A 144,179-nucleotide genomic window follows, 5' to 3' on the forward strand; every position below is an offset into this window, starting at 1 on the left:
AGGTGGTGCTTTGAGACTTTGTATAGATTACCGGAAATTGAATCGGGCTACGGTTAAGAATAAGTACCCTATGCCCCGTATAGATGATCTGTTCGATCAGTTGAAAGGTTCCCGTTGTTTCTCGAAGATAGACTTGAGATCAGGTTATCATCAGTTGAGAGTCAGGGAGGAGGATATTCCAAAGACGGCATTCCGTACGAGGTATGGCCACTATGAGTTTTTGGTGATGCCATTTGGGCTGACCAATGCACCGGCAGTATTTATGGATTTGATGAACCGGATATTCCGGGAATTTTTAGATCGTTTTGTAGTCGTCTTCGTGGACGACATCCTTATCTATTCACCTTCAGAGGAAGAGCACGAAGAACACTTGAGGGTGGTGCTTGATTTACTTAGAGCCCATCAGCTTTATGCTAAGTTTGGGAAGTGTGAGTTCTGGCTAGAGGAGGTGAAGTTTTTAGGCCATGTAGTTTCAAGGGAAGGGGTGTCTGTTGATACATCCAAGACAGAGGCAGTGCAAGATTGGGTACAGCCTAAGAGTGTGTTTGAGATCCGCAGTTTTCTGGGATTAGCTGGGTATTATCGCCGGTTTGTAAGAGATTTCTCCAGATTAGCTTCGCCTTTGACTAGATTGACTCGGAAGGGAGTCAAATTTGTTTGGAGTGAGACTTGTGAAAAGTCGTTCCAGGAGTTGAAAGTTAGACTGACCACTGCTCCAGTCTTGATTATTCCGGAGAGAGGGTTGGGTTATGCAGTCTATTGTGACGCCTCACGAGAGGGTCTTGGTTATGTGTTGATGCAAGAGGGGAAAGTGATTGCCTATGGCTCACATCAGTTAAAAGTTCACGAGAAGAATTACCCTACGCATGATTTAGAGTTAGCAGCTGTGATATTTGCCTTGAAGATTTAGAGACATTATCTTTACGGTGAGAGGTTCGAGGTATTCTCGGATCATAAGAGTCTGAAATATCTGTTCACACAGAAAGACTTGAACTTGAGGCAGAGGAGGTGGATGGAATTTATTGAGGATTATGACTTTGAATTGCATTATCATCCGGGAAAGGCCAATGTGGTGGCCGACGCCCTTAGCAGGAAACCTGTTGGTGACATAGCTAGTATAGCCATCCGAGAGTGGGAGATGTTAGGTGCACTTGGAGAGTTTGATTTGCTTCTGGGCGAATCCGTTGAGGCTGCGGCCTTGTTTTCTGTTGTTGCGCAACCTACACTTGTGATTCGAGTGTTAGAGGCTCAGAGGGGCGACCTTGAGGTAGAATCCCTCCGTGAGAAGATTTCTGGTGGGAAGGTTGAGAAAGGTTTGACGGTGTATCCCGACCTGAGTGTGAGATACCGAGACCGTCTGTTTCTGCCGGAGTCTCATCGAGAGGAGGTACTCCGAGAGTTTCATCATTCACGCCTTGCGGTGCATCCGGGAGGTACTAAGATGTATCGGGATTTGGGTCGCCAGTTTTGGTGGCGGGGTATGAAGAGAGATGTGGCAGCTTTCGTGTCTAAGTGCCTTACTTGTCAGCAAGTGAAGGCCGAACATCAAAGGCCAGCGGGTTTGTTGCAACCCTTGCCTATTGCCGAGTGGAAGTGGGAGCATGTCACTATGGACTTCGTTGTAGGTCTTCCGAGGACTCAGCGGGGCAGTGATGCTATTTGGGTGGTTGTAGACCGGCTGACTAAGTCGGCGCACTTCATTCCTATGCGCGTTAGAGATTCAGTAAATCATCTTGCCGACTTGTATATTCGGGACATAGTGAGGTTACACGGGGTTCCAGTGACGATCGTCTCCGATAGGGACCCTCGTTTTATTGCCAGATTATGGCAGAGCTTGCAGAGCGCCTTAGGTACTAAGTTGACCTTTAGCACAGCTTATCATCCTCAGACTGATGGGCAGTCCGAGCGTACTATTCAGATCCTTGAAGATATGCTTCGGGGTTGTGTTCTTGACTTTAGCGGGTCATGGGAGAGGCACTTGCCATTAGTGGAGTTTGCCTACAACAACAGCTTCCAGTCTAGTATCGGTATGGCACCGTTTGAGGCCTTATACGGCCGACCGTGTAGGTCTCCTGTTTGTTGGGCCGAGGTGGGTGATGCACCTCTGTTGGGTCCGGAGTTAGTAAGGGAAACGACGGAGAAGGTTGAGCTTATCCGTAAGAGGCTTGTTACAGCCCAGAGTCGTCAGAAATCTTATGCCGACCGTAGGAGGAGACCTTTGGTGTTTGAGGTGAGTGATCATGTCTTTTTGAAGATATCACCAAGACGGGGATTGATGAGGTTTGGGAAGAGCGGGAAGTTGTCCCCTCGATTCATTGGTCCTTTTGAGATCCTTGAGAGGATTAGCGAGACTGCTTATCGTTTAGCTTTGCCACCGCAGTTGTCCGGAGTACATGACGTGTTTCATGTGAGTATGCTTCGGAAGTATGAGCCGGATCCATCACATGTGTTGGATTGGACCGATTTAGTGGTTGATGAGGATGTTTCGTATGAGGAGAGACCGGTTCGGGTCTTGGATAGGCGGGATCAAGTTTTGCGAGGCAAAACCATCCCTTTGGTCAAAGTTTTGTGGAAACATCACGGAGTGGAGGAAGCCACTTGGGAACGTGAGTTGGAAGTCCGCGAAAAATACCCGGACATGTTTGTCGATTTGTAATCTAGTATTTAGATTTTGTAATATTGTTAAACTTAAGAGCTTTACATATGTCTTAAGTTGTAAAATGTGAGTATGTTTTGATAAATGGGTGTGTCTTGAAACTTGCTTCATTGTAGAAGTTTAGTGTAACATTGCATCTGTTGAGTACATCGTTGAATGTGTTGTTTATATCATGCGATTGAATATGATATGGGAATTGTTAACATTAAAAGGAATAATCCATAATAATGATACAGGTTGAAATATATGTTGTTTTATATATATTGTGAGATACCCCTTGATAAAGAGATGAAGTGACCAGTATTGGGTCAAGATGTTTATTGTTGTTATACAATATCTTTGAGAATTGAGAAAAACTGGTTTTTATTTACAAACTTATGCTTAATTTCGGGGACGAAATTCTTTTAAGGGGGGGAGGTTATAGCGACCCCGGTCTTTTCCCATTTGATTATTGTATCCGGACTTAGGTTCCGTAGATTCCGTCATTGTATAATTGTTGTTGTCATTCATTATTTTCTTATTTTGAGTCTTGGGTTGTGTTGGGAAGATTTGGAGCAGGTTGGTTGAGCTTAGGAACCAAGTCTAGTTGCCCAGATTTTGGCTTGTCCGCTCGAGCAGGAGTTTGGACGCTCGAGCGGGGAATACACCCATCCAGTATGTCCTGTGTACTGTTGGCCGCTCGAGCGGGGGATTGGACGCTCGAGCGGGAAGTCGTGAGTGACGCTCGAGCGGGAAGTCGTGAGTGACGCTCGAGCGGGGAGTTGGGCGCTCGAGCGGGGACCTGTCTGCAAAAACTTCTGGGAGAGTGCATTCGCCGCTCGAGCGGGAGTCTGGCCGCTCGAGCGGGAGTCTGTGAGTGGCGCTCGAGCGGGGGTTTCCACGCTCGAGCGGGGCGACTGGTATAAAAATCCGAGATCCGACTTTCAGGATCATTTTTCATCTCCTTTTTTATTTTAAAACCCTAGAACCGTCTTCTCTCTCTCCCTACACACCTTCTCTCTTAGGTTTGATCTACTTAGAGTGTATTTCTACCCTAAGCCCTTTGTTAAAAAGATAGAGTGGGTCGAGGGCTTCCGTTTAATCTGAACAATCTTGGGTTTGGAGCACTTTGGTTTTCGTCATCTTCTCCATTCGAGTTCTTCGCTTCAAGGTAGGGATTTCCTACTCCATTTTATAGGTTTTGTTCTAAGCTTTGGTAATTTGATATGTTGGGGATACTTTGGTAAATTTTGGGAAAAACCCTAGTTGTATTATTGAATTAATTTGTATAAGTAATTCATGGAATTGGGAAAAGATGGTTAAATTCATGGAATTGGGGAATTCATTGGTTAAATAGCGTAATTATGTAATTGGAATCATTTGTCTATTGAATTGTTGACATAGTTATTTTCAGTTTAGAAATAACTGTTTTGGGCTATCGGTGGAGGATAGTCGTGATTGTTGTAGACATTGCATGTGGATTAAGAATAACTGAAACTAATCACATTGGTTAAGTCATTAATTTTGACTATGGCATTGATACAGAAAATATGTGTATTGATTGAGCAGTGCATTTGCATACATTGTTTTGTGTGTGGGAGGAGATAGGGGATGTACTCCGCGGTTTAGGGGAAGATAGGGGATGGACCTCTAAACCGGATTTTGTTTGGGAGGAGATAGGGGATGGACTCCATTAGCATCACTTTTATGTGTGCTTATTTATATAGAAGTGTTTTATTGATACAGCACTAAAATGTGTATCAATCTGGAAGTATGAAGTGTTTGATTTGAGCTTGAGTCTCATTTGTTTGTTGATATTGGAAGGATGTGAATATGATATATGTGATTCATTGTTATAAGTTTGGCCAGGTTCTGAGCCATGTTGATAAAATTGGAAAGTAAAACGTATCTTTGGCAATAGTGTCATGAGACTGTAAAATGAAGTAATTGATTATTTTGGTTAACCATCTGTTGAATGCTATTGCTTTATTCACTGCTTATATGTGGTTTAGTATATTTCTACTGGGCTGTGGCTCACCCTTTATGGGAACATCATTTTCAGTTTCTGGTGATAAACTACCTCCAAGGACTTAGCTTGGGAGGGTTTGGCTTCTGGTTTGAAGAAGACTACCTGTAACAAGCCCGCGGGGGACCTCGCTACAGCTCGGACTCGACTTTGTGTAGTCACGGTTCTAAATCTGAACCAAAGAGTCCAAATCCGGCAAATCGTTTTAAGAAAACAGATTTTAGAAAGAAGTGCCAAACATGGACTGCTTTGCCAGATACAGAGTCGCCACCTAAATATTTTATTTTGGGAAATTTAGGAAACCCTGACTCGGTGCCAAAAGGCCACGAAGTGGGTTTCTGGGACCCCAGTGTCCCTCAAAAGGGAGCAAATAAGATGTATGCCACAAAATCAGAGCAACAGGAGATGGTTAAGCGGTCCCGAACCGAGGCACACGGCCTGATGGCTCCGAAAACCGGGAACCGGACTCCGAAATGGGAAAAATGGCCTACGGCCACCAAATGTAGCCTGCGAACATTGAGAGATGGTCTACGGGACCTCTCCCTCCCCTCAGGAAAAGAAACAGAGAAAACCGAGTCTAGCTCGCAAACCGAGACAAGGCACAGAAAAGGGTTCGGAAGTCCGGAGGCAGGGCTCACGGCCGCGACTCTGAAACTTCTGAACGAGTACATTATGCAACATCACCAAGTACTCAATCGGTGACGTCTGAGTCTTAAGGTCGGTCAAAAATGGGGTGTCTACAGTTGCCCCTCTTTGACAGAACTCGGAAGTCACAAGTGACAGGAGTGAATGTCAAAGCCCAAAGACGACCCATTTTTGACAAGGCCGAAGACTTAGACAAACAGGCGTGATAAACAGAGATGTGCCCGCAGGCAGGGGCAAAATGCAAAATGATATGCAGGAAGATTTTGATAATTGGACTTATACGCTACGCGAAGCCGGTTTTGATAATTGGACTTATACGCTACGCGAAGCCGATTTGAAGAGTGGACTTATACGCTACGCGAAGCCAATTTGAAGAGTGGACTTATACGCTACGCGAAGCCAATTTGAAGAGTGGACTTATATGCTACGCGAAGCCAATTTGAAGAGTGGACTTATACGCTACGCGAAGCCAATTTGAAGAGTGGACTTATACGCTACGCGAAGCCAAGTTGAAGAGTGGACTTATACGCTACGCGAAGCCAAGTTGAAGAGTGGACTTATACGCTACGCGAAGCCAAGTTGAAGAGTGGACTTATACGCTACGCGAAGCCAAGTTGAAGAGTGGACTTATACGCTACGCGAAGCCAAGTTGAAGAGTGGACTTATACGCTACGCGAAGCCAAGTTGAAGAGTGGACTTATACGCTACGCGAAGCCAATTTTGAAGAGTGGACTTATACGCTACGCGAAGCCAAGTTGAAGAGTGGACTTATACGCTACGCGAAGCCAATTTTGAAGAGTGGACTTATACGCTACGCGAAGCCAAGTATCACTCATGATTATGCAAAGAGAGCTGTAATGAAGCAATTATGCGAAATAGATGCAACATTTTAAGCGAATGCTAGGCAAGCAAGTAAACTCGAGCCAAACTACACCTCGTGCGGAAAGGATGTAAGAAAATTATGGAATTCTCACCGCGAATACAGTGTGCATGCGTGATAGATACACAGAGCGAACATGTGATTGATACACAAAAAGGTGAGCACAAAGTGTGATAGATGCACTAAGTGAACAAAGTATGATTGATATACTAAATGAATGAAGTGTGATTGATACACTAACTAAATAAATGATCTTAAAACGGAACTTCTTTGAATGAACCGTACATACAATATTGTGCATGAAATGAGAAAGAAACTTGATAAGTACAATGCATTACAATGCATGATGCTTAAGGAAAGCAATAAATGGACAAAACAGCACTTTAGAAAGCACCTCATGAGGTGAGTGGCGGTGAACCGCTCTGCTCTGATGGGGATCTTCCCCTGTGCTCTTCGAACACTTACCTTCATCTACAGTACAAAGGCTCTGAAATACTGACAAGGGTTTTTAATGTAGAACACTTTGGATGTTGCCTTTCTTCCTGATCACATTCACAACTTTCCCTATTCTCCAACGGGGTGACAGACTAGGTTGGTTCAGTATCCAGAATTGAGGTGCATACATGCTATCTCAACCTATGGGGCTTCCATACAGATTTCAAGCCGAGGACACGCCTCTGGGTATTTAAACCAGACTTTTGTCTCGGAAATCCCGAACCTTTACGTTCTAGGCATCAGCCATTCGAACTCTAGTTTCCACCGTCGCAGTTGGTCTCCTAGGAACTCATTGCGAACACAGCCAAGATGCCTCTGGCAGGGAATGGTACTCAGGGAGAGCACTTCGATTTCCATTCTGGCATGAAGCAGGCTTGATCTTGAGCTTGAGGTAGAGGCACACTCATACTTCGGAGCTTTGGCAAGACTTAAAGAGGTATACATCACGGAATGTAGTCTCGGAACTTACTGAAGTTGAAACAAACTCAGATGCTCGACATTTCCTCTTTTGCTTTTGCTTTGCAGTCCGGAACCATATATAGCTTCAGATAGGTCCTAGTTCTACTGTTCTCGCATGACCTGGGTTGAACCCTGCGGTTTTATGAAAGAACAAATCTTGTTTTGCACAGATGTGGAGAACGGCATGGCACTCGGAGCGCAAAACGATTTTATTTTTGAATTGATAAATGAGCTTTTGATCGGGTATCGAGCCTACGACTGAACACAGCAAGACATCTCAATAAAGAAATAAAAGGCACGCAACCTAGACACATCGAGTAACACTCGAAACGACTCAAAACAAGAATCGAGATAAAACAAAAAGACACGACACTCAGACGCGCACAGGGAGCCTGTTTCACCGGGTAGTGTTCCCCACCCTCTCTCATTTGTGGTTCTCACATCACTCGGCCCTCAAGCTCTATTTTTCTGAAAAAGCCCTCTTCTCACTTTTCCTCTCATCGCACATCTCTCTATTCTTCAATCTCTCATTTTTTCTTCATCCCTCCCCCGGGTGGTTGATGGATGAACAGGAAGTTGCGGGCCCACACCCAACATAATCAGCTCGCGGCTATTTCCTTCGATGACATCTGTCGATGCGCCGGATGAGGGAATGGTGCATCTCGATCCATTCCAATTCGTGCTTCGCACTCGGCTTGATACCTCGCTGCTTGGAGGATGAGAGAGCTTTCTGCCCTTTGTTGTGCCCTTTTCTGGCGAATACGGTGCCTTTTCCGACAAGTAGAGTGCCCTTTCTGGCAAGTATGTTGACAATGGGAAAGACAGGAAGCCTGACTCAACTGTGCCCCTAGTTCATCATTTTGACCATTTTTTTTTGTTTTAGTTTTCTCCTAAAAAATTTTGACCAAAATGAGAGTTAGACTAACGTGCTTGTTCAATTTTTTGATTTAAAATCATGCAAGTCAGGCCATGAGCACTGAAAATTTTCCTCTTTTGGGTCCAAGAAATGGTCTAGTTTTGAAAAATGGAGTACTTTTCGAAAAGGTTAGTCAACCTCAGTAAAAATTCTCAAAAACTATTTTTGCAAACGGCCACTGCTCAACGAGCACGGAACCCACTCTCGAGATGCACAACCTCGGATCCGTAGCAATGGAAAATTGCCCCTTGTCTGAAGGACACTGCATGGCAACGAAAAGTTGCCCCTTGTTTGAACGGCGTCGCGGGGCATTGAATGGCAACGGAAAGTTGCCCCTTGTGTGGATGGCACCGCAGCGCATTGTAGGCAGTCCTTAGAGCGACGAATACAACCAAATTCTCAGATACAGAGAAATTGAAGATGATCAAAACCATTACATGGGCACAGTCAATTTGAAGTATTTTACGGCTGGACTTCAGAATGAAGTTGCCTACGTATCCCAAAGATGGGAATCAAGCCTCACGTAGTTCGGGGTTAAGGTACACTCGGGTATTAACCTCTCCTTTTTAGGCTCTAACTTTTGCCAAGGCGCCCGTTGCAGGTTTTCGACCTTGCGAGCTTTGTTCTTCTTTTCTTTTCAATTCTTTTCATTTCTTTTCTTTGCATTTTCTTTTCTGTTCTTTTCTTTGCATATTTATTTTTTGTTCTTCTTTTTTATCTTTTTGCATTTTTTGTATTTTTCTCTTGCTCTAACTTTTGCCTGGGTCGCCCTTCCGGGTTTTCGGCCCAGCGAGCCTCTCAAGGGTAAAAGTGTAACGTTGTCCATGCCAAATGGTTTTGAAATCCTGAAATTATCTGAATCCAGGAGAATGGCTGCTGTTCTAGCTTCGTAAGCTTCTCCTGATGAGATCTGATCTTTTTGATCTGACTTTCCTGGCCTCTTGTTCGAGGGCTGCTTCAAATCTGGCCACACAGGCCTCACATCATAATTGACCGTTGAACCTTCTGAATTCAAGTTCAAGGTTTGGAAGCGAAGGGGTTGAGTCTCGAGGCTGAGAGCGATCCTAGGCTGCACAATCTCAAGAGCGATTCCACACAGGTCTTCGCAAGACCGCGCAAAACATTTTGTTTTTGAAAATTTTTAAGAAAGCGACAAATCGCTCGCACTGAAGATAGTGTAAAACCAATCTGGATCAAGCCAGGATCCTTCCCAGTACTTACGCTAACAAGCATGATTCCATTCGTTAAAGGCTTAGCACGCCTCTCTTTCTCTCAAATGATCAAAGTTTTGCAAATCCCGAGGAATTCCTTCATTTTCGTTTTCACTGCAGTGTTCAAAAAGTTTTGGAAAACTTAGGTCGATGCAATGATTCTGGGGCACAAGAGAGCAGGTGGAATGTACTGCCATTTCATTCAGATTCCGTCACAACTAGCACACGGCAGAAGCGAACATAGAAGTGCAAAAATTACTGCTGTTTCATTCAAATCTGTTGGTACAACTGGCTCCCTGGCAGAAACAGACTCAAAACAAAACGAAAAGACAAACACAAAACAAAATGGTGACGCCCGAGGTAACACCCCCCGGAATCACCCGACTCTTGTACAACAGGACTGACTCGATACAACAAGACAGATCCAAAATAAAAAAGAAACTGACTCAAAACAAAAAAAAACAGACTCAAAACAAAACAACAAGACTGACCCAATACCCGAGTCGAAAACCGGCATTCGCCAATGCTCAAAACAGTGCATGCCATCCACCATATCTGGAGTAAACTGAGCGCTGCTCGCAGGTGGTTCATCCCTCCAATCACATCACATTATCCCCTACAAATTCACTGATCAAGTGCCGATAGACTTTGCAGGACCTGGCGCGGGGATGACCCCATTGTCAAATAGATCCTGTACTTCATGGCGAAGACGGAAGCAGGCATTGGTAGTATGGCCAGTTTGTTGATGGTACGCGCAGTACTGGGTAGTATCATGTGTAGCCGGAAGAAGGTTCGGGAGAGGCCGAGGCTCAAGGGGTTTGAGATGGCCTTGTCCAACAAGGATTTGGAGAGCTTTGGACAAAGGCATATAGAGAGCATGGAAGACTCTTTGACCTCGGGGTAGATACTTCGAGGTTTGTGGATTTTTGCTGGACGCACCAGTAAAGGGATTGGCAGGTGCTTGCCTGGTTTGTTGATCTCTCCCGAGTGCAGGATTATAACTGAAAGGAACGTTTCTGATACAAAGACCCTTCTCCCGGCTTGCCCCTTGATTCAAAATGCTCTCATTCTGAGTGGCAAAGTGTCGTCCACAGTTTTTGCAACAACCGCGAGCACTTGCTCTTTGTTCAGTCCCTCGGCTTTCAAAGCCTCAACAGCCAACAGAAGATGTTCATGGGGATCCATGTCCGTCCCTATCTTGTTTTCACCACTTCCCCCCGCTTGGTCAAGGGATCGGCCTTCTTCAAATGCAGCCCGTCCCAAGATTGGGGAGCTTTTTGTCGTGAAACTCCTGGCATGTGCTGTGGTCGATGATGGAGCCAATGTCCCAGAAGCTAGATCCGTCACAGTTCTTTGAAGGTCTTCGATCATTCTCTTTAGCTCAGAAGTAGTGGGTTCACGGGTTTGAAATAACTGGGGTTCCCAGATCGGATGTGCGGCAAGTGACCTGGGTGGGAGTGGCACTCCAACATCGGTATCACCCCGCAATGTGATTCCTTGGTCTGATGCGGCTGCCATAACCATAATTTCTTCCGAATTTTGCGTCATCGCGAGTCTGCTGATGATGTGACTGGTGACTGTCGGATCAGATGAACAAAATGAACCCTATCTGGCCCTCCTTTGTCTTACCTCAGCGAAGGAACACTGATTTGCCTTTGAACTGAATTTCCGACCTGACAAAGTCTATCAACACGGATCCAATGTACCCGGGGGATATCGGAGCCTTCTGAAGCTATAGTTCCAGGATTACCCTAGCAAAAGAGAAAACGTGCAGCATCTCAGCCTGATTTCACCTGAACAGATATGAGCATAGTTGAATGAGTGTGCTCTCTATTGAATTCTGCCCAAAATTCTGCCGGTGAATTGATACCCTCAGGCAAAACTGATTCCCAGATACTGATTGATGCCCGCAGGCCTGATGCCCAAACTCATACATTGATACATGCATTCCTGTAGAGACGCACTCTAAAGCACATAACAGATAAGTGAGAGCCAAAACACCCCTATGTTGGGGTAGGGTTTCCCTGTCCTATTTTGTCAAGAGCTAGGGTTTCATTACGCACGCAGCGGTTTCAAACAACCTATAAACGGGTACGCAACCTGTCCTAGTTTGGAATGGTCACTATGGATCCGAATATGCACTAGGTCGAATGGTCAAAAAGGGTGCCCCGGTAAAACCGGGGTTTGTGTTCCCATACTGGCAGAGCCCACAACCGGTCAGCCTTATGGTCATGCCTTGACAAGACAAGCCTCCGGCAAACCGTTCAGGAATAGCAGATGGCAAACACGGTGTCCTAGGCGCACCAATGCAAATGCAATGCAAAGAAGCACACAAGTGTAGTCAAAAACAGATATCATGAGTTCGAGTCAAGTTCTCTAAATCCCCAGCAGAGTCGCCAGAAACTGTAACAAGCCCGCGGGGGACCTCGCTACAGCTCGGACTCGACTTTGTGTAGTCACGGTTCTAAATCTGAACCAAAGAGTCCAAATCCGGCAAATCGTTTTAAGAAAACAGATTTTTGAAAGAAGTGCCAAACATGGACTGCTTTGCCAGATACAGAGTCGCCACCTAAATATTTTATTTTGGGAAATTTAGGAAACCCTGACTCGGTGCCAAAAGGCCACGAAGTGGGTTTCTGGGACCCCAGTGTCCCTCAAAAGGGAGCAAATAAGATGTATGCCACAAAATCAGAGCAACAGGAGATGGTTAAGCGGTCCCGAACCGAGGCACACGGCCTGATGGCTCCGAAAACCGGGAACCGGACTCCGAAATGGGAAAAATGGCCTACGGCCACCAAATGTAGCCTACGAACATTGAGAGATGGTCTACAGGACCTCTCCCTCCCCTCAGGAAAAGAAACAGAGAAAACCGAGTCTAGCTCGCAAACCGAGACAAGGCACAGAAAAGGGTTCGGAAGTCCGGAGGCAGGGCTCACGGCCGCGACTCTGAAACTTCTGAACGAGTACATTATGCAACATCACCAAGCACTCAATCGGTGACGTCTGAGTCTTAAGGTCGGTCAAAAATGGGGTGTCTACACTACCTTTAGTTAATTGTCTTTATTTATTAGTACATGTAAACATTCAAGCCTAGGGCTTTTCTTGTTTTGAGTTAGAACTCATATTTTTTTTTGTATCCAAGTGTTGGCTTGGAAAGATGTAAGCCTGTAAGGCATTTTATTCAATGTTACATGTAATGCTTTATTTAGTAATACTCTGATGAATGAATTAATAAATTGTCTTCTTTAAATAATGCATGTCAATGATATATATAATGGGTTAATTTTGAGGGCGTTACATTCTATATCTGCTAAAAAATTATACGAATGGAATATTGATGGTCTCAGCGAAGATCAAATACTTCAAAAATTAAATCATTTATCTATGGTTGCAAATAGTTATCTTAGTAACTACCCTGATTGTACTCAACCTGAAATTGTTTCCTTAATTACTTCTGGCTTTACTGGTATGCTCAAATCCTGGTGGGAAAAATATCTTAATGAAGATCAACGCGAATCAATTTTACATGCTAGTCAAAAAAATGAAAATGATTTACCTATATTTGATGAAACTATTGGCTATTATAAACCCAATGGCATTAATACATTATACTATACCATAGTCAGACATTTCATAGGTACCCCTACTAATATATATTCTCACATACACGATCAACTTAGTAACCTTACTTGTCCAACATTAAGCAATTTTAGATGGTATAAAGATGTATTTACCTCTAGAGTTATGTTAAGAGAAGATTGTATTAAATCCTTTTGGAAAGAAAAATTTATTAATGGTTTACCTAGACTTTTTGCTCACAAAATTAGAGATGTCCTTAGTCAACCTACTAGTGTTATTGAATATGATAATTTAACTTATGGTAATATCATTAGTACTATTCAAAAAGAATGATTAAGAATGTGTATTGATCTTAAACTTAGTCAAAAAGCTGCTAAAGATAAACATATGGCTAAATACGAATTAGGTAATTTCTGTGAATAATACGGTTTACCTCCTGTAGCACCTTCTCACCGTAAAAAACATAAGTGCCATAAACATAAATCATCTTACAAATATTCTCGCAAGTATAAAAAGAATTATTCACCTTCAAAATCAAATGATAAATTCTATACTAAACCCAAAAAGAAATATTATAAAAAATCTCATCCAAAATCTAAATCTAATAAAGATATTACTTATTATAACTGTGGTAAAAAATGTCATTATTCTAACAAATGTAAAGAAAAACAAAAATTAAAAGATAAAGTTAATCAACTTCAAATTAATGATGAATCCAAACACTAATTATTTGAAATCTTCCAATTAAACCAATCTGATAATAATTCTTCTTCTGATAATCCAAATACCTCATCTGATTACCATTCACCTATTGATGATTCTGCTAATAACATTGAATTAGGATGTAATGATATTTGTTGCAACCCCGTTAAACAAATCACTGTTCTTACCAAACAAAACCAAGAAGAAACTGCCCTTATTGAATTAATTGGTCGATTAGATGATCCCCAATTAAAACAAAAGTATACTGACAAATTAAAATCTTTACTTACTAACAGTGATCATAAACCAAAGCATGATAAACCCATTATTAGCTTATCTAAAACTTTAGAAAGATTTAAAAATAAACAAAAAAAAAAATTACTTTTCAAGATTTACAACATGAAATCCATCAGATTAAACAAACTATTAAAGATTTATAAAATAAAGATACAGTTTTAGAAGATGAAATTCTTACGTTAAAACTTAATAAACGGCTAGAGAATTTCCACGAAAACAATGCTGAATCGCCTAATGAATCTGAACATACTAATCCTGATAATCTTTTATTTGATAATCGATCACATCAATCTCATAATCATGAAGATAAAAGATTAAATCTGATCAATAAAATTCATATTCAAAAATGGTATTCAAAAGTTAAACTCGTTATTGATGATTTTGAATTAAATGTTATTGCTCTCATTGATATTGGTGTTGATCTTAATTGTATTCAAGAAGGTTTACTTCCTACAAAATATTGAAAAAACAAGTGAAAAATTAACTTCTGCTAATGGTAGTAAAATGCGTATTAAATATAAATTACCTAAAGTCCATATATGTCAACATAATGTCTATTTCAAAACCTCATTTCTTTTAGTTCGAAATCTGACTGATAAAGTTATTTTAGGCACACCGTTTATATTCTTATTATATCTATTTACTACATCTAGTGAAGGAATAACAACTCAAGCTTTTGGTCAAACAGTTACTTTTAAATTCTTATCACCACCTGAAGTATTGGAATTAAATCAATTAAAAGACTGTTCTATTTCTCAATCCATTAATCGATTAACTCGTCAGTTATGTTTTTTGAAAGAAGAAGTCAATTATAAACGCATTGAACAATAATTAACTGATCCTGTTGTTATATCTCAAATTGAAGAATTTAAATTAAAATTAGAAACAACTGTTTGTTCTACTTTACCAACTGCCTTTTGGCATAGGAAAAAACATGTAGTCACTTTACCATACATTAAGAATTTTAATGAAAAACAAATTCCTACTAAATCTCGACCTATTCAAATGAATCATGATTTAGTTGAAATGTGTAAAAACGAAATCAATGAACTATTAAAAATCCGAATTATTAGTCCTAGTAAATCACCATGGTCTTGTCCTGCTTTTTATGTTAATAAAAATGCTGAATTAGAACGAGGTGTCCCTCGCTTAGTCATCAATTATAAACCATTAAATAAAATTTTAAAATGGATTCGCTATCTTGTTCCTAATAAAAAAGACTTAATCAAAAGACTTAGTCAAGCTGTTATTTTTAGTAAATTTGATTTAAAAAGTGATTTTTGACAAATACAAATTCATCCTAAAGATAGCTATAAAACTGCATTCACTACACCTTTTGGTCATTATGAATGGAATGTTATGCCTTTTGGACTAAAAAATGCACCTAGTGAATTTCAAAATATAATGAATGATGTTTTCAATCCATTTAGTCATTTTTCCATAGTTTATATAGATGATATTCTTATTTTTTCAAAATCAATTAGTGAACACTGGAAACATCTTACTGCATTCTTTTATACCATTAAGAGTCATAGTCTCGTCATTTCTGCTCCTAAGATTAAATTGTTTCAAACCAAAGTCAGATTTTTAGGTTATGATATTCACCAGGATACTGTTTTACCTATTAGTCATTCCATTGAATTTGCATCTAAATTTCCTGATGAAATCTTAGATAAAACCCAGTTACAACGTTTTTTAGTATCACTGAATTATATTGCTGAATTTTACAAAGACCTTAGGAAAACTTGTCAACCTTTGTTTGATTGGTTAAAAGACAATCCTCATCCTTGGTCTTCTACTTATACTGCTATTGTTAAAAAAGTCAAACAATATGTCAAGTCTCTTCCTTGTCTTGGTATTCCTACTGAAAATTTATTCAAAATTATTCAAACTGATGCCTCTGATATTGGTTATGGTGGCATCATTCTCTAGAAAATTACTCCTCAGTCATCTGAACAAATTGTTTGTTATCATTCTGGTGTCTGGAATAAAGCACAAAAGAATTATAGTACTATTAAACAAAAAATTTTATCTACTGTTTTATGTATTAGTAAATTTCATGATGATATTTTAAATCAAAAATTTTTACTTCATATTGATTGCAAATCTGCTAAATATGTTTTAGAAAAAGATGTTCAAAATCTTGCTAGTAAGCAAATTTTTACTCGTTGGCAATCTATTTTAAGTATTTTTGATTTTGAAATTGAATATATACCTGGTTGTCAAAATTCTATTCCTGATTTTCTTACCAGAAAATTTTTACAGGATGGATAGTAAGTTATATTATGGCAATTCCCTCTATTCCTTACCATAAACACTAGATTAAACACTATAAAACCTTAGTCAAACATACTGCTTGTCGCCTTGCCTTTCTCAAATCAACCCATTTACCTACTAAAAGAGCCCAGTACATACAATTTCATCGGATTAAAGCTCAGAAATAGCAACTTGCTCATTATATTAACTGTTTACATGAATATACTCAGTGGATGCTGATTTATCTCCTCTATTTCACAGATGTCTTGTCCACAGCCTCCTTCCAAAGCTTTGGTCCCATCTAGTCAACCTTTTGTTCCGCCTCCATTGGAGTTAGTCACCAAATACCATCCTGCTGAATTGGTTAACCGTTACCAAATTCTTGGTAACATTCCTAAACCTAGTTATACATCTGCTTTGGCTGCTGATCCTTTTGCTTCATCTAGTCAAGCAGTTACTCCATACCCTCCTAATCCTATTAAATCAGCCCGATCTGATTATGTTAAATCCACCACTACTAATCTCTTTTTCAAAGAACCTAGTCACCCACAGAGTCATATTGTTCATGATCTGGTTAAATCTTATTTCCCTCCTGGATGGCATTTTATTCCTCTCCATCCAGAAAAAACAATTACTTTCTATAAAGACATCTTGTTCAACCATCAGTCAATTGTGATTAAACCCATTTATGATCGCACTTACACAAGTAAAATTGTGTATCATTTACTCTATATTCACAACTTTGTTTCTCTGGTTGATTGGGGTTCTCCTTATCAACTACGAGATCTGCCTGGTCATTCAATTCAATACAGTTACTATGATTACATTGATGCTTGGTTCAAAGTCCTCTTGTATCAAAATGAGTCAAACAGTCACTCTTGGTTTCTTCAATTTGATCAAAAGTTCAAATCAAAGTTACCTACCTGGTTTCTGCGATGGTGGACTCAGTATGGCGCCATTTTAGAAATCTTCTCATCTGTAATTATGGAACAAGTCAATTACTTCTCCACTATTTTCTCATTCACTCCTCAGCAAAGGAAATTCCTTCCATTGCTTATTTTTGTATCCAAATACAAAATCCCTTGGATATTCAATTGGCAATATGGTATTTCCGGTGATGTTATTTACCGCCAACACATGGTTAAATGGTGGGATAATTTCAAAATTCCACGCATCATTGAAATTGTTCAAATTGAATTCCCAATCAACATACATGCTCCAACTCCTGCTATGGTTAAAGCTCAGCAGACCCCAGCTGCTCAATTAACACAAGGAAGTAAACTTCCTCCAGTCAATCTTGGAAGCCCATCATCCAGTTCTTCCAAGCCCAAGTCATTCAAGTCAAAGATTAAGTCCAAGTTAGCAAATCCCATCACTGATCAGCCCAAATCAAAGGAAAAATCCAAGTCCAAGGTTAAGCCTAAATCCAAGTCATCCAAGGATGAGCTTCTCCAAATGGCTCGTCTCCTTATGGCCCAAGCCAAGTCAGATTCAAATAGTAGTAATTCAGAAGAAAGTTTAGACAGTTCAAACTCTTCTGAAGGTTCAACTACTCAAAATCCATATGGACCCGAATTTCAAGACACTCAGGATCCATATGCCTAGTCACTTGTTCAACATTGGATTCTATATAGCTATAATTATCAGCTTCAATCAATACTCGTTTTTTGAGAAAAGCTGCTGATATATATATCTATATTGATTCCCTCAGTCACATGCCTCCAAGCAATGAATAGTGAAAAAAGTCAACTTTACTATTCACTATTCATAAAAAAGTCAACATTACTATTCATCATTAATCAGGATTCATCCAACCGACAAATTCAGCACAATAAAAAGCAGCCATCAACTTTAGTCACTCACCGAAAGCAACAGACAACTCCCATGTGCTCCTGATGCTCCTTTCAAGCCAGATTATTCACTCACAAGGCTAACAGTAGTCACTCACAAGGCTAACAGTAGTCTCTTTTGATTATAAAAGGGCCTATTCAGTCAAGAATAAGGCAGAGTTAGAAAAAATTGAGAGTGCTCATTCCTCAAGAAAAATAGCTGCCTCTGTAATTTTATATTTTCAAGTTCGTTTTCAAGTTATGTATTGTGAAGAACTACTTGTTTCATTCCAGTAAACAATTGTAAGTTTTATTTTTATGTAATTATTTTAAACTGTTATTGAAATTGTATTATTATAGTGTTGTTTCCTACTTCATGTGCTTCCTGTGCTTCCTTTGGTATCCTGTGCTTCCTTTAATTTTTAAGTACATCTAAGTTAAGTATATTTAAAAAGTAAAAAAGTTACTAAAATATTAAAAATATCACTAAAAATAAAAAAATATATGAAAAATTAAAAATTAAAACTTTAAAAAATTAAATTAAGAAACTTGAAGCCAAACAATGCCCGTTTGTAAAACGTTAGTCACGGGTTTGGTTTGAATTGTTAACAACAAGCTTCGTTTGGCAATTATATATTTCAGTTTAAAAATTAAAAACTTATTTAAAAAAATTAAAATGTTAACAAACTATATATAAATAAAAAAAAAGGGAAAATGATTGGAAACTCCCATTTGGGAGAGTTGTAGTCCAACAAGCTCTACTTTCAAATTACTACATGAGCAAGTTCTATTTTTTTTTTTTAATTATGTGTTCCGCAGGGTCTCATTCGGTAATTGTGGAATGGATTTTGTGACATCTATAGGTGTTCACGGTTTGTTTTTGTGGTGCAATCAGCCTCCTGTTTATTTTTTGCAGTACATGGTGCAGTTTTCATGGATTGCGTCGGTGGTAATGTTTTGATCATTTATTTGTTTGTTTTCGTTTTTAGATTGGGGGGTTCAACGTTGACATGTCGGTCGTGATGTTGGCGGTGTGGGATGTCACAAGGAACTGCCATAATGGGTTGGAACGTTTGACGTTTGTCGATCTAAACACGTTTATGAATGTTGCATCTTCTACATCACACAAACAACTGCTTTATTCGATACATTTTGGCCAAAAACATAGTAGTACTTTTTTTAAAAATATTTTATTTCAGTTTGCAGTAGAGCACAAACACATCATGTAATAATGTACATGTAATGAGGAATCGATCAACCTGAATTTTCATTTTTAATCTTCATTTTTGTTCTATTTCGGTGCAAGTATGGGGGACAACGTCATGCTGTTGTGTTCGTACGGGGATAACAACGTTGTCGTCACAGTTCGTTTTGATTTCACGTTTAGTAGGTTGGCCACTCATATTTGCGAACAATATACGTCCTTGAATCCTTGGCCCAATATTTTTTAACAGCAAACCAGCAACAACACACAAATGAGTCCTCTCTCTTGATCTTGTCCATGGGCTCAACGTCCTCACACCTTTTGCAATACAAAAACAAACATCAATCAGTTTTCCAACCATATTGTAAAACAAACATGAATAATGAACACAATTGCGGACACATACGATGAATGCACCGCGTGAATATCACGCATCCATTCACAACCAACACATTGTCCATACATTACACGATGGAACACACAACCCACAGGCTACCCAAACACTTTTACTACGTGAACCCCAACCATCCTTGTTTTGACTAAACCACAATGCCCATTATGGAACATAACCACTATACCTGAGCAAACACACCTTCATTTTTACTACATAAACATGCACACCCCCCATCCCTCCCCCCCACCCAAAAAAAAAAAAAAAAATTTCCCAACTCACACACCACCCCACTAACACCATACACACCTGGAATAGACATACTATGCATTCACACACCCGCGCACACGAAACACGTAAACTACATATTACTCGTGTTTTCATGCTCAATCTATAACACGGTGGAAATATATGCCCACCCATATGCCTAACCAATCCACATTCAAAAACCAAACCCAAATCCCTCACCTGACCCCACATTTCCTAACTCACACACCACCCTAATATTAACATACACACTACGAGAACACACCCATGCACATCATGGCCCCCAGTCACACATACCACACATTCATTCACCCACGCACACGAAACACATAAACCACATATTACTCATGTTTTCAGACTTAATCCATACCATGGTGGAAATATATGTCCACCCTGTGCCCAACATACATACATTACAAAAAAAACACCAATTCCCCTCCTCCTTCCACTACATTTCCCCCCATAATGGCATTGGAGTCTCGTAAAGTATCACTACATTTACACGTTGACAACACAAACCCACAGAATCAAAAATAGACAAACCCATAGATACATGGGAACTTACTGTTGTGCGACGTCGTCATTGGAGTTAGAATAGTTGATTTACAAGACACCTTTGAACAGTCTGTGAAATCTCCACCACCACACCCAACCCCCTATCAAGGACTGTAACAACCTCACCAACAAAAAGCAAATCTCCACACAGCAACTACAGAGTATGTTTTCCTGTTGTAGATTTAGTGGGATTTTGGGGGATTTTTCACCCACATTATTGTTGCGTGAACGGTTTATTTCCAAATCTACATCGCAAAGTGTGAGATCTAATTACGCCAAACATGCGATACACAACGATTACAAACCCCCTAAACAAACGCACTGACGATTTCAGGATCTTTGATCTGGTAGATCTGTCCCACGCATTACCAGCGTAACAACGTCAAGACTATTCTGTTTTGTAACTTTACTTGCCAAACTCACCAGTTTAGGTCAACTAGTCAGAATCCTCGGTGAAGATGTTGTCTACCAAAATGTGGGCAAACCAACAAATGTACTCCAACAAGAAACCTTAGTTGTCAGACTTACCAAATCGGAAAAATTGGTCGGAATCCTCCAAATTGGGGGAGTGCACACATTTCTTGAAATTCGAAATGTGGGCCTTTCAAATGTGGGTCAACCAACAAATGTGGGTCACCCAACCCAAACTAGCAATCCCTAAAAACCCTATAGTATGCTTTTTCCAAACGTGACATAAACATAAATCATGAAAACAAAACTTTCAAAAACAAATACAACACACAAACAGACAAAAACGTAACTACACATTTAATGGGACATCTACGTGTATAAAATTAAGAGGGCTACTAAATGCCTCTACTTTTTTACATTGGACCCCCCCATTTTTTATGTTTTATTTTATTACAATTTTGTCCTAATATCAAATTTCAATTTTGTCCTCATCCTATCCTTCCAAGTCTAACCTAACCCTAATCCCACCACCACTTCCACTCCCACTGGCGGCCTCCGACAACCAACCCACCTCCATTATTTTCCTTCTTCGGTGAGCCTCTCGCCACCACCTATTGTTTATAGAATTATCAATGGTGGCGAAGGTTAGGGTTTTGGCAGCGGTCACAGAGAATGAGCGACTAATTCGCGAACTCTCTTTCGCGATCTTCATCTTCATCCTTCAGAACCTACTCTCTTTTCTCTCTTTTGTGCGCGACTCCCTCTCTCCTCATTGATTTCTCTCTCTACCTCACAAGTTGGTCGATTTCTCTTCGTTCGGTTACACAGAGCTGCACTTGTTGAATATGTTCGGTGCTCCATAACTGAACATATGCCTTTTGTTTGGCTACATAGTACTGAACATCAGGCTTCTATTCAAAACTGGTTTTCTGAACGGCGGCGAACGACGGCAAAAAGATGGATTTTTCAAATTGATAATCCATCATTCATCTTCAGCAACATCAATGTGATTCTCTACAATGGAGGAACCACCCTTCGAACTTGGACCCATTACGCTTCCAAGGTTATTACATTCCTTGAAACATAGTTCATATTTATCTGATATTATGAGAAAACAGACAGTTGCTCTGTTGTTATTGTTGTTGCCACTGTTTGAGCAAGTTGTCGGAGAGGAAGGGTTGCCAGAGTGGGAAGGAAATTGCTAGAGAAAGAAAGGAGAAGTTGAACGTGGAAGGTGTAGGGGTGGGATTCAAAGAGTATATTTGAGATTATGCTAATGATCTAAAGAAAAATAAAGAGGGAAGCAATTTTAGTGGTGGGAAGCCAAAGAAGTGGGGGATCCAAAGTAGAAAGGTAGGGACATTTAGTAGCCCTCTAAAATTAAATATGGAATTGATTGGATTACAATTCCACCTTTTAGAATTTACGGGTTAATTCTTCTTAAAAAAAAAATTCAAAAAATTTATTTTTTCTTTATTTTACATATATATATTTATATAAAAAAAAATACTCAGTGTGTTTGGTTTCAGTTTTGTGAATTTAGTTTTTTGAAAACTGAGTTTTTTTTTTCATGTTTTTTGTTTTTAGTGAATATTTTTTAAATTTTAAGTAATTTTTTTTACTTTTTTAGATGCACTTAACTTAGATATATTTAAATAGTAAAATATTTGTGAAAAAATATTTTTAAAAATTAATAAATACACAAAAACACAAAAAGTACTAAATTTTCATATTTTTTTGGTATTTAGTATATTTTTTAAAGATTTTTTTCACAAATATTATATTTTTTAAGTGTATCTATATTAAGTGTGTTTAAAAATTAAAAAAAATTACTTAAAATATTAAAAAAATTCATTAAAAATAGTAAAATATCAAAAATAAAAAAATAAAATTTTCTAAAACTTATTTTCTGAAAATAAAACCAAACAGAGTCAGTCAGCCACAATTGGACTCACTTAAAATAATTTTTAGCATTTCCCAAAGAAGGCCAGGCCAGGCCTCAGCCAAAGCGTTGCTAGAATTCCACTCACAACTTAGTGACACCGCGTGATGTGCTCCCTCAGCAACAGCGAATTATTTCTCGTGAAATCTTCGTCTTCTTCTTCGATCTGCAATTTTGCTTCTTGCGAAGACGAAACCCTAGGTTAGGTTTTCATCAAAATTGGGTTTCAATGGAAGGAAGCAATACCTTCCCTCACTACGTCAGACGACGTCTCCTAAATTTATGGCGAAAAAGCATAAAGAAATCCTCATCTTCATCAATCTCATCATCATCATCATCATCATCGTCTTCAGGTGCTTCTCTACCAGGTAAGTTCATATGTATCTGTGTATATACAGTTGATAAGTATGAGTACTTTTGATGTCTCCGATGATATTCTACACAACCATACTCTTGCTAAATACATTAACTACCCTGTTCCTTTTCACGAAGACGATGAATCCGGACTTGTAAATAAGTAATAATGAACGATATTGGGATAGTCCCAAGGACAGAACTTGCCGCAGTGGCTACTGATGATTATTCCAATATCGTTCATTATTATCTAAACAAACAATATGGTTGAATTAATATGGTTGAATTCTCTTGGAGGTTGAATGCTCTTGGATTTCTCTTTTGGATTTCGTACACTTCGAACTCTACAATAATTAAAAAATGCTATTTTCTTTTTCTTAATAATGTTGTAAAAAGCTGTCATAAACATGAGAAAGGAGGGGACCATTAAGAGTAAATCTATCCATAGCTAAATATACCATGTGTAAAGTGTTGAATGTCAAGAATAATCCCGTCTATTAGGCTAAGGTTTGGAGGAGGGTTTACAAACAAATCCAACCCCCATACGTCCCAAGATCCAAATGCACTTGTATAACTAATCTGCCTAATCTTTAAATTATTCCACAGATCACCATTGAAACCATCATGTTCGTGAATATCTATCAACAGCTTAATTATTTTATTAAGTAGTTCAATAAACTACCAAGTCCAATAATGTTGTACTCATGAGTCTCCCAAATTTCGTCGAACTGATCGATTCGTGAAAGTTCTGTTAAAAATTAAACAAAACCAAATAGATGAAGATTAAAATCAATGAAGATGAAAATCAAACATATGCAGACAAAAGAAAATAGAGGGCAATAGTGGTTCGAAAAACATGAATCTATTAACCGAGTACAAAATCATACAATAATCTTTCACAAGACTTGAGTCAAGCACCTAATTCTTACCATAACCAAATAGAGGGATTGCTTATAGGACATTTATCAAGGGCTTCTCTCACATCCTGATAGGCTACTAGTTCTGTTGCTTCCCTCACAACTGTAGCTAATACAACTAGTAGCCTATGAGGATGTGAGGGAAGCTCTTGATAAATGTCCTATAAGCAATCCCTCTATTTGGTTATGGTAAGAATTAGGTGCTTGACTCAAGTCTTGTGAAAGATTATTGTATATTATTGTATGATTTGTACTCGGTTAATAGATTCATGTTTTTGCGAACCACTATTGCCCTCAATTTTCTTGTCTGCATATGTTTGATTTTAATCTTTATCTATTTGGTTTTGTTTAATTTTTAACAGAACTTTCACAAATGGATCACTTCGACGAAATTTGGGAGACTCATGAGGACAACATTATTGGACTTGGTAGTTTATTTATTTAACTACTTAATAAAATAATTAAGCTGTTGATAGATATTCACAAACATGATGGTTTCAATGGTGATCTGTGTAATAATTTAAAGATTAGGCAGATTAGTCGTACAACTGCATCTGGATCTTGGGATGTATGGGGGTAGATTTATCCTCCAATCCTTAGCCTAATAGATGAGATTATTCTTGATGTTCAACACTTTAGACACATGGTATATTTAGCTATGGATAGATTTACTCTTAATGGTCCCCTTCCTCATGCCTTTTTACAACATTATGGTTTTGATGAAGGCCAATATTTTTCAATCTCCTTTTCAAGTCATATTACTCTTTATGAAGTTAAGAAAATAGCATTTTTTAATTATTCTCACCCACTTTTTTTCAACAAAGTGGATAGAGTTCACTTTATTTATAAAGTGTACGAAATCCGAAAAAGAAATCGAAGAGAATTCAACGGTCTTGTTTGTTTAGATAGAAGCACCCCTCTTGCGAATATGGATAATTGGCTGTACAGAATCCAAGTAAGTAATAATGAACGATATGGGGATAATCATCAGTCGCCACTGCGGCAAGTTCTGTATTTCGTCAATGAACAAGGACAATCTGTTTTTCGAAGCTATTTTAAGGTGCCATGTGAAGTGTTAATTACTTAAGGACTGTTTGCGAACATGGAAGGGACATCAATCCAAATATTTCCTCTAGAAAAATCGTCAAGGTGCTGCACCAAGTTCTCCCCGATGTCTCGTCCAAGATACATTTCATCTTATTTACTACTTTTTTTGATAACATTCGTCTAATGAATTTGAATGCTAACGACATTGTCAAACTGATGAAGCAAGGTCCTTTTGGCTACAAGGGGTTCAAACCCAGGTAAGTTTATTTATCGCTTTGCTAGTGATATTGTAACTTAAATTTTTATAGTTATTTAAGGTAGTTGACAAGATCAAGTAGATAAAGAATTGGATGTGGCCCTCAAACTCAAAATTTTTAGTGTTGATAAAACATAATTTACATTTCTTGGGTTTTGATAAATGATGTAACCCATGTTAATTTGTTATGATTTTATTTGGTTTGCCTATTTCTGTAATAATTTGGGGCTTTTTTTTTTTTTGTTGTATGGCCTCTATTACTTATTTACACCATTCAAGGCCTGTTTTGGGTTTTTCATTGAGACAAACAAAACATTCCAAGTTTTATTGGACGATTGCATTTTTTTAATTCATTATTGAGCCTATTGAATCAATATTGAGACTATATTGCATTGTGGTTTTCGTTGTCAATCATTTTAAAAGTTATTTTCTTCACATAAATATTTAATATAATAGTATATAGTATCTTATTAAGTTTTTCTTTTAGTGGTTTATCTTAAAAGTTATTTTCTTCATATAAATGTTTAATATAATAGTATATAGTATCTTATTAAGTTTTTCTTTTAGTGGTTTAGCTTTTCTGGGTCTTGTCTTGTGACATTCCTGTGCCTTTTATGCTGTGTTTGGTTAAGGGATTTGGGAAGAGATTTGAAAAGAGAAAGGAAAATGTAAGTGAAATGTGAATAAAATAAGCCTATATTTCACCTAGTTTCACTTATTTTTTCTCTTTTACTTTCCAAATCTCTTCCCAAATCTTTCAACTGAACACAACGTTAGGGTGTGTATTGAGCATTGAATATATTTTCTTGTTGGTAATAAAATCTCACTTGCCAAAAAAAAAAATCTTTTTATATATTTATTTATTTATTATTGGGAGAAAGATAATTGTATCAAATAAATAGATTCAAAAAGTACACAAGCAATGACTTCCATTGGATTTGAACTTCTTCGATCCAAAATCTCATCCGTCCTTCATTCTGCGCGAACCGAGCAAGTAGCGGAGCAATTTTATTACCTCATCACTTGACATAAGATACTTGAATCTCTTGAAAACATCTTAGTCGGTTTTGAATAATCATACTGATGTGTCTAATTACAGAAAATTATCTCCCACAACCTTGATACCATTAATCACCGTTAAGGAATCCCGTTCAACATGAATACTTGAGAAGCCCAAAGTCCTGATTGACAACATTGCACTAACAACTTTTATATGATTGACGTCTAATATGTTCCATATTCTCAGCACCAAGTCATCACACTACCTAGGGAGTTCCTTACAATAACACCTACTACTGCCGTACTTTCTTTGAATTGAGTACCGCCAAAATTTACTTGATAAGCAGCACTAGTATAAGTTTTGCAGTTCTCTCTGTGATCTTCTAATATTCCGTAAGCAAATTCAACACTATCATTAGCAGATTTCTGCCTCCCACTAAATCATGAATTGCTCCGAGCCAAGACAAAGAAGTAATCAAAGCTATGATTGCATTTAGCCTTACATACATTGCCCACAAGCAGAAATCACCTTTGTTATCAAATTCACATACATTGCCCACAAGCAGAAATCACCTTTGTAATCAAATCCAGTCCAGTAATGTAAACCACGCAATTTCCAAATGTGCTTAGCAAGTAGATAGTGGACAGTTAGCATCATTCACCATTTTCTTGTGTTTCTGAAGTTCCCCAACTGGTGCAATGCCAGCACAGGCCTTCCAAGCAAAAGCCTCGACTTTGTTAGGGATAATTAAGACTCTGTATTGCCGTTCAAAAAAATTTCATGCATCCTGAGTTTGAAGTTGCTGGATATGAATTTCCAGCATTCAAGTCTGAATAATATGAAAAACGAACAGTGAACTTTGTTCTTTATGAGGTGCAAACTAATTTATTTGTCGTTGGCTAGGTGAACCCAACACATAAACAGTCAGACACGAACTTTAGAAAGAGCTCACTAATAGTCTGGCTTCCATGAACCAAAATCCTAGTCAATAAGATCAGTAGCCTTCATATTCTCCATCCCAGAAATTTTCAGACTAATGACTTTGAAATAAGGGGATGGTCCCCCCAAATTGTTTCCTTGTTATAAAACAATATGTAAAATCTCACTTTCTGAAAAATGACTTGCGTGCATGGATGTCTTGCTTAACTTGAAACCACAAAAAAATTGAAAAATTAAGTTTTTCCATGTTGAACCCTCTTGGAATTAGCATTTTTATGTAACTCAATTGGATACTAGGGGTATGTTTGGTTTGTGTTTGAGAGATGTGTTTTAGAGATAAAAAGTACAAAAAGTTGTTTGGTTTGGTTTTTTTCAAAAGATGTTTTAGAAAATTATTTTGAGAGAGAGTTTTGAAAAAAGTGATTGATTTGATGTGTGTGAGAGAGAGATTTGTTTGGAAAACTTGTTTGGTTTACAAGTTTTGAGAAATTTTTTTGAGAAAATTTGTTTGGTTTGATTACTTTTAAAAACTTATTTGTAAAGAAAATTTTCCAAAATTTTTTCAGAAATACAAACCAAACGAACCCTAGAAGTCTGCCTTTCTAGACTTACTCAGCACAGAAACATTGACAAGGTGATTACCAGCTCCATCCCTGTGCAAGGGATGGGGCCTTCACTCAGGAAACTACTCGTTGATTGTGCCTAATATGTTAAAACTATTGAAGTTTCAACTTACATGATTTACTTGTTATTTGCACAGGGTATTATACGATTTTGACTTGGTTAGATCTGATAATTTTTAGAACTGAAAAAATAAATAAATAAATAAATAAAAAGACCAGTTAACTTTTAGTGCATAGTGACATCATATCCTGATTCATTTTTTTTTTTTACTAACAAATAGTTAATGGTGTTGCAGATTATGGCATGGAGTGCAGTGATTTCTTGAGGTAATGTGTTTCCTCAATTTTTGTAGCTGGCCAGTGTCTGAATTCGATGTTCAGAGTGATTTGGAGTAACTCAATCCAGTTTGCACATGCTCTGTTATAAATTAGTTACACATGCTCTGTTATTGTGCCAAAAAATAAATATGATACTTTGAATAATCTATTGGAATGTCAATTGTCCCATAAAAAAATGACATCTAATTAAAACCCAAAATTTGGCATTTTGATGCACTATCCTCCCACAAGATTGAGGGTTCAATTTCACAGGGGTTCATGTGTAACCTACCAATTGTGTTGGATGATTAAACTATTCAAATTATTTACATGTTGTTGAACTTTTGATGGAGAGCAGAAAGGCATTGGATATAGGAGAATTAAGGATTTTGTACTTCTATTATTTATAATTTTTAATTTAATTTGGAGTTTTATTAGGGTAGTATTCTTGCTTTGGTATTTTAATTAGGGTTTCCTACGTTGGCTATATATATGGTTTTATGTAATAGTTTTAGGTCAGTTTTGAGATAATAATATTGAGTATAGGCTGTGGCTGTTTTTGAGATAAGGGTTTTGACCCTTGTATTATTCTTCTCTCTTTCTATTCTTTTTAAAACTTTTAATCTTCTCTTTTTAATCAATGCTCCATAACTTATGGTTTTGTGATCAATTACATAGTTGAATAGGTTTCTTGATAGCCATTCTGCATATCAATTAGTATCAGAGCCAGGTTTTGTTCCACCGTTTCTGTTCAATCGGCTGGTTGTTTTTTAGTATAATCACATCAATTCGAACCATCTTCACCATCCTAGATTTCATTATGTTACTTTTGTGGTCGACATGGTTATCTATTACACTGCCTTGCTAGTTTGAATACAATAGAAGAAAAAGGGTAAATTTCAAATACACCCCTGAAGTTTATTGAACAAACAAATTCTCCTAACGTTTGAGAAATTACATCCCACCCCTTAAAGTTTCCAGTTAGATAACAAATGAATCCCTCTGATAATCAACCATCAAGTCAAATTAACAGTCTTTAAAAAAAAAAAAAAAAAACTTCAAAAATGCCTATATTAACCTTTATGAAGTTACACACTTTGTTTTCTTTTTTATTTTTATTATCTTACCTTCCTTGTGCCCCATTTTCTTTCAACGTGTAACACCACTTTGCCTAACAATTGTACCACTCTCTCACAATCTTGATCAACACCATTGTCATTATTGTCTATATGCATTTGGTGTGTCACAAAAATAAATAAATGCAACCCGACGTTATGCTTGGAAACAATTGATATTTTTAGGTGTCTTTCTTATTAGGTTGGTATTTGTTTATCTAGGGTTTGCTTGGAATGATCTAAATAAGTGTACTTTCTAACTTTTTATAAAAAGATGTACAATGTGATAGAGAGGTGATGTGACCCAAATAAGATAAAAATATAAAATAAAATAAAAAATGTGCTAAAGTAGTGTATGTCAAACAAGGCTGTATTGTTGGTGAAAACATAAAACGTATTGAATTCCGTTCTTCCTTGTAATCAAGTTTCCTACATTAAACCAAATTAAGATGTCATTAAACCACAAATGTGATGTAGGACACCTTGCTGAATTTTCAAACCAGTGCTATTTGATTGCCTAAACAGTGAGTAATTTAGAGGTTTAATGGTTAAATTGAAGGGCTAGTAAGTAGGAGAAAGGATTAGGGTTGATTTGGGGGTGCTAGGATAGGGTTCTCAGGTTGAAAAGTGCACTTTTTAAGAGCTGTGAATAGTTACTTGAGAATAGTAACAAAGAGGTAGAATGAGGTGCTTCATCTTCACAAGGGTTAGGCTAATCACACAACACAATCTCAAATTCTCAAAATCATTTAGATTACACTTATTTATAGGGTACAGACGACTCCTATAAAACTAAAACTCAAATATTTGGTAACCACTAATATTCTAAACGAACCAGGATTCCAAATAAAAATTCAAATAACATTGCTTGACCCCCAAAATGACCGATGGACTATGACTACTCTCCATGTCCAGCAATTATTGAACTTACCATAATGCCCCATTTATCAAAATAAATAAATAAATAAACTTACCATAAACCCCCCTAACTAATAAAACCTATTATATGCCATTATTCTATCTAGCTGCGTAATAAATTAGAATAAATACAAATAAAGACTCAAAATTATTCTAAAACTTTAATCTTTGATGCCCTAAATGTGTTTCATGTGAAATTCCAAATTCCTTCTGTCCATGCTTGCCATCATTGCCATTATTCTCCTCTGCATTCGAAAAAATTCAACCTCGAGTTTTACAATGTTAAAGTATAATGACCCTGGAATTTTGCACTTGCAACTATTCAAATTAATCTTTTTGAACCAACAATAAGAAAAGTAAAAAGTTCAACACTTCATCACTCCATGGAATTCATTGAATTTATTTGGAATGAAACTCAATGTGGGCAGCCTTCTTCTTGTCTTCCTTGGCTGTAGAATCATGATTATTACCCTCTTTCATGCTTGCTTGAGTTAAAACATCAATTTTGGTCTTTGTTTTTTCAATATCTTCTATGTCAACAACATATTTATCTTTGCTCTTTTGCAGTTACTTCTGGAATCACAACATTATTATCATCCTTTCGCTCCTTGATATTAGCTTCTTCTAAAACGATAGCCAGCAATCTTTCCATAGAAGCTTTCAATTCTTTCAAAGTTGTCTTGATAGTATGCACATCACTCTTTAACATCGCAACATCTTCCTTGGTAGCCTTATAATCTTTTGAGAAGGATTCAAATTTGGAATTGGTAGCCTCATAATCTTTATTACAACCATTGTAATAAAGAAAACAATTTCATAAAAAAGATTGGTAGGAAACAAAGTAGGATCTTGAAACTCTAATATCAAATTGATGTGGGACAGCTTGCTGGATTTTCAAACCAGTGGCTATTTGACAACCTAAACAACGAGTAATTAAGGATTTTAATAGTTAAATTGAAGGCTAATAGGTAAGAGAAGTGATTAGGGTTGATTTGGGGCTGCTAGGATATGGTTTTCGAGCAGAAAAATGCACTTTTTGCGAGCTGTGAATAGTAACCCAAGAATAGTAAATTGGTTGTGTGCAAAGAAGAAAGAAAAAGTGGAAGAAGAGAGAGAATGAGGTGCTTCACCCTCGTAAGGGTTAGGCTAATCACATACAATTTCAAATTCTCATAATATTAACTCTTTTTCGAATCATTGAGGTTGAACATTGTTAGATTTGCATAAAAGAAAGAAAAGGAAGAGAACTGTATATTATTCACACTCATAAACCTATTAGGGTTACACATACTTATAATAAAAGACTAAAGGAACAAAAGACATAACTATCCTTAACTACCCTTATACAATAATACTTAACACTCCCCCTCAAGTTGGTGCAAAGATATCTCTCATGCCCAACTTGTAGCAAATAGGATGGAAAACTTTACTACTAAGACCCTTAGTAAAGACATCAGCCAATTGATTTGCAGACTTCACAAAAGGCATACATATGAAACCCTTATTCAATTTCTCCTTGATGAAATGTCTGTCAATCTCAATATGTTTGGTTCTATCATGCTGAACAGGATTGTGAGCAATACTAATGGCAGCTTTGTTGTCACAGTACAGTGTCAATGGTTCACTACAAACAAACCCAATATCATTCAACAAGGACTGGAGCCACATCAATTCACATGTACCATGCGCCATAGCCCTGTATTCTGCCTCTGCACTAGATCTGGACACCACTGTTTGTTTCTTACTACGCCATGTCACTAAATTTCCCCCCACAAATGCACAATAACCGGAGGTAGATCGCCTGTCATCTATAGAACCAGCCCAATCAGCATCTGTGAATGCCTCCAACCTCAAGTGACCATGATTGGAAAATAAAATCCCTTTTCCAGGAGCAGATTTAAGATACCTCAAAATACGATACACTGCATCCAAATGAGGGGCACGAGGCTCATGCATAAATTGACTCACTATCCCAACCGCATAGGCAATATCTGGACGAGTGTGGGATAAATATATAAGTCTTCCAACAAGTCGCTGGTACCTTTCCTTCTCCACAAGATCACCAACACCACTACAAAGATGGTGATTAGCCTCAATTGGAGAATCAGCAGGTCGGCAGCCTAACATGCCAGTTTCCTCAAGAAGATCTAGAATATACTTTCGCTGAGAAAGAAAGATGCCTTTGTCAGATCTGGCAACTTCAATCCCAAGAAAGTACCGCAATGAACCAAGGTCTTTGATCTCAAATTCCTTGGCCAACAGCATCTTAAGATGTGTCACTTCTTCCTCATCATTACCTGTCACAACTATGTCATCCACATACACTATAAGCACAGTTACCTTATTTGCGTGACGTTTGACAAACATTGTGTGATCTGCATTGCTTTGCTTATACCCGAACCTCAACATAGCCTTTAGGAATCTGTCAAACCAAGCCCGAGGAGATTGTTTTAAACCATATAACGCCTTTTTCAACCTACAAACTTTCCCAACTGTAGACTGAGATGAGAATCCTGGTGGTATATCCATATATACCTCCTCCTCCAAATCACCATGGAGAAATGCATTCTTCACGTCTAACTGCTGTAAAGGCCATCCCAAATTAGCTGCACATGAGAGAATAGCTCGAATGGAATTCATCTTCGCCACAGGAGCAAAGGTTTCTTGGTAATCAATTCCATATGTCTGAGTAAATCCCTTGGCCACTAACCGTGCTTTGTACCGTTCAATTGTTCCATCTGCTTTCTGCTTGATGGTGAACACCCATTTACACCCTACAGGCTTTTTTCCACTAGGAAGAGAAACCAACTCCCAAGTGTTATTCTTGCTTAGAGCTTGCATCTCTTCTACCATAGCTACTTTCCACTTAGGATCATTGATAGCTTCTGTCCAACCCTGGGGAATACATGCAGAAGACAAAGACGAAACAAAAGCACGATATGTAGAAGACAATGAATCGTATGACACAAATTTAGAAATGGGGTGTTGAGTACATGCCCTAACCCCCTTTCTAAGAGCAATAGGAAGACTCGAATCATTGACAACAGGACTCTCAACTACAGGTAGAGGGATAGACTGAGATGCATTACCTGGAACTGGCATGAGGGATGATGATGGGTTTGGTGGCACAAGAGATGCTTGCTCTTTCGGACGTCGAGAATAAGTCTTAAAATCAGCCCTGTCCAAACGACCACTAATGTCAGGCTCCACATCAAGAGAACTATTAGGCTCCCCCTCACCACAAATAATAGTCCGCTGACTAGGAAGGAAAAAAGACAACTCGTGTTGATAGGCCATCTCCTCATCCGCAATCTCATCTATACCACTACTCTCCCCCGGAGGAGATGGCGGAGGAGAAGGAAAGAAGGACACAGCTTCACGGAAAGTGACATCCATACTGACATACACTTTGCGAGTGTGAGGATCATAACATTTGTAACCCTTCTGAGTAGCAGAATAACCAATAAAGACACAACGCACAGCCTTAGGATCGAGTTTCCCACGAGTACGAGGTTGCAAATGAACAAAACAGACACACCCAAACACCCGAGGAGGAAGAGACGAGGTGGGATATGCGACAGGAAGCAGTTGAAGAGGAATCTGGAATTGGAGGACACTGGAAGGCATACGGTTGATAAGGTAAGCAGCGGTAAGAACAGCATCACCCCAAAAAGACTTAGGGACATTCATGGTAAACAAGAGAGAGCGAGCAACTTCAAGAAGATGGCCATTCTTGCGTTCGGCAACCCCATTCTGTTGAGGAGTACCAACACAACTAGTCTGATAAAGAATGCCATGCTCCTCTAAGTATGCCCGAAAAACTCCATCAACATACTCAGTCCCATTATCACTACGAAGAATTTTGATTTGAGCATTAAAAAGATTGGTCACCATTTTATGAAAAGTTTGGAAACAAGAAAAAACTTCACTCTTAGTTCGAAGCAAGTAAATCCAAGTCACACGGGAAAAACAATCAATAAAAGTAACAAACCATCGATACCCAGAAGTAGAAACCACAGGGGAAGGGCCCCACACATCAGTATGAATAAACATAAAAGGAAAAGTACTTCTTTTATTAATTGAAGGGTAACAAGTACGTTTATGCTTTGCAAGTTCACAAGCATCACAACCAAAAATACTCCTAGGACAATCACGAACTAAAGAAGGAAAAAGTTTCTCTAAAACATTAAAGGAAGGATGACCCAAACGGCGATGCCACTGATGAAGGAGAGAAAGAGAGGAGCCAATAGTGCACTTAAGAGCTTGAGATGGGACGACAGGAGGAACGGCATCCAGAAAGTACAGCCCACCTTGTGCTCTACCATTGCCAATCGTTTTCCCCGTAGCCAGGTCCTGAAAGACACAATGAGTAGGAAAAAATGTCACTGAGCAATTTAGAGAAGTAGTAAGACTACTAACAGAAAGCAGATTAGTGGAAAAAGTAGGAACATGAAGCACAGAGGAAAGAGAAAGCAAAGATGAACAATGAACTGAACCCTTGCCAGAGACAGAGGATAAAGTGCCATCAGCCACTCGAACCTTGTCTCGGCCGGAACAAGGAGAATAAGAATAGAAAAGACTAGAGGCACCTGTCATGTGATTGGTGGCACCGGAATCAATAATCCAAGAAGGCGATGATAAGGTTCGGGTATAAGCAAAGCAATGCAGATCACACAATGTTTGTCAAACGTCACGCAAATAAGGTAACTGTGCTTATAGTGTATGTGGATGACATAGTTGTGACAGGTAATGATGAGGAAGAAGTGACACATCTTAAGATGCTGTTGGCAAAATTGGAAGAAGCAGAAGTAGAAGAAACTGTGGTAGAAGGAGAGTCAAGTCGAGCCATCAAACGTCTGAGAGTGTGTAACTCATCCTGGGAAAGAGTGCTGGGCTCAGAAGGACTCACAGCAATCTCGGACACATGTGCTTGGGGTCGAGCTGTACTACCACGACCTCGACCCCGAGTAGGGCGACCATTCAGTTTCCAACAATGCTCTCGATCATGTCTGTCTTTCCCACAATAATCACACTTCAAGCGATCTCGATCAACCAGTGTACCCTGACTCCCAGACTGAACTGGACTAGGCCGAGGAGCCCGAGGAGGAGGAGCAACAGCTAAAGCAGAACGATCCTGAATAGAGGAATGTACCATAGCACTACGGCGACTCTCCTCTTGCTGGACAAGGGCATAAGCCTCGCGTAGGGTGGGAAAAGGTGAACGACCCAACACCTGGACGCGAATCTGATCATACTCCAAGTTCAAGCCAGCAAGGAAGTCATACACACGCTCTTTCTCAACGGTTTGTTGAAACAACGTGGCATCCCGAGAACAAACAGCCTGGAAGCTTTGGTAATAGTCTAGTTCCTGCCACAAACTACTCAACTCAGCATAGTAGACTGCGAGTGATCTATCTTTCTGATCTAAGCTCCGAAGCTTCTTCCTCAACTCATACGCCTGTGCATCATTACCTTGTTGGGAGTACATTTGGGCTGCAGCTGTCCAAATCTTATGAGCAGTATCTAATAAAAGGAAACTCCGACTAATAGTGGGCTGCATAGAGTTGATGAGCCAAGTCATAACAAGAGCATTTTCAGAAATCCATTGAGTATGGAGTGAGGCATCACCATCCGGTAGGGGAAGAGAACCAGTAATGTAGCCAGTCAAACGGCGAGCAGCAATAGCAAGACCACATGAGCGGGACCAAATCAAATAGTTGGAACCATCCAATTTAACAGGACTAATTTGAAGAGAGGGATTGTCGGTAAGAGTCATAACACGACGGAGGCCACCCTCATCACTAATTGTATCCTTAGTCTCACCCTCAGCCATTGAAGATTAAATGCCCACAATAGGAAAAAAGCAAATACCAGTCGAAAAACAGCAAAAACCAACAGAGGCAATCCACCAACTCAACTTAGGGACAATAGTTACCTCTAGAGACAAAAACAGAGCCGAAACAGGGGCTGGAGAGACCAAAACCAGTCAGAAACTGAGAGAAAACGTGCTGAAACTGAGGAAAATTGACAAAAATAGAGTGAAAGCTTGCCAAATCATCAAAACCAGTCCTCCCAACCCTAGATCAGTCCCAGTCGGCTCCCAAGGTAGAGGGAGGAAGGGAAAAAACAGCCAAAAACAGGCCGCAGCAGGGACTTCCAAAAAAATCAATCGTTTTTTCCAAAAATCAACAAAAATTGGAAAAACACTCAAAAACTCATCAAAAAATTAAAATAAAAATCTAGGGTGAAAACCCATCAAATTTCGACCATAAAGGTTTTTTTTTTTTTTTTTTTTTTTTTTTTTTTTTTCTGTGTACAAGGAAGAACGAAAGAAACAAGAAAAAGAAACGAATCTTCAAGGAGGAAGATGATGCTCTGATACCATGTTAGATTTGCATAAAAGAAAGAAAAGGAAGAGAACTGTATATTATTCACACTCATAAACCTATTAGGGTTACACATACTTATAATAAAAGACTAAAGGAACAAAAGACATAACTATCCTTAACTACCCTTATACAATAATACTTAACAAACATATTTATAGACTAAAGGCACTCCTACTTCTATAAGATCAAAAATTCAAATTTAGAAACTAAAATATTTAGTAACTACTACTTTTTTAGACCAATTAGGATTACCAATAAAATTGTAGTAATATTACTTGACCCGCAAAACAATCCATGGACTATTGACTAGTACTCATGTCCAACAATTATTGAACTTACCATAGTGCCCCTAACTACTAAAATGTATGATAATAACATAAATTTGTTTTGCGTAATAAATTAGAATAAATACAAATAAAGACTTAAACATTATTCCAAAAATGCCTTAAATGTACTTCATATGAAATTCCAAATTGTTTCTTTACATGTTTCTCATCATAATGGGTTCAACATAATTGTGAAGGAAAAAAAAAAGAGGGGTCCACCATCGAGTCTTGCTTATGATAGTTTGCTTCTTTTTCTTTTTCTTTTTCTTTTTTTTAATGATAGTTGATTTTTCTTAGAGATTAACTTATTCACGGCTCCACCGTTAAAACACCTCTTTTACGGATAACGAATGGTTTGACGACACCTATGAACTTTTATAAAACAAAGAAAATATATCAGCCCTTTCCTGTACAACCCCCTACATACAACACAAACCCATCCTACTAGTTTGCTCCTCCCAGCACTTCCATCTCGACTTGGGACTCATCCCTCCTCTTCGATGTTGTATCTCTGTCCTCACAATTGGAAATTCCTCACCGCAAAAAGTCGCATCTATACGAAACCCACCCATACATAACCTCACACACAAACCCACCCAAACCATTACACATAGCTAGTTCATGGTTGAAACAGGAAATTTGGACAATGATGGCATGCATATTAGGAATTTTTGCACAAAACTCTCACTGGCTAGTAGCAGAGGAAGAGATTTGGTACTTATTTTGTCATGGGTCTTTTATTTTCAGCTTGTATTGATGATGAATTTTATTGGTATTCCTTCCAGCGTCTTACCTCTTTCATGGGCCTCAATCAACGCATCTGGTTGCACATGATGAGCACCGTCGCTCCACCGCAACAAATCAATACCAATGACAGTTGCTCCCCCTCAACCTACCTAACTGCGCAACCCCTTTATCCTTTAACCTCTCTCTGCTTCCCTCAATTCTGAACCCGTCTTCACAAAAATCAAATCAAGAACTTCTACTGGGCTATAGAGGACCAAAAACAGAAATTAAACTGTATTATAGTGACAAGGATAGACACAAGAATGTGGTAGGAATAACAGGTGCTAAGGGTCTTGTGGAAAATGTAGTTGCGATCATTAGGAAAGGCTATAGGATTATGTTAGTTAAACTAGTTATTGGAGGAAATACGTTATTAGTGCACACGCCCCCTAAGTAGGATTAGATGATCAAACAAAGAGGGATTTTTGGGAGCAAATGGATGAGATATTACAGGAGGTACTCGCAGGAGAGAACCTAATTATAGGTGGAGATTTCAATTTCATATAGGAATAGATAAACTAGATTAGGAGAGGGTGCATGGTGGATATGGTTTTGCGTTGGCTTCTGACGTAGTGGTGGCCAATGCTATGTATAAGAAGAAGGAGAAGCATATGATAACCTTTAAGAGTGAGTCAGTTAAGAGCCAAATAGATTATTTTTTAGTGAGAAAAGTGGACCATCTAAAATACGACGACTATAAGGTGATTCTTGGAGAAAGCCTGACGTCTTAACATAGGATTTTGGTACTAGATTTATGCTTTAAAGGGCAATACCAAGATAAGAATGATAGTGGGCATCGTAGGATGAAATGATGGGACCTAAAAGGGGATAAATTAGAAATATTTAAGAATAGAATAGATAAAGAAGATACTTGGGACCTGAAAGATGATGCTAACACTATGTGCAACTCGATGGCCAATTGTATGAGGAGAATTTCAAGGGAAGTTCTTGGAGAGTCGAAAGGAAAGGGACCCAACTTTAGAGAAACTTGGTGGTGGAGGAAGGCGGTTCAAGCAGTAGTTAAGGCGAAAAAAGAGTGCTTTAAAAAGTGGCAAAAGGATAAAACTAGGGAAAACTTTAAGAGTTATAGATTGGCTAATAAGGAGGTCAAAAAAGTAGTGAGATAGGCTAAGTTGAAAGCTTATGATGACCTATACACTAGACTAGATAGTAAAGAGGGAGAGAAGAGGGTATACAAACTTGCTAAGATAAGAGAGAGGAAAACGAGAGATTTTAATCAGGTTAGGTGCATCAAGAGTGAGGATTGTAAGGTATTGGTGAAAGATGAAGAGAGTAATAAGAGGTGGAAGAACTATTTTGAGAAGTTGTTAATGGTGGAACATGGAGATAGGTCAATAGGGGAGGAAGTAGCCAGTAATGAGGAAAACTAAGGCTATAGGTTCTATCGCAGGATTATGAACTTTGAAGTAGATATTGCACTTAAGAAGATGAAATCGAATAAGGCTTTATGACCCGATGATATCCTTATTGAAGATTGGAAGTGTTTGGGTAAGAAGGGGATTGCTTGGTTGACTAGTTATTTAGCAAGATTTTGTTGACTAGGAACATGCCAGATAGGGATGGCCATAGGACGGGTTTGTCATTTCCCACTCCCACCCCTGCCAACAAATTCCACCCCCGCTACGGATGGAATTTTTTAATCCCATCCCCGCCCCCCGGATACCTGCGGATATCCGACCACATTTCAAATAGCTAAAAAAATTGAGAACCATTTAAATTATTAGCACATTTAATAATTTTCCTTGTTTCTATATATATAAACAGTGAGACTTTTAAGATTATTATTTATTTATATTTAAACAAAACAACAGACTTCTAATATTCTTTTTCTTATATCTAATTATATTATATATATATATTATTTATTTATATGTTATTAATTATATCAGATCGGGAGAGGCGATACCCGCCCTCGCTCCCGCCCCCGCCCCCGCCCCCTCCCCCTCCCATTGTGGGTAACTAAAATATAATTTACCCTCGCCCCACATACGTATCGGGGCGGGTAAAATCCACCCCATTAGGACGGGTATGGACAGGCCCTCGGGGATCAGATTAAAATGGCCATCCCTAATGCTAGATGAGTGGAAGAAAAATATTTTAGTACTAATCTATAAGAATAAAGATGTCTAGAATTACAACAACTATAAATGAATTACACTAATGTGTCATATAATGAAAGTGTGGGAGAGAGTGATGAAACGTCAATTGTGAGATATAATAGAGGTGTCAGAGAATCAATATGGGTTTATGCCTGGTAGGTCAAACAATGAAAGCGATTTATTTTTTTAGGAGAGTAATAGAAAAGTAAAGAGAAAAGAAAAGATACATTTATATGTTTTTATTGATCTTCAGAAAGCATATGATAGTGTCTCGGGATATAATCTGGTGGGTGTTAGAGAAAAAAGGGATAACAAAATGTTACATTGATGTGATTAGGGACATGTATGAAGGGGTGATGACCACTATTAGATCGCCTGCTAGAGAGATAAAAGAATTTTCAATTATTGTAGAGTTACTTCAAGGATCAACCTTAAGTCCTTATATTTTTGCTTTAGTTATGGATGAGTTGAAAAGAAATATTCAGGATGATGTGTTGTGGTGTGTGCTTTTTGCAGATGATATCGTGTTAGTGGATGACTAACGAAATGGCCTTTGATAGAGCCGAGTGGCAAAGAATGATTCATATAGCTGACCCCATTTGATGGGACGTAAGATTTGGCTTGGTTTGGTTAAGATCACTCTGTATAAAATCTATGAAATCTGTTAGTAATACACAAGTCACATGTTGAAGAAATTAAATTCTAAAAACCATGGTAGATACATTTAGATAAGGATTTGGGATGGGTGGAGAACAATTAGTAAGGGTGGAGGGGTAGACGTCAAGACTTGCTTTGGGCAGTAAGGGAAGACGTCAGTAGTCATGACGGACATGCACCGGGCTATGGAAACAAAGGGAGTGGTTGTGCGCGACTGGACAGGAAGAAATGGATGAAGATGGGTGGGAGGTAGAATCAGGTGTGTGAGAAACTTTTTTTTTTTTTTTGGGTGAGATCTGTAACTTTGGTGTGGTGTCACTCATGGATAGGTTGTCCGTAAACTTGATCTTCACCGGTAGGCCGTGAATAAGTCATTCTCTTTTTCTTATCTCATTTTCCTTTCTAGTTTCTTTTTCTTACAATTGATTGGATGATTACATATTCATAATACTTGGAACTCATATTATTAATTATTGAAGCTTGGCGTTGGCATTAAGCCTTTGCATGTTCAATCAGTTAATTTGAGCGACACCTATTATGTTTTAGATAAGATGGCTATTATGTGGGCAACCATTGGTTCAATGGTAAAATCTTGACCTAATAATCTTGAGATTATAGGTTCAAGTCTCAAGGCAATCACTTTGTGCACTATGTCAAAGGTTAGGTGTGTACTCAATTTTTCCTTTTCCAAATATACATTAATGTGTACTATTTGGGTGTTGTTTTAATATGGCTATTATGTCTTGCACTGTTGATATACTTGTTAAACCTGTAGGAGGGACATCAGTATAATGGTGTGTCTGCTTTTCATAGTTTTTGTTTTTTTGGGGGATAATGGGTCACATGCTTTGTCACATGCGTATACCGAACTACAATTAATAGCAACATCTTGATTGCCAAAGACCATTGGAAATATGTTTGATGTGCAGGGTCCCTGATTGAGTAAATTATTAATCTGTTTGATAAACTTATTTAAAATAAATTTAACTTCATGATTCTCTATCTTTGTCCGTCTCTCTATGTATCAGACATTTCTTTCTGACCAGCTGAGGCTTCTTTTGTTATGTTTATAGGCAAACTTATACTCTTCTAATTTCTGTGCTCTAAAAAATTGTTCTTCTTGTGATTGGTAACGAGTATTTACATATAGAACTTCAAGTGCTCTTGAGGATAACTCTTATGGATAAGAGTTGGATTTCATATAAGAAATAGTCTAGACCTTGCATATATGCAAGGGGTTGAAAAGTTTGATATATTGCCTGTGTAAGAAATGTGTTGAACTTAGATATGGGATATGAAATGGTGTAAGTGAGCACATAATCATAAACGGGTCTATCACTAACTAGGTGAGACATAAAGACGGTATATGTGATAGCTTTCGAATGAATTTTCCCCCTTCTTTATTATTTTTTTCTTAGAGGTGACGATGTTCAACGGTTAAGACTTGGCCTAATAACCTCAAGGTTATGGGTTTAATAATAATCTCGAGGTTATGGGTTTAAGTCTTGGGACCACCACTTTGTGCATTATGTCGAGGGTTAGGTGTATACTCAATCTTTCCCCTCTCAAACACACATTAATGTGTACTAATTGGGCATTGTTTTATTATTTTTTTTGTTACTTCCCAAACCGACTCAAACCATATTGAACTGGCCTTATGCATATCTGTTTGGTTTGGTTGTTTAATTGTTGCGGTCTATTTTCAGTGTTAATTGGGAAATTTTTTCCATATCCAAACCAATTACACTCCTAGTTGTAGGATTGCATTGTTGCTTCATTATCTTATATTTTTCTTGTAGGTTTAGAGAGTCGTAATCAATTTTCGGTCATCACAAAGTTTTACTGATTTGCCATGTTGGCATGACTGCCTTCACCTTTTTAGTTACTAAGGTGTACTGCACTATTTTTGGGTTTGGCATGCCTAGTAGATTTTAGCTTTTCTCGGGAATGGTTTGGAACTTTGACGTGGACGTCTTGCACCTTTATTGATGAATACTCAAAAACTATTTTCAAAATATACAATCAAACAAACTATATATCTTTCACTAATCACAATACTTTTGGTTATATACAAAATCGTGAACTTTACATCTTTTAGTAATGACAATACTCTTTGAGACACTACATGGCCATATCTCCATCACTACTAAATAAAATTTTCATAACCCAATACAAAATTATAGCTTCCCCATGAATCAACACAAAATCTTGTGTTTGGCATCACTTGACAATACCAATCACCAAATACTATGTCCATTCTTTTCTCACGTCCTAATACAAAATTGTGAATTTTACATCTTTCATCGTATCTCTTCCATCAATCACAATACTCTTAAAACATTATATGACCATGCACTAACATCACAATAACTTTCCGGTAACCAACACAAAATCATAACTTCTACTAAACAAACACAAAATCATTTATTACAATTTTTCTTTCAATCTCAACACTTAACACATATTAAATAATTTTCTTATACCCAACACAAAAGTCTATTTTGGAAAAAAAAAGTTACAAGTTAGTTTATTGACTTTTTAATTCTTTTTGAGTCACTAAATCTCTAATTTTTAGGCATTTAAAAAAAAAATCAAATTTTTACAACAAATCTTCACTATATGAAGAGGGCTCTGACCCATGTTTGCCCTCTCAAATGATAGATTTGGAGAGGCCGTTCCCCATGGCTCCCGAAGACAGTCTATTTGGCTCTACATGGCTTGAAATAAGCCCAGCTGGTGAAGAGCTCGGCAGCTCATTCTCAAAACATGGAGTTGGAGAGGCAGAAACCATGGGCCATGGCTTACGACCCGAGCCTAAATAAATGGGAATCTCTACCTGACCCTTCAAGTTATCCCATTAAGGTTAACAGCATATTCTCAGCGGCGGGAGAGTTCCCCAATCCATGTATTGTGGTGGGTTCACCTGGGAATGGTCTCCAAATCTACCAAGTAAATGCCAAAAAGTGGAAAAAACGAGAGTTTAAAATATGCCCAATTTTTGGCACAAATGTGTTGATAGGGCCAGCTTTGGCTGTTGACAGTAAGTTGTGTTGGTATTCAGTCGATATCTAAGCCTAGTTGGATATGATTTACTAACAACGAAGTGGTTCGTGGGCAATTTCCCTATCCATGACCATGGAGAACATTTTGGAGTGCGAGATGTTGACACTCCTCCGCACTTCGCTCATCTAGGTGGTGACAAGTTCTGTTTATTATGGGTTTCCGTGTTGCCGCACAAACGTGTGAAGATTTCGGAGTTTAATGCTGTGTTTGGTTGGGGTTTTTGGGGTGGGATTTGGAAAAGGAATGAGAAATGTAATCCTATTTATGTTTGGTTATAATAAAAAATATATGGGAAAAGAAAGGGGGTGAGAAATAAATAAAGAAATAGGACACCTTTTAGTACATCAATTCTATTTTATAACCAACACAACCAAACATAGTTGAGATTTGGAATTCTATTAATTCTTTCTCATTTTCCTTTCATTTCCATTTCCCTTTCCATTTCCCTTCCCAAATCCCCCAACCAAACACAGCGTAAAGATGACTGTATTTCTCTTCTTCACTGTACGAAGCTTCGAGTTACTACTGGGAACTCTCACCTAGTGAATGGAATTATTCCCTTGGAGGTCTCTATTTTGTCGTGCAGTCTCACTTAGCTTCTGGATTAAAGTTTTCCATGGTGGTTTGGTGGTGTAAGCATCCTTTTACGTACCTATGCATTTTCATTCTTTTGTTCTTTTTATTTCTGTAATTATTTATACACCGCGGCCATTTTTGCCGAGCTCAAACAAAAAAAATATTAAATTTTCAGATTAAAAAAAATCTAGAATGACCCGGAACCAGAAAATTAAAATTGAGGGCATATTTATTAATTATAGTATCCAAAATTTTTATAAAAATATTTCACACAAGTTTTTACGATTGATTTCAAGAAACATAAAAAAATTAAAAATTAATGTTATTTATAACTAGTGTATCATGGACAGTATAAAAAAATATAGATATAAGTCTTAAAATAAATTATATAATGTTAAATTACATTTTTTATAAAATTTGATTAAAAATTCAATATAATGGTAATACCACATCATCATTAGTATGTGATATCACCAACTAATAATAAATAAACACATAGAGAATGAACCTCACATGTCAAATGTAACTAACAATCCAATAAATATCATATCTTTATAGTAAGATTATTTATACTTGCATGTCAATAATAATGACATCATCGTTACATTAAAAAAATTTCATAAAATTTTCATAGATAATATGGTTTATAGTAGTCTCTTCGTTTTCAATCAAAACAACCATTATTATTCTCATAATTTTTAAAATGTCATTGACATTTCACTCTAATAATATTTTTGTAATTTTTTTATTTAAAATATTTTCTTTATATTTGCACCAAAAAAAAAAAAAAAAATCCAAAATCCAAGTTACGTGACCCCCCTCGTCTCTTGCTCCCTCCGCCACTGAGAATGACTCATTGGGATAAATGTATCATGATGTGAGGCTAAAATAAAAGTGAAAGAAGTCAATACCAAATGCTGACTATGGTTTTTTTCAACATGCCCTTGCTGTAGAATTAGTATTATAAGAATAGTGTGATCTTTCATTTACTCCAAAATTCAGTGTTTTTGGAGATTATAAGCGAGCTGAGGGGCAATAGAACCTTGACTAGGGGCAACCAATGGCCTTTTGCCATGTTGATTAATCTTAACAATATCATCATCCTTCCTCATCGGCATCCATCTCAGCAGAATTGGGCAACAAGTTCAATTGTTCCTTTGCTTGACTTTTCTTGGATATACAGTCTCTAATTTCATCGCTTACACGAGATGGACACCTTTTACAAGCAGCCACATTTTTGTAACCACCAGCAATATGTTGTTTGACCTGGCTAGTAAACACTCCCATTCATTTATTTGTTGTAAAAGTTGTGAACAAACCTAGACAAATTTTAGGGATTTACCATCTGTTCATATTGCCATCCCCGATCTTTTCTATTACTTTTGCCTGACTGCAACATCTAATTAATTATTAAATATCAATAAACCAACTCATTGTTAAAAATATTCAAATTAAGGGCATTTTGAAAAATAATTCAGCAATATTAATTATTCTAGCAAAATTACAGCAGTAAAGCCATGATATAATTCAGAAAAATGATAGCAATCCAGATAAGCAACAATACAATCCAGTAAAAACTAGAGCAAATTAACCATAAATTCAGCAAAATTACACCTTATCAAAGCTGTAACTGATGAGGATCCAACAGAACTGTAAATGATGGAAAGGACAAGGTCCCAGCTGGTCAAAAGCATAGCAGCACATGATTCAAAATTGTAAACATCAATGCACAAGTTGTACCTTATCAATGATATTTTTTTCTCAGAAATCATTCACTTTTCTCATCAATGGACTACAGCAAAATGAATTCTGAGAAGAGTAAAAAGAAAAAATCAGAAGTTTCTGGCTGAAGGAAGAAGTCAATGTTTCAAAAATTATAAAAAATAAGAACTCACTATGCTTTTGCTGTTGCAATCTGCCCAGGCTGCAGAATGCCCTAAAAAATGAATTCTAGAAAAAAAATAAAAAGGCCGAAGAAAGAAGAAGACAAAGTGCTCGGAAGTGAAAAGAACTCACTCTGCTGCGATTGGAGTTGGTGTGGTGATCAACATCGAAGGTTTCAGACTTTGTGCTTCTCTCATTTCTGTAGAAACATTGGTGTTCCGCTACAGCTCACAAATATTTATAGTTAGGGCTATCAAAAGGTGTGTTAAACATTTGGTACGATTATAAAAGTCAACAAAATGGATGGTGTAGATCTGTTGATCAAAAAACACACAATGGGAAAAGAAGCGCCCACTTTAGGCGCCTCGCGCTGAAGCCTAAAGCGCTCATTTTTTTCTCACCTTGGTGTCGGCTCACTATTCAAGCCATCATACGCACCATAGGGTCAACTTGAGTGGCTTCTCGCTAAGGGTTTCACCTAAGCACGCTTTTCACAACAATACTACAAATTTAACAGACTATGACCTGGCCTCGTCTATGGCCCACGTAGCCATGTAAGAGTCTTATAGTTAGGGACCTATTAGCCTTGGGTGGGCCCAAGGTTATGCAATGGGGCTCTTCTCCCATCCATATTTTTACTTCTATTTGATTTTTACGGCTATCATGCTAATTGGGTGTTAATATCGGAGGGACGCTCATTCAAGATACTTTTATATCTAACAGCAGTTGGTAGTATGTTAGCATTTCCTTTTCTTTTTCTTCCCCCCTTTTGATTGTAATCATTTGAAATCTGCTTTTATTGTTATGGTAGATTTTTGGTGTATTGAACATCTAAGAAGCATTGACACTCCAAAAGAAGTGTTGTAGTGTTGGACACGGGGACACGCATGTGGTATATCCTTTTATTTAATTAATTTGTTTTTAGGAGACACTCTGAGGACACACCAATTATTTTTTTTTCCTTTCTTCTTTAGTGCTATTTATGGATGTTGAATATTGAATGTTTATTACTTTTTGCTTAGATTAAATAATTCATAGATCATCTATAACTAATACAAACAATAAGAGTTGGTTGTAGAGTGAATTATTATTATTATTATTATTAAAGGAGTGTTAATTTTTGTCAATTTTGATTATTTATGAATATAATATATATACAAAAAAAAAAAAATTATTATCATGTCCCCGCTGTATCCCAATTTTTTTGAAACCAACATGTCTCTGTTTGTGTGCACATATGTGTCGGTGTTTGTGTCCATGCTTCTTAGGTGAACATTGTGGAATGTAATATGGAACGTTGTCATACATGTGCAAACATTTCTATATGGCTATCATATGCGAGGTAGATAAAATTTCATTTTAAATGATGCATAGATTTATAGAAAAATCATAGTTGACCATGGAAAAGAAAAACCCTTGAAATTCCTTGGCCTTTATCATTTACTCTTAGCAATTTCATTTTGACCCTATCTCCTTATTCTTACTTAATCATTAAAGGAATATAAGATTTGTCACTTCTAAAAAGGTTGCATATTGTGGCAGATACTAACATGGCACTCATCTCACACTTCTCGACACCTGTCAAACACATCCAAACATGTCCACCTACTATTTTCTAAAATTTTCTAGACTTAAACATGCTTTAGTTTAGACAATTAGGAAACAAATGTTTCTATTGTATCTGAATTTTAAAATTAGTATTCTGTTATATTTTGTTATTATCTTTGAATTAAATATTCTTATGCATGGCATAAATTCATGATATATAGCATATAATAAATATGTAATTTATGTATTTTGCGTGTCCTCCACATGTCATGTCCTCCAAAAAAAAAATTTTTGTTGGAAAATTTCTTTGTTGTCATGTCAAAGTTCTGTTTGTGTCCTTGTGCATGTGTGTGCGTGCTTCTTAGCTTTGTCTTGAAGACAATTTTCAGTATTGATAGAATGGGATTTGCATCCATTTTAAATGGCTGTATCAGATTGAAATTGCAAAAAGAAAACTTCGATGAAACGAAATTGATGCAAGGTAAAGACAAGTCGGCCCCTAGAACGAAGCAACTGAAAATGAACATAACTGAGAGAAATTGATTCTAAACATAAATAAGGTCTTCTAACAAATGACCAAGTTTAAAACCACCCAAAATGCAATTATTCAGCCACCGGCACAAAATCTCTACAATAAGAGGTTGTCATTATGATGGTGGAAGAAGTTTTACCCTATTGGAAAGTGATGGTGCTAACTAGAAACTCATGAAGGAGTCTAGTCATTAAGCTTTTAGAAAAATATGTCCTTTTAGAAGGTTATAGAAATGATTGTAAGTAACGTGTGAGGGATACAAGTTTTTGCCCACCTCAGGCGTTGGGGACCTATCAACTTCAGGTGGGCCAATGTTGGTTTTCATCTATGAAGCACAAATACTTATACTTAGCTCTTGTCCCAAGTATCTACAAACTTCTGTTTACTTTTCATAGCTGTTGTGCTAATTAATGGGTGTAGATTTTTGGGATGGTAATTTGAGCCGTTGCTTTAGAGTTTGGGAGCCATGCTAATATGTTTGCATTTTCCTTATATATAGACATGCTATTTTTTTCCCATTTTGATTGTATCGAACTTGATGTTGGAGAGGTCCTTTTGAAACATGCTTTTTATTCTTATGGTAGAATTTAGGTGTAGTAAAATTTTATATTTCACAATTTAATGGCTTTGTAATTTATTTTATTTTATTTTTTTATTTTTTGGTTGTTGTGTGCTAAGACTTTCTTTTTTTTGTTTTTTAGGAGGGGGCAGATGAAGTAGGGTTTTTTCAGAATATGTTTTCATGTGTTCCTGGCAGCAGTTCACAGATTTGTTTTCTTGTGATTCTTGGTTTTGGCATTCATCATCTCAGTTGTCCAATGCACAAGGTAAAATTTTCTGGATCGTTTACTTCATGCTGTGATTGTTGGTATAAGGAGACTAACTGTGGTAATTTTTTTTTTTACTGTTATCTTGAGAGCAAATTTTGTAATTAAAATGCAAATATTTCTGGTTATCATTGATGTGAGGTGCATATAATTACATTTTAAATTATGGGTAGATTTATAGAAAATTATAGTTGACAAAACGCAAAACTCATTATTGACATTGAACCTGGAAATGAAATTTGTTAAATGCTAGACTCATATTTGCTTGATCATGTGTTTGCTGTTACATTTGGCCCCAAAACTTAAAATTTTTCAGTATCTATGTAACAGAATTTACTTCCTTTTTGTAGCAGTATCACTCAATCTTTCAGTTTGGCAGTGATGATTTTTGCTTTATTGAAGTTTTCTAGAACTGCATTCATTTTTTTTTTAATCATTTTACAATGAAATTTTGTGAGCCATGTATTGTACAGTCGATATGTAATGGATTGCATCCCTTTTAGGAAGTAACTCTGTGTTGCAAATGTGATTTAGAAGAATATATCAGATTCAATATCTTTGTAGTTGCTTGATGCAATTCAAAATACAGATGATATCATATGTTTAGACATTTTGTAAGATGTAACAATCAGTTTGTGTGGTCGTTTCTTATGGATAATCTCCATCATTTTAGCTTGGCTTTAGATGAATAGATATACATGCAAGGATTTTGAATTTATGGTTGTATGTTTCAGATGCCGTGGTCTTTTTAATTAATGCTTATTTTTGTAGAATCTCATTTATCTAAAGCAGCAATGATAAACGCCACACCCAAATAAGATCTGTTCAAGTAGGCCTGGAAATCAACCTGGTCGGTCACCAGGAGCCTCCACAATGGCATGAATCGTTACTTTGACATTAACAATTCTGATCAAGTTATCAAATCCAAAATCTATGAATTGTTTCTTTGACATTATCAATTCTAGTCGATTTGGGTATGTTAGCTATCCTCAGTTCATTTTTCTCCTTCCAACAGGCTGGCTATTTTATCAGAGCCCTTCCCCACTGGCTAGGTTTGAAGAGCCTTTGAGGCTCTCCAAAGAGTACATTTGAACCTTCCTTCTCATGAAATCCAGCTGCATAAAAAAGCAATTCCCTTCATCAAGAACTCTGCAGCCCAAGCAATTGCAGAAGAGCACCTCCCTCCTTCAGATTCCTCCATCATCTCTCCCCAATCAAGGTATGGAACACCATCTCTCTCCTCCCCCCTTTATGCAATCTGCATGCCTTGACCACCATACATGCTTCTCTAAACTTTCTCTCTAATAATAATATTTATTTGTTATTTCTGCTTTATTAGTAGTTTGGTATTTTACTTTCACAGTAAATCCTATCTAATTTTTCAAACAATTTTTGTCCTCGTGGGCAAGTTTTATCGCCTTGGTGGGTTTCGATCGAAAAACAGGGAGTTGGAGAGGGAATAACCATTGGCTATGGCTTATGATTTGAGCGTAACAGCCGGGGACTCGTTCCCCATGGCTCACAACGACAGTCCATTATAATCCAATTTGTTAACTGTGAGCTTTTTAGAAGCATCAGAATACCATCTAGAGATATAATATATATGCTTTTTTGAATTTAGGCATTATTTATTCCCCTTTGAATTTCTTTCTTGGCTTGGTCAGGTTCTAGGCATTGAGAACTTATTTGAATTGCAAATATTTGATGATGTTACTGTTTAGGACTGAACCATTGTGACAAATTGAAGTTTGGCATTTGTTCAGAAACTGAATAGAATGGAATAAGAGAGTTAATTGGGAGAAAAATATTGCACATTGTAGAAATTTAATGTATAAAGATAAATGATTGTATTATTGATTGATTGTATTTTGATATATTTTACAATGATTCATGATTCCTATATATAGAAGAGGGTGAGTGTGTAGTAGGTAAGGAGTAGGTGAAGTGGAGGTGGTAGTGGTGTAGTGGGTTAGGTTTAGTGGAGTAGGTGAGGTGGTAGTGGTGTAGTGGGTTAGGTTTAGTGGAGTAGGTTTAAGTGGGTGAAGTAGGTGGAGAGTAGGTGGATTTTAACAGCCCCCCGCAAACTCAAGGGGGATAGGAACTAACCAACTTGAGTTTGGAGAGAGTAACAAAACAAGAAAATACATAAAAATAAAAGAGGATAAGAGGCACTGTATGGTCGTGTCAGACCATTGGTGAAGACACTGGATGGTGGTGTCATAACGTTGTAGAGGATACTGTATGGGGGTGTCATAACCATGTAGAGGACACTGTATGGTGGTGTCATAACGGTGTAGAGGACACTGGATGGCGGTGTCAGACCGATGTAGAAGACAGTTTATGGGGTCATGTCGGACCGTTGTAGCAGACACTGTGTGGTCGTGTCAGACCGATGTAGAAGACAGTTTATGGGGTCATGTCGGACCGATGTAGAAGACAGTTTACGGGGTCATGTCGGACCGTTGTAACAGACACTGTTGTGACAGTTGTTGTGACAGTTTACGGAGTCTTGCTGGACCCTTGTAGAAACTAACCGGAATCAATGTCGGGACAGTTTACAGAGTCTTGTCGGACCCTTTGAAGGAGCGAACCGGAATCAATGTCGGGACAGTTTACTGAGTCTTGTCGGACCCTTGAAGGAGCTAACCGGAATCAATGTCGGGACAGTTTACAGAGTCTTGTCGGACCCCTGAAGGAGCTAACCGGAATCAGTGTCGGGACAGTTTACAGAGTCTTGTCGGACCCTTAAAAAGTCGCACCCTCAAAAGGTGTGCCCAATCTTTCAAAAGGCGTGCCCAATCCATAAAAAGGCGTGCCAGATATGATGGCGAGGCACGTGAGTGCCTTGTCTGGCGCGCTCGTTTGTCGTCTGGCGTCAAGTGGCGCGCGATACGCGTGGCTGCCTCGGCTATTTAACCAAGGTTGATGCTGAGGCTGAGGCAGACAAAAAACTTCTGAAAATCCTCTGAAAAAACTCTTCCTTTGCTGAGAGAGAAACTCTGTAATACTCTGTAACCAACCCGTCTCTGAAACACTCAGCAACATGGCCTCTTCTTCCCGTCCAGCTACCCAGAACATGGCCTCCTCTTCCCGTGGTCTGCTCACGCTCTTTCCAGAACTGAACGAGTCCACAAGAGAAATAACTGGTGCGGTGGCCAGTGAACCTCAACCAAACACCTCTGGTTTTGCTCCGTTGAACTTTCCGATGCGGTCGGTGGAACAAAAAATGGCGGTGCAAACTGATATTGAGGCCAATCAATATACTCTGAAGTCATGTGTGGAAACCATGACTGCAGTCACAAACTTGTCGCACCGGCTGCAGAGCAGGACAAATGAGGTGCAACAGTTAAACTCCCAGCTGGCTCTGCTCCAACGCATGTATAAGGATGCGCGAGCAGAGATAAGTGTGCTAAAGACAGAAAACAAGGAGCTGAAGCGGAAGGCCACCGTGATGTTCCGATTTGGAGGTCCACCATATGCTGTAGTGGAGGAGCAGGGAGGACGAAACTTGCTTGGTGGTCTAGGAAGCACGGAGGCAACACCGGCAAGGGCCGTCCAGGACGGAGGCAAGAAGAAGAGACCTGCAGCAGAGTAGAGAAGAAAAAATCCCACTGTGGGTGTGGGTGTGTTGTGGTGGTTTGTTTGTTTGTTTGTTTGTTTGTATGTTTGTTTGTTTGTTTTTTTTTTTTTTTTTTGTGTAAAATTGGGATCGGGGTTGATCCCTGACATGAATAAAATGAGTTTGGTGTGCAGTACTTCTTCTTCTGTTTTTGTTTTTGTTTTTTTTTTTTTTTTTTTGAAAATAAAAGAAAATAAAGTGGAAGAGAAGTATGTGAATAAAATTGAAGAGAAATGTGTGAATGTGAAAGGAAGAAAAGAAAAAAAAAAATAAAAAGGAAATGGGAGATTCAAATTTGTTTGGTCGGGTCCTACCAAAAAAACATATTTTTGGATGGGTTCTTTGAGAAAGAGATATTATTGTAGAGTGGATATTTGAAAGAGATTAAAAGTGAGTTGGAGAAAATAAATAAAAATAATGAAGTTGGAATCAAACGGAGGAGAGAGGGGACAAGCCCACATGGGTGTCTAGGGAATGAAAATTCAAAGGTGAGTGGAGTTGATTTTTATTTTTATTTTTTATTTATTTATTTTTATTTTTTTGGTCGAATATATATAAATATATATATAATATCAACTAGTGACATACCTCATCACAAAACACGTCCCACCTCTGCACTATACACACGTTTACCAATAAGCTTTACAGCTGCTCAAGCACTAACCCATAATACATGGCAAAAACCATGTGCTGGTGCACAAAACCATGGGCCAGAATACCAATCACGTGTATCTCTACACTATGCACGAAATCAAAATAGCTAATCTCAAAGCAAGACCCACAGCTTAATCCACTGTTGAACATTGCTGTGCTCAGTGCTGCTGTGTTTGTTCCATACCCGTGGCTGTACAAATTCCCAAGGAGACGTGCAGCATTGCTTTCTCTGTCTCTGGTGTCAGGTGCCCTGGTCGTGATGAGCCTTTTTCTGATGAAGCAATTGCACTTATGAGAGGAGTGATAATGCAGAGGGATGTTAAGATTGAAGTGGAAAATGTTGATAGATCTGGAACTTTCTTGGGATCTTTGTGGGAGTCAAAGACTAATATGGCTGTGACACTTCTGGAAGCTGGCCTGGCAAAGCTTCAAACTTCCTTTGGCACTGATAGGATCCCGGATGCTCACCTTCTTGCACAGGCTGAGCAGCCTGCCAAAAGGCAGAAGTTAAAAATCCGGGGATGGGACGAGAACAGAGGAAGCTTCAAGGAAGAAAATTGGTGGTGATGGGTTGACTGGGTGAGTCAAGGACAGCGACTCGAAGGAGTTGGGCGTGAAGGTGGTGGACTCGAAGAAATTTCAAGGTATGTGTAGAAAATTCTAGCGGACTAGGTTGAGGTCCGGTGGGCGGCCAAGGCGAGGTTGCCGCCCGCCGGTGAAGCGAAAAATACGAACTGCTTAACCTTGCTCTGATACCATGTAGAAATTTAATGTATAAAGATAAATGATTGTATTATTGATTGATTGTATTTTGATATATTTTACAATGATTCATGATTCCTATATATAGAAGAGGGTGAGTGTGTAGTAGGTAAGGAGTAGGTAAAGTGGAGGTGGTAGTGGTGTAGTGGGTTAGGTTTAGTGGAGTAGGTGAGGTGGTAGTGGTGTAGTGGGTTAGGTTTAGTGGAGTAGGTGAGGTGGTAGTGGTGTAGTGGGTTAGGTTTAGTGGAGTAGGTTTAAGTGGGTGAAGTAGGTGGAGAGTAGGTGGATTTTAACAGCCCCCCGCAAACTCAAGGGGGATAGGAAGTAACCAACTTGAGTTTGGAGAGAGTAACAAAACAAGAAAATACATAAAAATAAAAGAGGATAAGAGACACTGTATGGTCGTGTCAGACCATTGGTGAAGACACTGGATGGTGGTGTCATAACGTTGTAGAGGACACTGTATGGGGGTGTCATAACCATGTAGAGGACACTGTATGGTGGTGTCATAACGGTGTAGAGGACACTGGATGGCGGTGTCAGACCAATGTAGAAGACAGTTTATGAGGTCATGTCGGACCGATGTAGAAGACAGTTTACGGGGTCATGTCGGACCGTTGTAACAGACACTGTTGTGACAGTTGTTGTGACAGTTTACGGAGTCTTGCTGGACCCTTGTAGAAACTAACCGGAATCAATGTCGGGACAGTTTACAGAGTCTTGTCGGACCCTTTGAAGGAGCGAACCGGAATCAATGTCGGGACAGTTTACTGAGTCTTGTCGGACCCTTGAAGGAGCTAACCGGAATCAATGTCGGGACAGTTTACAGAGTCTTGTCGGACCCCTGAAGGAGCTAACCGGAATCAGTGTCGGGACAGTTTACAGAGTCTTGTCGGACCCTTAAAAAGTCGCACCCTCAAAAGGTGTGCCCAATCTTTCAAAAGGCGTGCCCAATCCATAAAAAGGCGTGCCAGATATGATGGCGAGGCACGTGAGTGCCTTGTCTGGCGCGCTCGTTTGTCGTCTGGCGTCAAGTGGCGCGCGATACGCGTGGCTGCCTCGGCTATTTAACCAAGGTTGATGCTAAGGCTGAGGCAGACAAAAAACTTCTGAAAATCCTCTGAAAAAACTCTTCCTTTGCTGAGAGAGAAACTCTGTAATACTCTGTAACCAACCCGTCTCTGAAACACTCAGCAACATGGCCTCTTCTTCCCGTCCAGCTACCCAGAACATGGCCTCCTCTTCCCGTGGTCTGCTCACGCTCTTTCCAGAACTGAACGAGTCCACAAGAGAAATAACTGGTGCGGTGGCCAGTGAACCTCAACCAAACACCTCTGGTTTTGCTCCGTTGAACTTTCCGATGCGGTCGGTGGAGCAAAAAATGGCGGTGCAAACTGATATTGAGGCCAATCAATATACTCTGAAGTCATGTGTGGAAACCATGACTGCGGTCACAAACTTGTCGCACCGGCTGCAGAGCAGGACAAATGAGGTGCAACAGTTAAACTCCCAGCTGGCTCTGCTCCAACGCATGTATAAGGATGCGCGAGCAGAGATAAGTGTGCTAAAGACAGAAAACAAGGAGCTGAAGCGGAAGGCCACCGTGATGTTCCGATTTGGAGGTCCACCATATGCTGTAGTGGAGGAGCAGGGAGGACGAAACTTGCTTGGTGGTCTAGGAAGCACGGAGGCAACACCGGCAAGGGCCGTCCAGGACGGAGGCAAGAAGAAGAGACCTGCAGCAGAGTAGAGAAGAAAAAATCCCACTGTGGGTGTGGGTGTGTTGTGGTGGTTTGTTTGTTTGTTTGTTTGTTTGTATGTTTGTTTGTTTTTTTTTTTTTTTTTTTTGTGTAAAATTGGGATCGGGGTTGATCCCTGACATGAATAAAATGAGTTTGGTGTGCAGTGCTTCTTCTTCTGTTTTTGTTTTTGTTTTTTTTTTTTTTTTTGAAAATAAAAGAAAATAAAGTGGAAGAGAAGTATGTGAATAAAATTGAAGAGAAATGTGTGAATGTGAAAGGAAGAAAAGAAAAAAAAAAATAAAAAGGAAATGGGAGATTCAAATTTGTTTGGTCGGGTCCTACCAAAAAAACATATTTTTGGATGGGTTCTTTGAGAAAGAGATATTATTGTAGAGTGGATATTTGAAAGAGATTAAAAGTGAGTTGGAGAAAATAAATAAAAATAATGAAGTTGGAATCAAACGGAGGAGAGAGGGGACAAGCCCACATGGGTGTCTAGGGAATGAAAATTCAAAGGTGAGTGGAGTTGATTTTTATTTTTATTTTTTATTTATTTGTTTTTATTTTTTTGGTCGAATATATATAAATATATATATAATATCAACTAGTGACATACCTCATCACAAAACACGTCCCACCTCTGCACTATACACACGTTTACCAATAAGCTTTACAGCTGCTCAAGCACTAACCCATAATACATGGCAAAAACCATGTGCTGGTGCACAAAACCATGGGCCAGAATACCAATCACGTGTATCTCTACACTATGCACGAAATCAAAATAGCTAATCTCAAAGCAAGACCCACAGCTTAATCCACTGTTGAACATTGCTGTGCTCAGTGCTGCTGTGTTTGTTCCATACCCGTGGCTGTACAAATTCCCAAGGAGACGTGCAGCATTGCTTTCTCTGTCTCTGGTGTCAGGTGCCCTGGTCGTGATGAGCCTTTTTCTGATGAAGCAATTGCACTTATGAGAGGAGTGATAATGCAGAGGGATGTTGAGATTGAAGTGGAAAATGTTGATAGATCTGGAACTTTCTTGGGATCTTTGTGGGAGTCAAAGACTAATATGGCTGTGACACTTCTGGAAGCTGGCCTGGCAAAGCTTCAAACTTCCTTTGGCACTGATAGGATCCCGGATGCTCACCTTCTTGCACAGGCTGAGCAGCCTGCCAAAAGGCAGAAGTTAAAAATCCGGGGATGGGACGAGAACAGAGGAAGCTTCAAGGAAGAAAATTGGTGGTGATGGGTTGACTGGGTGAGTCAAGGACAGCGACTCGAAGGAGTTGGGCGTGAAGGTGGTGGACTCGAAGAAATTTCAAGGTATGTGTAGAAAATTCTAGCGGACTAGGTTGAGGTCCGGTGGGCGGCCAAGGCGAGGTTGCCGCCCGCCGGTGAAGCGAAAAATACGAACTGCTTAACCTTGCTCTGATACCATGTAGAAATTTAATGTATAAAGATAAATGATTGTATTATTGATTGATTGTATTTTGATATATTTTACAATGATTCATGATTCCTATATATAGAAGAGGGTGAGTGTGTAGTAGGTAAGGAGTAGGTGAAGTGGAGGTGGTAGTGGTGTAGTGGGTTAGGTTTAGTGGAGTAGGTGAGGTGGTAGTGGTGTAGTGGGTTAGGTTTAGTGGAGTAGGTTTAAGTGGGTGAAGTAGGTGGAGAGTACATGATTTGTGGAAATTTCAAAAATGCAAGTGAAAGAATGTGGATGATGTGCGTGACGTGACACAAGACCTATACCTGTCATCAACTCAATTTTCATTACTAGTCCAATAAGGTGTGTGTCCCTATCATGTTTGTGTCTAACACGTGTTCGACATTGACAATCATCGACATTTGTCTAAATGAGTCATGTTATTTTTAAAATTTTCTTAGACCTAGACACACTTCAGATACTTGGGAGACACACGTGTCCATTATTCAGACACATATGAAACACGTTTTAAGTTTGAACAAATTAACTTAGATGATACAAAGATAAAAGAAAAATAATATAGATTTATACGTATTAATCCCTCTTCCTCTAAACTTTAGTGATTAATGTTATATTGCATTTTTAATTATTATATAATAAATATATATAATTATACATTTTGTGCCTATCCTCCATGTGTCGTGTCCAGTATCCTCTAAAAATTGATGTGTCGACGTGTTCATGTTGTGAGTCCGTGCATCTTAGGCAACAATGTTGCTAGATCTCAGAACTTCTAATACAAAGCAAGAATCTCTCAAAAGGCTTATGGTGCCCTCCATCCTTTGTAGAGAGTTAAAGTCCCTCTCTTCTTTCGCCTCTCTTTAGTTTGGCCGTTCTTCAAGTACAAGGGCTCATAAATTTGTTGCTAGTCTTTTTTTCTTTTCTTTTCTTTTATTTTTATTATTATTTAGAATATATTATGATTGTCAATCTCCAACTCAACCTATGATATAGTGGGGGACAATTTACAAGCTTTGTACTTAAGTAAGTTTCAAGTCAAAGAGTGTCAAAGGCTGTGTTTGGATTTTTGATTTGTGCAGGGAAAGGAAAAGGGAAGGGAATATTGAGGGAAGTATAAGCTTCTTTTTCTTTTATTTAATTTTTATATACTTTTTCTCCTTTCCTTCCACAAATCCAAGATCCAAACACAACATTAGGATCTTGGGGATTTCAAGAGAAATTCTGAAATGATTTAAATGCTTGTATACTGTGCATGTGGAAAATATTAGAACCTGAGGTAGTATATGGGATTTTGTTTGTCTGGTCAAAAGTTTTTGGTCAATTTTGATATTTAAGAATAATTTGGGAGTTTTGTTAGTTTGAGCCTAGCCTGTTAAAGTTGGATGCACACTAGTGTTGGTAAGGTAAAGTTTAAAACTTTAACCTCACGTATACTTACGAATACTTTTGGATTAGAGATTATTCACTACTTTACTTTCTTACCATCATCCACATTTGTTCCTTTGTTTGTTGTTAATTGTAATGTCTATGTGGATGTCTATATTATATTTTTCTCATTTAGATGATTCACAAGGAATAGCTTGTGTTGTAAGAATTCATATCGTATCTGAAGATTACTGCACAGCTATTGGGTTCATTTGGATGCTCTTTTCAGGATGGGTCAACTGTGTCTACACATGCATCCAGACCAGTTACAAAAAAGCATAATGTGTTTGTCTCATATCCAAAATAAAGGATGTAACAGTAAGTTATACATGATACCTGGTGGAGCCATTTCCTATCGCTGTGTCTTGAGAATTTCTATGTCAGCTGGCTCATTAGAATTAGATGGCACAACGACCCTCAAGGGTAAGAATATATTAAACTTATTGAACGTGCCACCATTTAGCATTGGCTTGAGTTTGTTGATCCTACAGTATGCATATGTGGATTAATATTTACCTTTTCCCTTCTAAGATTTTCACTTCTCTGGGAAGAATCTGGCCTAAGAAATTGATCTTCTGGTATTCTATTGTTGTATGAATATGTTCATCAGGTTAGAACTTTTGGATTTACATGCCAAATGATGATAATACACGATTGCCTAAATGTTTCAGTACTAGAACTATCAATATGAACAGCGACTCTCCTACTCTGTCATGTCCTAAATTTCTCCTTTATGCTGTGTTTGGTTGGGGGATTTGGGGAGAGAATTGGAAAGGGAAAGGGAAAAGGTGTGTGAAATTAGGTGAAATGTAAGTATATTTTATTCACATTTCATCTAACTTTTCCCTTTTCCTTTCCAAATCCTTCCTCAAATTCTCCAACCAAACACAACGTTAATGTATAATGTACTTCTAAGAGGATAGTGTCAGCATTGAGTCATATTTTCAATTTGTTCAAACACATAAATGTGTATATGTTTCACACTCAAAAATCAACCACAAGATTATATATTGATAGCAGGTCGAAAAAGTTGCTTGATAGCTCAAGGAATCCCTTTGAGGGTACCACGGATTTTGAAGGACAGTTGCAGGAGTTATTTGATGAAGTGATGTAAGAAATAATGTATAGAGAAAGAGAGAGAATAAATTGTATGTATTATTATTGATTGATATATTGATATCTATTACAATGATTCATGATTCCTATATATAGAAGAGGGTGAGTGTGTAGTAGGTAAGGAGTAGGTGAAGTGGAGGTGGTAGTGGTGTAGTGGGTTAGGTTTAGTGGAGTAGGTGAGGTGGTAGTGGTGTAGTGGGTTAGGTTTAGTGGAGTAGGTGAGGTGGTAGTGGTGTAGTGGGTTAGGTTTAGTGGAGTAGGTTTAAGTGGGTGAAGTAGGTGGAGAGTAGGTGGATTTTAACAGCCCCCCGCAAACTCAAGGGGGATAGGAATTAACCAACTTGAGTTTGGAGAGAGTAACAAAACAAGAAAATACATAAAAATAAAAAAGGATAGGAGACACTGTATGGTCGTGTCAGACCGTTGGTGAAGACACTGTATGGTGGTGTCAGACCGATGTAGAAGACAGTTTATGGGGTCATGTCGGACCGTTGTAGAAGACAGTTTATGGGGTCATGTCGGACCGTTGTAGAAGACATTTTATGGGGTCATGTCGGACCGTTGTAGAAGACAATGTTGTAACAGTTTACGGAGTCTTGCTGGACCCTTGTAGAAACTAACCGGAATCAAAGTCGGGACAGTTTACAGAGTCTTGTCGGACCCTTGTAGAAACTAACCGGAATCTATGTCGGGACAGTTTACAGAGTCTTGTCGGACCCTTGTAGAAACTAACCGGAATCTATGTCGGGACAGTTTACAGAGTCTTGTCGGACCCTTGTAGAAACTAACCGGAATCTATGCCGGGACAGTTTACAGAGTCTTGTCGGACCCATAAAGGAGCTAACCGGAATCAAATGTAGGGACAGTTTACAGAGTCTTGTCGGACCCCTAAAAAATCGCACCCTCAAAAGGTGTGCCCAATCTTTCAAAAGGCGTGCCATCAAAAAACGTGCCCAATCCATAAAAAGGCGTGCCATCAAAAGGCGTGCCCAATTCATCAAAAGGTGTGCCGGACATGATGGCGAGGCACGTGGGCGCCTTGGCTTGCGCGCCCGTTTGTCGTCTGGCGGCAAGTGGCGCGCGATACGCGTGGCTGCCTCGGCTATTTAACCAAGACGAAGGCTGAGGCTGAGGCATACCATTCTGAAACCTCTGAAACCAACCCTTCGCTGAAAAACTCTGCCTCTTCGGAGAGAGAAAATCTGTAACACTCTGTTGCCCAGAAAAATGGCCTCTTCTTCCCGGAGTCTGCTCACTCTCTTTCCCGACCTGAACGAGTCAACAAGAGAGATAACTGGTGCGGTGGCCAGTGAACCTCAACCAAACACCGCTGGTTTTGCTCCGTTGAACTTTCCGATGCGGTCTGTGGAGCAAAAAATGGCAGGGCAAACAGATATTGAAGCCAATCAATATACACTGAAGTCATGTGTGGAAACCATGACTGCGGTTACAAATTTGTCGAACCGGCTGCAGAGTAGGACAAATGAGGTGCAGCATTTGAACGGCCAACTGGCTCTGCTCCAGCGCATGTATAAGGATGCGCGAGCAGAGATAAGCGTGCTAAGGGCAGAAAACAAGGAGCTGAAGCGGAAGGCCACCGTGATGTTCCGATTTGGAGGTCCGCCGTATGCTGCAGTGGAGGAGCAGGGTGTAGTGATCATGCCCAGTGGAGTGGGAAACACGGAGGCAACACCGGCAAGGGCCGCCCAAGACGGTGGCAAGAAGAAAAGACCGGCGGAATAGGCGAGAAGAAAAATCCCACTGTTCCGATTTGTGTTGGTTGTGTTTTGTTTTGTTTTGTGTTTTTTTATTTTTATTTATTTTTATTTTTTTTATTTTTTATGGTGTAAAATGCTGATCGGGGTTGATCCCCGGCATGAAGAAATGACAAGTTTGTAAAATGTTGTTTTTTTTTTTTTTTTTTTTTTTTTTTTTTTTTTTTTGGGAGTGTTTTGTTGAAAAAATAAAAATAAAATGAAAGAAAACAAGGGAGAAAGAAAATAGATAAAAAATATTTATAGATGGATTATATGAAAAACATCAGTGCGATTGTTTCAAAATAAAGTGGGGTATTTAAAAAAGAGGAAAAGTGACTTGGAAAAAATAAATAAAAATAAGTGATTTTTGAAATCAAATGGTGGAGAGAGAGGGACAAACCCATGTGATAAAGTGGAGAGAGAATGAGTGGAGTATGGTAAGGGTTTCATCCAAAGCCAAAATTCCTGCAGCGAATCACTTCGCAAATCCTAGCATGAGCTTTTTCTCTTTCCAGGCTTATTCATGAATTTCCTGGTGATTTCAAGAGCCTCTGGTGGCATTGTGGCAGAGAACACCCCAACCTGGATTTTGGGTGGCAGCAACTGGAAAATATCATAGATCTGATTTTTAAAAACCTCGTGACAGCATTTCATCAGCTTCATCCAAGACAAACATTTTGATGTAAACAGGGCGAAGTGATTGTCTCCGCAACATGTCAAACACACGACCAGGAGTACCAACAACAACATGAACCCCACTGGAGAGAATGCGTTGATCTTCGCGCACACTAGTCCCTCCAACACAAGCATGAACCTTCACACTTTGCTGGGCAAGTTCAAGAGTGGGTGGAAGAACCAAAGCTTGGCACTCAACCAAGCTATAATCTAGCTGCTGCAGAATTCCAGAGCAGAATGTTGCAGTGTTTCCAGTTCCAGACTGTCTCGTCATATGAGGTGAAGAATTCTTCTCCATCAGCCTCACACATGACTACAGTTGCACAAATCTTTGTTGATTTTATCAGCGGAATAGGTTGAGGTCCGGCGGGCGGCTAAGGTGAGGTTGCCGCCCGCCGGGGAAGCGAAAAATACTAGGTTTTAAACCAGCTCTGATACCATGTAAGAAATAATGTATAGAGAAAGAGAGAGAATAAATTGTATGTATTATTATTGATTGATATATTGATATCTATTACAATGATTCATGATTCCTATATATAGAAGAGGGTGAGTGTGTAGTAGGTAAGGAGTAGGTGAAGTGGAGGTGGTAGTGGTGTAGTGGGTTAGGTTTAGTGGAGTAGGTGAGGTGGTAGTGGTGTAGTGGGTTAGGTTTAGTGGAGTAGGTGAGGTGGTAGTGGTGTAGTGGGTTAGGTTTAGTGGAGTAGGTTTAAGTGGGTGAAGTAGGTGGAGAGTAGGTGGATTTTAACAAGTGAAAACAATGATTACGATGGGGAATGAAAATGATGCCATAGACCTCCTTCAAGCAAATTATGAAGCTGTGAAAGAACAGATGGACGCTGGTGCTAGAGGAATAGAACAAGCTGCCACACTAGACGTCATAACCTTGGAGTACATTGCTATTGGGAATTTGAAGATGGTTGGCTCCTTGTTGGACATGGTGATTTCATCTGCAATAAATATTCTACACATTGATTCATACAAGAATGTGTGTTAAGCATGCTACTATAGGAAACTTCAGGATACTTAAGTCCGTCTACATGGTAATTTCTCTTTTTTTGGAAAGCATTTGATACTTCGATTGACATGCTTGTCTACATACCGCATCTGTGTATTTGTGTGTTGCGTCTAGGCTATCTTAATGTTACAATTACAGAATCATTAACTTTGTAACTCTGCCATTATTAGTCATTGATGGATTGACAATTAATCTAACAAATGGATGTATAACTCTGTTATCAAACTGACTGTCAGGGTCCAGTGGAGCTAATCTATACAAGGATAAAAAAGGAGAAAGGAATTAATTTGATTATATTGTATTTCATTGGGTAAAATTTATGTAGGTTCATTACCTATGAAAGTTGTTTATGTGATATGTATGTGCATGCGCATTTGTGGCACACACTGTTATTTTTAGAGAATACAATATTAGGGAATGATTAGGATATCATTCCCTATTTATATTAATGAAGATTAATAATTACAAGGAAGCCCTAAGGCATAAAATAATTACAAAATAATAACCCAAATCATAATATATTATTCTAACACTCCCCCTTAAGCTGATGCGAAGATATTTCTCATGCCCAGCTTGCCTAAGATGTCATGAAATGGCTTACTCCCAACTCCCTTGGTGAGGATGTCAACAAGTTGTTCACCAGACTGCACAAAGGGAGTACATATTGTGCCACTAGTGAGTTTCTCCTTAATGAAGTGACGATCAATCTTAACATGCTTTGTCTTGTCATGTTGAACCAAATTGTGAGCGATATTGATAGCGGCCTTATTATCACAGTATAACCGCATGGAGTCCGTCTGATCAATACCTACATCACTCAACAATAACTTGATCCATAAAAGCTCACACATCCCTTGTGCCATAGCTCTAAACTCAGCTTCTGCACTTGACCTGACAACCATATTATGTTTCTTACTTCTCCAAGTAACTAGGTTGCCTCCAACAAAGGTGCAATATCCAGAAGTCGATCTCCTATCAGTCACTGATCCAACCCAGTCAGCATCTGTATAGGCTTCCACACGAATATGATCATACTTTGAAAAATAAAGACCCTTACCAGGAGCAGACTTCAAATACCTCAAATTTTTTATGATAGTCTCGAAGTGAATCTGATGAGGAGCATGCGTAAACTGGCTAACCACACTGACAGCAACAGCAATATCAGGACTAGAGTGAGATAGGTAAATGAGTTTACTCACTAATCGCTGATAGCTCTCCCTGTCAACAGCTACTCCTCCTTCATCATCCCGCGATTTCTGATTGGGTTCCAGTGGAGTGTCACAGGCCTTGCAGCCAAGCATCCTAGTTTCCTTCAACTGATCAAGCACATACTTCCTCTGTGAAATAAATATCCCATCCTTGGAGCGAGCAACTTCAATTCCCAGAAGATACTTCAAGCTCCCCAAGTCTTTGATTTCAAATTCACTAGCTAAATATTTTTTCAACAGAGGAATTTCCTCACTATCATCGCCCGTAAGAATTATGTCATCTACATAAACAATGAGTGTTGTAGTCTTACCAAGTGAGAAATGTTTCACAAACAAGGTGTGATTTGCCTAACTCTGTTTAAAGCCATATTTAAGCATAGCTTGAGTGAATCTCTCAAACCAAGCTCTCGGAGACTGTTTGAGACCATATAATGACTTTCAAAGCCTACATACTCGGCCTTCTGTCTGATGATCCTCAAAACCCGAAGAAATGTCCATATATACCTCTTCTTCGAGGTCACCATGGAGAAAAGCATTCTTTACATCAAACTGATGAAGTGGCCATTCTAGATTAGCTGCTAACGAGAGAAGCACTCTGACTAAATTCATCTTAGCCACGGGTGCAAAGGTCTCCCGATAGTCTACGCCATATGTCTGAGTGAATCTTTTTGCCACAAGTCTAGCCTTGTAACGCTTAATAGAACCATCTGCTTTGTGTTTCACAGTATACACCCATTTGCATCCCACAGGTCGAAGTGAACCCTTTTGCCACAAGTCTAGCCTTGTAACGCTCAATAGAACCATCTGCTTTGTATTTCACAGTATACACACATTTGCATCCCACAGGTCGTTTGCCCTTAGGTAACTCAGTCAATTCCCAAGTGCTATTCTTCCTAAGTGCTTTCATTTCCTCAATCATGGCAAGTTTCCACTCAGAGGTAGCAAGAGCATCTTGAAAATGGTTTGGATTGCTAACAGAGGAAATATTGGACACAAATGCTCTATATGAGGACGACAAATGAGAGTAGGACACAAAATTTGAAATAAGATGTTGAGTACAAAACCTCACACCCTTTCTCTTGGCAATAGGAACATCAAGATCAATGGACTCAAGAGATTCAAAGTTACCTGGACTCTCATCAAAAGCAGGAGATGGCAGTGGAGGAGCAGAAGTGGTCTCTTGTATCCAGTTAACTTGTTGTCTGTCTTTGTCCCTGACATAAACTTGTTCTTCCCTATCCTCGATGACATTGGGTTCTGCAGTCCCCGTAAGAGGTGGTGGTGCAAGAACAACTGGTTCCACCATAGGAATCACTTCACACCAAGGCTCCCCCTGAAGGGAGGACTGTGACACCGGAGAGGACAAGAAATAGGACTGGGACTCAAAGAATGTGACATCCATGGACACAAATCACTTATAAGAAGGAGGGTGGTAACACTTATACCCTTTTTGAGTAGGACAGTACCCAAGGAAAACACATTTGAGGGAGCGAGGGTCCAACTTACCACGAGTAGGAGAGTGGTTATGGACAAAACAAACACATCCAAATATTTTTGGAGGAATAGAAAACAAGGACTGGGAACCTAGGAGAACTTGAAGAGGAGCTTGTTTTTGCAAGACCTGGGTAGGAAGACGATTAAGAAGATGGGCATCGGTGAGAACAGCGTCGCCCTAGTAGGACCGAGGCACACTCATAGAAAAACACATACACCGAGCCATGTCAAGAAGATGGCAATTCTTGCGTTCCGCCACCCCATTTTGTTGAGAGGTATTGGTGCAAGAGGTCTGATAGATAATGCCATAAGTAGAAAAATAGTGCCCTAACCCAAAATCTATGTATTCACCCCCATTATCAGAACAGAATATTTTGACAGTGGCCCCAAACTGAGTACAAATCATCTTATGAAAATTGCGGAACACACAGAAAACCTCACTCTTGTCTTTCATGAGATACACCTAAGTAGTACGAGAAAAATCATCAATAAATGTAACAAACAAGCGATGACCTTTCATAGACGCAACACGAGAAGGATCCCAGACATTAGAATGTATTAATGAGAAAGGAACTAAACTTTTATTAAAACTGGGAGCAAAAGAAGCTCTGTGTTGTTTTCCAAGTTGACAAGACTCACAAAGAAATTCAGACACATTATTGTTTAAAAAAACAGATGGAAATAAATGCTTAAGTAAATAAAAGGAAGGATGCCCAAGATGCCGATGCCACAGCCATATATCATCGGAGGTAGTAGGATCCATGGTGGAAGAATGAGCAAGCTTGTCCGGTTGATCCAGGAAGTAGACCATTTTCTGCACTACCACTGCCAATCGTCCTTCTCGTGACAAAGTCCTGAAAAAGACACTGATCAGGAAAAAATGTCACACTACAATTCAAATCCTTTGTAATACGACTCAAGGATAGCAGGTTAACAGAAAAATTGGGAACATGGAGAACAGAATAGAGAGGTAAAGTAGGAGTGACATGGACTAAACCTTTCCCAGAAATAGAAGAAACAGTACCATCTGCAATCCTAACTTTGTCCTGTCCTGAAGAGGGTTTATAGGTAGAGAAAAGGTCAAAGGAGCCAAACATATGATCTGAGGCACCAGAATCAATAATCCAGGGCAAAGACTTATAAGACAGGAAAACACAAGGAGAAGAGGCTAAGTTATCTGAGCAGGCAAAGGACGAGGAAGATGTACTGAGAGCAGTAGAAGACTGGCAGTCTAGCAATTGACGCAAAAAATCTTCAAGCTCATGAGTAGTCATGCCAGAGAGACATCAGAAGTCGGACCAACGGAAGTAGAAGTAGAATCAAGTGTATCAACGGCACTAGACTGATGAGCCCATGGAGAGGAGCCACGTCCTCTAGATTGGCCTGACCGACCTCCTCTAAAACCAAATCAATCACCTCGACCCCCGGATGGAATCCCATGAAGCTTTCAACACGTCTCACGAGTATGCTGCGGCTTCTTACAGTAATCACAGAATACAGACTCCTTAGTGGTAAACAGAGGGATGGGAGTCAGGCTGAGGCCATCTCTAGAAGTAGACAGTAATGTTGAGTGATCAGTAGAGATAGGGGACATCATAGCAGACCGATGACTCTCCTCATTCTGTACATAGGCAAATGCCTCCTGAAATGAAGGAAAAGTGTCCATACTCAGAACTCAACTCTGAACTGGATCATACTCCACATTGAGACCGGCCAAAAACTTGAAGAACCTTTCCTGTGCAATGAACTTCTTGTACTCGACGGAATTAACAGTGTAAACAGGCTTATAGTCCTGCAGGTGATCAAGGCGTTTCCAGCCGTTGGTGAGGAAGGTGAAGTACTGAAGAACCGTCTGCTCCCCCTGAACAGAACTCTCAATAGAGTGGCGTAACTCAAATGCCTGTGAAAAAATTCCCTTTGCGGGAATAGGTGGTAGCCACAGCATCCCAAACATCTTGGGTAGTCTCCATAGACAAGTAGCTCTCACCAATGTCTGATACCATCGAATGAATAAGCCAATCTATAATCAAAGAATTGGTAATCTCCCATTGGTCATAACCTGGGTCAGTTGAGCTGGGTGCCTGTATCCTGCCATCCACATACCCCATCTTCCCTCTGCTCTTCAAAAACATAGTCAAATTCTGCGACCACGCGAGATAGTTTTGACCATTAAATAGAGGTGGTAATTTTAAGACTAGGGTTGGGGTTATCAGTCATAGTAGTAGGTATAGGGAAACTCTCACTCCTAGGTGTCTGAAAAGTAGTAGACACACCGGTAGAATCTGCCATAGATACTGTACTACCGAACCCGTAACAAAACTAGTGCCAATCACAAACCTAGAAGGTGCTGGTGGAAGGGAAAAAAACAAACAACCACTATGACATTAAAGAATTAACAATTCATACTTCTTCTTCTTCTCCTTGTTCTTCTTCTTTTCTTTTCTTTTCTTTTTTTTAAAGACTTTAAAAAATAATGAAACCAAACAGAGATGAGGGTTATATAAAGTGACTGGGGTTATAGAAACACAGAGATGGGTTATTTAAGCAGACAAAACTCAAGCGAGAGAGAGATAGACAGACGAGGAAGACGACAGGATACTAGGGGTAAGAGCAGGAGTCGAGCAGAGGGAGAGGCGAGGCAGAGTGGCGGAAGGGGCAAGGCAGTCAGCTGAAGCCAACAAAGGCTGAGGAGCCGTCAACTGGGCCATTCAGTGGTCGACGAAGCTAACATAGCCAACGATGAAGAGAAAGGGTGATTCAGTGGTCCACGTTCATCACACCAGGTGAGTTCCGAACCCTAGATGAGCCGAAACCCCTCAAGCTTGACACAAATGTGGACGACAAAGCCAACTACAATGATCTGACTATGATTCGGCTGGGTTGGCTCCAGCGGGGTTTGGTGGCTCCAGTGGGTATTGTATGGGTAGAGGAAATTAGGGTTTAGGATTAGGCTCTGATACCATGTTATTTTTGGAGAATACAATATTAGGGAATGATTAGGATACCATCTCCTATTTATATTAATGAAGATTAATAATTACAAGGAATCCCTAAGACATAAAATAATTACAAAAGAATAACCCAAATCATAATATATTATTCTAACACACACAACCTTGCACACCTATAAAAGTTTTTTTTTTTTTTTCCTATCCTATTTTTTTATTGGCATGGGAGTGTTCAAATCAAAGCCCGACTAATCCCTAAGGGTGCACAGGCCCTCGGCAAAAAGTTTCCCACAAGTGCACCATGGTTAATTCAAGGGTTTTTCCCCTGTCCGATTGCCCCAAGGAATCGTTAGTACCTAAGAGGTTTTCTATCCTATTTTCTAATATCCTTTTTTTTTTCTTTTTTCCTTTGGATGCATGTTCATGCGAGGACAGTTAGATGAGTTCGTTGATGGTTTAAAGGATGACGAGCTCCTTCTCGACTCAGTACTAACCCGTATCGGAAGTATGTATTGAGCTTTGGGAAAACTTGAGGATTCCATGCTTGCACACAAAAGGTCTCTTGAAATTCTAGAGAGGGAATATGGTAAGTCCAATCTTTGGAATTTCAAATGTTATGTAATTCCTAGTTTGTGATATGTGTGTTCAAAAACATTGCATGGCTTGACTTGGCTGGTGCCAGTTAGCATGGTTAGACTACGCACCCTTGCCCAATAGGTGAAATGGGAAATTTTTATTATCGATACAACGTAACCCCAAAAAATTCATCCATACAATTTTAGTCTCAAATGCATCATGGTAGATTTTCTGGCTTATTTGCTCCGGTTAAGACCACCTTATTTCTTACCTCTCCCACCTCTGATGCTCTACGCATCAATGACTACCCATGAACTTCCCCAGTTTCATTACTAGATTTTTCTCTTTGATGCATATGCTACGTCAATACTCAGACTTAGTCAGCACAAACTCATAATGAGATATTGAGATAGGCCTTATGTATTCTTGTGTAAGAAAAATGATGTTCATGAAAAATCAATAAAGTTTGCATCTATTGAAAGCTGAAAAAATCCAAGTACAAATTAATTTTTATTTATGATCATACAAAAATTTTACCACAATTTTCTGTATCAAGATTTTATTTATTTATTTATATTTTCATTCATTTTGTTGACATTGTTCTTTATGGCTTCCTTCTTTTTCTTCTTCTTGTTGCTTCTCTTGCACCACCATCATCTTGTCCCTCTATTCTGGTGTAGCCAATCTGTCTTGGCTGCACATAAGAGTACCATTTTGGCTGAACAGAATAGCCTCAATGGATTAAGTAAATAAGCTGTTTGAACAGTAAAAATTAATGCAATCCAAAAGTTCTTTTTGAATTTTTAGATGTTTATGAAGAATGTAGAATGATTTTTGCATTCTTCTTTTTATTTACTTGAGTAATATTAAAGAGAATGAAATGTAATTGTTCAATGCATAATCACTTACTAATAAATATGATTACTTTATTTACTACCTTAATCTTTGCAAATTCTAGTTGTTAGTGATTATTTTTCCTAGATTTTAATTGAGACCATTGTCAACACTAAATGGTTCTGCTGGTTGACACAGCTGTTGTGGTTCTTGTTAGAGCCATTCTAAACACTTTCTTTAATCTTCAATAGTATATGCTGAAGTCAGCAATCCAATGATTAAGTAAATAGCTTCTTTTTGTAGGGAAAAGTAGTACTTCTCTTATCACACCGTTACTAGGGATGGCATTAGTACTCGGTTCTATTAGAAAAGCCACAAAAGCTGTAGAGGTATATCACTGTGTGATTACCAGATTGCAATTGATCTAAAATATAGAACATAGGCAAAAAAAAAAGCTTCAATAATTTCAAAACAAGGTACATCCAATTCTAACATATCCAAATTACTAAATATTCATAAAAACCATTAAACATCCAACAAAATCAAACATTTCCAAAAACCATTGTGTGGCAAAAAACATAAGATATCCAACAAAAGGCAGACTACCTAAACATGTATGTCCACAACTTTCACCAATTATAAGACCCTAAATATCATTCTTCCTTTTGAGCAGTAGAACCTTGACTAGGGGCAACGAAGTGCCTTTTGTCATGTTGATTAATCTTAACAATATCATCATCCTTCCTCATCGGCACCCATCTCATCACAATCGGGCAATGAGATCAATTGTTCCTTTGCTTGACTTTTCTTGGATATACAGACTCTAATCTCATCTCTTACATGAGATGGGACACCTTTTACAAGCAACTGCATTTTTATAACCACCGGCAATATGTTGTTCGACCATTCATTTCTTTGTGTTGCAAACAAACTTTGACAAATTTTTGGGATTTACCATCTTTCCCAGATCTTTTCTATTACTTTTGCATGACTACAACATCTAATCGATTATCAAATATCAATAGACCAACTCATTGTTAAGAATATTCAAATCAATAGCATTTTGAAAAATAATTCAGCAATATTAATTAGGGTAAATTATGCAAATAGTCCTTGTAAGTTACACGATGTGTCAAATTAGTCCCTATTATTTTAATTTGCTTGATTTTTCCCCGTAATTTAATGAATTGTGTCATATTAGTCCAATAAGTAATGGCTGTTAGGTCTGGTGGATAGAAAGTCAAACGATGTGTCAATTTGGCCCCTTTCAAAATCGAGCAAATTAAAACAATAGGGACTAAATTGACACATCGTTTGAGCATATGACAACTTTCCATCCACCAAACCTAACAACCATTATGTATTGGACTAATATGACACAATCCGTTAAATTAAGAGACAAAATCGAGCAAATTAAAATATGGACTAAATTGACACATCGTGTAAACTACAGAGACCATTTGCATAATTTACCCTATTAATTATTCTAGCAAAATTACAGCAGCAAAGCAACCATATAATTCAGCAATTCAGCTAAGCAGCAATACAATCTAGTAAAACCTATAGCAAAGTAACCAAACAATTCAACGAAATTACACCTCATCAAAGCTGTAACTGATGAGGATCCAGCAGAACTGTAACTGATGGAAAGGACAAGGTCCCAGCTGGTCAAAAGCATAGCAGCACATGATTCAAAATTGTGAAAATTAACGCACTAATTGTACCTTACCAATGATATTTTTTTGCTCCCAGAAATCTTTCACTTTTCTCATCAATGAACTACAGAAAAATTAAACAAAATGAATTCTGAAAAAATAAAAAGAAAAAAATCAGAAGTTTCTGGCTGAAGTAAGAAGGCAACATTTCAAAAATTATAAAAAAATAAAAACTCACTGTGCTTTTATTGTTGCGATCTGCCCAGGCCACAGGATGCCCCAAAAAATGAATTCTAGAAAAAAAAATGAAAAGAAATGCTGAAGAAAGAAGAAGACGGAGTGCAAAGAAGTGAGAAGAACTCACTGTGTTGCGTTGGAGATCAGTGTCATCAACGTTGAAGGTTTGAGACTTTGTGCTTCTCTTCATTTCTTTAGAAACATTGATGTTCTGCTTAGTGTTTCAAAAGGCTCTAGGCGCATCGAGGCGATAAGGTCTCTTATAGCCTAGGCGCGAGGGGAGGTGCGCGCCTCACCAAAGCGAACCACAAGTAGTAGAAGAAAAGAAAAATTATAAAAATAGACAAACTTTTCAACATAACAAATATATATAGAATTTCAAAAATCATAACCATTTCCGATAATCTTTAAACATAACATTCAATCTTTTAAAACTAGAAATATAATATCCAACAAAAGATATAAAGCATAACATTTAATTTTTTATCACTTTCTGCTCTCTTTTGACCACGTTTGGTCATTTTATATTGAAGAGTTTTAAATCCTTGTTAGTATGCCCACAAAAAAGGCACTTAATCAACAGTTGGAGTAGAAAAATAGGTAAAGCCCATAAAGTCCACACGTCGCACCTCGAAAAAATGCCCTCGCCTCAGCGCCTAAGTTGCGCCTTGCATATTGTGCCTCGCCTCGACCTATTCGAAGCGCAAGGCTGCACCTTATTGCACCTCACACGCACGCCTTTTAAAACATTGGTTCTGCTACAAGTTACAGCTCACAAATATTTATAGTTAGGGCTATCAAAAGGTGTGTTATTTGGTACACAATTATAAAAGTCAACAAAATGGATGGTATAGATCTGTTGATCAAAAAACACACAATGGGAAAAGAAGTGCCCTTGTTAGGCGCCTTGCGCTAAAACCTAAGGTGCTCACTTTTTCTCACCTAGGTGTTGGCTCACCATTCAAGCCATCATACGCACCATAGGGTCGGTTTGAGTGGCTTCTCGTTAAGGGTTTCGCCTACACGTGCTTTTGACAATACTACTACAAATCTAACAGACTATGACCTGCCATCATCTATGGCCCACGTAAGAGTTCTATAGTTAGGGACCTATAAGCCTGGGGTGGGCCCAAGGTTGTGCCATGCTGCTCTTCTCCTATCATATTTTCACTTCTCTTTGATTTTTACGGCTATCATGCTAATCGGTGTTAATATTGTAGGGATGGTCATTCAATATACTTTGACGTCTGACAACAGTTAGTGGTATGTTAGCATTGCCTTTTCGTTTTCCCATTCCATTACACCATTTTCCCCCTTTTGATTGTAATTTTATTTTGAAACTTGCTTTTATTGTTGTGGTAGATTTTAGGTGTAGTGAACATCTAAGAAGCACCGACACTCCAAAATAGGTGTTGTAGTGGTGTCAGACAGAGGGACATGCCACATGGCGTATCCCTTCATTTAATTAATTTGTTTTTAGAGGACATGCCAAGGACACAGCGACTAGTTTTTTTTCCCCTCTTCTTTAGTGCTTTTTATGAATGTTGGATATTGAATGTTTGTAACTTTTTGCTTAGATTAAATAATTAATGTAAATCATCTATAAATAATTCAAACAATGAGAGTTAGTTTAAGAGTGATTTTTCTTTTAAATTTTACATGAATGTTAGTTTTTGTTAATTTTGATTGTTTATGAATGTAATATTAATCGACATGACAAATAAAAATATATTTATTGTCATGTCCCAATTTTTTTGGAATCACCACCATGTCTGTGTCCATGTGCGTATTTGTGTCAGTGTTCATGCTCGTGCTTCTTAGGCGAACATTGTGGACTGTAATATAGAATGTTGTCATACATGTGCAGACAGTTCTATATGGCTATCATATGTGAGGTATATAAATTTATTTTTTTTAAAATGAAGCATAGATTTGATAAAAAAAATCATAGTCGACCATGGAAAAGAAAACCCCCCGAAATTCCTTGGCCTTTATCATTTACTCTTAGAAATCCATTTCAACCCTAGCTCCTTATTCTTACTTAATCATTAAAATCGTGTAAGCTTTGTCCCTAAGAAGCACTGACACTTATAAGAAGGTTGCATATTGTGCCGGATACTAACATGACACTCATCTCACACTTCTCAACACTTGTCGAACACATCCAAATAGGTCCACCTACTATTTTCTAAAATTTTCTAGACTTAAACATGCTTTAGACAATTAGGAAACAAATGTTTCTATTCTTTCTGGATTTTAAAAGTTAGTATTATGTCACATTTTGTTATTATCTTTAAATATTCATATGGATGGCACAAAATAATTATATATAGCATATAATAAATATATAATTTATATATTTCGCGCGTCCTACACACGTCGTGTCCTACAATTTTTTTTTTGGAAAATTTCTTTGTTGGCATGTCAAAGTCGTGTGTGTCTGTGTTCGTGTGCGTGTGTGTGTTCGTGTGCGTGTGTGTGCTTCTTAGCTTTGTCTTGAGGAAATTTTTTCAGTATTGATAAAACATGATTTGCACCCATTTTAAATGGCTGTATCAAATTGAAATTGTCCAAAAAAAAAAAAAAAAAAAAACACTTCCAGGAAACAAAATTGATGCAAGATAAAGACAAGCCATCCCCCATAATGAAGCAACCAACAATAAATATAACTGAGAAAAATTGATTCTAAACATACCTAAGGTCTTCTAACAAATGACCAAGTTGAAACACCCAAAATGGAATTATTCAGCCACCGGCACAAAATCTCTACAATAAGAGGTTGTCAGTGTGATGGTGGAAGAAATTTTACCCTATCGGAAAGTGATGGAGCTAACTAGAAACTGGCTTTCCTATGCATGAAGAGTCTAGTCATTAAACTTTTAGCAAAATATGTCCTTTTAGAAGGTTAAAAAAAATGATTGTAAGTAACGTGTGAGGGATACAATTTTTTCCCCACCTCAGGCATTGGGCACCTATCAACTTCAGGTGGGCAATGTTGGTTTTCATCTATAAAGCACAAACACTTAAACTTAGCTCTTCTCCCTTGTATCTACAAACTTCTGTTTACATTTCATAGCTGTTGTGCTAATTAACGGATGTAACTTCTTTGGATGGTAATTTCAGATGTTGCTTTAGAGTTTGGGAGCCACGCTAATATGTTTACATTTTCCTTATATATATATATAATATGCTATTTTTTTTTCCATTTTGATTGTATTGAACTTGATATTGGCAATGTCCTCTTGAAACATGCCTTTTATTCATATGGTAGAATTTATAGTAAAGTTTTGTAGTTCATAATTTAATGGCTTTGTTATTGATTTTGTTTTTTTGTTTTTTGTTGTGTGTGTTAAGACATTCTTTTTTTTGTTTTTTAGGGGGAGAGGGCAGATGAAGTAGGATTTTTTCAAAATTTGTTTTCATGTGTTTCTGGTAGTCATTCACAGATTTTTTTTCTTGTGATTCTTGGTTTTGGCATTGTAGGCACAAATTTTAAAACATGAAGTATTTCAACACATTTCGAAATTCATGTTACAAATGTCCACTATTTAGTTTTTGGACTAAATAGTGTTGATTATTTGAATAGCATGTTCCTATTTCTGATCTGCATTTCAGATCGTTAATTACACATTTTATTTAAATGAAACCTCTGATTAATAAAGAACAAAATAAATAACATAAGACAATTTAAGAAAAATAGATATTTTATTGAAATTGTTGTGGGTTTTGAACCCTTGAATACAAAGTACAATTCTTGCGCTTGGAACCTTTCACCTATTCATTGCCATTATGCGTTTATAGCGTAGGCTCTTGAGTTCTGTGGGTTTCTTTTCTTCTTTCTTGTAACGACTGCTTTAGCTCTTGATTTCTTTCTCTCTCTCTCTCTCTCTAATCTTCTCACTTCTGATCTTCTATCTCCTTCTTGTGTGATGATCCCTCATATTTATAGAGACTCATCGAGGTGACAAGCGGGCCTCATCCTCAATTTGAATTTCAAATTTTAAATTAAATGATAATGCCATTTGAATTTTGAATGATAGCATCATCTGAATTTGGGTGTAACCATATCTGTATATCTGATTAACCATATTGATCCTCTGGACTTTATCCTGTGCAATGTCCTTATTGTAGGCTCTACAAGTGTCATCTTTCGTAGGCTCCACGCATCACTTAAGTACCTTCAATAATGTCACTGTGATACAATGTCGTTTTATTTATGTACTTCAACGGATCAAGTTAATCAATTTAGGAAGTGATTTATAGGCTCTATATGTGTCATTACTGATTAACCGTATTTGAAATTTGAGCATAAATTTGGTTGAAATTTATGTGCCAACAGGCATTCATCATCTCAGTTGTCCAATGCACAAGGTAAAAATTTGTGGATCGTTTATTTAATATTGTGATTGTTGTCGTAAGGAGACTATAATTGTGGTAAATTGTTGTTGTTGTTGTTTTTTTTTTTTTTTTTTTTTTCTCTACTATTATCTTGAGAGCATATGTTGTAACTAAAGTGCAAATATTTCTGGTTATCATTGGTATGAGGTGGATATAATCATTTTAAATTATGGGTATATTTATAGAAGATTATAGTTGACAACCCCCAAAACTCATTATTGACATTGAACCATTTACTAGAAATGAAGGGTGTGTTTGGTTTGTGTTTTGAGATAAATTTTATAAAAAAAAAATTGGGGGAGAGTTTAGAATTTTTTTTCGTTTGTTTGGTTGTATATTTTGAAAATAGTTTTGGAGTTTGGGATGATTTAATATTTTATTGTAGTTGAGTAGATATATGTGAGAGAAAAAGTGATTAAGAAGGAGAGAGGAGAGAGAAGAGAGAAAAAATGATTGATTGATGTGTAATAGACAAAGGAGTAATTTTGGAATTTTTTTGAGAAAATTTGAAACCAAACATGTTTTTGGAAATTTTCTTCCAAAAACATGTTTCCGAACACAAACCAAACACCTGAAATTTGTTAAATGCTAGACTCATATTTGCTTGATTGTGTGTTTGCTGTTGCATTTGGCCCCAAACTCAAAACATTTCAGTATCTATTTAAATTAACAGAATTTGCATTCCTTTTCGTAGCTGTATCAGACAATCCTTCAGTTTGGCAGCGATGATTTTTGCTTTATTGAAACTGTTTCCTTTTTATTTTCCCCTTTTTTGAGCCTCTGGTATGAAAACAAATTTGTTCGCATATATTTTGTTTCATGTCTTACCTATGTCAATAATACTCTCCCAAAGATTCATAATGAGATTTGTATTCTTAATTCAACGATAACTTGTACAATTTTGATAACTTGTACGGCAATCTTAAAGTATGCATATACTGAAAGCTGAAAAAGCTCCAAGTCAAAATTACTTTCTATATGTGGTTATAGTAATAGTTTGCCACAATTTTCTGTCTCAAGTTTTGTTTTAGTCGACTTATGGCATCATGTTTTTCTCTTTCCCTCTCAGTCTATTTTGTTGATACTGTTCCTTATGGATTTCTTCTTTTTCTTCTTGCTGCTCCTCTTGCACACACAACCTTGTCTCTCTATTCTTGTGTAGTCAATCAGTAGGTTATAAGAGAACCATTTTGGCTGAACAGAAATGCCTCCATAGACAGTGTAAATAAGCTGTTTGAGCAGTAAAAAATTAATGCGGTCCAAACAATCTTTTTGAAATTTTATATGTTTATGAAGAATGTAGAATGATTTTTGAGTTCTTGCTTTCATTTACTTGAGCAATATTAAAGAGAGTAAAATGGAATTGTTCGATGCATATGTTGAGTAATTACTTACTAATAAAATGATTACTTTAGTTACTGCCTTGATCTTTGCAAATTCTAGCTGTCAGTGATTATTTTTTCTAGATTTTAATTGGGTCCATTTTGTTCTCCGCAGGACCATTGTCAGCACTAAATGGTTCTGCTGGTTGACACAGTACAAGCTGTTGTGGTTCTTGTTAGAGCCATTCTAAACATTTTCTTTAATGTTGAGTGGTATATGCTGAAAACAGCAATTCAATGATTAAGTAAAAAGCTTCTTATTGAAGGGGAAAATAGTACTTTTTTTATCACACCATTACTAGGGATGGCAAAAGTACTTGGTTGTACTAGAAGAGCCACAAAAGTGATTACGATATTGGAATTGAGCAAAGGTGCAGAAATTGAGGATTTGGTGGTGGCTTTACTTGGCCTCAGCAATATTTTAATGAAGGAAAAGCTATGGACGCTGAAAATCCCTTTATTAGGTAATTTGGCTGTCTGTATATTGCTTTGGGTGTAGATTTCAATATTTTTGTCTTTTATTTATTAACTTCCTTTTTGTTTTACATTCCATCCTGTGGTGAATCTGTAGAATTCTCAACATATATACAAAGTTATATGGGTAGAATGATGGAAGAGTTTTTGAATGGCTATGTGTTCGTTGGCCCATGTGAAATGTGCATAAGGTGAACTTCGTATTCTTCATTGGCCCTGTTTGGTATGGCTTATTTTCAGCTTTTAGCTTAATTTAAGCTATTTTGATGTGTTTGGTTCAACTTAACAATACAGCTTATAGCTTTTTGTAAGTCAAAAATCAACTTATTCTTTGAGTGGGGGAGGAGAAGCTTAATTTATAAGTCAAAAATCAGTTTATGTTCACAGTTATAAGCTATAAGCTGTTAAGTTATAAGTTATAATCACTTTCCCACAGCTCTACCAAACGGGGCTATTGTATGCAAGTAGTTTTCTTCCTGATTTCATTTAAATTAGTAGGATCATGCTAACACCAGTACTTGTGTGGGGTCAAAAAGTTGCTCATTCTACTTAGTGGATTGTGGTGAACTTTGATAAAGATTCTGCTACTGCTGCTAAACCTCCAGATCAATCTATTGCTGCTGCTAAGCCTCCAGCTAAGTCTCAAGATCAAAGAGTTCAAGAAGCTCAACCAGCTCAGCTATTAACTGCTGTACCTGCACATGGATAATTAGTTAGTTTGTTAGAGATTAGTTAGTTTGTTAGAGATATTAATCAAAGCTGTTATATTGTTAGAACAAGTAACTCAAGATGGTTAGATAGTTACAAGTCAGGTTAAATCTGTATTACACTTGTATAAAAGGACTGCTGTAGCTTCTATTCTGTGTATTGGAAATAGATCAAACATCTTCTCTATTTTCTTTATGGTATCAGAGCAACTTGGCTCTCACGAGCATCTAAAGAGTTCATCAATGGCTTCCACCATTGCTGCAGCTTCATCTTCTTCTTCTTCTTCTGTGTCTTCATCATTACCTTCAAATCTGACCTTGTTAATCTCCAATCTCAGTGCATTTGTTACTACAAAACTTGATTCTTCAAATTACATAGTGTGGAAAAATCAACTTCAAAACATTTTGAAGGCCACCAATCTTCTTCGTTATGTGGATGGATCTGAGGTATGTCCTCCATCCACTGTGCCTGATTCACAGAATCTTCAAGTCTTGAATCCAGCTTATACTCAGTGGAATACTATTGATGCACATCTACTGAGTTGTATCACTGCTACACTATCTCCCTCTATTTTCACTACTGTAATTCATTGTCAATCAAGTCATGAAGTCTGGACTACTCTGGCCACACGATTTACCTCTCTTTCTAGGTCTCATATACATCAGTTAAAGACTAAATTGAGTAAGATCACTAAGAAAGGAGGCACAATGGAAGACTATTTGAATCACTTCAAAGTCATTGCTGATCAACTTGCTTTAGTATCTTCTCCTGTTGAGGATGAAGATCTTATTCTTCTAATTTTGAATGGTTTGCCTGATGAATACAATGCATTAAAGACTACTGTACGTGCTAGATCTGGTCCTATCTCTTTAGAGCAACTGTGCTCTCTACTGTGTTCTGAATCTATTCATGTAGAGGCTTCTCTTAAGCATGTACAAGCTGCTGAAACTCCAGGATTGTTTGCTTATAACACCCACAGAGGTCATTTTTCTAACAGAGGAGGACATAGAGGCAATTTCAGAGGCCGCGGTTATTTCAGAGGCCGCGATGGAGGCAGGTTTCGAGGAGGTCCAGCTCACCACTATGGTTATTCTCAGAGCGGTACTAGAGGTACTAGCTTTAGCACTTTTCAGAGGGGTAAACCAGGCTATAACAGCTACAATAGCAACAGCTATACTCCTGCACGTAGTTCCTCTCCTCCTTCCACAGTAATCTGTCAAATCTGTGGCAAGTCCAATCATATTGCCATAAATTGTTAGCACAGGTTGGACACAGCTTTTCAGAATGATCAGAATGATCAACCTCCTAGTTTTCTGCCCTCACAACATTCAAATCACTCTAAAGCATATATAGCATCTGCTCCATCCTCTAGCACTGATGTCAACTGGTTTTTAGACTCTGGAGCTACTAATCATGTGACTAATGATCTTAATCATCTCTCCTGCTATCAACCTTATCAAGGACATGAACAAGTAGCCATTGGTGATGGATCCACTCTTCCTATTGCTCATACTGGTAAAGGCCTACTTCCTACACCTTCCTTTCCCTTTCATCTTAACAAAATGCTTCATGTTCCTACTCTTTCTTCCAATTTGCTTTCCGTTCATCAACTAACTAAAGATAACCATTGTACTGTTACCTTTGATGAACATTCCTTTCTTATTCAGGACAAGGCTACACAGCAGGTTCTGTATAAAGGTTTCTATTCTCATGGACTTTATCCTCTCATCTCGTCTTCACCTGCTGCTGTTGTGCCATCTTCTCTACCTACTCCTGTGTCTTCATTTTCTGCTGATGTTTCAAGACCACTCTGCCTTTCTTGTTCTCCTGCTACTGCTGCATCACCTGCCACCACATCCATTTGGCATTTTCGACTTGGACATCCTTCTTCCAAGAAGTTGCATCACATCTTAACTCAGCATCACTTAGTTTCTAAGTCTTCTGTTTTAGGAAATAAAGGCTCTCCACTTTGTGAACATTGTTGTGTTTCCAAGAGCCATAGGTTGCCTTTTTCTTTGTCTAATACAACTGTCAATAAACCTTTGGCCCTTATTCATTCTGATGTCTGGGGCCCCTTTTCAGCTTCTGTTTCTAGTTTTAAATACTATGTACTCTTCATTGATGATTTTAGTAAATTTACTTGGCTTTTTCCTCTCCATTATAAAAGTGAAGTGTTTGCTAAGTTTCTTGAATTCAAAGCTTTTGTTGAAACTCAATTTGCCACTAAACTTCAGATATTAAGGAGTGACAATGGGGGTGAATATCTTAGTAATGCTTTTCAAGATTTTCTTAAACAAAAAGGAATTGAACATCAATTGTCTTGTCCTCACACTCCCTCTCAAAATGGTGTTGCTGAGAGAAAGCATAGGCATCTCATAGAAACCACTATCACTCTCATGCATCACTCCTCTTTGCCTTTGGTTTATTGGTTTGATGCTCTTGCTACAGCTGTCTTTCTTGTTAATAGGCATCCTACTCTTAAATTGAATAATCTCACTCCTTATGAAGTATTATTCAATCAAAAGCCTGATTACCAGCTGTTGAGGACTTTTGGTTGTAGATGTTATCCTTGGCTTAAGCCTTATACATCACATAAACTTCAAACCAAGTTTATCCCTTGTGTGTTTATTGGTTATCAACCTTCTATCAAAGGATATAGATGTCTTGACCCTAAAACTGGGAAAGTGTATATTTCTAGACATGTTGTCTTTGATGAATTATCCTTTCCTTTTCAGTTGTCATCTCAACCTTCTTCTACAATCTCTCCTACTTTGATTGATTTCTTTTGGCATGCTTCTCCAGACCAGCAGTCTGCTTCATTGCCTTCTATAGCCCATTCTTCTTTTGATTCAGAATTTCCTAATATCTCTGCTTTACCTTCATCTTCTTCTACTCCTATTTCTATTTCTCAGCAAAATCCTCCTTGTTCTGTCTATCAGCAGCAGCAGCAAATCCCTTGTTCTGTCTCTCAGCAGTCACCTCATCTGCCATCACCTGCTCTGCCTCATTTTTCATCTGTTTCTGTTCAGCCACAGTCCTCTGTTCTGCCTCTGCCTAACTCTATTTCCACTCCTTCTGATTCATCCATTCCTTCTTCTACATCTCAAATTCCTATCTCTTCTATCACAATTGATCTTCCTTGTCTTCCCACTCATCCTATGCTTACCAGATCTAAAGCTAAAAATCTCACTTGTTTCACTGCTGCTTCTACTACTAACTCTGCTGCTACTGTTGAACCTCAATCCTACCAAGAGGCTGCTGCTTCTCCAGCTTGGCAACATGCTATGTTAGATGAATATGCAGCTCTCCAACGACAGAGCACTTGGTCTTTGGTGTCTCTTCCTCCTGGTAAACAGGCTATAGGGTGCAAATGGGTTTACAGAATCAAGAAAAATTCAGATGGCACAATAGCTAGACACAAGGCTTGGCTTGTAGCCAAAGGTTTTCTTCAAACAGAGGGTGTGGACTATTTTGAAACCTTTAGTCCTGTGGCCAAGCAGCCCACTATCAGAGTTCTTCTTTGTCTTGCTCTTCACTATAATTGGTCCATTAAACAACTTGATATTTCCAATGCCTTCTTACATGGTGTTCTAGAGGAAGAGGTGTATATGACTCAACCACAAGGTTTTATTCATTCCACTCAACCTTCTCTTGTCTGCAAGTTACATAAAGCTCTCTATGGTTTAAAACAAGCCCCTAGAGCTTGGTTTTCTACATTTTCTACCTTTCTTCTCTCTCAAAATTTTGTTACCAGTCACTGTGATTCTTCATTGTTTGTTCACAAGACCTCCACTTCCATCATTATTCTTCTCATCTATGTAGATGATATTCTCCTCACAGGTAGTGATCCTCAGTACATTCACACTCTCATTCAACAAATGCATGCCACATTCTCCATGAAGGAACTTGGTTTTATTAATTACTTTCTAGGCATTTCTGTCCTCTTGTCTTCCTCAAGTTATGTTCTTTCTCAATCCAAATATGCCTCAGAAGTTTTGGCCAAAGCTGGCATGCAAAATTGCAAACCTTATTCTTCTCCTATGGCTGCTAAAGGTTCCATTTCTTCTTCTGAAGATGTTCTACCCTTTGCTCACCCTTCTCTTTATCGAAGCTTGGTAGGTGCTCTTCAATATCTCACTATCACTCGACCAGATTTGGCTTTTGCAGTCAACACTGCTTGTCAATTCATGCAATCTCCCTTAAATTGTCACTTTACTGCTGTGAAAAGGCTACTCAGATATGTGAAAGGTACTTTAACTCATGGCCTGCATTTCTCTCCTGGTCCTCTTCTTCTTAATGCCTACTCTGATTCAGATTGGGCAGGTAATCCTTTTGACAGAAGGTCTACAACTGGATACTGCATTTACCTTGGTCCCAATCTTATTTCTTGGACTGCAAAGAAGCAGCCTACTGTGTCCAGATCTTCCTCCGAAGCCGAATACAGAGCTTTAGCTCAAACTTCAGCCGAACTCTGTTGGCTTAGCATGCTCCTCACTGAGCTCCATGTTTCTGCTCCTGTTCCTACTCTATGGTGTGATAACCTTTCTGCCATTGCAATGGCACATAATCCAGTTTTTCATGCCCGTACAAAGCATATTGAGGTGGACTATCATTTTGTTCGAGAAAAGGTTGCTGCTAAAACTCTCCACATTGCTTATATTCCGACTACTGATCAAATCGCAGATATATTCACTAAACCTCTCTCAGTGGCTCGCTTTCAATATCTTCAAAGCAAACTCTTAGTCCTTCCCAGTCCTATGAGTTTGAAGGGGACTGATAAAGATTCTGCTACTGCTGCTAAGCCTCCAGATCAATCTATTGCTGCTGCTAAGCCTCCAGCTAAGTCTCAAGATCAAAGAGTTCAAGAAGCTCAACCAGCTCAGCTATTAACTGCTGTACCTGCACATGGATAATTAGTTAGTTTGTTAGAGATTAGTTAGTTTGTTAGAGATATTAATCAAAGCTGTTATATTGTTAGAACAAGTAACTCAAGATGGTTAGATAGTTACAAGTCAGGTTAAATCTGTATTACACTTGTATAAAAGGACTGCTGTAGCTTCTATTCTGTGTATTGGAAATAGATCAAACATCTTCTCTATTTTCTTTAAACTTTAAATTTAAAAGTTCATTCATAGATGGAGATCTATTTCAAGTTTTTGAGTGTGGGTTCACGTGCCATTTTCATACAGGGAATGCTGATGAAGCCAGTCAATTATATAGAAATGCTCTTCAGGTCCTTACAGATTCAAAATGTATGCCTTTGGATGACAATGTAATGGAAAAGATAATAGATTTAGCAGAATTGTTGCATTTAGTGGGATGGTATGCCTTTGTTTCAGTTCTGCCACTTTTCTAATTAAGAAACCTCATTGTGCTCAGACTACAATAATTTAACTAGCTATGTTTGCATTTAACAAAATAAATTGATAGGTTGAGAAGTTTTATGGATGTTCTATTATCATGTGTGCATAATATCTTTTAATGGCTTTCCTTTCTTGTGATTTGGGTTGACATGTTGAATTTAGATGTTCTTAAGGCCTGTGATTGCTCATCTACTGATTATGAAGCAATCCTTTCTTTTGCCCAGTTAATGCCAAATTTTTTATTGGTTCCTTAGAGTTGTCTCTCCTTACAGATCTGGGTTAATAACATTAAGTATTAAAACACATTTGTGAGGATAGTTTGTAGTTTGTATATTTGAAGGTGTGATAATCTTGAACATGCTACTAGGTTATGAATTTGTTAATGGCTTAATGAGATGGATTGAAATTTGCAATCCACGCAGCACGTGAATTTCTGGGAGATGGTCTATAGATTGAACTAAGTTTTTGTTGTTGTTCTTTTTTCTTTTGCTTTTTTAAAAAAAAATTAAATTCAGTTGCTTTTAAGTCATCATCTTCTGAATAATGTATTGGTTGCTTTCAGAGGAAAAGAAGATCGTGAGCTACTGGAGAAATGCTTCTTCGCCACTGAAAAGTATAAAGGAAAAGGAAAACAATACCCTAGCTTAGTTACCCATCTTGTAAATCTTACAACCTCTTATTCATACTTAAGAACTTTGTGGAGGCTGAGCGCTTGTTGCGGAGGAGTTTGCAGATCATGTTGAGACCGTGAGACCTGATGATCAATCCATCGCCTTCCCAGATTTACATCTTGCAGTGACTCTCCACAAATTAAATCAGTATGTGGAAGCCGAGAAACTAGCCCGGAAGTTTGGTGCATCTGTGAAAAGGCATTTGGAAAAGAATCTCTTCCAGTTGGTAAGCTTGTGTTGCCTTTTGCTTTACAGTGGAACTAGCATATCAACTGTCCTAGCCACAAATTGTGTTTATAATTATTTATATATGTGAATTGTAATTTTTAAATTTTTTTTTTTGAATATCTTTTTTTTTTCTTTTTTTTATATTATATTAAAGTTTAACATTTTGATAATAATCATATATGTTAGACTTTTCAAGGAATTAAATGTCGTTTTTTATTGTATTATATTAAAGTTTAATATTTTGATAATAATCATATGTGTTGAATTTTTCAAGAAATTTTTTTTATGCTTGTCCTTAATGCATTAAAGTGTTATTATGAGGGATAATAATCATATATATTGGGACTTTTCAAGGAATTCATGTGTTGGATTTCAAATAATTTTTTTTATGCTTGTTCTTAATATATTAAAGTGTTATTATGAGGGTAAGATTTGGAGATTGGGAGAAGTTAATAAATGTTAAGGTTTTTTTTTTTTTTAAATAAAAAAATCAAGAAATTTAGATTAAGAGATTGGAGCTCCCACAAGACTTGGGGTTAAAAACTCCCTTTTGCTTAATATATATTACTAGCCTATCATCCGCGCTATGCACAGGATAATTATAGATATTTATATTTGTTTTAAAATTTTTTAATATATAAATTATGTTTTTAAAGATTTTTTACAAAAATAATTTAATTATCACTAACTATAGTGTGAGAAAAGTTAAAAAAGGTACTGCAGTAATTATACACAGATTGTATCTATAATTATTTGTATGAGGAGATTTTAAATGTTAATCAGGAGATTTTGACCAAATCAATAAATGCAGGCATGTGGATTGAAAAAAGTTAATAAATGCTGATCAGGAGATTTTGACCAAATCAATAAATGTTGAGTTTTTTTTTAATAAAAAATTTAGAAAATTCATATTGGGATATTTAAGCTCCCACAGGCCTTGGGGTTAAAAATCTCATTTTCCTTAAAAATCTCATTAAGTGTTTATGTTTATCTAATTTCAATCATATTAAAAAATTAAATTATAAACAAAAGGAGATAACTTCAATCATACAAATCACATTTTTTTAATGCTATCTAACTATAATCACATTTTTCTAATAATAAAAAAATAATTCAAAAAAAGGACTATTAAAATAGTAAATAAAAAGATTATTTAGTAGCATTGAACAAACGACAATCACATTTTTCTTTTTGTGAGTATTTATATTTATCTAACTTCAATCATATTAAAAAAATCAAATTATAAACAAAAAGAGATAACTTCAATCATACAAATTACAATTTTTTTAATGCTATCTAACTACAACAATATTTTTCTCATAATAAAAAAATAATAATTGAAAAAAAAGAACCATTAAAATAGTAAATAAAAATATTATTTATAGCCATTAAACAAACTACAATCACATTTTTTTTTTGTAAGTTAACTTCAATCATATTAAAAAATAAAATTATAAACAAAAGGAAATAATTTCAATCATACAAATCACAATTTTTTTAATGATATCTAATCATCATCAATAATTAAAAAAAATCAATCACAAATAAAGTCAATTGATAATTAAAAAACACAATAATTTATTTTTCAAAAAACATAGTGAGTTAAAAAGATCAATTATAATTTTTTTGGGGTCAAAATACAATCTAATCATCATCAATAATTGGTACATTATGTGACCTTAATTAGTACAATCCATTTTTGTTTTTCAAAAAATACAGTGAGTTAAAAATCAAATCACAAATTAAGTGAATTGATAGTTAAAAAAACACAATAATTTTTTTTCAAAAAACACAATGTGTTAAAAAAATCAATTACAAATTTTTTTTTCAAAATACAATCTAATCATTATCAATAATTGATATTTTAAAAATCAAATCAGAAAAAAATCAAATCAAATCATAAATATTTTTATGCTATCTAACTACAATCATATTTTTTTCATAAATAATTGTAAAGAAAAACCATTAAAACAGTAAATAAAAGATTAAATCATATTATAAAAAAAATTATTGAACAAATTACAATTACATCACATTTTTTTTCATAATAAAATAAATAAATAAATAAATAAAGAACCATTGACTAACTACAATCACATTAAAAAAAAAAGAACCATTGAACTAACTACAATCATTTTTTTTTCGTGAGTGTTTATGTTTATCTAACTTCAATCATATTAAAAATAAAATTGAAATAGTAAATAAAAAGATTAAATAACATTAAAAAAAAATCATTGAACTAACTACAACAATCATATTAAAAAAAAAGAGCTATTGAACAAACTAAAATCACATTTTTTTCTTTGTGAGTGTTTATGTTTATTTAACTTCAATCATATTAAAAATAAAATTAAAATTGTAAATAAAAAGATTAAATAACATTAAAAAAAAATCATTGAACTAACTATAACAATCATATTAAAAAAAAGAATCATTGAACAAACTACAATCACATCACATTTTTCACATAATAAAATAAATAAATAGAAAAAAAGAACTATTAAACTAACTACAATCACATTTAAAAAAAAAAGAATTATTCAACTAATTATAATCACATTTTTCTCTTTGTGATGGTTTATATTTATCTAACTTCAAACATAATAAAAAATCAAATTATAATTTTTTATCTGCTAGAAAAATCACAAATATTTTTATGCGCTATCTAACTACAATATTAAAACAGTAAACAAAAGGAAAAGTCAAGAAGGAGAAAACAAAAAGAAGACTTACTGTTTGCATACGTGGTCACTGAAGCTGAAAGTGTAGAAGTGAGAAGTCAAAAAGGAGACGCATTGTTTGCAATAGGTATGTGAAAAGTTTAAAAGAGTGTGTGTGTTAGAGAAGTTAAAAAGATTTGGAAGAATTTAATAAGTACTAAGTTTTTTTAAAAAAAAAATAAAAAAAATAAAGAAATTAAGGTTCAGATATTGGAACTCTCACAAAACTTGTAGGTTAGAGATAGATATAAATAAATATATAGATATAGATATAGATATTTATATTTGTTTTAAATTTTTTTTAATATACAAATTATTTGTTTTGAAAAAAGTACTGCAGTAATTATGACAGAAGTCAAAAAGTCTTGTGGGTTGAGAGAAATTAATAAATGCTGAGATTAATTTTTTTTTAAAAAACAAAAAATTAGAAAATTAAGATTAACATATTAAAACTCTCACAAGTATTGGGGGTTAAAAATCTCCTTTTATTTAATATATAGTATATATATATATATATAGACAGATTTGCTAACAGTCCAACGCATTGACTGTTTTGTGGTTGAGGTCTAAGCTTGAATCTGTGTTATAATGACACAAACACAACACTTGTTGGATAACTTCAAACATATGGTTAGAAGAATAATTTTTGATATATTTCTCTTTTTACATTTATATTTTGTATTAAAAACTTTAAAATACCATAACTCTAACTATAAAACAGTTTTTTAAATAAAATTTATATTTTTAAATTCGTCTTTTCGAGATCTTTAAAATAATATCCACGTTAACTATGAAATTTTGAAAGAAACAATAGGCTTGTCGTAAAAAGACTTGGAAGAATTTAATAAGTGTTAAGTTTTTTTTTTAAAAAAAAAATCAAAAAATTAAGAAATTAAGGTTCATATTGGAACTCCTACAAAACTTATGAGTTAGAGATAGATATAAATAAATAGATAAATATAGATATTTATATTTGTTTAAAAAAAAATTTAATATATAAATTATTTGTTTTCGAAAAGGTACTGCAGTAATTATGAGAGAAGTCAAAAAGTCTTGTTAGTTGAGAGAAGTTAATAAATGCTGAGGTTAATTTTTTTTTTTTAAAAATAAAAAATTAGAAAATTAGGATTCATATATTAGAGCTCCCACAAAACTTATGGGTTAAAAATCTCATTTTACTTAATATATAGAGCCTATTTGGGAAGGGAGTTACGGGCTAAATTAGCCACTACAGGACGAAATTGGCTAAATTAGCCACTACAGGACAAAAAGGCTTCAGGATTGCATCTTACATACAAGTAGGCGTGAAATTACCAAATTACCCCTGGGTCTTTGTTCACACTATCCCGTTCTCGGGAAAAAAAAAAAAGAACATTTGCCACGTCATGTGTACAAAATCGTGAACTGAGCCACGTAAAAAAATAAAGGGCAAATTACATATACCCCCTGAGGTTTGAGAAATTACAAATTTCCCCCTGAATGTTATATTTGCATAACAAAGTAGGGGGTAATTTGTTATGAAATTTAAACCTTAGGGGGCAAATTGTTATGAAAATACAAACCTTAGGGGGCGGGATGTAATTTTTGAAACTTCAGGGGGGTATCTGTAATTTAGCCAAACCTCAAGGGAGGCATATGTAATTTGCCCAAAAATAAAGTTAAAAATTAATGTATACAACAAAAAATTTACCAAATTAATGTACCAAAAAAAATTTACGCGACAAATTAATTTACCAAAAAAATTAATTTAACAAAAAAAAAATACCAAAAATTTACCAAAAATCTTTTTTTACATTTGCCACGTAAAGAAAAAAAAGAACATTTACCAAATTAATATATACAATTTTTTTTTGACAAAACCGTAAATTAAAAAAAAAGAATGACAAAAATACGGCTCATCCAAAAAATAAAAAATAAATTTTAAAAACCAAAAATGAGCATTTGCCACTTAATTTACAAATACATAAAACACATGAAACCCCATTTTTGAAATATAAACACAAATTAATGTGTACAAAAAAATAAAATGACAAAAACGTAAATTAAAAAAAAAGAACGACCAAAATACGGCTCATCCAAACAAAAACAAAAATAAAAAACATAACAACAGAAATTAGCATTTACCACGTAATTTACAAAAAAATAAAACACACGAAAACCCATTTGTCAAATATAAAACCAAATTAATGTATACAAAAAAAAAAATAAAAAAACGTAAATTAAAAAAAAACGACAAAAATACGCCTCATTCAAAAAAAAAGAAAAAAAAAACTAAGACATAGTTAAAAATAAGGGAAAATTGGTCTAGGGTCCCTCTCCCACTTTTCATAATGGGAGAGATCCACAAAATTATTTTTTGATGTCTAAGGTCCCTAAACATATCACAGAGAAATTTGACCTTACCAAATCAAAACTCATCTCTCACTTTCTCTCTCTAAACTTCTCCATTCTCATACCTGTCCAGATCAACTCTTGTGTCCTCAGCTCTGACTTCATTCTCCAACCGATTGAACTCCACCTTCACCGGATCCGACCTTCAATGGCGTCGCCGAGCCGTCTGAGGAGCGGTGATCCAGAGGCGTTGATATTAGACACTGGTGGTGTTGTTGTTACATTGAATTTCTGTTTCAGTACTCAATCATCAACCCATTGGAGCAACCAAGAATCAGTTATTATCACTGTTTCAGAGAGAGAGAGAAAAAGAGTTTGGTTAGTTTAATCCAATGGCTACTCGTTACTGTGGGAAGAAGAAATCTGAGTGTGTTTTCAGGTTTTTCAATCCCGGTGTGCTTTCTATTTTGATTTTTTTAAAAGTGTGCACACAAACTGATTCTTATATATACATCCAACCTAGAGAAAATTCAAATTTCTCTGGGTTCAACGCAGAGAAAATTCAGCATCATCATACAAGCCTTGAGCCTTTGTATTTTCCCATCCTGCCATAAAACATCAATATCAGTTCCAGAGAAATTCAAAATTTCTTTGGAGATAAATTCAGAACTTCTCTGGATTTCTCTATTACTCTGTTCTCTCTCCCTCTCTCTAATTTTATAAACACACTTGTGTGCTTGTTTTTATGGAATTTGTTCTGGTATTGTCATAATCAATTTAGTGGGTATGTCAGTGAATGAGAGTGAGAGTGGAGGCAATGGTTCATGGTTGATAAATTCTGAAGTCGGAGACCAAACACATGCACAAGTGAAGGAGGTTAAAATAGGTTTTTTTTCTTTTTCTGTTTTTAAAAATTCTCCACCTTCTTAGTAGTAGAATTTCTCAAATTTCTCTGGATTCAACCCAGAGAAATTTGAATTTTCTCTGGATTCAAGCTTCCAAGAGTTTTTGGCAATGGAACTGAATTTTCTCTGGGTTGAGAATTTTCTCTGGATTCAACCCAGAGAAAATTCAAATTTCTCTGGGTTCAAGCTTCCAAGAGTGTTTGGCAATGGAACTGAATTTTCTCTGGGTTGAGAATTTTCTCTGGATTGAGAATTTCTCTGGTAATTTAGCTCACAAAACGTCTATTTCGATTATTTTTTTTCATTTGAACTGAATTTTAGGTCAAATATTCAAAGAAACTAAATGCAAATTCAAAGAAACTAAATGCAAATTCAATGTACACTCCCAACTCAGGCACAAAATAATTAACAAGTCAACTTGGTTGTTAACCACAACTTTACATTTTATTTTGGGCAGAGTACAAGAACAAGCAAAAGCATCAAACTGATAGTTTACAGAGAAACAAACTAAAGAAGAAGAAAGCTTGAGCAAGAAGTGTTGATCATGGCAGAAGGTGAAGACGAAGCTCCAGATATCAAGTCAACTCTTATGCTGATTGTTCTCATACTCATCATGGTGATTATGTGCATGCCACCTTCAAGGCAACGAGCTGTGTCCGTATACCGTTACTGTTGAGAGATTTATCTCTGCAACTCATGTTTTTCATTTTCTCGTTCTTTAGTTTCTAGAACTGTACACTTCATTTTAGCTAGAATGAGAGGTAAATTTTAGACAGAATTGAATTTTTCTGAATTGAATTTTCTCTGGTTTGGACCAGAGAATTTCTCTGGATTAAATTTTCTCTGATTGAATTTTTTCTGGTTGAATTTTCTCTGGATCGAATTTTCTCTGGGACTGAAATTTCTCTGGATTGATGTTGAGGGACCTTAGACATCATGAAAATAGTTGATGTCCTTTATACTATAAAATCATAATATCAGGGACCTTAAAAAAAATACCCCTAAAAATAAAAATCCAAGACAAAAAAAAAACATAGTTATAGTAAAAAAAAAAATTAAAAAGACAAAAACATAAATTCCCAAATAAAAATCAAAAAATTTAAGCACAATACCCCAAATCCAAACCCAAAATGAAAAAAAGTAACAGGGAAAAAAATTAAGCAAAATATGAAAAATCCAAGCGCAAAATAAAAAAATTTCAAACAAAAAAAAAATTAACGCAAAATCCGTCAAACTCAAAAAAAAAAAAAAACAAATAAAAAACTAAAAAATTTGGATTTGCAAAATTCGGGAGATCGAAACACAACATAAAAAAATTGTCAACGAAAAAACATAAAGCAAAAAATGCCAAAGCGAAACCCCCCCCCAAAAAAAAAAACAAAAAAAGGCAAAATCGAAACCCCAACATAAACAAATTAAAATAAAAAAGAAGAACCAAAATATGGCAAATTCAAACCCAAAATAAAAAAAAATAAAAAATAAACAAATTAAGCAAAAGTCGGCAGATCGACACCCAATATAAAAAAAAAAGAAAAAGAAAAAAAACACAAAAAAAAGCCAAATCCAAACCCCCAAAAAAAAAATAAAATAGCAAAATACGCGAAATCAAAAGATAACATAAAAAAATAACCAAAATATGCCAAATCCAAAAAAAAATAAATAAATAAATTTAAACAAAAATCCAAAATTGAAAAAAAAAATACCAAAAAAAAAAAAAAAAATTTCCCAACAAAAAGCCAAAATTGTAAAAAAAAAAAAAAAAAAAAAAAAACCGAAAATATGCCAAATCCAAACCCAAATAAAAAAATAAAAAAAAATGGAAAAGGGCAATTTCGTCATTTAACAAGATGACACCTCACCAAAAAGCTAAAAAGCCAAAAAAACCAAAAAGCCTTTCCCAAACCAGACTTTTTAACCCTAAGGGTTGGTTTGGGATGTCCTAAAAAAGTGCACTTTTTGACTTATTGGTGGGTTTGGGTTAGGTTTGGGTTGGGTTTGATGTGATGTGTTAGAGAGGTGATGTGATTTAAATAAGATGATGTGACTTAAATAAGATAGTGACTTTTTGACTTTTTGACTTATTTAGTACATGCCAAACTAGCCCTAAGTTAAAATAGCTAAAAAAGTCAAAAAGTCAAAAAAACTAACCCACTTCCCAAACGGAGGCATAGTATAGATGGTTTTGGGCGTTTTGTCTTTATGATCCTTTCTATTTGATATATGATTGTTGAAACTTGAAAGCCATTACTGCAATTCATAACTTGCACAGTTTTCAAACATGACCCTGACCCTGATGTTAACCTGATGAGATGACTTGAATCAAATGACCCACATGTTCAACAGCTGCAATTGAAGCTGATAAACTGGATGATACATACATATATTTTGAAAATGATAGGGTGAGGAAAAAAATTTAAGAAACATTAAAAAATTATTGAGATCGATATTTTATTTCTATTGCATCTAATATTAGAACATTCGACTGATGTTTACTATGCCTCCGTTTGAAAAGTGGGTTGGCTTTTTGGCTTTTTGATTTTTTTGGTTATTTTAGTCTGGGCTTAAAAGCTTGGTTTGGGAAGGGCTTTTTGACTTTTTGACTTTTTTGAGTTTTTTTGTAAGAGAAGAATGTAATGATTATGGGTTGGATGTGATGTTTTGTTTGTTATGGCTAAAATAGCCTATTTTGTTTTTTGTGACTAAAATAGTAAAAAAAAACTCAAACCATGGCTTCCCAAAGGAAGCCTATATGATGCCTTACATTCACATGTATATGTGAGTATGAATAAATAGATTCTGTGGAATTCGTGTAAATTATGTGGAAAACCTTGGCGCCTTTACAATTCACGTCTTATGTCCTCGTGATTGCTTGTACATTGATTGCCTTTTTTTTTAACGATAATGCTACGTAACTCAAATTTTGTGGCTCAAAAGTGGCTCAAATGGCCAAAACGACGTCGTTTTGAGTACAGAACAACATAAAAATGGTCAAAACGACGTCGTTTTGGCCATTTGAGCCACTTTTGAACCACAAAATTTAAGTTACGAGACATTTTCTTTTTTTTTAATTGAAAAGCAAAGGTTGTCAAATATCCATTGTCGAGTTTACGGGAAAATAATGTGATTAATTAAAATCAAAAACAGTTTTTACATGTCATGTTTACATTCAGAAAAAGAAAACAACAAATTACATGAAGCACTGTTGTCTTGAACAAAGAATGTAATATTTCTAGAAAAACTAGACGGAGCATTAAATTTGTCATGTATGTGATTTCAAATATACCATTTTTGCTGCAACTGATTGATTGATGGAACTCATCACATGCTCAATTTTAAACCTTTTTACGTATCCCAATTGATGAATTAAGCAAATGGGATACGTAATTCTAATGTGCCTATTTATTTATTTATGAGGAAATTACAAAAAAAAAAATTTAGAGTATGACTTTTATAACAAATTTAACTCTGAATTTTTAATTTTTTCAACTTGAACCTTGAACTTCCAAATTGGTTTCAATTTAGACTCTCCGTCAATCTCGGTTAACTTGGGTAAAAAGAAAAATTTTCTTGTACAGAAGGCACTCTAAGATTCGCTTTTTAAATTAATATTAATTATATATTTCAAATTAATCACACCACCATTTATCAATCATTCATTTAATTAGAACTACTCATCCTCAGCCTACCATGCACCTGAGCACATGGTATCAAAACCCCTACACCCTTTTCTCTCCCAAACCACCACTATCTTCCTCCATTCAACCGTCACACTGCCCTCTTCCCTTGCCTTTCCCATCACTCCCTTCCTTTGATTTCCCTTTCCCAATCCTCCAATTTTGACTCCAAGAAGAAATCTACTTGTCCCCATTGACGTCCACTGCTTCTGATTCGTTCCCATCGCCATTCTTCGATTCGTTGTCCTGCGACCATTACTACCTGTGATTTCTGCTTCATTTTCTCTCCCTCGCTTTACTCTCACTCTCTCATCTATTTTATTGGATTTGTGTGGTTTTCGATTTTGCAATTGTGTATTTTTTACTTTTTTGTTCACCTGCTATTTGTTGAGGATGGTGGGAGAGGCAATGGCTATGGGTAGAGCCAGTGGTGGATGGGCAAAACGAAGGGGCTTTGCGTTGCTTGGAGAAGAGGAAAAATGGGTAGCTGTAGCTGTGGTTGTGGCTGCGGGGTTAGGAAAAGAAAGGAGAACTGGTGGAAACCAGGGTGCGGTAGTTAAGTGAAGATGGAGGGAGATAAGGCGGTTGTGAGGTCGTGGAGAAGACGGTGGTGGATTGAGAAGGGAAAGGGTAACAATGTTTCGGGAAGTGGGGAAAGGGGATGGGTGACTCTGGTTGTGGGTTGGAGAAGGAAAGGGATGAGTGGCTACTCAAAATAAATAAAATAAAATAAAATAGAAATGATGAAACAAACTAGTTTTTATTTTTATTTTTATTTATTAAAGAGTGGAATACATAATTAATATAAGCTACAACAACATGGACAAAATACATGATGGAAGAATTTCAAACTAAACAAACAGGTAGAACAGATTAGTATCATGGACGACTAACAATTAACATATAAGAAATAAATTAAATCTTGAAACGAAGAACACAACAAAAGTAAGGGATGCAAATCGAGTCTTCTATCTAAACACAATTTTCTTAAAACAGATTTGTCATCTCACCGGTAATGCTACAGTTGAACCAGCTACTGTAGGTAAGGCTGCACAAAAATCAGAAGCATCCGACGAAACCGACCTATCCGAACTGAAAAATCAACCCATGGACGGTTTCTCTATAAACAACGGTTGGTGGTGGGTGTTTTTAGTGAAAAAATCAATTTTTTCGGACGGACCACGGTTTCATACACGTGGTAATCAAAAAGACCGATCCGACCGATAGTTATTATATTATATAATTTTACTTGTGTACGTGTGCTATTGGCTTTTCATATTGTCATTTATCTCTAAACAATATAACCTGACCAAGTGATAATAACTTTTAGCACTTGATTTTGATAGACTAGTCTAGTGAGAAGGGTACAAGTGATAGGATTAGAAGTTGTGCCTGACATTTATGTCTTTTTCTCTCCCCCTTCTCTCTCTCTTTTTGTATCTCTTTCCTTCACGTGTTCTGCTGTGACTCTCTCTCTCTCTCTTTTTATTTATTTATTTATTTATCTTCCTCCCTCGCGCGCCTCTTCAACTCTCTCTCTCACACTTACACGTATTCATCCCCTCTCTCTCTCTATCTCTCTTCTCTCCTCTGTCTGTCGCACCTGTTCTGCTCTCCCTCTTTTTCTGTATCTTCCTCACACCTCTTCAGCATTTTCTCGCACTCCTTCTCTCCCTCTACCCCTAAAATCCTTCATCTACTTCCGTTGTACTGATTTCCAGAACCTATTTGTGACTGTGACTTGATGATGAACAACCAAACCCTAAACTGGGCTATTCCTAGTAAATTAATGTTGAACAGTGGCCATGAACACTCGAAAGCACTTAGCAAAACAGACGAACACTCGTTGATTCTTGGTGAGTCTTAATTTCTTATTCCCTTTGTTGTTTTGTCATTTCTTTCTTCCTCGGGAATCATTCCCTAATACCTCCTTTATTTTTTAGCATTATGCGTTTATCTTCTTCTCCAATTGACATTGAAACCCTTTTCTCTTTTGCTATTTTTTGTGTTTATGATTTTCGGTGACCCATGCAACTCGACTGAGACCGACCGCCAAACCAAATGTCATGGTCGATTTTGAACAGCACATCGGTCGGAAGCGGTTGATTATATCTTTAACCCGTCATGGTCGGGTCGGTTGACAGATTGATAGGGAAATGGACCCGACCCGGCCCGTGAACAGCCCTAACTGCAGGAACACCTTCTGTGTAGTTTCGGCGAACGTAATAACAACAGTACTCTCTCACTAACAAACCCAAAGAAAAGGCTAGCAAAACAATATATTTTTGGTGTTAACATTTTGTCTATTTGCCATCACAAAAAATTCTCTCCATTTTCTATCTCTCAAAAAACCACATACAAAAATCATCTCTGAACTCATATTGGAGGGGAAAGGCCCCTTTTATACTTTTTGGGGAGAACCTAGCTATAAAGGCTATTGTCATGAGGGCCAACAAATGACATTAACGAAGGCCATCAACTCTAACTATTAGGATTAGAATTATAAAGGTTGAAAACCATTATATATAAAAATAAATATATACATAATGTTGTTTGAATAATCCAAACATATAGGTTACAAAACGAATACAAGTGTTGAGCCACAACTCGATCCAAGCCCAATCTCAAGCATATGCACAAAACAATCCCAGCCCAACATAGCACAACCTGACCCATGCCTAAGACTAAGGGCTGGTTTGACATCTATAAAAAAAGATAAAAAGTCAAAAAGTTACCCTCCCTCCATGCATTGGGCGGCAAAAAATTGTCTGAATCTGCAGAGGGTAAAAATACATTTCTGCCCTTGCTTTTTATTGCTTCCTTTGAGACGGATATATCACAATATACGCTCTCACCCAAAAGTTCCCCTTTCCTTCTCCAACCTGCATTCGTCTTTGAACAAGCAAGACAGTCCCTCAGTCGGAGAAAGAAGTCCAGTCCGTCACCCTCACACCGCCGATTGCTGGAGATCTGTCACACCCTTCACCTTGCAGCACCGCCACAGCTGTGGCAAAGTCATACCTCGACGCGATCGTGTGACAACAGTAACCGACGGAAAGGACCATTCGTCGCCCAGATCTGCACCACCACTGACCAGATCTACACCAATCCAGCTTGTATCCCCCAAACTACAAGGTAACATCTTTTCTCAACCCTGTATGAACTGTACGGGGTTGAGATGTACAGTACCAGCATACTGAAACATGGACCATAACCTATTTTCGTTCTGTTGTTGACATGTGTAGCTCAGTTTAATTTTGATGTCCTTCACTGAACAAAAAAAAATGCCTTATTTGGAAAATCAGTATACTGGTTTGGGGTCAGACATGGGAGGGTATTTTCCAATTTTGGCATATTGGTTAGTGCTTGAATATGTGTAACCAAATCAGGCAATACGTATTTTGTTTAGGCTGATTATTTGACTTAATAATTAAAATTATAAATTGTAATTTTGCATTGACAATTAATAAAAAGATTGGACCTGAGGGAGGAATTGTGTGGCCATTTGCTTCTATACTGTGCATGACTCCCATGGCTGCATTCATTGCATCATACACAGAAGATGTAGATGCCTATTCACAAACACACACACAAATGAAGTTGTTAATAAGATTAGAAGAAATGTTATTGGTAATACAAACAAAAACCGTTTTGTTAGGTAGAGCTTACTTTGGAATTACAAGGAAACAGGTACGAGAAAGGGATAAGTAGATTGGATATATTCAAAAGAATGAATTAGAAAAGATAAAAAAGGTTGGACCCATGACGAGCTTTTTTTTTTTTGTTTTGCAAAACACAACCCAATAACTTGATTTTGTGTAAATTGTGCATTGGTAAGTATTCAGCAATTGTGCATTTACATGTTTTCGAACTACACTAGTGCATGTGTCTATTCAGCCATGTCGTTCTTGGATTGGCTGGTGTGACGACCATGGCCAAGCATTCGTACGTGACACTCACAACTCAGTGTTGGACATGGTCATCCAGTTGAAGGCTGACATCCTCAACCTGCAGCACGCTTTGCGTTTCCTGCAAATTGTGATGTTCGTCTTGTCTGTTGTTGTTGTAATGTTGTTCTTGCGTAGTTGACGTGCTTCGGTTGTTAGGTTGTATGTACTACCCACCTGCATATTTGTTTGTCGTTTTTGTACAATATATCCAATGCGTATTTCAAATGGTTAAGCTGTAAAATCCAAAATTTTATGTGTAGAATTATTTTTGGTTAAAGTAGTAATTAAATTAATTTATATGGGTCATTTTAGTAACATCAAGGAATTAGTTATGAGGTGGTTTTTTTTAAAATTTTTATTACTTAGATGGTTAAGTTTGTAATTTTGGGAGATTGGGTTATAGGCCCACCTGGGCTTTAGGTCTTGGAAACATAGAAGCACAAACAAATAGAGGTAGTGATGTTGTTGTGGCTGCTGCGGCAGATCTAGCAATAGAAAAAAAAAAAAAAAAAAAAAAAAAAAAAAAAAAAAAAAAAAAAAAAAAAAAAAAAAAAAAAAAAAAGAGAGAAGAAGAAGAAGTAAAGAAAAGAAAGAAGATTCATAGATTGGTGACTTTGATCTAATCATCTCTTGGAGGTAAGATTTGTTTTTATGGTACTCCTAACTATTTCTTTAGACATAGTATCTTGTATGTTGATTGGGTGTATGTATTTTGGGGTTTTGGAATTTACTTGTAGACTATAGGATTAGATTAGTACATTATAAAGAAAAGAATGATAGATGCATCATGGTGATCAATAATAATTGTTTATGTGGTATAATATTTTATTAGGTTTGTGAGATTGAGGTGGATCTTGGTAATTTGAGATTAGCTTGGGAAATATTATTTTAGCTGTTTGAGGTAAGTAACCCTCTATCACTGTTGGTTCATTTTTATTCTTATCGAATCGTTTAAAATCATAAATATTTATTTAAAGCCTTCATGTTCTCTTAAAATAAAATATGGGTCAAGTATAAAACAACATCGAATATTATTATTAAAATTATTTGAATATTTGGTGAAACTATTCTGAAAATTGTACTAAACGTTTATTCTGAAAATATCGAATGCTTTATTTAAAATTTGTGTATTGTTTGAATTTTGAACATCACTCTAGTCTGACTACGATTTGGACCCTAGCCAATGGGGGTTATTTATTGGCACAGAAACTAGTTTCTTTTGGGGCTTTACCACCGGCCTATGTGTGGTTCTGGGCCTTGTCACGGGCTATGTGACCGTAGTCAATAAGACTTGGGTTTTGTGAATCAAATCATTGAACCATCTGAATATCGAACCATCGATTTGAACAATGAATTACTTTGAATTATCTTGTTGGCTTTTCATTTAAAATGTATTGTACATTGTTTATTTTTAGCCATGAAACCATCTTACAAAATAATTGTTCATTTATTGAACTGTAGAAAAATTTATATTTATTGATTATCAATTTATTTATTTATTTTTTTATACTTGATCCAGCTGGTAGTGATGGTTGGTTATTTACTAGGCTGTCTAGCTTACCCTTATTTTATTTTTTTCAGATTCTGAAGAGTAGAGCTGCGCTGGATTTTTTTTACATATGGGAGTGCCGAGAGTAGGACTATGATTTAAGTACTTGGATTATTTTGTTTTGTTAATGGATTTTATTAGTGGACTTGGTGGATAATTTCATATGATAAGAATAATCAATTTTTTTTATGGATTTTAGTATTATGATAATTAAGGGTTTGATTGGAGTATTTTACATTGTTAGTTATGTGTTGGACTCTTAGCCTTGCATGCTCACTTAAATGAGTGTGCGGCGTTGTCACGGAGCTTGGGACGTGACAATTTAGTGGTATCAGAGCCAGGTTGTAATTTTTAAAGGCTAGTATAAAATAGTGGTGAGATTGGGTAGATATAGGATTGGGAACGCTTATAATTTGATATAATGTTATTTTTATTTACTTGTTATAGGGACTTGAGAATAGAATAAGATGGGATTTTATTATTGATGCATTTAGGTTGCAATGGAACATGAGGAGACATTGGCAAATATGGCTAGGAATACACGCCAGGGTCAAACGAATCGACGGACTGGTAATAGCAATCGGCGAGGGAATGTGACTAATAATGGTAGTGGTTCTCAAGCAGTCGGAGGAAATCAGGGGCAAGAGTTGGGACACCAAGAACAAGCTGCAATCCCCAATCCAATTGAAATGGTTCAAGTGCTTCAAACGTTGGCCGGGGTGGTGCAACAACAAACCACCATAGGGAATAACTTGACTAGACTTATGGAGCAACAACAGCAGATGCAGCCAGGTGTTGGGCCACAACCAAGGCCACGTTGTAACATTACCGAGTTTAAGAAGATAGCCTTGGCATTTGACGGAGCCACAGACCCTTTGGAGGCTGAAAAATGGTTGACAGAAATGGAGAAGTTGTTTCCCGTTTTTGAGTGTACGGATGATCAGAAGGTGACCTATGCTACGTTTATGCTACAAGGGATAGCTAATGATTGGTGGCAGATGGAGAAGCGCATACACGAGCATGATGCCAACCCCTATACATGGGAAAGGTTTAAGAAGGCATTCAATGAGAAATACTTCCCTAGGAGTGTTCGTCTACAAAAACAGAGGGAATTTTTGAAGTTAGAGCAAGGGAATAAGACGGTTGCAGAATATGAAGCTGAGTTTACGAAGTTGTCTAAATTTGCATCAGCATTTGAAGCAGATGAGGATAACAGAGCACGAAAGTTTGAAGCTGGACTAAGAACGAACATTATGCAACAAGTGGTTCCTTTCGAGTTACCTACTTTTGGAGCAGTGTTGAATAAGGCTTTGCTAGTTGAGAGTGGCCTTACCAGAGCCCAAGAAGAGAAAGAAGAGAATTATAAGAAGAGGCCTAGTTCTTCCAACTTCCAAACTAACAATTCGAAGGGCAATGCTAAGAGACAAAACACTTCTTCGGTTGGGAGTTGGGGAAGTCGAACTATGGGTAGTAGTGTTGATAAGAAGAATGATCGGGTACAATGCACTAGGTGTAATGGATTCCATCGGGATAGTGAGTGTCGTTGGAATACTGGGGCTTGTTTCTCTTGCGGGCAACAGGGGCACAGGATAGCTGATTGCCCTAATCGGAAGGGGCATGAGATTGAACAGAAAGCATGGACAAATAAAGGAGCATCAACAGACAAAGGGTCTTCAGGAAGTCAAAAGAAAAATGGAGGTCATAAGCCAAAGACTCAGGGTCGAGTGTACGCACTCACGCAACAAGATGTCCAGACTTCCAACACGGTGGTGTCAGGTACTGTTTTAGTGTCTTCTGTTTATGCACATGTGTTATTTGATTCTGGCGCTACAAATTCATTTGTGTCTATGGGATTTGTTAAGAAACATGGATGGAGATGTGTCTCTAGAGAGATCGACTTATGTGTTGAAACCCCGATAGGAGGGGTTATGGTTGCTGACTTAATTTGCAAATCTCGTGTGGTTAGTATAGATGACAGGAAATTGCTTGTAGACTTAACTGTTTTAGATATGCGGGACTTTGACATAATTCTTGGAATGGATTGGTTGGCAACCAATTATGCTTCTGTGGATTGTCGAGGCAAAAGGGTAGTATTTCAGATTCCTAATCAACCAGAATTTTGCTTTGTGGGTAGTGGAGTTAACACTCCTCTTTTGGTAATCTCAGCTTTGCAAGCTAGACGGTTGTTAAGGAATGGTTGCGAGGGCTATTTAGCTTCTGTGAGAGATACCCGTGAGACTGAATTGAAGCTAGAGGATATTCTAGTTGTGAAGGAATTTCCCGATGTTTTTCCTGAAGAGTTACCGGGGTTGCCACTAGATAGAGAGATTGAGTTTGCCATTGAATTGATACCTGGCACGGGTCCTATCTCCAAGGCTCCGTATCGGATGGCCCCAGCAGAGTTGAAAGAGTTGAAGGAACAGTTACAAGAGTTACTAGATAAGGGCTTTATTAGGCCTAGTGTTTCTCCTTGGGGTGCGCCCGTTTTATTTGTGAAAAAGAAGGATGGTAGTTTTCGCCTTTGCATTGATTATCGAGAGTTGAACAAGGTGACAATCCGAAATAAATATCCTTTGCCTAGGATAGATGACCTATTTGATCAGTTGCAAGGAGCACAAGTCTTTTCTAAGATTGACCTTCGTTCTGGCTATCACCAGTTGAAGGTTAAGACGGAAGATATACCTAAGACAGCCTTCCGAACTAGGTATGGGCATTATGAATTTTTAGTGATGCCGTTTGGGGTTGACCAATGCGCCTGCAGCTTTTATGGATTTAATGAACAGAGTGTTTAAATCCTTCTTAGATCAGTTTGTGGTAGTTTTTATTGATGACATTCTTGTGTACTCAAAGAGTAAAGAGCAGCACGAAGAACATCTGAGAATAGTGTTGCAGATATTAAGGGAGAAGAAATTATTTGCTAAATTAAAGAAGTGTGAATTTTGGCTGGAGAGTGTATCATTTTTGGGTCATGTGATATCTAAAGATGGGGTGTCTGTTGACCCCAAGAAAGTGGAGGCGGTGGTGGAATGGAATCGGCCTACTAGTGTCACTGAAATTCGTAGCTTCTTGGGTTTAGCAGGATATTATAGAAGGTTCGTTGAGGGATTTTCCCGAATTTCTATGCCTTTAACTCGTTTAACACAAAAAGGGGTTAAATTTGAGTGGTCTGATGATTGTGAGAAGAGTTTCCAAGATCTAAAGAGTCGATTGGTGTGTGCTCCAGTACTTATAGTTCCGTCCGGAGATGAAGGTTTTACCATCTATAGTGATGCATCGAAGATGGGCTTGGGTTGTGTCCTGATGCAAAATGATAAGGTAGTGGCATACGCGTCTAGGCAGTTGAAGCCATATGAGCAGAATTATCCTACGCATGATTTGGAGTTGGCTGCCGTGGTGTTTGCATTGAAAATCTGGAGGCACTACCTGTATGGGGTGAAATGTGAGATATTCACTGATCATAAAAGTTTGAAGTATATTTTCACTCAAAAAGAATTGAATATGAGGCAAAGGAGATGGTTGGAGCTATTAAAGGACTATGAGTTGACTATCAATTATCATCCAGGAAAAGCTAATATAGTGGCGGATGCCTTGAGTAGAAAGACCCCGAGTAATTTGGCTACCTTGATCACTGACCAAAAGAATATCTTGGAGGACTTACAGAGGTTGAATATTGAGATTAGATGGCACAACCATGGAGTGCAGTTGGCAAACCTTAGGGTTCAACCCACATTGATTGATAGAATTAAAGATGCTCAAGGAAGAGACTCTCAGTTGCAAAAACTTAAGGCTGAAATGGAAATAGGGCTACAGATGGAATTTTGTATGCATAAAGATGGAACCTTGAGATTTGGAGAGAGGTTGTGTGTGCCTAATGATTTAGAGCTCAAGAGAGAAATCCTAAGAGAAGCTCACAGTTCAGGATATACTGTACATCCAGGAAGCACTAAAATGTATAAAGACTTGAAGAGGAACTTTTGGTGGAATAATATGAAGAGGGAAATTGCTCAGTATGTTGCTCAATGTTTGGTATGTCAACAAGTGAAAGTTGAACATCAGAGACCTGCAGGTAAGTTACAACCTCTTCCTATTCCCGAATGGAAGTGGGAACATATTACCATGGATTTTGTGACAGGGTTGCCTAGGACCCAAGGTGGTAACAATGCTATTTGGGTTATCGTTGATCGATTGACCAAATCCGCTCACTTTCTAGCTTTTAAGGTAGGGTTCTCCTTAGAGAAGTTTGCAAAATTGTATATCAAGGAGATTGTGAAGTTGCATGGTATTCCGGCGACCATAGTGTCTGATAGAGATAGCAGATTTGTATCTATGTTTTGGAAGAGTTTGCATACAGCTTTGGGCACTAGTTTGAATTTTAGCACTGCCTTTCATCCTCAAACTGATGGACAGTCAGAGAGAACTATTCAAACCTTGGAAGACATGTTGAGGGCTTGTGTTATCGATCTTGGAGGTTCTTGGGATGAGCATTTGGCCTTAGTGGAATTCTCTTATAATAACAGTTATCATGCGAGCATTCAGATGGCACCATATGAGGCTTTATATGGACGAAAGTGTAGATCACCTATTTGTTGGGATGATGTGGGTGAAAGGAAGTTGTTAGGGCCTGAGATTGTGCAACAAACAGTGGACAAGATCAATCTTATTAGAGAGCGACTTCGCACGGCACAGAGTAGACAGAAAAGTTGTGCAGATAACAGGAGACGTGATTTGGTGTTTGGGGTTGGAGACCATGTATTCCTTAAGGTGTCTCCTATGAAAGGAGTAATGAGGTTTGGTGTTCGTGGTAAATTGAGTCCTAGATTTGTTGGGCCATTTGAGGTTTTGGATCGAATTGGTGAGGTAGCTTACAGACTTGCCCTACCACCTTCACTAGTTGGAGTTCATAATGTTTTTCATGTCTCAATGTTAAGGAAGTATATACCGGATCCTAGTCATGTGATTGATCATGCACCGTTGCAGTTTAAGGAGGATTTGACATATGAGGAACACCCTATACGAATTGCTGATAGGAAGGAACAGGTTTTGAGGCGTCGAGTCATTCACTATGTTAAGGTTCAATGGAGTAATCACTCGGAAAGAGAAGCTACTTGGGAACTTGAGGATGAAATGAGACAAAAGTATCCCCAACTTTTTGAGACTCCAGGTATGTCAAATTTCGAGGACAAAATTTCTTTTAAGTGGGGAAGAATGTAAAATCCAAAATTTTATGTGTAGAATTATTTTTGGTTAAAGTAGTAATTAAATTAATTTATATGGGTCATTTTAGTAACATCAAGGAATTAGTTATGAGGTGGTTTTTTTTAAAATTTTTATTACTTAGATGGTTAAGTTTGTAATTTTGGGAGATTGGGTTATAGGCCCACTTGGGCTTTAGGTCTTGGAAACATAGAAGCACAAACAAATAGAGGTAGTGATGTTGTTGTGGCTGCTGCGGCAGATCTAGCAATAGAAAAAAAAAAAAAAAAAAAAAAAAAAAAAAAGAGAGAGAAGAAGAAGTAAAGAAAAGAAAGAAGATTCATAGATTGGTGACTTTGATCTAATCATCTCTTGGAGGTAAGATTTGTTTTTATGGTACTCCTAACTATTTCTTTAGACATAGTATCTTGTATGTTGATTGGGTGTATGTATTTTGGGGTTTTGGAATTTACTTGTAGACTATAGGATTAGATTAGTACATTATAAAGAAAAGAATGATAGATGCATCATGGTGATCAATAATAATTGTTTATGTGGTATAATATTTTATTAGGTTTGTGAGATTGAGGTGGATCTTGGTAATTTGAGATTAGCTTGGGAAATATTATTTTAGCTGTTTGAGGTAAGTAACCCTCTATCACTGTTGGTTCATTTTTATTCTTATCGAATCGTTTAAAATCATAAATATTTATTTAAAGCCTTCATGTTCTCTTAAAATAAAATATGGGTCAAGTATAAAACAACATCGAATATTATTATTAAAATTATTTGAATATTTGGTGAAACTATTCTGAAAATTGTACTAAACGTTTATTCTGAAAATATCGAATGCTTTATTTAAAATTTGTGTATTGTTTGAATTTTGAACATCACTCTAGTCTGACTATGATTTGGACCCTAGCCAATGGGGGTTATTTATTGGCACAGAAACTAGTTTCTTTTGGGGCTTTACCACCGGCCTATGTGTGGTTCTGGGCCTTGTCACGGGCTATGTGACCGTAGTCAATAAGACTTGGGTTTTGTGAATCAAATCATTGAACCATCTGAATATCGAACCATCGATTTGAACAATGAATTACTTTGAATTATCTTGTTGGCTTTTCATTTAAAATGTATTGTACATTGTTTATTTTTAGCCATGAAACCATCTTACAAAATAATTGTTCATTTATTGAACTGTAGAAAAATTTATATTTATTGATTATCAATTTATTTATTTATTTTTTTATACTTGATCCAGCTGGTAGTGATGGTTGGTTATTTACTAGGTTGTCTAGCTTACCCTTATTTTATTTTTTTCAGATTCTGAAGAGTAGAGCTGCGCGGGATTTTTTTTACATATGGGAGTGCCGAGAGTAGGACTATGATTTAAGTACTTGGATTATTTTGTTTTGTTAATGGATTTTATTAGTGGACTTGGTGGATAATTTCATATGATAAGAATAATCAATTTTTTTTATGGATTTTAGTATTATGATAATTAAGGGTTTGATTGGAGTATTTTACATTGTTAGTTATGTGTTGGACTCTTAGCCTTGCATGCTCACTTAAATGAGTGTGCGGCGTTGTCACGGAGCTTGGGACGTGACAGCAATATGCTATTTTATGTTATTTGTTATATTCTTGTCCATTATGTTGCCATGTTATGAATGCTCATTTTACGTTTGTGAAATACTTGCTTTTCCACGTATATCACAATTATTGTTGCATTGTACTAGCCAAATGGAGCAGTCCCAACCGCAGTCGACGCCTTCCAAAAATTTGCTTAAGCGCGGTAGTAAACAAACGCAGCCGCAGTCCGCAAACTTGCACAAAGCAGCTTGGGACTCCGACACGGTGCGGATTTTCTTACAACTTGTTATCAAAGAGTTGGACTCTGGTTTCAAGGGCAGCTTCCACGCAATGACAATGCACGGATATAGAGCTGTCTGCAAGGCCTTCCAGGAGCTTACAAATAAGGTCCATGACGTCAAGCAACTGCAAAACAAGTACGCGTTGCTAAAAAGGGATTGGCAGTTGTGGTCACGCCTGATGGACATCAGGCATGGGCCAACCGGCATAAGTTACAATGAAGCGACTGGTTTGATACAAGCATCCGACGATTGGTGGGCACATTATGAAAAGGTAACAATTCCATATTTTTTTACTTACGTCCAACGTGATACTCATGCATATATTACAAGCATTATTTTATTTAATTATTGATTAATATTTTTATTTCAGCAAAAATGATAAAAGCCTTATCACTCATTATATTCAATGAAATGCGGTGTCACTTGGTTGGAGAAACAAATTCATGTAAGATATATTGCAAATATCATTTTTGGGGGGGGGGGGGGGGGGGGGGAGCTTTATGAGTTTCAGTGGCCATGTACTACTGTTGTATGACTAATGTTAGACACCTATTTATAACCCCAACTTGCTTTGTTATACTTGCCAACTTGGCTCGCCGTCTCTCTGTCTCCTCCCTCAATGTCTGACTGTTTTGTGAATTTTTTTTAAGTGTTTTGTGAGTTTGTGTGGGCAAGTACTTCTATTAGACTTCCATTTTGTACTCCAAATTGCATTGTTGTGGGTGTGAGTGGGCATGTACTTATTTGGTTAACTTGGGACCTATTTTCGACTCCAAACAGCTTTATTATATTATCAACGTTGGTAAGTTGGCCGAGCTACTTGATTCAAAAAATCTCTCTCTCTAGTACATCTGTCTGCGTGTTTTTATGGTTGTGAATGTGAATGGGCATGTACTAGTAGTGTATGATTACACACCTATTTTTTACTTCAAGTTGCTTTGTTATTATAATTTTGTCTTTCAAGAATTAAAACAAAATTGTCATTTCTTTCTTTTCCTACCCTCTGTCACACGTTAAGAAGCTTACCAAGACCCTTACATTATTTCACTGTTCTTTTGGTTATATCTTACCCTTATTGTTTATTTTATGGAGATGATTTAAAGCTGATTTGCCCCTCCTTCCTATTTATGCCTTTTGGTTCTTCTACTGTATTCTCTGGTTGTGTCGTGTTTAATATTTATATATGTTGGTTTTGCCCTTTTAACCAAAATACAATCATGGAGTAGGAGAGGGTTTTTTTTTTTTATTTTTTATGTGCATTTGTTTACCATAGACACACTACATTGTCCATCTTACTTTTTGCATTGGTCACAAAAATAGACTTGCCAATTTGGTGTTTGCTGTTTTCGTTGTTTTCATTTTAGTCCCATAGATTTTGCTGTTAGCTGTTTTCAGAGATTTAAGTCCCATAGATTAATAATCCAATCCTATGCTATAGTCTGCCCAAGCAAGAAAGCCCTATTTGTATGTTGCATAAGTGAAGTGAGGCTTGTTATGCTGATTTATGGGAACTGCTTTCTTCTTTTTTTGGGTAGGTAATTGCTCTTTTCTTGATGTTCATTTAGGTCAAGTTTATGATCTCATTGTTGAAATTGAAAAGACTTGTATTCTTGATTTTATGCTACTCAAATGCAAACTTCTATGGTTGTTGTGACTTGTGAATGTAGTCATTTCAAGATGTGGAAATTGTCGCAAGTGGTGGATCTAGCTTTACACAAAGTTTTCTTCAAACAGTGTTATTGTAAATATTCATCAGCATTAACTGTCAAATTTTGAGTGTTTATTCACTGTGATGGATTTCTTTGTAAAATTCCACACGCTAGAGTGGCTCATTCAATTTCAATAGGTTGTTTTCAGTGACTCGTAAAGACCAAGAATTACACAAATACTCTTTTAAATAGAATGCTCCATGTTGCAATTTTGTGGCTTGTTGAATCATGTAAACTATGTGGGGAGTTGCCAGTAAAGGTGAAATAATTAGGCACATCAAAGTATCTGAGCATTTCCCTTTTCCCATTTTTATCCAGGCAAATACTTGGGAAAACATTCCATACTGTAATTCTTGTACAATTTTGAACATTCTATTCTGAGGTGTGAAACTAACACAAGATTGGAACTTCAAACTCTATTCTCAGTGAGATCCGTTTCATGTGAAGTTGTTCATGTTTTTTTCACACAATTACGGTCATTTTTAGACGATATGAAAGGGATGAGTGATAAACTCACAAGTGATAGCCACCACATGAAGTTGAGTTGTATATCGTTCATTTTGAAATTTAAGTCAGTTTCGAAGTTAGGTAGAAGCACACAATTACATTATCATGTTCCTCCAATACAATTGTAATAATGAAATACACTAATACTCATTTCAAATCCTATGGTATAGATTTTGCAACCATTGGAATCTAATCCTATGCTATTTTTTGGGTTTTTATCAGATTGACAAGAATGCAATAAGATCAAAACGAAACTGTTGAAGCACATGGACCTCATGCGAAGGGTGTACGAAGGCGCTACGGAAAATTTGCATGGATACTAGGTGCAACGTTCGAACCTATCGCAACCAGGGACGGTCCTTTGCCGATGGATGAAGAAGATTGCGAGGACAGCAGCGGTTTGCCCCCTTTCTAGCCTGCCACGCAGAGTGAACACACTGTCCACCACACTTCTGCGCAAGAGGATGACACACCGGTCACCGTACACGTTGCGTTGTCGGCAATTCACGCTGATGACACACCTACGAGTGGCGGGAGCAAACGCAAATTTAGTCGCACAACACACCCACAGCAAAAGAAAGGGCAGAGTGAGAGAGCTTTGCTGTTGGCGAGTAGTATGGACAACCTTGCGTCTTCAGTTAAATTACAACAACGACAGGTCCGCGTGCATCATGAATACGGAGATTCGACGCAGGAACTCGTTGGCAAGTGTATGGCAAGGTTGTACTCCCTGGAAGGGTTGGATCCGCAAGACCCACTAATTGTTTTTGGTTTGACACTAATGGACAACCCCGCAAATGAAGCTATATTGTTGCAGATTCTGACGGACGCAGCGGTCATTAGTTGGCTGTGAATGAAGAAGTCCCAAAGTATGGGTCACCCATCAGCGGCACCGCACAGCTCCGGTATGAGTGGCTGGTTCTGACGACTTCAGTGACTGCATTGGGTTCATGTTTCATGAAACAAACTGTCCTGCATTTCCATCATGTTGCTACTTGCCAACTTGTTTGTTGTAATTTTTTTTTCCCTTTCCAACAAACTGTGACAGTGTGGCTTTTTTTTTTCCTTCCTAAAAACTGTTAACCTGTGCATGAGTTTTTTCCTTATTATGAATCGGTTGCTTTGTGTGTTGATGTGGATGTTGTATTACATGCTTGCAGCAGCGAATTGTCTAACTTGCATTATTGGAATCTGGCCACTTTGTATTATGGGAATCTGGCCAGAATGTTGTATTACATTATGGCCACTTGAGTTGCTTCTGGACAAGATTTGTTTGAAAGCTGGGTAGTAGGAGTGTATTTTTGTGGTTTTTGTTTGTGGTGAATTTTAAAATTGGTAATAAAACTTTGTTTATAGTACAAGAATTTTATGTACAAGAATTTTAAAACTGTTAACAAAACTTTAAAATTTGATATGTACAAGAATTTTAAAAACTGTTAGTGAATTTTTTTTATATAGTTTTCTCCGTGTATAAAAGGTTGTCTCGGTTCATAAATTTGAAGCGAAAACGTATACTCAGAGAAAATGAGTTTACATTGTTTCTAAATTGATTTCTTCGAAAATAATTTTTTGAAAATTGTTTTTGGAAAACAAATTTTTTTAACAATAATTTGTTTACAAATTATTTTTTTACCCAAAAAGTTTTTCGGCAATCATTTGGTTTATTTATTTATTTATTTTTTGTAAGACTAATTTTGTTCTCAATTCGTGTGCATTTGTTTTCGGATTTTTTATCGTGAAACTGTGTTATTGTTTTTGTAAATTTATGTTAGGTGTGGCTACCAATTTTAAAAGTTGACTATAACATATGAACAAAAGGTGGAGAACACAAAAATTATGCAATACAACAAAACAGAAGTTTCTGTACACTGTTTTTAAAAAATTATAACAAAACAAGCTGTCTATTTTTTTTAGTGAACATAGAATTTTCTGAACACAAATAATTATTTTGGGTGAACAAAAAAAAGGGAATCATACACGTAGCCCCCTCCTCCTTGTCCCATCTCTTACAAGAAAGTGCACTACGCACATGGAAGAAAATGTACCCCCAACTCCTTGTCCCATCTCTTCTTTCCCTTTTCATTTGTTTATATTCTTATTTGTTCACAGTGTGGTTCTCTCTCTCCCTCCCTCTGCCTTCAACTCTTTTAATTTCCTCCATATTTGCTGAAGGTGTGTGCTTACATTTTTACTATTTACATTCAAATTGTGGAAAATTCTTGTAAGTCAAACTCCTAGCGGCCATCGTTCTATTTTTCATGCCAGTTTCGTATTGCTGATCAGACGCGGTTTCCATTTTGTTTGGGAAAATAAGGTATTGCCTTCAATTTTTGCTTTTTTTGACCATTCCATTTTTTACAAATGGCAGACGACACTGGTCCTAGTCATATCGTGCAAAGTTGTACATCCCAGGAAGCTATTGATCAAATTGCCAAGGAAATGGTGGTCGAAACTGATCACAACTTGATAGAGGCGTGGAATAGTGCGGCTAGATATTACTACAACCATTATCACAAAGTCCCTTAAAATACATCAATACTTTCGGGACGTTTATGGATGTATGAGTTGTTTCACGGCCACCATAGCCGGTTTGAAGATGCTGTCAGTATGTCCAAACATAGTTTTGGGTTGACACTGCCACAGCAGGAGCATGGCATTCTATTGGAAGAGAAGGTAGCCATTTTCATTTGTGCGTTGCAGGAAATGTTTTGGAAAAATTTGCAAGAACGGTTCCAACACTCAAAGGAGACATTGTCACACAATTTCCATGAGGTTATGCAAGCTATGATACCGTTCACATCGGTTCATAGTAGGAGTTTTACGTCCGAGCAAGTACAACAAGGGGGTCATCCACATTTACGATCGCAGTGGCGGTACCGGCCATTCAAGGTGACACTTTCCATAAAATTTTACTTAATATAGTGCCGAACTATACCCTAATTTTTTTATTTACACTTTTTGAAAAAATGGTGCGTTGCGTAAAACTGCATCGGTGAACTAGACGGCACGCACGTGATGGCTTGTGTCATGCAAGAGTACACCACTTCGTACTATAGCCGGAAAGGCGTTCCAACACAATATATAATTGTCATATGTGACTTCAATTTGTGTTTCACGTTTGTGTCAACCGATTGGGACAGGAGCATCCACGACAGTAGGGTATTGCACTATGTCACAACCGAGCCTAAACATCGCTTTCCGCACCCCGCACCCGGTAAAAAAATATTAAACATTTAATAAAATTGTACTATTTTAAAAAAGTAGCCCACAAATTAGGACGTCATGCTTGCTCTCCTATCAAAAATTGATAAAATTACTCTTTCCAGTTGTTGATTGGAAAGTAATGGAATAGTCATTCATAAAAATAAGGAAATAAACAATGTTATTAACATATCATCTTATGATTTCATTTTTTTTTATCAACTGTACACTGTATGCATGTATAGTATCCCATACAATGAATAACATTTCATAACTAATAATAACAACATTCGTAACTGTTGCTAGTGCTGCTGCTAAAAAATGTGTTGAGTGTAGTGATGAAAGTGCAATGTAATTTCTTTCCTCAAATAATTGGCTTCACTAATGGCCACATATTTTGCTTGCATATACAGAACATATTTCTGTCAAAATTTCATCATCATCATATTGCAAGTACCAACAGCGAATATGTCAACATGATAACGGGATCATACATAGTATCATTGAAAAAAAAAAATTTAACTAAACAAAATTAATTGAGAAAAAAAATTAATTGGAAAAAAATTTATTTCGAAAAAAAATATTAAAACTATAAACAATTTATTGAAAACAGAAATGTAATTGAAAAGACAAGTATTTCAGAAGAAAATTTATTGACAAAAAATGTAAATGAAAACGAAATTGAAAAACAAAATAATTAAGTAACAAAAGAATAGAAAAATTATTTATTTGAAAAAAAAAAACTAAATGGAAAGAAAAATTATTTAAAAAAAAATTAATTGCAAAATCATTATCTGAAAATCAAAATTAATTGAAAAAAAATTACTTGCAAGAAAAATTATTTGAAACAAAAAATTACTTGAAAAAACAAAATTTGGTAGTGAAATTTTTAAATTTCAGTTTAAAAACAACGTAAACTCATTTTTTGACAATACGTTTTTTCCTCAAATTATTGTAGATGACAACCATTTATAAATCAAAAAAACATTTTGGAACCAAGTTTTTTGGGCAGTTATTTTGAATTTTGTAAATATAAGCTGCAAACTGAAAACGAACTAGTTACCAAACAATGCAAAGTGAAAAAATTTCTGTGTTCCTTGCAAGAAAATACTATTTGGTGGATAGCCGCTATAGCAACAAGACAGGGTACCTAGCCCCGTACAAGGGGTATAAGTATCACCAAAATGCCTATTGAAATCGAACACCACAGAATGAATTTGAACTGTTCAACAAGGCTCATTCGTCATTGCGTAGTTGTATCGAGCGGACATTCGGTGCCTAGAAGTCGAGGTGGGGGGCATTGCGGAATATGTAGAAGTTGAGTTTTTCTAATCAAGTGACTTTTATATGTGTGTCGATGGCGTTACATAACTTCATACGCCGACACAGTGAAATTGATGAGGTCACGCTGGCTATCCCTGACAATGACGATTACGTGGCCCCAGAAATGCCCGACCATGGCGAATACACACGGGTTGCCGATGTGATGGAGAAGGGGACTCCGACCCCGCAATGGCTGCTATAAGAGCGAACATTACGTACCAACTCGAACGGCAAATGCATTGGTAGAGGCGAATATTTTAAACAATAATGTTGGTTAAATTTGTAATATGTGTAACTAAGATTCAGATTTATATTATCATACATTTGTAAACACGTTTGGTTTTAATATTTTGATGTCTTTCGTAAAATAGATTTTGAACAAATTTTACTTTTAAAGGAAGTCTGTCCAATCATTAACATATAAAATACATGAAGGAAGTATGTCCAATAATTTTGTAATTGTAAGCAATATTTTTTTTTTAGATGCACCTTTTACAAACAAAAATCTGTGTCGAAAATTTTTGAAAAAATACATAACACAAAAATAATGCAATATATTTGTTTTGATTGGTAATTTTCATAGTTAGTGAATTTTGAGCAAATTTTCTTCAGCAACTAGTTATACTTTTCTACCCCTTTTTATGTTAGATATGTGTACAAAAAAAAAAAATTACAAAAAAATAATTTGTTTAACAAGCACGCTGTTTTTGGTTTTTTGTTTACATGTTTATTACTTCGGATTTTTTACCAAATTATGATATCAACAATTGTGATGTCCTTCAAACAAGACCAGCTAAGAAAAAAAAGAAGAAAAAAAATAAAAATTTACAATAACACTGTTCATCAACGTATCCACAACATTTCCCATTGTCCAATTACGTGGCACAATGGGAGCCACTTGTTCACATGCACGGTAATACACAGCACGGTTTCTCTTCCTATTGCTGTGTCAGTTTGGAAGGGCAAAAGAGTAATTTCAGTAGTTGTAATAATATTATATTACACATTTTTTCGTAAAAAATTAAAAAGTTATCCCAAACACACATATTTTTTCTGTCTACTTTTCTCACCAAAAAGTCAAAAAGTACAATTATTTAGAACACCCCAAACAACCCCTAAGTCCAACACATGCATATATACAAGCCTAGGATGATCCAGACCAAGACTAAGTATCCGAGCCCAAGTTTAATTGATGTCCTTTTTATGAAACAATTTTCATTCACAATCCTTCCATTGAAATCTTCTCACTGAAGAGAATACAGAACCACTTAGACCCACCTCAACTGGCTGTTGGGTCCCACTTTAATTTAGCATTAAAGTTGTCGAAAAATTATTTTTTTTTCCTAACAATTCCCCACATGAATAAAATTAGCCGAATAAAGAAAGAATGAGAGACAACAAAGACTAGACAAGAAAGTAGCTAAATTAGCCACAAAATAACCCCTGCATCAGAGAAGGTAGCTTTTGACTTTGAACCTCTCCTAGTGAAAGTCTATCGAGTTTACTGGTTGATCAATGAACACGAAGTTTTAAACTGTTCTACCGTTTATGTAAACTGAGACAACATACCTCACACAGGTATTACTCCAACCATTATTTTGTTCTCACTGTTGTGTCCCGTTTGGCTCTGGAACACTTGCCTTAGTTTAGTGAGTGGTTTAAAGAATTTGGCCTCATCAATTCTTATAAAAACGGCCCTACCTCACATTCATATAGGTGACTTACAGGTCATTAAAAGCATTCGCTTAACCTTTACCTCCACAGGTATCAATGTATATAGAAATGGCAAGAGGATTTACCTTCATAGTGACTCATCTGTTATACGCAATTAGGTTGTCTCTTTGAACCTAGATATTGAGATCTCCAATCAGCTAGGTTGGATTTTCCATTCCGGTAACATTCTCGTTAAAGGCCTTAGCCATATTCCCTTTGACAACTTTTAACCAACTCTTAATTGAACCCCACGGTTAGCAAATCTACAATATTGTCTAATGACTTTACATAGTCTATCGTGACAAGCCCATTAGAGAGTAGTTGTCGAATGGAATTTTGTTTTTGACGAAAATTTCTAGACTTCCATTATACGCTATACTTTGCGTCCTATCAATACCTGATTGGCTGTCACAATGTATACAAATTGCTGACACAAGTTTCTATCAACATGGAATATTCTCAAAGAAATGGCAAAGACATTTAGCTACTTCAATGGCTTTATCCGAAGTACTGAATTCCAATTCCATCGATAATCTCATGATACACATCCACTTGGAAGATCTCCAAGACATGGCTGCACCTCCAATATAGAAAACAAATCTACTAATAGATTTGTAGTCTTTATATTAGATATCCAGGTGATGTCACTGTACCCTTCTAGTACATTTAGATATCAAGTGTTATGCAACGCAAAATCCTGGCCATATTGTAAGTACCTTAGTACTATCACCATTGCTTTCTTTGGGATTACTCGTGTATCTATTTAGTTTGCTTACTGAATAGGCTATATCTGGCTTTATACAACTCATTAGATACCTAGACTTCCTATGATCCGAGAATATTCCATTATTCTTGATCAAACAGAGACTTAAATTTACTGAAGTACTTGACGCACTTGTATCTGACTTATACTTGTCGAGACTTTTATCAAAATAACGAGACTAAAAAAATATAATACCATCAGATGTTCTGAAAATCTTAATTCCTAAATATACATCTACAAGGCCTATGTCAAGTTTTCAACATCCTTGTGGATTATCTTGATCAGCATCATCTGTCTGTTCAACGAAACTCAACCCCTTCTCAAGGGTCTAGCACGGAAATATATTTTCAAAGAAAACTGCTTTCTTGATTCCACGATGGTATGCTTGTGTAAATCTAAAAATCAAATTTGTGCACAAAAAACCAAAATACACTTCTCTAATGTGCATAACCGAAGAACATAAAGTTAACGGATTGTAGGTCTATCCTAACCGGCTTGGGTTTAGGTGTTGTCACATTTTGCATGACACCCCCACAATTTTAGAATTTATATGAAAGCTTTCAGCCTTTCCAAAAATTCATACGAGGTTTTGATACCATTCCTTGTATCACAATGATTTTGAGACTCTCAACTATCTCCAATCCATCATCGACCAAATTTGGTCCTTTCTAAATTCAAGGCACCAAACAAGTTTGGTTTAACATGTCACTTTGAAGTCAATAGCCTTACTACTAGGAAACACAAATCTAGTGTTCAATAGTTACTATTTGAAACCTCATAACATGTCTAGTAGTCTATCACTAGGAATTACTAATTTCTCAACATGTGGTCAGTAGACTTTTCATTACTAGGAATCACAATGTCTTGACATGTAATCAGTAGCCACTTCACTACTAGGAATCACAACGTCTTGACATAGGATCAGTAGACTCTTTCACTATTAGGAAATATCATGTCTTGACATATGATCAGTAGACTCTTTAACTACTAGGAATCATCTTGTCTTAATGTGTGATCAGTAATCTGTTCACTACTCAGAATTACAATCTTGTAACTATGTAGCCAGTGGTCTAACACCTCCTAAGAGCCACCAGTTCATGCGCTGGTTGAATTACATTTTTCCTACTTTACTAATAGTTGCAATCTTCCCATCGGCTTCCTTCCTTTCTTCTAAAGCATCCTTACCATGACCTAGCAATCTGTTTGCACTGTTATGCTTGTCATTCTTTGTTGCCCTGCCCATCTAACCGCATCCAAGCATGCATTCGCTTTAGCCAGCAACGGATTGTCTAATGATGTCTTCATAATAACTTGTTGTTTGATCTGTTGCATGTTGTGGTCCAAACAAATCCATGTTATTCCTGCATTTGTTGTAGCTGATTTCCATGATCCATCAATGATGAACGTCCATGACTCTGTGTCGTTACTATTTCCCCGTTCATTCTACAAAATGCACAAATTAGATGTATTATTCAATATATGACATACATGGTCAGAACATGTACTAGATCCATGTTTGGAGTTACTGGAAACCATATTAGATAGCTTCCTTGCTTCCCCTAGTATGCTTTCAATGGTGGAATAACTTTGATTGAAAACCAATTGATTCCTGTGTAATCAAAAAGTCCATAGAATTGCTACCAATTGAATTATAATTTGTTTATCTTTTACTTGCTCTATCCAATCTGTAAACCATTGAAAGAAGGACACTATCACTCCTATGCTGAAATTCAAACCCAATGTAGATCCTCTCCACACCCTTTGCGCCCATTCACATTCAAAGAGCACATGTTCTAAGGTTTCGTCATTATTGTTACAACGAGCATAGCAAGTGCTAACAGACACACCACGTTTTTTCAATTCCCATTGGACTGGAAGAATTCTATGAAGGCATTTCCAAATGAACATAGCCCATTTAGGAGGTAAGCCTAGAGTCCACAACTTTTTCCATACCCCTTGTGCAGAGGCATTTTTATGAAACAGCGGAAAAATTCGAATCAAGGCTTGCTTATAACCAGATTTAACTAAGTATACTAAAATTCAAACACAATTTAAATATAGAACTAGCGTGATTCCAACTAAAGTAAGACAGACACCTACAGTGGTAAAATAAGAACAATGTTTGGATAGAATATTCATTCAGAACTTTTTTACAAAAAAAAAAATTGCATTACATTTTGCAATCCATATGCAAAATCAAAATTTTATGGGTTTTCCCCCCCAAAACATTGGTTAAAATTAAAGAAATAATGGCATAGAGCAAACTAGCTTTCCCTCTAAATGTTCACTAAACAAGTGGCCTTTTTCTCCATAATGCATGGTAAAGGGAAAGGTAGAGAGTGTTAGGGGGGAGAAAAGGGTTTTGGAAGAACAATGGGGATATCTTGTCCAAATAACTCTTCTTTATCTGTTTAGCTAAATTCAAATTTTGAAATTGAAATTTAGATGCATGTACAAGGCTATGTTTTAGCCATAGGTCGTGAAATTGGATTTGATAATTCTGTGGCCTCACAAAAAATATAGGAGACTACTAAAAAAAAAAAAAAAAAAAAAACTTAAGAGTTTGACCTTTGTAACAAAACAAAAACTAAAATTTTAATTTTGTTAATTTAAATTTTAATCTTTTGATTTTTGTCAATTTAAATTATCTACTTATTTTTGCTAAGCAACACTAAATATATTTTAGTCATTAAACATAACGAAAAAGGGTATTTGGGGCTATTTCTATTTGCATAAACTAAAACTTTAATTTTGCTAATTTAAATTTTAATCTTTTGATTTTTGTCAATTTAAATTATCTACTTGTTTTTGTTAAGCAACACTAAATATATTTTAGTCATTAAACATAATGAAAAAGGGTATTTGGGGCTATTTCTATTTGCATACTATATTTTATCTAAGTACATACAATTTGTGATGTTCGGTTATCAACTTCTAAACAAAAACAAGATGTTCAAATATCAACTTCTGAACAAAATCTAATTGTTTGAACAAAATCATGTTCAACAGTTGATATCCGAACATTTGTATTTTATTCGAAAGTTGATATTTGAATGACACAAATAATGTTTACTGAGAGAAATTGTGAGTATGTAAATAGAATCTCTTGTATTTTAGAAATTTTTTGTACCCCTACATCTACTTACACCATTGTTTCAACTTATTACACCCTTCAATTTTAAATTTTTTTTTCATATTACATTTCAATCATTGTATATAATTACTAAAATATCATTCCACCTTAAAATTTTTAAATCCAATTTTTCATTACACCCCATCCCATTACCACCATCTCTATCAGCCCATTATTGTCATTGCACCTTCACCACCAATTAGCCCCTCAACGCCAACCGTTGCAATCTAGTCTCTCTTTACCTCACCCTGCTACCCCCATCTGTTGCCACTCAACCATTTCCGCTTTACCCTATAACCCCTAACTTTTCTTCGTTGCTATTCTCCTTCTCTTGTCTCTTCTTTTTCTTCTTTTTTAAGATCTGGAAACCCTAGGTCTTCATTTCTTTCTCTCTCGCAGTGAATTTAGTGAGGAATTGGATCGCAATGGTGGTGGGTACATAAATCTAAAGTGTTGCAGAAGGAAGTGGCTATGGTGGTGGTCATCGTTGCGACAGTGAAGCGATAGTGTAACCTCTTTAACTTAATACTCGATAAATTAATAATCAATTTTAAATAATAAAATTGTCTGGTCTCGACTTAGGAGTCACGTGCTAAATTAATAATCTTCATAAAATTATAAGATAATACATTTCAAATATTTATTTTGTATTTTATGGGTCCCAAATATTTTATAAATTAATAATTAACTAAAAGGTACATAATACATTTCATCTATCACGGTTATTTTCTTTACACTTTTGAGATGGGAAGTCTTTTTTGCTATTTTTGAACTAAAGATAACCTAAACTATACGGGATTGTGTTAGGTTAAATAGTGTTTGCTTTGATTCAATACATTGTATGCACTTATTTTAAATAAGTTGAATAAATTGAATCTTTATGCTAATTATAATTCAATAAATTGTTAATTGATTAAATATAGAGATATATTTTAGGAAAAATTAGTGTAAGGTCCCTCTCTCATTTTTAGTAATGGAAGAGATCCACAATATTATTTTATGATATCTAAGATCCCTTAACCCCACACCCATGTATTACAGAGAAATTTGGTATACCTCACGGCTTCAAACCTTCACTTCTCTCTCTCTCAGACTTACGCCTCACATTTTCTCTCTCCTCACTGCTCTTCTCTCTCTCTCGTCAATCCAGCTCGATCAATCCAAGATCCCTATGCCAAGAACTCCTCGGCCACTCTTGCTCCGATTGAACCGCCGTATGAAGGTCTTTCACCATGGCTCGGCGACGCCGTATGAAATGATTGATTTTGAGGATGAGCCTACCTTGAACAAGATACCTAGTGAAGGTTATGGTTGGGTTGGGTGCACTACACGCTGCATGAGATGTTTGATTGTTTCCTAAATTGAATCTACCTTCTTAGTTGAGGCTGTTTAATATATGTATATATGTATAATTCTGTACACTATTATATGAGATAAATATATAAATTTTGATTGATTGAGCTGAATTTCTATATTACGAATTGCATAACTTGGAAGATGAAGCTCAAAAACATATATCTGCAATTGATTCTCTCATTTTTTTATTTCTCCTTTCCAACTAAGTTTTTTGTTTTTGTATTAAGCTGACCATCTCCATGGCAGAGCAAACAACATCAATTTTTATTTTTTTTAAAGAAAAGAAATTAAATGATTAAACATGGGAATTGTTTATTCCAAGGCATATTTTGGGAAGTGATTTTGTTTTGGAATTTCTTTGGATTTCCAGAATTTCTCTAGAGGAAGAAGGTGATGAACAAAGAAGATGATGATGAAGGCTTTAGGGATTTCTCTGGGAAGTCCAGAATTTCTCTGCAGAGAAATTTTTCTGGACTTCTCAGAATTTTCTCCGGACAAAGAAGATGATGAAGGCTTTAGGAATTTCTCTGAGAAGTCTAGAATTTCTCTGGAGAGAAATTTCTCTGGACTTCTGAGAATTTCACTGGACAAAGAAGATGATGAAGGCTTTAGAAATTTCTTTGGGAAGTCTAGAATTTCTCTGGACAAAGAAGATGATGAAGGCTTTAGGAATTTCTCTGGAGAGAAATTTCACTGGACTTCTCAGAATTTCTCTAGACAAAGAAGATGATGAAGGCTTTAGGAATTTCTCTGGGGAGTCCAGAATTTCTCTGGGGAGAAATTTCTCTAGACTTCTTAGAATTTCTCTAGACAAAGATAAAGGCTTATGTTAGAAATTTCTCTGGAAAGTCCAGATTTTCTCTGAAAAGTGAAGTCCAGAGAAATTTTTAGATTTTCCCTGGGCCGAATTTTCTCTTGATCGATGTTAAGGGACCTTAGACATTATGAAAATATCGAGTGTCCTTTATGCTATAAAATCTTAATACCAGGGATCTTAAAAAAAAACCCCCTATATTTTATAATACTTTGAATCTTAACTTAGTTACGTGATGTGATAAATCAAATTAAACCTTGATAAGTGAATAAATAAAATAGGGTAAATTACACTTATCTTTCCTGAGGTTTCTGACAATTACAGTGACCTCCCCTGTGGTTTTAATAATTGCACTATCCCCTTACTTTTGAAACTATTATCAAAATTGTTCCACTATTATGCTATTTAACAGAATTTGTTGATATCATACAAAAAATGACAAAATTGCCCATTAATTATGTTACTTATTTAAATGAGAAATTTCACTATTATCAAAATTGTTCCACTATTATGCTATTTAATAGAATTTGTTGATATCATACAAAAAATGACAAAATTGCCCATTAATTATGTTACTTATTTAAATGAGAAATTTCACTTACTTTCTCTAAAGTTTTGCATATATGTTATCAAAAATCCATATATACATATTTTACCATTATTTAATAAAATTGTTAAATTTCATGCAATATTAAATAAAATCTTTAAATTTTTAAGACATTATCAAATCATTTAATGCAAAAAAAAAAAACTTAATTTTTATTGATCAAATATTTAAAAATAAATCATCTCTCCAAAATTAACGTTAGATAACATCATAATAATTTAATATAAGACTTATTTCACACCACATAAATAATCTAAAATTTATTATTTTAAGTAATGTATTTATTATTTGATTTTTTTTTAAATTTAAAATAAATAGATTTATTTTTTTTCCTGGCAATTGGCATTACTTATTTATTCATATGTAAAAATAAAAAAAAAAATTATTTTATCTTCTCTCAATTATATATTATTCTAAATTTTTAATTTTTATTTTTAAGTCATTAAACTTCTAGTCGATGCATATTTAAAAAAACTCAGATTAATATTTCTACATGATTAAAAAAAATTAAAAAACAAAAATACAAGCTAAAAAAATTTAATCACCTCACAATAGATTAAAATTAGTTAATAGGGAATGAAAGATTAAGAAATCATTTAAGAATAATAAACAATTCAAAAAATTAGTTATTTCTTACACCTAAAATTAAAATTAATCTTTACTTGAATGGAGAAATTATTTGAGAATAATAAAATATTCAATTAATTTGTTATGTATGATACTTAAAATCTATTTCTCCATCTTTATTTATCTGATTTAAACTATTTTTATTAAATTAAATCTTAAAATTTATTTCTCACCTTCATTAATGGTTGAATTTTTATTTTATTTTTTGTTTATAAAAGTTCAAAACTTGTTGTGGAAAAAAATATAGTCAAGAAATTACATTTATAATTTTAAAAAATTAATAATAATTATATATATATATATATTTAATAGGTAAATTAAATTACATTTATATTTTTTTTCTTTAGAAAATGTTTTATTTCGTTGTGTGTTTAAATCAGTATTAGAGTCTGATTTCTCAGTCTTGTCAGTAAAATTATATGAGTATTGAAGAAGTAAAATTAGATAATTTAAATAATAACACTTCGCTATAAATAATAATAGAACAAAATAAATGTGAGAAATAAAAAAATAAAGTAAAAATTTAAGGGAAAATTAGTCTAAGGTCGCTCTCCCATATTTAGTAATGCAAGACATCCACAATATTATTTTGTTATGTCTAAGGTCCACAACCTCCACACTCATATATACCATAGAGAAATTTCCAATGATCTCACATCCTCTCGCAACAAATCCCTCATAGTCTGGCACTTTACTAAGAAAGACAGAGTCTACGGCGTCCCTCGCCGCCGCCTCACCGGCCACTCTCACTTTGTTGAAGACGTCGTCCTCCCTTCCGACGGCCAATTCGCTCTCTCCGACAGCTGGGACTCCAAGCTCCACCTCTGGGACCTCTCCACCAACATCACTACTCGTCGCTTTGTTGGCCACTCTAAAGACATCCTCTTCGTCACTTTCTTCTTCAATAATCGCCAACATGTTGGAATGATAAACCTGGTTCTGAGCAGTGCTCAACGTTGAAATGGTCGACGCTAGCGTTAAAACAATTGGATGATAATGCTTAGACAGAAGGTTGAATTCCCAAAGAACTGAAGCTAGGGCATCGCTAAGATTTGGGTTTGAGGCATAAGGTTGATACTTCTACAAGTAATTAAATTAGTCATTAGTAAAAAAACTGGGAAATTCAAATGAAGAGCCCACCAGTTCAATGGAAGGTTAACTACATAACAAGAATAGAATAGGTATATAATCATATGTTTTGGGGAATACACTCGTTACTGGTATAAATTATGTATATACAAGTATGATTATATATATACACGTGTATGTGTGTGTGTGTAGAAATTGATGTAGTGTATGATTATATATTTTGATAGGTATGTATCTCTGATTGTTCAAATTTCTCCTCTGGACCAAACCAGAGAAAATTCAATCCAAACCAGAGAATTTCTCTGGACCAACCCAGGGAAAATTCAATTCAAACCAAAGAAAATTCAATCCAAACCAAAGAATTTCTCTAGACTAATCCAGCGAAAATTCAGTTCAAACCAGAGAATTCCTCTGGTCCAAACTAGAGAAATTCATTCCAATACACGAAGCAAAAGCAGCGATGTTATGCACAAAAGTCATAATCATTTTCACTGGGTGTCCGAAAGCACTACAACACAACTTTGCATATGGGAATACTCTCCAATAAGGTCTTTGTGTTTAGCTATGGCAGTGAAATTGCGAGTAAGCTTGTGGGATCAACACCTCATGATGAGCTCTTGATTCGTACTTTGGAGTCATTTTCTAGGTTGCTTTTGTATGCCATTGGGTTTCTTCTGTTCATGGTGGCATTTGTTAAGGACAAAGAGTTTTAGATCTTCTTTGCTAAAGGGTGTTTGTTTCTTCATGTTGCCATGTCGATCTGGAGCGTTTACTTTGAGAGGAAGCTTGAAATATTCGGCCACGATTGACTGAAGCAGGTTATTGGAGACATTGTATTGGCACTTTCATGGGTATTCTTCTTTGCATTCTCTTGGAGGGAAAAGTATGATTAATATCAGTAGAATTGAAATGTCTCTTTGATAGAAACAGAAACTTAATGTTTAGCTTTGTACTTTTGGAGGCATTTCAACAAAATCGAAATTTATCTAGAAAGAAACAGAGAATTTCTCTGGGTTTGATTTCTACTTTTTAACTCCAAATTGATTGTTCTTATTGGATTTATGGTTCTAACTTTGGATTTTCTCTGCATTAGCGATTTTTTCAACAAAATCGAAATTTCTCTAGAGAGAAACAGAGAATTTCTCTGGGTTGGTGTGAATTTCTCTAGTTCAGAAATTCTCTGGATCAAATTGAGGGACCTTAGACGTTATGAAAATATTAGATGTCCTTTATGCTATAAAATCTTCATACCAAGGATCCTAAAAAAAAAACCCAAAATTTAACCATTAATAAAGGTGAGAAATTAATTTTAAGATTTTATTTAATAAAAATAGTTTAAATGAGAAAAATAAAGATAGAGAAATATATTTTAAGTATCATACAACAAATTAATTGAGTATTTTAGTATTCTAAAATAATTTATCTATTCAAGTAAAGGTTAATTTTGTTTTTTGGTGTAATAAATGAGAAATTATTTGAATTGTTTATTATTTTAAATGATTTCTTGATCTTTCATTTCCTTAACTAATTGTAATTTATTGTGAGGTAATTAGATTTTTTTTACTTTTATATTTATTTTTTTAATCATGTAAGAAAAACCTACTTATTTTTTATTATTTTTTTTTATAAATATGCATCGACTAGAAATTTCATAACTCGAAGATAAAAATTAAAATTTATTAATAATATTTTAACAATTTAGGGATAAATAATTTTCTTCCATATTAATAAATAAGTAAGATAAATTGTTGGAAAAAAAATTAATCCAGTTGTTTCAACTTAAAAAAGAAAAGAAGAAAGAAATTTAAATAATAAATATATTAATTAAAATTGATAAATATTTTGTTGTTTATATAATGTGAGATAAGTCTTATTATTAGGATCTTATATTAAATTATTAGGGTGTTAAGTTAAAATATGTATGCATTTTTAATAATATATATGCAAAATCTTAGGGGAAGTGAGTGGAGAATTTTCATTTAAATCTATACTATATATTAAGTAAAAGGGGGGTTTTTAACCCCAAGGCATGTGGGAGCTTCAATATCCCAATCAGAATTTTCTATATTTTTTATTAAAAAAAAAACTTAGTATTTATTGATTTGGTCAAAATCTCCTGATCAGCATTTATTAACTTTTTTCAATCCACATGTATTTCCACATGCTTGCATTTATTGATTTGGTCAAAATCTCCTGATCAACATTTAAAATCCACTCATACAAATAATTATAGATACAATTTGTGTATAGTTGCTACAGTATCCTTTTCAACTTCTCTTATACACTATGGTTAGTGATAAGATTGTCAAATTATTTTTATAAAAAATCTTAAAAAACATAATTTATATATTAAAAAAAATCTAAAATAAATATAAATATCCATAATTATCCCGTGCATAACACGAGTTATAGGCTAGTAGGTTATTAGTTCAAAGGGGTAATATGATCATTTTGGATGGAAAAGTAATAACATTTGTTTAAATTAACAGATTGAGAGAATGTTGATATTCTCGACAAAAGTAGAGGGGATTTTTGTAATTATTAAAATAACAAGAGAGATCTTTACATTTGTTTGAAACCTTAGAAGAGGTAAGTATAATTTACCAAATATAGTATGTTTTTTATTAAGTAAAAAAAAAATTTAAATATATTTGTAAATTAATAATTATTAATTATTGATAAATTGATATGTGACTAAATTAATAGAATTTGAGTGATCCCAAAGCCATTAATTTAAAGAAATTATACTTATTTTATTTTTATTTAATTAATTCAATTTTAAAGGGTGAATTGAATTGAATGGTTATGAAGGTAAGGTTTTGACCAGTGTTTTAACTTCGTCTTGTAAGGAAGTGATCTCCTAGAGTGAGAGATCCAACGACTGAAGTTAAAACTAACCAAAACGACGTCGTTTTGGTTAGTAAGTTGAAAAAAAAAAAAAAAAAAATTCAGCTCTGGTTCAAAATGACGAACAGGTTCCTACAAATATGAAGCAATAGACTCTCTCTCTCTTCTCCTCAGCGGCCATGAAAGTAAGTTAAACAATTTCAAAAACATTTTTACAGATTATACTCACATTAAACAGTTCATTGCTGTTATTGGCAAAGCCATTCTCCATTACTCTTTCAGCTCTTTCACAACCTATATTCATAGAAAAAAAACAGAGCACTTTAGAAATGGGTTATTAATCAAACTCTGTTTTTATGCTTGATTCACTGAAAAAGTAATAATAAAATTTATTTTAAATAGAATAAGGGTAAAATGAATATTGTTATACCTGGGTGGTTGTGGGGAGTTTGGGGGAAGAAAAATGTGGGTCTTTGTCTTCCATGTTGGAGATTGATTGAGAAATGGGTTTGAAGAAGATTGATTTTAATCAATAAGAAAATTGATGACCCAACTTGCTATTTTTGGTTTTGAGTCCTCATATTTTTTATGGGTAATTCATGAACTTAGGAATAAAGAATAAGAACATGAGCTTGGGAATAAAGATTAAGAATCAAAAGATTTTGGGTTGAATAGGAAGGAAAGGCTAAAAATGGAGAAGCAGTGAATACAAGAAACAGAGGTTGTGTTTTTGAAATCAAACTTTTTTTTTTTTTTTTTCAACTTACTAACCAAAGCGACGTTGTTTTGGTTAGTTTTGTTTTCAACCGTTGGATCTCTCACTCTAGGAGATCACTTCAGGATTCTTACTCTAGAGGATCCTGATACTTTTTGAAATGCGTTAGGATCCTCTAGAGTGATCCCTCTAGAATGATCTCCTAAAGTAAAAGAGATGGGCGCGACACCTGTCCCACTAATGAAATCAAGGGTTGAGATCAATCTCTCACCAAAACGACGTCGTTTTGGTGAGAGAAATTAAAAAAAAAATAATTTCAGACCGTCGTCTTCGATCTCTTCCTGGGTTCACTTTGGAAGACAGCCTTCATCTTCGATCTCTTCTGCCGCCGCTGCCATTCACACTGTCGTCTTTGATCTCCTTTCCCCCACCCCGATCACCATCCTTTCCCCCACCCCGATCGCCTACCGCTCACTTTTCTTTTCCAGATTTTTTCTTCTTTTTGTACCAATTCGGGATCCCTTACGTCCCTGTTTGGGTCTCTCTCATCTCTCTCTCTCTCTCTCTCTCTCTCTCTCTACAAGTTCCCTCTCCTCCACTACCCTGCAAATCATTTCTAAACTCAACAACAAGAACAGAGATTACTCTGAAACCGGGTGTATTCAGGCAAATGGGTGTTGTTTCCACCTTGTGGAGGCAGAAAAGACACAATCTTGGGTCTGTGACACTTGGAAGATCAGTTTCAGGTGGGGAAAATGGTGGGTTTCGAAGCTCACAAGATGGGTCTTCAACTATGGAAGATAAGGAGGAGGAGGAGGGCCTTCTGTTGGGTGCAGAGAGGGATGATTCTGGCTCTGTTGTTGGGGTTCACTTGATTCTGGTCTGAATTTTTTTTTTAATTTCTCTCACCAAAACGACGTCGTTTTGGTGAGGGATTGATCTCAACCCTTGATTTCATTAGTGGGACAGGTGTCGCGCCCATCTCTTTTACTTTAGGAGATCACTCTAGAGGGATCACTCTAGAGGATCCTAACGCTTTTGAAATGGCACTCTTTACTTTAATTGGAGGGCTGCTGTGCGTCACTGCGTGACTTGGTAAATCAACGAATAATTTCTTATCAATTGTAGATCCGCAATCTCTGCAACCTTCTTCGTCTTACAGAAGAATCATCCTTAGGTTTTCGGGAATTGGTTTGATGAAAATCGACGAATACTATACGCTCCGTCACTACATCGGCCCGCCAGACCGCCATCCAGCCCATCTTTGGAGAAAAGTCAGTATTGTGTTGCTGTTTCCAATACGCTTATCCTTACTCCATCATAAACAACAAGATCAATACCGACCATCATCATCATCATTGTCGGCCGGTTTGATGGAAGTCGATCAATTCATTCCCTTCTTTCACGACCACCCTGAATTCGATAGCTACCGTGGCTGGGCAGCCCATCTTTGGAGAAAAATCAGTATTGTGTTGCGGTTTGCAATACGCTTATCATTACTCCATCATCATAAACAACGAGATCAATACCGGCCATCATCATCATCATCGGCCAGTTTCATGGAATTCGATCCCTTCATTCACTGCCCTGAATTCGATAGCTACCGTGGCTGGGCAGCCCATCTTTGGAGAAAAGTCAGTATTGTGTTGCAGTTTGCAATACGCTTATCCTTACTCCATCATCATAAACAACGAGATCAATACCGACCATCATCATCATCATCGGTCGATTTCATGGAATTCGATCCCTTCATTCACTGCCCTGAATTCGATAGCTACCGTGGCTAGGCAGCCCATCTTTGGTGAAAAGTCAGTATTGTGTTGCGGTTTGCAATACGCTTATCCTTACTCCATCATCATAATCAACGAGATCAATACCGACCATCATCATCGTCGTCGTCGGCCTTACGATCACCAGGTAAAGTAGCCTATATCTGTGTATGGACCATTGATAAGTATGAGTGGTACGCGCTTGATGTTTCCGACGACATCAAACACAACCAAACTCCTCCTCCTGCTAAATATATTAACTACCCCATTCCTTTTCACGAAGACAATGAGTCCGGAGTGGTAAATCTCAAACCCTAAGTCACTGCAAACATGGATTGGATACTTGGCTGGGAGATTTTGTGTCACGACCCCAAACCGCCCCTAGTAGTTTAGTGCCGTGATGGCCAGTAATCCGAGATTACCGAAGGCCAACTTTCAAGATTCACACACAACCAGAGTATAATATTTGGGGCTTACAAGTGCGGAAGCAATATATATACAAATCAGAATAGTCCATGAGAGCTGTACGTAATTCAAATGAAATGGCAAACATCTTTACATAGATTCACAACTTGAATACAAATAAAATAAAGTACAAAAATACATATTTCATCTTGATCAAAAGGCTTCTCAAGCTGACGTGTGCAAAATACAAGTATTGCAAATCGAGAAACATAATTTTCAAGATTGCCGACATAAATACAAGTCAAGCCGACATAATCAAAAATCCAAAACAAGCTCCAGAATCACATCTAGGCGTCATCGCCTTCTTGCTCATCACCTACATATATATAGAGAGGGTGAGCTTGGATACTCAGTGAATGATATGAATAATAAAGGGGTTTGCATGAATAATAGCCGAAGTCTTTTCAAAACAATACAAGTCAAAACTTATATAACAAGGGATGGACCTCGTCCATCTAACAAATCATCAAAGCTTCAGGGGATGCTTACTAGCATCAACATATCACAAAAGACAACATTCCGGCAAACAAATCCACGCGGTAAACCGTTAGTGCCAAAGCAAGACAAGGCAAGGGAGATATCTCGAGCAAGGATGCTACAAAAGTTTAGAGTCCTCTAGCACAAGGGACCTATGTTACAAAGGCCCGTAGCCCTTTAACAAGAGAGTACTGCGAAAGTTTAGGGTCCTCCAGCACAAGGGATTTTCAAAACAAGATGTGCTGCGAAAGTTTAGAGTTCTCCAGCACAAGAGACTTTCAAAACAAGATGTGCAGTTGCATTATAGTCCCCTGGCACTAAGGACTTTCCGAGGATGTCATCAAAGCAAGTATGATACAAGATACAAAACTAAGGACAATCATTCATGCTTAACAAATACTTTTCAAAACAAAGCAAAGCAAAGCTCATCAAAATATTGATAAAATAACTTTATTAAAAATACCACTCACATAGTTCTGCAAACGTCGGGGTCAAGGCAAGTCCAAGTCCTACAAACACATGGCAAAGTCTATTGAATGCACTTCTCAAAACAAGTCTTGCATGCATGCAAATGACCTCGGCGCTCTTCAAAGACTAAGTCAAATCGAAACAAAACACAGTTTCTTATCTCAGGAAAACATGCTGGGCAACCACCAAGTCTTGGCCGAGGTCCCACACCTTCTCGCCGAGGTGTGATCCCGATGGCCACATTCAAAAGCGAGGTCGGGAAAAATCTGGGTTTCCCTCTTGATAAACATGAAGAACATGAGCATGAAGAACATGAACACGAGGAAGATGAATGCAAAGATCAAAACTTGCTATTACAAAAGCTAAGATTTCATGCTATGAATTCAAAAACATGGACCTGGGTATCCATACTCAAAGATCTTATCAAAACAAACACAAAAACATGAGCCTTAATGCAAACTTTCGGATCAAACGAGGCTTTTCTTCAAGAACACATGAAAACCATTTTCTCTTTCTAAAACCAACTTTAAACCAATGTATGACGTGCAGAACAGGTTTGATCGTGCAATGCAGCTAGATGATCAATAAGAACAACAAGAGTAGGTTAAGATTCTAACCTCAAAACTCGAATCTAACGGTTCAAGCTCCAACGATCAAGCTTGGAAGCTCACTCTCTAACCCAAAGGCTTCACCTCCTTCTTCCTAAAGTCTCTCTCTCTAAAAGCAAGATTTGATACAAAAAGATATGTTTCTCTCGACAATCACTGACTTAATCCCTCTGCTGGGACACGTGGCATCGGCTGATTGGCTCTACTAAAAAAGGTGACTGACTTGACAAGACAAGACCATGACAAAGCGTATACAACAAGCTAGACGGCAAGAGCACTCCGGCAAGTAACCACATCGGCTAACTACAAGACTCCGGTAATCAAGGGGCAAGACATCGGCTTGGAAGGACAACACTTGACTAAGCTGTGCCACACCTTGGCCTAGATGTGCCACACCTCGGTCTAGGTCATACCATTCCAGCAACAAAATTACTAATGCAAGGATCAAGGATCTAAAACACCTAGATATTAACATCTCGGCCTAAATGATGCACATCTCGGCCTAGGCGACGCGCACCTCGGCCTAGATGGTGACATCTCGACCAATATGCCAGGGTAAAGATGGAGGTCAACCGAAGGGGTTCCAAGACAGTTCTAAGTGTGGAAAGGTTCCAAGGTGTTTAGGCTCAAGATAACCTCGGTAACACACCAGGCAAGAACAAAACATGCAAGCAACATTCGAGCAAAACAAGACAAGATTTGCAGATGCACATAACAAAGCAAGATCATACATAGATGTAGGCAAGTATGACTATGTTGAAGTGAGGGTTGTTACATTTTGGGCTCCAAGACACTATATATTCTTGATCATTGGAAGGGACAATCGGCTTTGGGAGAAAGCAATCAAGTGGATTGTATTGACCTTAGCCATATTGGTTTTTACTCGTGGGAATGGGAGCCCGTTCAAAATATGCCTAATCAGATAACTGCATCAGCGCACACCTGCGTTCTCGGCGGCAAGTTTTATTGCTTGGGGGGTGGTCATTGCTCTCAAAAAGTGGAGTCGGTGGAGAAGTCTCCGTTGGCCATGCCTTATTACCTGAGCTTAAAAGCAGGGACCTCCCCACCTTCCCCTCCATGCCTTAACCTTGACAAAATATTGTCAGCCTTTAAAGAGGTCCCCAAGCCATATTTGCCCTCTCAAAACTTGGAGTTGGAGGGGCAGTCGTCGCACTCTGAAAGTGAGTGTTACGTTCACAAACAATTGTCCACGGCAATCACAATGGCAATCACAAAGCGTTACGTTTGGGAACAAACCATTTACAATTGTTACCGTCGCAACCTTTTTCGCGACAATTGTTCTCTTTTAAGTGGGTTCTTCATTCAACAAAAATATTATGTTGAAAAACTATTTTACCATAACTATGTTCGCCAAAAATACTTTCACAAAAAATTGATCTCAGCAATCAAATATGCCCAGCCATGTTCGTTGTCACTAAAGTCTGCTGTTATGGATTACTTTCTAAAAGCAGTCTCATTAGTTGAAGAATTCTTCAGACCATCAGTTGAAAAATACCAACAAATCCTCAAGACATTCCACATGCCATTCTACAAGCCATTAGTTGAATTTGAAGAATTCCAGAAGAAATCATTTGAAGAATTTGAAGAATTAATATACATGCCACTGGCTGAAGATTTTGAAGACTTCGACTTGCCACTTGATGAAGATTTTGAAGACTTCCTCAAGCTATCAACTAAAGAATTTAAAGAATTCCTTAAGCCATCAGTTAAAAATTTTCGCAGGAAATTAGTTAAAGAATCCCTCCGCAAGCCATCAAAATCGTTCATTTTATCAGTTGAAGAACAAGTGCTCAAGCAATCAACTAAAGAATATAAAAAAATCCTCAAGCAATCAGTTGAAGAATTCCCCAAGCCATCAGTAGAAGAATTCCCCAAGCGAGCAGTAGAAGAATTCCACAAGCCATTAGTTGAAGAATTCCCTAAGCCATCAGTAGAAGAATTCCACAAGCCATCAGTTGAAGAATTCCCCAAGCCATCCGTAGAAGAATTCCACAAGCCATCAGTTGAAGAATTCCGCGAGTTATCAGTTGAAACATTCCTCGAGCCATGGTTTCCATTGGTTGAAGAATTTTTCAAGCCACGTTTTCCCTCTCAAAACAAGCAGTTGGAGATGGAGAGGCAGTCACCGTGGGTTGTGGCTTATGATACGAGGCAACATAAATAGGAGTCTCTACTTGATCCTCCATATCGTCCCATTAAAACTGACAATATATTCACAGCTGCCAGAGAGTTCCCCAATCAATGTTTTGTGGCGGGTTTGCCTGAGGATTGCCTCCTCCAAATCTACCATGTAAATACCCAACAGTGGGAAATACAAGAGTTCAAAATATGCCCCAAGTTTGGCCCAAAAGTGTTAACTGAGCCAGCTTTGTCTGTTGACAGTAAGTTGTATTGGTATTCAGTTGATGATCACTGCCTAGTTGGATATGATTTAGTGACAAAGATGTGGTTCGTGGGCAATTTCCCTATCCATGACCACAGAGAGCATTGCGGAGTGCTAGATGTTGACACTCCTCCACGCTTGGCTCATCTAGGTGGCGACAACTTTTGCTTGTTGTGGGTTTCTGTGTTGCAGCACAAGAGTATGAACAGTTCGGAGTCCAAAGATAATTGTATTTCTCGCCTTCACTATATGAAGCTTCAAGTTACCACAGGAAACATTCACCGAGAGAGTGAAATTATTTCCTTGGAGGTCTCTATCTTGTCTTGCCAATCTCACTTTGCTTCTAGGTTAAAGTTTTTTTGCGGTGGCTTGGTGGTGTAAGCATCTTTTTAATTTTGTGTGCCTCTTCATTTTCATTCCTTTATTTTTGTTAATTATTTATTTATATATTTTTTTATTGGTATAATTATTTATACACCACTGCCATTTTAGCTAAGCTCAAACAAAGCATTTTAATCTTATAGATTATTAGAAAGCAAAACATCCAAGGGGAATGACTAATTGGGAAAATTGCATCATGGTGTCAAGCTAAAACAAAAGTGAAACAAGTCAATACCAAATTCTTATCACCTTTATTTTCAACATGCCCTTTATGTACAATTAATATTATAAGATTAGTATGGACGGCCAAGTTCAGTGTTTTTGAAAGTTATAAACGAGCCAAGGTGAGAGGCCTCCTAAGGCCTAAGCATGAGGGCTTCATCGAAGCAAGGCAAACCTTAAATATATTTAACATATACATAAAACATCTTCAATAATTTCAAAAACAAGATATATCCAACATATCCAAATACTCAAAAACAAGATACATCCGGCATATCCAAATACGAAATATACATAAAGCACAAGATATCCAACAAAAGGCAAACCAACTAAATCAAACATTTCCAATTACCATTGTTTGACAAAAAACACAAGATATCCAACAAAAAGCAAACCAACTAAACATGTATGTACCTTCACCAATCTTAAGACTCGAAATATCATCATCCACATAAGCAAATCAGCTTCTGTATTTATTTTTCATTATTATGTTGTGATGTTGATCAACAACTTCTTTGCTTAATGTTGACGATAATTTCCTTGAGCAGTAGAAACTTGACTAGGAGTAACCAAGGGACTTTTTCCATCAATAGTATCCTTCTCCTTATCGGCAGACATCTCGTCAAAATTCAGCAAGAAGTTCAATTGTTCCTTTGGTTGACTTTTCTTATATATAAAGGCCATGTTTGGTTTGGATTTGTGAAACCAAAATCAAACCAAATCACGCCAATTCTTCTATTCAAAAGGTTGGTTGTCAAGTTGGTATGTTCCAAATTCGATGTAAGCTTGTCGAATCTCATCACGTTGAGATATCAAATAATCCCAAATTTGTGGTCGTAGTCCTGGATCCCTTACCAAAGAAGATGTATCAACTTCTTTGGATTCTATTCTAGGCACTTTACAAGGACGTTGTTCAGGAATTCAAGCTTTGACATTTTCAGTGGAAGCTTTTGTAGTTGCGTTAACTTCTCTATCTTGAGAGCCTCTTTTCTTAAAGAAAGAATCATTTTTTTTGTTTACCATAATTCACTTAACATTCAACTCAATTTGATTAAGAACTTGAAAATTATTAAACAATTTTTGTTACTTACTAGGTAAGAAGCACACTAACAATATAATCTAATCTAACAAAGGAAATGCCATTTTCAATGTGTAAACAATAAAAAAATTATCATAACAAGCAATAGGTCAATAGAAATGTAATACAAAAGTATAAATACATGATTGAGAATTCCACAAATGGTTCCATTACCAGCATTACCAAGTTCATAGTACAATCTTTTTTCCTCAAATAATAAACCCTAAATCTTCTTCTTCTTCTTCTTCTTCTTCTTCTAGAGAGAGAGAGAGAGAGAGAGAGAGAGAGAGTGAGAGTGAGAGAGAGAGTGTACCGGAGTACTGCCGGAGGAATCGTGATCTTGAATGTCGAAAGACTCACGACGCATGAGAGAGAGATTGTGTTTTGGGTCATTGGTTCTGATGATTTGGGTTCACTGGCTGTGAAATAAGAGAGAAGAGAAGCTTCTTTGTTTTGAATATATGATGACTGCTCTAGGTAGGCTACTGTTACCTACATATGATTGAGACTTGAATCTTCTTGAGTAATCATTTTTTTTATTTAGTTATAAGCAAACATAAGGTGTGTTAAACATTGAGTAATCATTCTTCTCTTGGTGGTGTGCTAGGGCTCACAAATATTTATAGTTAGGGCTATCATAAGGTGTGTTAAACATTTGGAATAGCTGTAAAATCAACAAAATGAATGGTGTAGATCTTTTGATCAAAAAACAAAACTGGAAAAGAATAGCCTGCTTGAGGCGCCTCGCGCTAAAGCTTGAGCGCTCACTTCACCATTTAGGCCATTAGAAGCGCTACATGGTTGTCTCGAGTTGTTTATCGCTTAGGCGCTCACCTAAGTGTGCATTTTCACAATGCTACTCCAAATCTCAACAGACTATGACCTCCCATCATCTGTGGCCCATGTAAGAGTCATTTGGTTTTGGGGACCTATAAGCCATTTGTTGGGGGGGGGGGGCATTTAGAACTTCATTTCGTGCATGCCATGTGGTCTTCTCCCGTCCATATTTTCACTTATGCTTGAATTTTATGGCTGTCGTGCTAATACCAATGAGTGTTACTATTGTAGGGATGGTCATTCAAGATCAAGGTTCTGAAAAGCGGTTGTGGTCGCCGTAACGGTGGCGGTGGCGCGGTTGCGGTTGCGGGGTGTAAAGGCCGTAGCGTAATAGTTGTGGTAACCGGAATCGTGAATTTTTTTATTTTTCGTACAATTCGAAAAAAACTTACCGATGCGCATATTTTTTTTCCATGGTCATATTTATTAGGTTTAAAATAAATATTGATCAATTTTTGTAAATTTTTAAGTATGATCCAATATATTTCATATTTTTAAATCACTATAAACTGAGTTTTTTACATTTTATTTTAATAATTAATGACTTTATATTATACAAAAAATCAATCACTACCTATTATATATAAGATAAACAATGACAAAAGTAAGAGAATAAATAAGAGCCTAAATTTATATATATACATATTTTAATCAAGCCAAATAGATAATGATCACACTTATTATTATTATTATTATTATTATTATTATTATTATTATTTTCAAACAATATATAGACAGACCCACACAAACAAAATGGTTGAGTGATAGTAGCTGAATAGAATAGCATAGGTCTTACAACTTCAATAAATCAGTAACATGTTCATCTTCCCTCTTCTCTCTCTCTATCTTTTGCTCGTCCATCTTCTCTCTTTATCTTCCCTCTTCTCTCTATTCCTCTTCCCCCCATTTTCAACTTTTTTTTTGGTGTGTTTTTTCGAAAGAAACAGTTTGGAACCGTTACGTAATGGTGCGTAACAGATTGTTACGGCTGTTACGGCACCGTTACGACCGCTATGGCAGCCGTTACGGCCGACCCACCTGTGAATCTCAATTACACTACAAAAGCGACCATAACGGGTGGCGGTAACCACCAAAGCCGTTACGTAACGGTGTTACGTAACGGTTGCGGCCGCTTTTTAAAACCTTGTTCAAGATACTCTAGTGTTTGACCACCATTGATGGTATGCAAGTTTTTTTAAACATTTCCTTTTCTTTCCCCATTATAGTATGCCAATTTTTTCCTTTTTGATTGTAATCATTTTGAAACATGCTTTTATTCTTATGGTAGATTTTAGGTGTAATGAACATTGTGGAATGTAATATAGAATGTTGTTGTACATGTTGCAAACATTTCTATATGGCTATCATATGTGAGGTAGATAATATTTCATTTTAAATGATGCATAGATTTTGTAGAAAATCATAGTTGACCATAAAAAACAAAAAGCCCTGAAATTCCTTAACCATAACCTATGTTACATGGACTCGCGTATGAGTATCGGGTGCGTGTCCCAGTGTTAGTATAAACTTAAGTCTTAGCATATTGGGATATGTATCCAAAATAGGATATGGGTACGGGGACTTAGGCCTCGTTTGGGGACTAGCCGGTTTAGCCAAAAAGCCAAAAAGTTACTAAAAAAAGCCAAAAAGCTAACAACTCATACCAAAAAGTCAAAGATTCTCTTTTCTCTATACTTTTTGCACATCTTTTCGTAAAAAGCCAAAAAGTCATCCCAAACATACTAGTTTTTTTTAGGTCATATTTTAGCCAAATAGTCAAAAAGTTACTAAATTAGCCTATTCCCAAATGAGGCCTTATTATGGACACTTATAAATGTTACATACTATATAATATTGTTTGATATAATGTTATAAATTATGTACAAATGTGTTTGAAATCAAATAGAATTTCTATCCCTCATCTTTGTCAGCGACTACAAATGTTTCTTTTCTAGCAAATTATAATTTCTTATTCTTCAAACAATGTAAAGAGTTGAAGATCCAATTGTCCAAATTGGGTATGGGTGTCGGACACATATCCCACACCCTTATCCTTGTCATATCTAGTGGACACGGGTACTTTGGGAGAAATAAAAGAGTCCATGTAACATAGACCATAACCATTTACCCTTATACATCCATTTCAACCCTAGCTCCTTATTATTAATCATTAAATAATTTAAACTTCATCCCTAAGAAGCATTGACACTTCTAAAAATGTTGCATGTCAATACCGACACGACCCTCATCTGACACTTCTCGACACTTGTCAGATGCGTCTCCTAATATTTCTAAAATTTTCAGAACTCAAACATACTTTAGACAATTAGGAAGTGTACATGTCTATTGTTTAGACACATGAAATGCATCACAAATTGGAATAAAATAAATTAGAATACAATGATAAGAAAAATAATGTAAATTTATACCCTTTTCGTCCTTTGGATTTAAAAAATTAGTATTACGTGATAGTTTATTATTATCTTTGAATTAAATATCCATATATATGGTGTACAATAATTATATATAGCATCTAATAAATATATAATTTATATATTTTACACTTCCTCTACGTGTTATGTCTTACATTTTTTTGAACATTTCAGTGTCGGCGTGTCTAAGTCATGTTTGTGTCCTTGTGCGTTCTCCTTAGCTTTGTCTTGAGGACAATTTTCAATACTGATAAAACGAGATTTGCATCCATTTTGATTGGCTGTATTAGATTGAAATTGCAAGAAGAAAACTGAGGTGAAACAAGTGATGCAAGTTAAGACAAGCCATCCCCCCAAGAATGAAGCAACCAACAATAAACATAACTGAGAGAAATTGATTCTAAATATAACTAAGCTCTTTTAACAAATGACCAAGTTGAAACCACCCAGAATGCAATAATTCAACCACCAGCGCAAAAAATCTCTACAACAAGAGGTTGTCAGTGTGCTGGTGGAAGAAGTGGTGGACCTAAATATTTATTGGCTTTCTTCTGCATGAAGGATTCTAGTCATTACACCTTCAACAAATTATATCCTTTTAGAAGGTTAAAAAAAAATATTGTAAGAAATATATGAGGGATACAATTTTTTGGCTTGAGGCATTAGGGAAATGTCAACTTCAGGTGGGCCAATCTTGATTTTTATCTATGAAGCACAGACACTTCAACTAGTTGAAGTATCTGTGATGTAGGATGATTAGGGACAACACTGTAAGGACTTTATAGCTAAATTATTATGAGTTTTTATTATGGCTTCAAGCTAAAAAGTAATGGGAAAGTTAGGGCTTCTATTAGTGTATGAAAGAATTAGGGTTAGGGCTTAATGCAATAAGAAGGAAGATTGAAGTTTGGGATTGTTTTGGGTGCTGTACAAGGGTGCTGTGAACTGTACCCGTGAATAGTAATTGGGCTGTGAAAGTACTGAAATTTAAGAAAGAAATAAAGGAAAAGAAGATAGGTTTAGGAATCACTCCTAAAATCCCTTAGGCATCACACCTATAGTTTGATTGCATCTCACAATCCATAAAGAAGCTTCAAAGCTTTGAAAAATTCTATAAAATATCAACTCTATTGAATTAGAAGCATTATATGACTTTATGTAGGCTTTAGAGACTTGCTAAACCAATTAGAACCAAAAAAGGAAACTGTGGGGATATATTTCTTGGGTACCAACACGTGGCATGGCGACGCCGACGTGTTTGGCCGAGGTGCCACGCGTCGTGGAAATTACGCTGAGGTGATCTCGGAGTTGCCGAGGTTATCTCCGAAGATATCAGAATCTGAGATAAGCGGATAAGGGACAAGAGTCCTAGGACAAAGAGGAGACTTAGCCAAGATAAGGATAAAGCTCCTATGGAGTTTATCTTTATCTCTTGAGAGATCCTAAGTAATCACTAAATTGAAGTCTATAGAAGTTATGCTTCTAGTAGGACTTGGATTGAGTTAACTATAAAAGAGAGGCACCCCCATGGGTCTAAGGTACGCAGTTTTATACTCAAGCTTGTGAGTTTAGCACTTGATTATCTTTGAGAGATATACTGACTTGATCGTCGGAGTGCCCCCGGGTGGAGGAGCCACCTCCGGAGCCCTTTTCTTTCTGTTATAGGTTACTGGTGCCATTTATTCTGCCGACGCTCTCCAGCTGATTACTAGGCGGGCAGTGTGGTAAGAAAATTACCCACACAATTTGGCGCCGTCTGTGGGAATCTTAGAAGAATAGATGGCCAGTGACGGACAAGGAGAAAACATTGGGGGCGAAACTCCTGCTGGGAGTGGTAGACCAATCGACCTTGACGTTGAAGGAGACAACCACAGTACAGAGAATCATGACCAGGGCCACGAAGAAAAAAACGTCGGTCAGGAGGGCGACGCTACAAAAAGGACAAACCAAAGCAAGTACTACAACGAAGATGACCTTCAGGTTTGGAGGGATAGGTGCTTACGAAGGGATGAGGAAGTAAAAGACTTGGCGAACAAGCTGGCAGACCTACAGTCAGTGGTCAACTTTATGATGCAAAACAATGTTATGCAGCCACCGTACCCGCTGCAAGATATATCGATGCCAGCAATTAATAGCCAGAAGGGAGGAAGAAAAGCAATCCCCGAAGCCCCTCAGCACACCAGGAGTGCAAGCCACTCTCACCGACGTTCCAGGGAAGTCGGACGAGAGGAACCAAGGCAAGAAGAGTCCCGAAGGGCACATCGCATGAAGGATCCAGGGCCCAAAGAACATCGGCATGTTCCAGGGCAAGCGCTCTGCTTTGACACAACCCATGGAGAAAGATCGAAACGGGCCCACCACGAGGCCGAAAGTAATGTGCCGAAAAGATTGAAGTCCAGAGATAGCCGAGCTCCAGGTAGGAGTAAAGAAGACTTAAGGGACTACTTCAAAAGGAGGCAGCAGAATGTTGAAACCGAGGTGACTTCTAAAGTTAAGCCGAGAACACCATTCTCGGTGGAACTGGATAAATTTGAAGCACCAAAAAGATTCAGTATGCCGAGGTTCCAAATTTATGATGGTAAGTCAGACCCCAACTTTCATGTTGGACTATGCCTGAATTCAATGGCATTATACAGTGGGAACGAGCCATTGCTCTGCAAAGTATTTCCCTCATCCTTTGGGGAAATTGCATCCAATTGATTCCATAAGCTACCAAAGGGAAGCGTAAAGACGTGGGAAGGCCTGGCCGAGATGTTTGTAGCCAGGTTTGTAACAAACAAACTACAGCCCTTAAGGGTCAACGCCCTAATGGCTTTACGAATCACCAAGGAAGAAGGCCTTAGGGCCTACGCGAAGAGATACTACGAGGTGTTCAATCGAATACCTGAATGCAACCAAGAAGTGGCGATCGTATCTTTCAAGAACGGCCTGAAAGATGATTGCCCACTACGGAAGTCTTTGGCAAAAACACTGCCAAAAAGCATGGAAGAGCTCATGGCAAGAAGTGAGAAATACGCCAGAGCCGAGGAAGACACATCAGGAAACAAAGAGATAAAGCAGGAGAAAGCAAACGGCTCGCCGAAGCGAGGCCGAGGTAACAACGGACCACCCAAACAAGAAACGGAATTAAAGGGCAAACAGGCAGTGACGACGGTATTCCGAATCCCCATCCATAAAGTCCTGGATCAAATACGAAACCAACCCTATTTCAGACCTCCAGCAAGAGCACCAGGGGAATTCATGGGAAGAAACATGGGTAGGCGTTGTGCCTACCACAATGAAGAAGGGCACCCAACCCAGGGTTGCAGAGCCCTAAAAGCATACTTAGAAGACTTGGTAAGGCAAGGTCATCTGAGGGACCTTGTTGATGAGGCCAGGACCAGAGAAGAACAGACAAGATTGCCTCAAGCACCAGCAGCTCCACCACCTCCAGCACAACAACCACAGGCAAGAGGACCAAGGGTGGTTAATGTGATCCACTCAAGGGTCAACGAGAACGAAGTCAGAGGAGAAACCCAGAGGGTAAGGCATTTACAGCATGTCTACCAAATCGGGGAAAAAAGACCTCGGCCTGAAGAAAGCCAAGGACCAATGATAACCTTCACTGAAGCCGACCTAGAGATGGTCCAGTATCCGCATAATGATGCCTTGGTAGTATCCCTCCAGGTTGGGGAATGCCAAGTAAAACGCATCCTAATAGATCAAGGCAGCTCTTGTGACATAATGTATATCAGATGTTACAAGGAGCTAGGCCTTCATCCTGACGACCTGGAAGAATCCAACAACCCTATGGTCGGCTTCAATGGAACGCCGACATGGCCACTGGGCGTAACAAGCGTGGAAGTACAAGCCGGTACTAAGAAGATCAAAACAGAATTTATGGTAATTGGCACACCCTCACCATATAACATCATCTTGGGAAGACCATGGTTGCATGCAATGGGGGCAGTTCCCTCAACATTGCATCAACTAATACGGTTCCCCACAGAGCATGGAATTGAAGAAATTAGAGGAGATCAACTGCAAGCAAAAAGTTTCTCTATGGCAGTAACAAAGTCCACTTGTAACATTCGAAAGCCAAAAGAGGTAGAGATTGAAGACGAGGACATGGAGGTCCTAGATGATGTCGGCAAGGAGCCAACCGAAAAGAGTGAAGAGACATTAAAGAAAATCCTAGTCCAAGAGGGCAACGAAGAACGTTTCTTTCTTCTCGGTTCAGGTTTAGCTGAAGAAGAAGAAAAAGAACTGGAAGATTTTTTGAGAGCCAACATTGAAGTGTTCGCCTGGACACCTTATGAAATGCCTGGCATTGACCCTGAGGTCACTTGCCACAGACTGAATGTCGACAGGTCGGCAAAACCTGTGATTCAACGAGCCAGAAGACCGACGTTGACGCACGTCGAAGCAGTAGAAGAAGAAGTAAACAAACTTCTGGAGGCCAGGGCCATCCGAGAAGTTCACTATTCGACATGGCTGTCCAACACAGTAGTAGTGAAAAAGAAGAACGGTAAATGGAGAGTCTGTGTAGACTTTACCAGCCTCAACAAAGCCTGCCCCAAAGACAGCTTTCCTCTGCCCAAGATTGACCAGCTAGTAGATGCAAATTCAGGGCACGAAAGGATGAGTTTTTTGGATGCATACAGGGGATACCACCAGATTACCATGTACCCTTCAGACGAGGAGAAGACTGCGTTCATCACCCCTAAAGGCTTGTACTGTTACAAGGTAATGCCTTTTGGGCTGAAAAACATAGGAGCAACTTACCAAAGGTTAGTAACAAAAATGTTCAAGCACCTGATTGGCAAAACGGTAGAAGTCTACATCGATGACATGGTCGTGAAGACCACAGAATCTAAGGGACATCTTGCCGACCTAAAAGAGATTATTGATATACTCAAAACATACTAGCTCCGACTCAACGCATCAAAGTGCGTGTTTGGAGTTGGATCAGGTAAGTTTCTAGGGTATTTGGTAACGAGAAAGGGCATAGAGGCTAGCCCAGACCAAATCAAGGCCATCCTAGAGCTGCAGAGCCCAACGTCGGCGAAACAGGTTCAAATGCTTACTGGAAGGGCCGCAGCCCTAAACAGATTCATCAGCAGAAGCTCAGATAAATGCAGACCCTTCTTCAACTTGGTTGAAAAAG

At 37.0% G+C, this 144,179-nt stretch overlaps 1 protein-coding gene and 4 long non-coding RNA genes across 11 annotated transcripts; 4 read left to right on the plus strand and 1 right to left on the minus strand.

The window, feature by feature from the left end:
* Window positions 1-24,637: 24,637 nt before the first annotated feature.
* On the plus strand, window positions 24,638-28,591 carry LOC114310974 (uncharacterized). Its single transcript, XR_014337357.1, has 2 exons — window positions 24,638-25,275; window positions 28,133-28,591. It is a non-coding gene; the product is annotated as an uncharacterized LOC114310974 (long non-coding RNA).
* A 16,973-nt stretch (window positions 28,592-45,564) lies between these two features.
* Window positions 45,565-46,243, minus strand: LOC145796818 (uncharacterized). Of its 3 annotated transcripts, none has more exons than XR_014337359.1 (3): window positions 46,121-46,243; window positions 46,000-46,040; window positions 45,565-45,913 (listed from the first exon to the last, which is right to left on the minus strand). It is a non-coding gene; the product is annotated as an uncharacterized LOC145796818 (long non-coding RNA). The 3 variants fall into 3 exon arrangements; XR_014337358.1 differs by having other exon boundaries at window positions 46,000-46,028; window positions 46,121-46,236; XR_014337360.1 differs by lacking the exon at window positions 46,000-46,040 and having other exon boundaries at window positions 46,121-46,223.
* Window positions 46,244-48,454: 2,211 nt separating this feature from the next.
* On the plus strand, window positions 48,455-60,252 carry LOC114310976 (uncharacterized). Its single transcript, XR_003646345.2, has 4 exons — window positions 48,455-48,659; window positions 48,770-48,895; window positions 49,911-50,114; window positions 59,571-60,252. It is a non-coding gene; the product is annotated as an uncharacterized LOC114310976 (long non-coding RNA).
* Window positions 60,253-60,560: 308 nt separating this feature from the next.
* LOC114311005 (uncharacterized) lies at window positions 60,561-84,858 on the plus strand. The gene is made up of 5 exons (XR_014337361.1): window positions 60,561-63,038; window positions 69,202-69,352; window positions 77,964-78,312; window positions 78,420-78,513; window positions 84,220-84,858. It is a non-coding gene; the product is annotated as an uncharacterized LOC114311005 (long non-coding RNA).
* An 11,544-nt stretch (window positions 84,859-96,402) lies between these two features.
* LOC114310977 (transposon Tf1-107 polyprotein) lies at window positions 96,403-110,837 on the plus strand. 5 transcript variants are annotated; one of them, XR_014337363.1, is made up of 4 exons: window positions 97,761-98,057; window positions 100,454-100,506; window positions 107,354-107,759; window positions 109,927-110,837. XR_014337363.1 is itself a non-coding variant. In XM_082882068.1 (4 exons), the coding sequence occupies exons 1-2, from the start codon at window positions 103,188-103,190 to the stop codon at window positions 106,194-106,196; spliced, it is 2,403 nt and encodes an 800-aa protein (XP_082738194.1). In that variant the 5' UTR covers window positions 102,625-103,187; the 3' UTR covers window positions 106,197-106,257; window positions 107,354-107,759; window positions 109,927-110,837. The 5 variants fall into 5 exon arrangements, 3 of the variants coding, with proteins under 3 accessions (XP_082738194.1, XP_082738196.1, XP_082738195.1); XM_082882068.1 differs by lacking the exons at window positions 97,761-98,057; window positions 100,454-100,506 and adding exons at window positions 102,625-105,582; window positions 106,189-106,257; XM_082882070.1 differs by lacking the exons at window positions 97,761-98,057; window positions 100,454-100,506; window positions 109,927-110,837 and adding exons at window positions 102,625-105,582; window positions 106,189-106,257; window positions 106,938-107,007 and having other exon boundaries at window positions 107,354-107,395.
* Window positions 110,838-144,179: the final 33,342 nt, after the last annotated feature.

This window comes from Camellia sinensis, chromosome 8 (genome assembly GCF_055761805.1).
Source record: "Camellia sinensis isolate YWXY chromosome 8, ASM5576180v1, whole genome shotgun sequence".
Classification (NCBI taxonomy): Eukaryota; Viridiplantae; Streptophyta; class Magnoliopsida; order Ericales; family Theaceae; genus Camellia; species Camellia sinensis.

Coding starts and splice junctions, on each gene's coding strand:
- LOC114310977 (XM_082882068.1), top strand. CDS start 103,188: ATGGATTTAATGAACAGAGTGTTTAAATCCTTCTTAGATCAGTTTGTG.